This window comes from Salvelinus alpinus, chromosome 13, assembly GCF_045679555.1.
Source record: "Salvelinus alpinus chromosome 13, SLU_Salpinus.1, whole genome shotgun sequence".
Taxonomy (NCBI): domain Eukaryota; kingdom Metazoa; phylum Chordata; class Actinopteri; order Salmoniformes; family Salmonidae; genus Salvelinus; species Salvelinus alpinus.
The window spans coordinates 55,697,445-55,807,650 of record NC_092098.1 but is presented as its reverse complement, the minus strand read 5'-3'; the positions used below and the strand labels follow the sequence as shown (position 1 = coordinate 55,807,650).

The 110,206-nt window shown below is 42.6% G+C and overlaps 3 protein-coding genes across 3 annotated transcripts; 2 read left to right on the top strand and 1 right to left on the bottom strand.

Moving 5' to 3' along the window:
• The first annotated feature begins 41,025 nt into the window (after positions 1–41,025).
• On the top strand, positions 41,026–68,885 carry LOC139536754 (lysosomal proton-coupled steroid conjugate and bile acid symporter SLC46A3-like). Its single transcript, XM_071337348.1, has 8 exons — positions 41,026–41,031; positions 42,864–42,868; positions 42,976–42,980; positions 43,088–43,092; positions 43,243–44,119; positions 47,138–47,221; positions 51,030–51,186; positions 66,513–68,885. Exons 1-8 carry the CDS (start codon positions 41,026–41,028, stop codon positions 66,610–66,612), a joined length of 1,239 nt encoding a protein of 412 aa, XP_071193449.1. The 3' UTR covers positions 66,613–68,885.
• Positions 68,886–75,546: 6,661 nt separating this feature from the next.
• On the bottom strand, positions 75,547–108,164 carry LOC139537956 (B-cell receptor CD22-like). The gene is made up of 11 exons (XM_071339868.1): positions 107,748–108,164; positions 107,453–107,500; positions 104,765–104,806; positions 97,129–97,392; positions 96,030–96,293; positions 94,889–95,155; positions 86,892–87,161; positions 84,560–84,844; positions 83,491–83,578; positions 81,844–81,913; positions 75,547–79,113 (listed from the first exon to the last, which is right to left on the bottom strand). The coding sequence occupies exons 2-11, from the start codon at positions 107,496–107,498 to the stop codon at positions 78,871–78,873; spliced, it is 1,839 nt and encodes a 612-aa protein (XP_071195969.1). The 5' UTR covers positions 107,499–107,500; positions 107,748–108,164; the 3' UTR covers positions 75,547–78,870.
• Positions 95,168–96,036, top strand: LOC139538002 (probable inactive protein kinase DDB_G0270444; the record flags this gene model as incomplete). The annotated part of the gene is made up of 1 exon (XM_071339927.1): positions 95,168–96,036. A coding segment is annotated over one exon (783 nt), but the record flags the coding sequence as incomplete, so codon positions are not given.
• Positions 108,165–110,206: the final 2,042 nt, after the last annotated feature.

Here is a 110,206-nt window from a genome sequence, read left to right as displayed (position 1 = left end):
ATACAGATTTGGTTAACCACCAGTTTCTCATTTGTTTTATCTGATTATATATTTAACTTCTATACCTATTTGTTAGCTATAATTTTGAATTTTACATTAGTTTATTTTCCAATAGGCCCCATCCTATCCTAGACCACAATGTACCCCTCCCCCGTTTGATACCTGGCTCTGGCCAGGTATCAACCTTACCTACTCTAAATAATGACTTAGTACATTATAATATAGAAACGTCCCATTCATTCGCCGCATATCCAATTCTCCCTTGGGCGTACATTCATATCTATTTTTTTCCAATTCTCTGTCAAGTGACTTATCTACTTTAAAATGTATCTGTGCTACTTATATATGTTAAACCCTTTCTCTCCTTTCTTATTTCACAGCCTACCTTGCTCATTTCCTGGTCCACCCTCCCCACTCTGCTCTCAAACCTTCAAGGTCTCAACAGTGCGGGGTAGACCCATCTGTCTGCCTTTTTCTAATAATAGTCAATAACAACTATGTGTTCCTTTGCAATATTAACTAAGTGTCTCACTGTTTTGACTTTATCTATCCCAAATGGATTTAAAATAACAACATGTCTTATAGTGTCAATCTCTAAAGTCCTTACATAACCTTAAGAAACCTATCTCTATCTACTAATGGCCAAAACAAATGCTAACCTTATGGTCAAGAGTTATAAACTAGTATCCCAAATGACACAACTTCATTATTCTCACTACATTCTCCCGTGAGTGATCAAGTCACCGGAAAATGCAATGAAAATAGGTCAAAAAGGTTACACCTACATTCGTGTTCCATACCATATCTAGGCATACCAAAAGAACCCTTCATCTTCTCAAAGTCCCTTGCCTAAATAAAACTCAGAAAGTAAAACTCCTATTCCAATATGAGTGTATTCTTTTAAGATATCTTGTCTCTGGGAACACGGAAAACCCCTTAACCCAAACGTTTACCACAAAAACAAAACCTAATAATTATGATAATACCCTTAAATCATTCGTTCTAAATTTCCCCGATGTTTCATGTAACACAACTGTGATAAACGTGTACTGTCCCTTTAAAAACTCCCTGCCAGCCATACCAGGTTGCGAGTCGTTCATTGTTCCCCATAATGAAAACAGATCACGTTTAGAATACGTTTACTTATTGTTCGAATTCTCTGGTGTTACCTAAACAAAAACCAATAACTTTCAACAACTTTTGAAAAGTATCTCAAAGCTATAATGTACACATTTTCCCTCTAAATGACACAACCAATTTTCTCTAGCATAATTTAATACGGCCACACCCGGTGGGGAAAGTACACATTCTATCCCGTTCCTCCTATAATACTCAATGCTAAATTCAAAGTTGTGGTTAAATATATGGATTTGCCAATTATTATCAAATGTTAAATATACAGGTTTAGTACTTTTATCAAATAGATTAGTATAGTTCAAATAAAGATATGCGTTTACTAGCGCTCAACCTGTGTTCAGAACGCAGCAACTAGCCAATATAATACCAAAAATGACTGTCTTATTCCTGCCTCTAGGCAAAACATCTAGTTACCCCAACTAAGTTTGGCAGCAAAACTATCGTATAAGTAAAATCGACTTCTCAACTTTCTCCATTCCAAAGTGTAAACTTACCATATACTTCGCTAAATTTATATCGCATGTCACCCAATCCATAACAATAATATCATTAGTCTGTAAATTTAACCTGAATAAGTTATTAAACGTATTCTCTCTACTCCGAATTGGTTTTAAGTTTTTTCTCTGTCACCAGCACTCAAACAGGCTCCTGGGAGACCGTTGAGTGCTGCAATACTGCCATCTTCTGTCCATTCTCTGTATAGCTCTCCACCCCCAAACTATCCTAAGAGTTATGAGTGTGTGGAGTAATATCACAAATAAGGGGCCAGATACCCCTAGTCTTGCCCAGGGAGGGAGAAATGTCCCTCTAAATGGGCGAGGTTCCTTTTTCAGGGGAGGCGGAGTTTGATGCCGCATCCCCTGAGTCAGGAATGTCTTCATTTGGAATCGGATTCAAGCTGTTTAAATCAGCTCTGACTTCTGTCAGTGTTCTAGAAGGGATTGGGGCTGGAGTGCAATGTGTGAGGTGGTGCCAAGGTGCGCCTGATTTACCTTTGACCTGGACTGAGTGTGAAGTAACCTCCCTCACTTCGTACTGTCCAGTCCACCTGGGTTCTAGCCACTTTCTCTTGTGGACTTTAACCCCACCCAGTCACCAATTTTTTACCTTCCGTGGTGCCGGATCTCTCGTCAGCTCCCCTTCTTGGACCTTGTGAATCTGTTTGGAGAGAGCTGCAGAAAGTTCCGTCAATTATCAGACATTACAATTTGTTGTACATCAAGGGCGGGCATATGACCTCCCTCCCTTGGTGAACCAAGCATAATTCTTCCAACCATTATCTCATGAGGAGAGAGATGGGTGCCTGCACCTGGAGAGGCTCTCATGGCCAGCAACGCCAGGGGCAGGGCTTCAACCCAAATCAACTTCAAACCTGCACATACATTTGATTGGCGCGTTCCACGAGACTTTTGAGATTGTGGCCTGTACACTAACCCAAACTTGTGTACAATACCCAATCTTTCCTCCACCTGTCTCAGGTGTTGGTTACTGAAATGGGACCCGTTTGTCGGATCTGATTTGCCTTGGAACTCCATACCTTGGTATGAGTTCGGTTTGGAGCCACTTAATGATCGATTTTGCATCCTCCCTTGCTGTTGGCATTGCCTCAACCCATTTAGAGAACCTGTCTACCATAACTAACAGGTACCTATTTAGAGAACCTGTCTACCATAACTAACAGGTACCTTTTTCCATTTGTCACATTGTCTTGCCCCATATCTGTGTAATCTATGCTGATGTCCTGCTAACCCATTGTGGTCCAACAGTATGGACTGCTCCATGAGCATACGCTGAGTCGGTGTAGATGTTTACAGTCTTTCCTTCAGCTCTTTCCAGAGCTTGTGTCAACCCTATGAATACAGTTAACTGGGCTGATGCAGGTGTGTGATGATGGCAGATTCCAAAGTCACATGTGATCTATCCGGGAGCTGCTGCACCATTGCGTATGCTGCTATGTTCCCTTCCTCTCCTCTATAGCAGCATCCATCTGTGTATAACCATAGGTCCGGGTTGGTGAGTGGTTCGTTCCCCAGGTCAGGTCTCAGTTTCAGTTCTTGTGCAGCTCTTTCTGCACAGGAGTGGGGCAGACCTTCTTCAGCATTGAGTGCGTCTGCCATGTTTTTGTCAGTGTTGACAAATGTGATGTGTGATTGTGTGCATTTATTCTGGATTTTCGTTTTTCTTTCTGAATTCTTTGCTCATCAGATATGCTGCAACCCCATGGTGGGTGTGTATTTCCAATGGATGGCACATTACCAAGTGGGCTGTTTTTTAATAGCTTTTGCCACTACAGCTACATACCTGGAGCATGTGGTTTGTCCTAGTTCAATGTGGTCCAGTTTGGAGGAGTGATACATCACCACTCTACTCTCCCCCTCTGTTTTGTACCTTCTTATACTGCATCTTTCCCCCTGATCTATCTTTCATTCTCTGATCTAAGTATTCATTGAATTTGTGTTTGGGGACGGTGGTTGTGGCCATTTTGTCGTTAAGCTATGTCTGGCTCTTATGCTATTTTGGTGCACTTAGCCCATCACTGGCCAAAACTAACAATGTATCTCTGGTGCTGACACAGTCTTATCTCTGGTGTCTGTCTCCCCCTTGTGTACAAAGAATGTTATTGCTTTATGTTTGGCGAATTAATTAAATACTTTCCCAAAGTATTTCGGCAATATCCTTTTGGAACACTCTACTAGTATTATCTAGCGCTTCTATTTTAAATATAATAATAATTTTAGGAACTATTTTCAAACAGTTATTATTCGTTTTCACTTTTTCGATTATTTAAATACTTTGCCAAAACATTTCAGAAATGTCCTTTCGGGACATTATATTAGTATATTCAAGCGTTTCTAGAATAAATATTTAATTAATTCTAGGACTCATTTTTCTCAAAAACTAATTAAAAAACTGAAAACTCAAAAACTAACTTAATTAATTAAATACTTTCCCAAAGTATTTCAAACGTGTCCTTTTAGGACAATATATGGTGTATCCTAGCGTTTCTAGAATAATTATCAAATTAATTCTAACCCTTAAGGATTTACCAACAGCACGAGAGGGAAAAATCAGGTCAACTTATCAGCAGAAAATAGCTGCTTCTCTGACCCGGCGGTCACTTCCAACACAGCCTCAACTTAGCATATGGCTAATTATTAGCAATCGGCCTCGTGGAACGTTCAATCACTCACATTGATTTGGCGTTATCGACTTATCTCGGTTCTGCTCATGCAACTTATTTCATCGATTCCTCACTGGTATATCAGACTACTTGGAATACATTTCAGCATTTAATTCCTCACTGTTATCAGACTACTTGGAATACATTCAGCATAGCCTTCTGTCTACTGGAATGCCAACTCCAGTAGGCTCAGGTTCGCTATTACCACAATTCCTCACTGTTATATCAGACTACTTGGAATATATTTCAGTTAATTCCTCACTGTTATCAGACTACTTGGAATACATTCAGTTAATTCATTTAATTCCTCACTGTTATATCAGACTACTTGGAATATATTTCAGTTAATTCCTCACTGTTATCAGACTACTTGGAATACATTCAGTTAATTCATTTAATTCCTCACTGTTATCAGACTACTTGGAATACATTCTAATTCCTCACTGTTATCAGACTACTTGGAATGGGATTTTTAACGCAGATATCCTTACAGCATGCCTTAAATTCTAGACAATTCCACATAAATTTAGCAACAATTCACACTCACCTCAGTACTCCTGATCATAATTTAGATATTGGCTATTATACAATATGCAGATTTTGATTAAACCGGCTCTGCTTACCTTAATATTTTCGAGCTCTTTGATCAGTTTCCTGGGTGAGTTGAATCGCGATTCTCCTTCAAAACAGGTCACCTCTCCTTCTCGAATCTTTCTCCCACGCGTCTCCTGTCTGATCAACTTTCTATTGGACCGAAATCAAAGGTGTCTAATTACCATCCTCTGCTTACCAAGTCTGTTGATAAAACGTTTACTTGAGACAGGAGAACAAGTGGAGACATAGGACGAGGTGGATAATTTTATAATAAGGCCGTTTTATTCAAGTGTAAAGATATCAGGCAAAAACGTGCACGGCCCCTTTCTGTCAGATTCTTATGAAATCGTCGGAGAAGAGGCCGCTCTAAGCAGTACATACAGATTATATAGGCAACAAGCAAAGTAGGTTGATCTTGTCGTCTGGCCTTCCGATTGGTCGATCTGGGTCGTAGGTAGTCCTGTTCGGCCTGATGTCGACATTCCATTGGTTCTTGACATAGTTCTTTGTCTGGAGCTCCAACCCTGAGTTGTGTGTGTCTGAGTGATTGTCATGGGGGAGGGGAGTTGTGGGTGTCGTGCATGTGTCCAATGAGTCCAGCATATGTCCAATAGAAAGAGGGAGTGTGTATATTATGTCATCCATAGCTAATGTTGAGAAGTTGTCAAAACAAGTTACCAATATCTAATACAATTCCTTACAATACTTGTTTCGTACTGGTCCCCATGAGAATCAAACAATCAACCCCGGTGTTGCAAGAGCCATGCTCTACCAACTGTGCCAAGGATATCATGGATGGTCAGTCCTTCCTCCGTCTCTGAATATGAGTGGTTATATTTCTCCAGCCCCATCCCTCAACTGTTTGCCAAAACAGTGGCGGGGATTCGATTTGTTGTTGTTTGAACTGCAGATGTCCCCTTTAATTTCTTTACATAATATACACTTGCTGCCTACAAGACTATTAACGTTACCCTATTATTACCCTAACCCTAGCTTTGAACAGAGCGATAACGTTAACTTAGCAAGTATAGTAGCTAGCTAGCGTTAGCTAAAGAATGGTTTTCGTCTGCCCGCAATCACAAAAAGCTCATTTAGAAACACTTGTCCACCCAAATGTGTTATGCTACTGGTAATGTTATAAATCATGTTCCTCTACCGGCGTCCAGGCTAAGCACCAAAGTTAGCCACGTTAGCAGGCTAGCTAGCCGGTTAGCTAATCTTGCTAGATACGCCGACAGGGGCCAGCTGGCGAAACAATAACAAATCATGACAGACCTCTCTTATTTGCTACCCAGAACAATACTTTCTACAAAACCATTAAAACAGCACAAGTCGACATTGACAGAAAACATGTAACTTACTTACCCTCAAAGACCAAGAAAATTATTGAATGTTGTGCTGAAATGGAAAATTACAAGAAAAATACAACAATCCTGTTCAATGTGTCTAGCGCCTCATTCGTGTGATGACGTGCCACGTGTGTCCGCTGGGGGATGACGTAAGACTGATTATTAAAACCAGAGCATAATTGAGCTACAGTAGCTACTAATGCATTTGCATTTTGTTGTTACAAAGTTACGCTTCGAACACACCGACAGTGTTTTTGCGCACAATAGTATGCAGCATAATCTGGATGTGTATGCAACAAAAGTTCAACATTCACCTTCTGCTACCATTCTGTCAAGCGGTCTACGCATACAGTTTGAGCATACTTCGTTAGCATGTGGAATATTCACGGCCTAAACTCATCAACCTTTGGACTGAAGAGTTTAGCACTGAGTTAAACAAAAATCTTAAAGATGTTGACGTCATCATTCTGCAGGAGACATGGTGTAAGGCTGACATTGTCACTCACTGTCCCATAGGCTACAGAGAGGTAATTGTGCCATCACAGAAACACAGCTCTGTCAATAGAGGCAGAGACTCTGGAGGATTGATCATTTGGTACAAATCCGAACAACAAAATCTAATTGATCCCCTCAAAATTGGTAAATATCACATTTGGTTAAAACTGAAAAAAGAACTTGTACTGACAGAAAAAGATTGCGCAATGACAACTGGTTTGATGCAGATTGTAAAATTATAAGGAAAAAACTTAGAACACTATCCAACCAAAAGCACAGAGACCCAAATAATGGTGAATTACACCTTCATTACTGTGAGACTTTAAAATTCTATAAACGTAACACCCAGAACCAGAAAAGCTCAGTACAACAGCAAGCAGCTGACACTAATTGAGGAGTCCATAAACACAAACAACTTCTTGCAAAATTGGAAAAAACTATAAAAAAATCTAAACAAGAGGAATTAGCGATACAAAATGGTGACATAAGGACAACCCATTTTAAAACACTCTACAACACCGTTCAAACTGACACAAACGCAGAACTACGCCAAATTCATAAGAAGTTGAACGGATTAGAAAAAGCTATAAAGGACAATCAAAATCCACTGGACTCCCCAATTACTGACCAGGAGCTCTATAAGAAACTTCAGGCTCTCAAATTTAAAAAGGCATGCAGACCTGATGGCATCCTAAATGAGATGCTCAAACTCACTAGTGCACAATTTCAATTGGCTATATTAAAACTGTTTAATTTGATCCTGAGTGTAGGTTATTTCCCTGACATCTGGAATCATAACCCCAATCTTTAAAAACGGACACAGGTTTTCTGTGGTTTTATAAATGTAAGAGTTCTAAACTACCTTAATAAGCACAATGTCTTGAGTAAAAGCCAAATTGGATTTATACCAAAACATCGCACAACTGATCATATTTACACCCTACACACCCTGATAGATAAACATGTCCACCAAAATATACGCTTGCTTTATCGACTTCCAAAAAGCATTTGATTCTATTTGGCATAAAGGACTGTTCTACAAAGTTATTGAAAGTGGTGTAGGGGGTAAATACAGTGACCCCCCTCTCATATCATTACCAAGCCCTGCAATGCCAAGAGCTGAGCAAAGAAAAGAGTCCCCTCATCCAGCTGGTCCTGGGGCTGAGTTCACAAACCTGTTCTACTAACACACTGAAGCCTCAGGACCAGAACATCCAATCAATCAGAATAAACCACATTACAACACAGTCAAAACAAAACTACATTGCTTATTGGGAAACAAGCACAAACACAAAGCAAAATGCAGTGGTATCTGGCCCTAAATCGACAGTACACCGTGGCTAAATATTTGACCATGGTTACTGATCAAAACCTTACAAAAACCTTGACAAAGTACAGGCTCAGTGAGCACAGCCTTGCCATTGAGAAGGGTAGACACAGGAAAACCTGGCTCCCTGTAGAGCACATGTGTCAAACTCAAGGCCCGCGAGAGCTTAAAAGTTTTGAGTGTCAAAAAATAAATACCAAAAAATAAATTAAGAGCGTGCTTTGACCAAAAACTACATTCCCACAATGCCTTTCGACTACGCTAGCCACGGCAGTGTCCATGCCAACGAGTGGAATTGAGATATAAACAAAATGTGCAGAAAGAGAAAAGTTGATGCAGACGGAAGACTGTTTCAAGAAAGATGGGAAGGCGAATACTTGTTTGTGCTTCAAGGAGAAAGACCGGTATGTCTTTTGTGTTACGAGGCGGTGTTGGTTGTCAAAGAGTACAATCTGCGTCGACATTTTGACACCAAACACGGAGCTAAGTACGCTAAAGCTAGCCTTCAAGAAAAGCAACAAATTGCCCAAGAATTAAAAGGCAAACTGCGGTCGCAGCAGAGTTTGTTCATGAAATCCACAGCCAAAAACGAGGCCGCGGTGAAAGCTAGCTTCATTGTGGCTGAAGAAATCGCCCACGCTTCCAAGTCTTTTTCAGAGGGAGCGTTTTTGAAGCAGTGCATGCTGAAGGTCTGTGAGCAGGTGTGTCCCGACCAGTTACAGACTTTTAAAAATGTCAGTTTATCAAGAAACACCATCGCCGACCGAGTGAAGGAACTAGCAGAAAATCTTACAACACAGCTGGCCGAGGAGACACGCAGCTACACAGCTTTTTCATTAGCTGTTGAGGAAAGCACAGATAACACGGACACAGCGCAGTTATCCATTTTTATTAGAGGCGTAAAGTCGGACCTCTATCACTGAGGAGCTGTTGGATGTGGCTGCAATGCATGGGACCACGACGGGACAGAACATTTTTGATGCGGTAGAGAAGTCCGTAAGTAAAAATGCATTGCAGTGGGAAAACTTGGTAGGATTAACTACAGACGGTGCACCGGCAATGTGTGGAGGAAAAGTGGGCTTGGTTGGACTAATGAAGGGGAAAATGCAAAAAATGAACTGTCACACGCCTTTGATAACGTATCATTGCATTATCCATCAAGAAGCTTTGTGTGGGAAGGTGCTGGGGATGGAGGACATTGTGACCACAGTCATGAAAACAGTGAACTTCATTCGGGCGCGTGGCCTGAATCACCGTCAGTTCCAGCAGTTTTTGCTGGAGATGGGCTCGGAACACGGGGATGTGCTGTACCATACAGAAGTGCGGTGGCTGAGTAGGAGCAAAGTCCTCAAGCGATTTTTCGAGCTCAGGAAAGACATTGCTCTTTTTATGCAGAGTAAAGGAAAACTCATGTCTGAACTATCAGATCCAAAGTGGATGTGTGACTTTGCTGTGTTGTGTGACATAACCGACCATCTCGCCCAGCTGAATCAGAAGCTGCTGGGACGCAAACAAGTCATCACGCAGATGTCCGACACGATCACGGCTTTCCAGCGTAAATTGGACTTATGGATGTGGCAAGTGAACCCTCCTGTTTGTCAGAGCATGTCAGCCTCATTTCCTGATACTTTTTCATGTGCTTAGTTGGCTACCAAACTGAGCTGGTTAAAGACTGAGTTTGATCGGCGCTTCTCTGACTTCAGAGCACAACAGTCTGGCTTTGACATCTTTGCCAATCCTTTCACCACCGATGTCTGCACTGCACCCCAACACCTTCAGATGGAGCTAATTGAGCTTCAAAGCGACAGTGGCCTGAGAGCAAAGTTTCAGGATGCTACAATCCAGGACTTTTACCGTCTGCTGCCTCCTGGTTTGATGCCACAGCTTCGACTTCATGCTGCCCGTGTTCTGTCCATGTTTGGGAGCACCTATCTGTGCGAACAGTTTTTTTCCATAATGAATCTGAACAAAAACAAGCACAGATCACGCCTCACGGATGACAACCTCCATGCTGTTCTACGCATTGCCTCAGCACAGGACCTAAAACCAGACATTGACACACTGGTAACGGGAAAACGGTGTCAGACATCTGGTCAGAAAACACACAGGCAAGCATTTAAAAAAAAAAAACTTAATTAAAATATAATAAAATGTAATTCAACCAAGAAGAACAGTTAAACTGTGTGCAATTTAATGATTGTGCTTGCATTTTGTTTTGTGTTTATCATTTTCAGAACATGATCAATCGATAGTAGAGAGAGAATCCACTTGGTGTGTTCAAGGACAGGCAGCATCTCCTCATCAAAGACTAACCGAAAAACTTGACCAATATAGTTGTGAACTGAGTCAACCTTTATTTTGGTATTTTTAGTTGATTACATATTATTTATGTGTAGCTGCTGTAGTAATTATTTAATGTTTGCAGGTTTATGTGTGTATGCAGACAAATTGTTGTCATCGAAACCATCAGTTGGGTGCAAGGCTGTGTGCAGCCTTTTTTTTGTAAAATGCTACATGTGTCATACTGTAACGGTAGTCCTCCTCCTCTTCAACCGAAAAGGAGGAGTAGTGATGGAACCAAGGCGCAGCGGGTTGTGAACACATAATTTATTAAAGAAAACACGAAAACACGAACTTGACTAAACTAACAAAACAACAAACGGTGTAGACAGACCTGCACGACGAACTCACATAAACACGAAGAACGCACGAACAGGGAGAATAGCCTACACATAAATGACGATGAACAAACATACCGAACAGTCCCGTATGGTGCGACAAACACTGACACAGGAGACAACCACCCCACAACGAACACAGTGAAACAACCTACCTAAATATGACTCTTAATTAGAGGAACGCCAAACACCTGCCTCTAATCAAGAGCCATACCAGGCAACCCTAAACCAACATAGAAACACACAACATAGAATGCCCACCCAAACTCACGTCCTGACCAACTAACACATACAACAAACTAACAGAAATAGGTCAGGAACGTGACACATACATGTTCTTTGCAGCTCAGTTTTATGTTATTTTTCTTTATTCACTTGGACAGTTTGATCCTTCATTAATGGAGTTATGTGGGTTTTCATAAGCTGACAAAATGTTAAAGGATTTATGTTAGAGCTACAAGCAAACATATATTTTCTACGCAACTGTAATTGTCACTTGAATAAGTTATAATAAATAATGAGTTATTTAACATTAAGGAGGAGTTACATTTATTTTACATTACATTCGATTACATTTATAAGTTACATCTGGCCCTTTGAGGACAGCCATTATGCTGATGTGGCCCTCGGTGAAAATGAGTTTGACACCCCTGTGCTAGAGCATTACTGCCAGAGCTGGGCCCTGGCAGTAAACCCCAAAAAGACCAAAATAATTCAGGGAATTAGACCAAAGTTCTCAATTGGTACAAAATATATAGAGTACTGCACACACTACAATTACTTAGGTTTAAAAAAACTGGACACAATGATGCAGTGAATGAACTGAGAGAGAAAGCACGCAGGGCATTCTACGCCATTAAAAAGCAAATTCAAATTGAAATACCTATTAAAATTTGGCTAAAACTAATTGAATATGTCATTGAACCAATTGCACTTTATGGCAGCGAGGTGTGGGGTCCACTTGCAAAACAAAGACCTCTCTGATGAGGATAGGCTATCCTGTTGGGGGAGGACGCAGAGAGCTGTGGGTTTGTATTTCATAAACCATATACCCATTGGATGTTCTTATAGGCACTTTAGTATTGCCAGTGTAACAGTATAGCTTCCATCCCTCCCCTCGCTGCTACCTGGGCTCGAACCATGAACACATCGACAACAGCCACACCCATGCAGAGCAAGGGGAACAACTACTCCAAGTCTCAGAGCGAGTGACTTTTGAAACGCTATTAGCGCGCACCCCGCTAACTAGCTAGCCATTTCACATCGGTTACACCATAATCTCGTGAGTTGATAGGCTTGAAGTCATAAACAGCTGGCAAACGCAGGAAAGTGCTGTTTGAAGGAATGCTTACGAGGCTGCTGCTGCATAGCACTGCTCCGACTGCTCTATCAAATCATAGACTTAATTATAACATAATAACACACAGAAATACGAGCCTTAGGTCATTAATATGGTCGAATCTGGAAACTATCATCTCGAAAACAAAACATTTATTCTTTCAGTGAAATACGGAACCGTTCCGTATTTTATCTAACGGGTGACATCCCTAAGTCTAAATATTGCTGTTACGTTGCACAACCTTCAATGTTATGTCATAATTACGTAAAATCCGGGCAAATTAGTTCGCAACGAGCCATGCGGCCCAAACTATTGCATATACCCTGACTCTGCGTGCAATAAACGCAAGAGAAATGACACAATTTCCCTAGTTTAATATTGCCTGCTAACCTGGATTTCTTTTAGCTAAATATGCACGTTTAAAAATATATACTTCTGTGTATTGATTTTAAGAAAGGCATTGATGTTTATGGTTAGGTACATGTTGGAGCAACGACAGTCCTTTTTCGCGAATGCGCACCGCATCGATTATATGCAACGCAGGACACGCTAGATAAACTAGTAATATCATCAACCATGTGTAGTTAACTAGTGGTTATGATTGATTGATTGTTTTTTATAAGATAAGTTTAATGCTAGCTAGCAACTTACCTTGGCTTCTTACTGCATTCACGTAACAGGCAAGCTCCTCGTGAGGCAGGTGGTTAAAGCGTTGGACTAGTTAACCGTAAGGTTGCAAGATTGAATCCCTGAGCTGACAAGGTAAAAATCTGTCGTTTGTTAGGATTTATGTTTATGCATAATAGCCTGTTAGCATATTGGTTGAAGAGGAATATTGTTTTGTTGCACACATGCACGCACACCCCCCTCTGTATAGTGTGTGTAGGTGTAAGGACTGACCAACACAGGCCATAAAAGTTGTGGACAGTCTGGAGAGGGGAAGGGTGCAGCTCTCTAGTGTTAGGGTTGTGTCAATTCAATCTGGTATAAGGACAAATATGACAATGAGTCACTAATTGTATGCTGTACTTTTTATTAACTAAGTAATAAATGGCAAATGCAATTTCCGTATATACGGGTTCACTGTAACATCACGCAGGATGAAAACAGAGAAGACACTTGTTCCTGACAAAGATATGATAATATACTCATGACAGAGATTAGTTCCCACTTCCGAGCCGGCCTGTCAGAGTAGAGACAGGGCGTGGTTTAGATTTACCCAGCCTATCGTTGGTGTTGGCGCTTTAAGCCAGTCCTGGCCCCTTAGCGCATGTGATGTCCCGACGCTGTTGCTGTGTAGATTACGCTCCTTCACCCCAAAGACTGAGGTCAGACAGCTCTGTAATATTGTCTGAGCTATCCGCACCTGTATACAATGGCCACTGTTCTCGCTCAAGGCTAACCACAGCTTCCCAGCACTCTTATCTGGCTAACTGTTACTTCCAGCACACACACACAGACACCCACGTGCCACGTGTAACTAGTTACGCCCAGAGAACTTGCCGTAATGGTGAAAATGCCCATTTCTGACCCGAGGGTATAAAACATGTGAGTTAAGAATTTTTATGTCAGACTAAGTGACCCGAGCTACAGCCAAGGTCTGAGTAGTCAACGAATCCAAAACACAACACAAGGTTGAAGACAAAGGAAACCTCTTCTATGCATGCTACGGATGAGTAGCTGCGTCTAAGAGGGTGAATTCGTGCAGGACCACCCGGTCACCACTCTCCATCAAATCGTGTATCTACACTGTTTTCATTCCTACTCTGTGAGCCCTGGGCTACAGGGCTGGCTGTCCTCAGATGACCTCTTTCAGAACAATGACGAGGAAACAGACCACTAAGACAAAGGACACTGACATTGTGAGGACAACCAGAGAGTTACACCCTGTAACCAGAGAAGTGCGTCATCCGAGAAGCCGAAACGATCCACGCGGAGACCCCCATCGGAGGCCTTCAAAACGTAATTACATCATTATATTCTGACCCATAAGAGCAGCAGTTCGGGGCAAGGGTTAAAATAAGCATAGTTGACAAATGCACCCAAATGTATATTTCTCTCGTGTACTTTCTTTTTCTCTTTTTTAAATCCCCATTTTGGGTAACACGTGTCATAGTGTGTTGGCCCGTTGTACTAAGTTCCAATCAATAACCTAGACTATGTTTTGTGTATCTGTATCTTATATTATCATTTTAGCTTGCTAGTCAATAAATAACCAACTAGATTGGTGTGGTACGGACTCATTGGTGGGACTCGGGTTTGTGCAGATTCCCGGATTATGATTAATTAGCGACTTGTTGTAAAATCGATATTCTGATATTCTTTGAGTTAATTTGGGAAATAGAAACTCAATAAAACCAAACTTTCCCATGGGTCCTCAAGTTAATTAGTTAATAATTGCTTGATTCATTTAATAATCACGCAATTGTAAACCGTTAATCATTCGATGAGCAGCAGTTGTCATATTAACAGATTCAACGTCACGACAACGCATAATTAAATAAAGGTTAAATACATTTTAAATTGAGAAAAAATATCTGAGCGGGCTTCTCCCTCAGGCACAGATCTGCTGCTGTCAACTACAGGTAACAGTGTTCCCCTACCGGCCGTGCGCAATCGTGATTTGATTTTGTCCCCCCACATCAAACGTGATCACAACACGCAGGTTAAAATATCATAACAAACTCTGAACCAATTATATTTATTTTGGGACAAGGCGAAAAATGTAACTAGCTAGTTTGCACTTGCTAGCTAATATGTCCCATTTAGCTAGCATGCTGTTGCTAGATAATTTGTCCAGGGATATAAACATTCAGTTGTTATTTTACCTGAAATGCACAAGGTCCTCTACTCCGACAATTAATCCACACATAAAACGGTCAACCGAATCGTTTCTAGTCATCTCTCTTCCTTCCAGGCCTTTTCTTCTCTGGACTTTATATTGCGATTGGCAGCTTTCATAAATTAGGTGCATTACCGCCACCGAACGCGTTCGTCTTTCAGTCACCCACGTGGGTTTAACCAATGAGGAGATGGCACGTGGGTACCTGCTTCTATAAACCAATGAGGAGATGGGAGAGGCAGGACTTGCAGCGCGATCTGCATCAGAAATAGAACTGACTTCTATTTCAGCCCTTGGCCCCCCCAAAAAAATTCACCTTTATTTAACCAGGTATATGTGGAGATAGTTTCTAGCCTAAAATAAGGGGATAAATACATGTAAATAAAAAAAATAAGTATGCATCGCAGCTGTGGTGAGTTTCCTTGTCGTTTTGAGTATTTCAAAGTGTTGGAAAATGACATGCTGTTGGTTTCCTCTCCTTTCACCTTCAATGTGGATAACGCTCCCACTGACCTGCAACTTGAACTTATCGATCGTCAGTCTGATGCAGTGATTGGAGAACTATTCAAAACAATGTCACTGATGAGGTTCTATGCATCTCTTGATGAACAATACTTTCCAAAGATTAGGAGTCGAGCTCAGAAGATGTTTGTACTGTTTGGGTCGACCTATGTATGTGAACAGACATTTTCAGTGATGAAATATAACAAGTCAAGGCACAGATCATCTCTTACTGACTCTCAACTCTCAGCAATCCTGCTTATAGCGACGTCAGAAACTACACCTGACTTCACTGCTCTAGTCAATGCCCATCTGTTACGCCTCTAAGAGGGAACGCAACACCCTGCTACAACTCAACTCCCCGTGAAGTGAAAGAGGTATGGACTGTAGGTGCGAGTAAGGATGACAAAAAGGCAGAATGTGGTACCGTTTATAAGGACTTAATTCCTTTACACGGTAATATGGGGAAAAGCGGCTGGACGGAACCAAAGCAAAGAAAGTAAATGTCAAAGCCCCCCCCCCTCTCCTATCTAACCTGCCTACCCACTACTTACCTAACTTAGCACCACCTGGCACACTAACTAAAATACAGGGGGTGGTCCACCCAGGTCTTAGCTAGTGTGCCTAGACAGTGAATATACTACAGGTATATGTATGCCCACGGGCCTCTTGCCTAAGCACTCCCTAGGTGCCTTCCCCTTCCCCCCTGGGAACAAATTAAACAGAATATCAAACAATTACTCAAACAAACTAAGAAACCAAGGACATCAAATAAGCTCTATCTGATAATGCAACAAAATATCACAGTACATACCAAATTGCTTTCTGAGAAATAACCAACACTATATAACCCTCTGCTCCCTGAAAAACGACCAACACCCCTCTCAGCAATTGAATTCTCTCTATCACAATCAATGTCCTCTCTGCATTCTCCTCTCAGCAATGATCTCTCTTCTGAACAGAACGCTGGCTTTTATATAGCTTCAGAAGGAATGGGTAATTGAAGACAGCTGTGTCCTGACGCAGGGGCGGGGTCAGCTCTCCAATTAGCCATGGAGTCGACCAATCAGCTGCTTGGGGAATTTCAGGAAGCCATCTCCTGAAACACACACTCTCAAATACAAAAACTGGGGAACTTTTTACTAGGATTAAATGTCAGGAATTATGAAAGAGTTTAAATGTATTTGGCTAAGGTGTATGTAGACTTCCGACTTCAACTGTAAGTGTTTAAAATTCCTCTACTCTCCCCCTCATATAAAGGTTTTATTAGAGTGGATTTAACTAAACAAAACCAAAACTAAAAGCCTATGTGTAAACACTAATAAAACTATAGCACAATATAGCTAAGTAAATAAATATGTCTCTGAGAAAATGGGATGATTGCTCCCTTTTTCCCTTTTACCAGACAGGCGGAAGGACGATATCGGCGGATGTGGTGGATTGAGACGCAGCCCAAGCAAAAAATATATATCTCTAGCTTAAACTGATTTTTTATTATGTTAATTACATTTCTGCAGGGGGCGTGGAAATTGTAGGCTAATTAAAAAGGAACTAGCAGTGTTTTAGCACCATTACATATCAATCGTCCTTGCCTGGCTTCCACTGTAGTAAAACCCCCTTACCTGTAGTTTACAGCAGTAAAACAATGATGATAACATGTTAAAGTAAATTTGAATGACCAATTGGATCACTTACCACTAAACAACGAATGAAAAGCTAAAGACGAGGAAAACACCTATATTGATCTCAGTAGAATTAATAAGAATAAAGAAAAACAGAAAAGCAAAGACTACAACCCTGTCAGAAATCAACCCCTAGTCCAGACCATTAGCGAACAGAGTTAAGACTACATCAACCCCTAGTCCAGACCATTAGCGAACAGAGTTAAGACTACATCAACCCCTAGTCCAGACCATTAGCGAACAGAGTTAAGACTACATCAACCCCTAGTCCAGACCATTAGCGAACAGAGTTAAGACTACATCAACCCCTAGTCCAGACCATTAGCGAACAGAGTTAAGACTACATCAACCCCTAGTCCAGACCATTAGCGAACAAAGTTAAGACTACATCAACCCCTAGTCCAGACCATTAGCGAACAAAGTTAAGACTACATCAACTCCTAGTCCAGACCATTAGCGAACAGTTAAGACTACAACTCTGTTAGTAATCAACCCCTAGTCCAGACCATTAGCGAACAGAGTTAAAACTACATCAACTCCTAGTCCAGACCATTAGTGAACAGTTAAGACTACATCCCTGTCAGAAATCAACCCCTAGTCCAGACCATTAGCGAACAGAGTTAAGACTACATCAACCCCTAGTCCAGACCATTAGCGAACAGAGTTAAGACTACATCAACCCCTAGTCCAGACCATTAGCGAACAGAGTTAAGACTACAACTCTGTTAGTAATCAACCCCTAGTCCAGACCATTAGCGAACAGAGTTAAGACTACAACCCTGTCAGAAATCAACCCCTAGTCCAGACCATTAGCGAACAGAGTTAAGACTACATCAACCCCTAGTCCAGACCATTAGTGAACAGAGTTAAGACTACATCAACCCCTAGTCCAGACCATTAGTGAACAGAGTTAAGACTACATCAACCCCTAGTCCAGACCATTAGTGAACAGAGTTAAGACTACATCAACCCCTAGTCCAGACCATTAGTGAACAGTTAAGACTACAACCCTGTCAGAAATCAACCCCTAGTCCAGACCATTAGCGAACAGAGTTAAGACTACAACCCTGTCAGAAATCAACCCCTAGTCCAGACCATTAGCGAACAGAGTTAAGACTACATCAACCCCTAGTCCAGACCATTAGCGAACAGAGTTAAGACTACAACCCTGTCAGAAATCAACCCCTAGTCCAGACCATTAGCGAACAGAGTTAAGACTACATCCCTGTCAGAAATCAACCCCTAGTCCAGACCATTAGTGAACAGAGTTAAGACTACATCAACCCCTAGTCCAGACCATTAGCGAACAGAGTTAAGACTACAACCCTGTCAGAAATCAACCCCTAGTCCAGACCATTAGCGAACAGAGTTAAGACTACATCAACCCCTAGTCCAGACCATTAGTGAACAGAGTTAAGACTACAACCCTGTCAGAAATCAACCCCTAGTCCAGACCGTTAGCGAACAGAGTTAAGACTACATCAACCCCTAGTCCAGACCATTAGTGAACAGTTAAGACTACAACCCTGTCAGAAATCAATCCCTAGTCCAACCCCAAGATTTAATGGAGCTTCCACTATATTGTTACCACCCCTAGTTCATTCAGAACTGCAGATACTAAGGGCAAGTTTTCAAGACGCAGATTAAAACTAATCCTGGACTAAACAGCATGTTTTGATTTAGCGTTTTAGTCCAGGTCAGGATTAGTTTTACCTCATCTGTTTCCATGAAACAGGCCCCAATGGGCTAGGAGTTGTTTTGGGACCAAGTTTTATTTCTGACTGAGGAACTATAGGTCTGTAGAATCCAGACAGCGAAACAGAGAGAGAAAGCCCCTTTACCACAACTCAGCATCTGTCCCTTTCAACCATTACATAAGATCTGTACTAATGGTCTGTGTAAGAGGACACAGAGAGATAGTCACTTTTTAAACTTTGTGTGTGATGTTTACTGTTCCATTTCTGATTGTTTATTTCACTTGCTATGGGAATGTAAATACATGTTTCACATGCCAATAAAGCCCATTTGAATTGATTAGGGGCAGAAACAATCTATTGGCAACAGAAAAATGCTGTTTTAGGAGTCAATCATCTCTGTTCTATAGAGCAACAGGATCTCTGCTAGTATTTATTTCAGTCTGGTTGTAAGGGGCCTGTATGTATTTAGTATTTTGAAAAATATATAATAATTTAATCTGGGCAAGTCAGTTACCCCGGCCAAACCCGAACGACGCTGGGCCAATTGTGCGCCGCCCTATGGGACTCCCAATCACGTTCGGATGTGATACAGCCTGGATTTGAACCGGGTACTGTAAGAAATTGTAATAGATACTGGAAACTTGTTTTAACAACTTCTCAACACAAGCTATACTTGACACAACATGCACCCATCCCCCTCTTTACCCCCACACTTCGTACCCTTAATGATAATAACCACAGACCCACACACACTCCCCTCCCCCATGAACAGGCCCCTGCTAAAACAAAACGCACACGCATTCTGCTCGAGGTTGAGACTCTAAGACAAAGAACTATGTTAAGAGCCAATGGAACGTCGACATCAGGCCCGAACAGGACTACCCACGACCCAGATCGACCAATCAGAAGGCCAGACTACCAGATTCAACCTACGTCATTTACTGCATATATAATCTGCACAATATGTTTAGGGCCTCTTTTCCGACGATTCCATACGAGTCAGACAGAACGGGGCCGTGCAGCACGCTTTGCTCAGATATCTTTACATTGAATAAACTGTCTTACTAAATACCGATCCACCCTGTCCAGCGTCTTGACTTGGTCTCATTTCTCTAGTAACGAATCATCAACAGTACCTCTTGCACTTAGACCGCTGCGTCACTAGGGAGCCCAAGATGTATCAAGAGTCTCAGAGTAGGATCCCTGATCTGGGATCACGTACCCCTTGTCCATGTAGTCATATTCACTGTGATCTAAAAGGCCAAACGGATCCTAAAACTGCACTGCTACTCTGAGAGGCTTGATACACACGGTCGGTCCCTGGTCTAAAAAACTGCAGCCAGTTTCTGATTAAGAGACAGGCCTAGAGGTGAGGCCTAGCAGCCACGGTGACCCCTGACCTCTGACACAGCACGGAGCAGCCCCTGCAGGTAGAGCATCCCATCACCAGTTGATCTTCAAAGCAGACAAGACAGTAAAATCAGAACAGAAGTGGCTGTATACCAGGTGTGGGTTATCTTGCTGTCCGTTAAGCCGTCGGTTCTCATTTAGGGGCAATAACATCACCCGGAGGGTCTTTTTCTGAACAGACAGCATGGCGTTGTGCTAGGCTAATGTTATAGGCTAAAGCATGGACATACAGCATGGCGTTGTGCTAGGCTAATGTTATGGACTAGGTTAAAGCATGGATATACAGCATGGCGTTGTGCTAGGCTAATGTTATGGACTAGGCTAAAGCATGGCGTTGTGCTAGGCTAATGTTATGGACTAGGCTAAAGCATGGACATACAGCATGGCGTTGTGCTAGGCTAATGTTATGGACTAGGCTAAAGCATGGACATACAGCATGGCGTTGTGCTAGGCTAATGTTATAGGCTAAAGCATGGACATACAGCATGGCGTTGTGCTAGGCTAAAGCATGGACATACAGCATGGTGTTGTGCTAGGCTAATGTTATGGACTAGGCTAAAGCATGGATATACAGCATGGCGTTGTGCTAGGCTAATGTTATGGACTAGGCTAAAGCATGGCGTTGTGCTAGGCTAATGTTATGGACTAGGCTAAAGCATGGACATACAGCATGGCGTTGTGCTAGGCTAATGTTATGGACTAGGCTAAAGCATGGACATACAGCATGGCGTTGTGCTAGGCTAATGTTATGGACTAGGCTAAAGCATGGACATGCAGCATGGGTTATGTTACACTAATGTTATGGACTAGGTTAAAGCATGGATATACAGCATGGCGTTGTGCTAGGCTAATGGTATGGACTAGGCTAAAGCATGGACATGCAGCATGGGTTATGTTACACTAATGTTATGGACTAGGCTAAAGCATGGACATACAGCATGGCGTTGTGCTAGGCTAATGTTATAGGCTAAAGCATGGACATACAGCATGGCGTTGTGCTAGGCTAAAGCATGGACATACAGCATGGTGTTGTGCTAGGCTAATGTTATGGACTAGGCTAAAGCATGGACATACAGCATGGCGTTGTGCTAGGCTAATGTTATGGACTAGGCTAAAGCATGGATATACAGCATGGCGTTGTGCTAGGCTAATGTTATGGACTAGGCTAAAGCATGGACATGCAGCATGGGTTATGTTACACTAATGTTATGGACTAGGTTAAAGCATGGATATACAGCATGGCGTTGTGCTAGGCTAAAGCATGGACATACAGCATGGGGTTGTGCTAGGCTAATGTTATGGACTAGGCTAAAGCATGGACATGCAGCATGGGTTATGTTACACTAATTTTATGGACTAGGTTAAAGCATGGATATACAGCATGGCGTTGTGCTAGGCTAAAGCATGGACATACAGCATGGGGTTGTTCTAGGCTAATGTTATGGACTAGGCTAAAGCATGGACATACAGCATGGCGTTGTGCTAGGCTAATGTTATGGACTAGGCTAAAGCATGGACATACAGCATGGCGTTGTGCTAGGCTAATGTTATGGACTAGGCTAAAGCATGGCGTTGTGCTAGGCTAATGTTATGGACTATGCTAAAGCATGGACATTCAGCATTGTTATTGTCGTTATTGTCATTATTGTCTCTGCTGACAGATCATCGTTTGTACAAATTGTGAGCTGTTTGAAAAGGCTACCTGAAAATTCTGCCTGTTCTGGTGAGATGGAGCTTTGTCTTTTCCATGGTGACATCACCATGCCGTAAATGAGTTAATAGACCAATAAGAAAGAGAGTTCCAAACTCTCTGAAAACAGCTAGTTTTCAGTTTCCCTCTCCCCACTCCCTGACAGTCCTAGCAAAATTGTTTATTTATTTTTGGACCATTATAATTTAAAACAAATCACATTAAATTTACTTAATTGTTAGAAATTATTTTATATTGAGATAAAAACTGCATTGGACCTTTTAATACCAAAAACATAAACAAACATTAGCTACATAAGTACAACATCCAGTGGTGTAAAAATACTTTAAAGTACAACTTAAGTCGTTTTGTGGGGGTATCTCTACTTCACTATTTATATTTTTATTTATTTTTTACTATTTATTTTTTCCTAAAGAAAATAATGTACTTTTTACTCCATACATTTTACCTGACACCCAAAAGTACTCGTTACATTTTGACAGGAAAATGGTTCAAATTCACACACTTATCAAGAGAACATCCCTGGTCAGTAACGTTATGATAAATACCAGCTTGTCAGGAAAACAGCTTGGATGATACAGTATGGCAGGAGCAACGTGTTTTTATTTATTTAACTAGACATGTCAGTAAAGAACAAAATTATTTACAGTGACGGCCTACCTGGGAACAAAACGACAGGTTTCGGGTCCTGGCCCATCTCCCTAACCACTAGGCTACCTGCCGCCCCGACTAACTAACCGGAGCTATTTCCTCGTATTTATCCATCGTTTTAAATTGTACACCGTAGACAAATGACATTTGCTGCCTGGTTTTTCGTCTCGGACCTCAATAATAATAACGACGTATTTCCCCAGCCACCGCCCGCGGTACGTTCCAACATGACCTGACGACACACCTTCTCTTACGTTAACCTTAAATGACATTTACATAAAGTTATAGGTAATTTGAATAAAGGAAAAGTGAGTAAACTGACGGAGAAACAGTGAATACAGCAACACCAAGATAAACAAATCCAAGAGGAGATTCCATACAGGTAAATTAGTTCCCTTTGAACGTCATATTTTGGATAAACAATTCAGATGTAATACTAATACAATATTAGATGTCTGAGGTAACCTATGTGGAGGAAAAAGGAAAAGGGCTGTCAGTGACTGTCTCTAAATGTTCTGCTGTATGAAAAACAACCCTCACGGTACCTTCTTATAACTGACAGTTGTTCTGAGACGCTCCACTGAGTGGTATCCAATCACAGAGCAGAGGGGGCTGAACACAGGAAATTAAACCTTTCATAAGTGGAGGGTAGGCAGTGAAGATCATGAAACTCTCAACAGATGTCCGCAGAAATGGTCTGAACAGATGTCCGCAGAAATGGTCTGAACATAACAGGACGAGTGGGAAAGGCGTTTTATGGTACTTACTCTGAACCAAATCACAAACTAAAAGGTGAGAATTATTTTTTTATTATTAATGTTTTTTATGCTATGAACTTGGTCAGTCAGTGAGCAAAGTGTTGGCATGGTTACACTTTCCTCACCTTTTTATAGCAGCAGGCTACGTCTCATCAGTTCCTATTTGTGTCAGCTAATCTTGACACGTCATCACTGAACTAGCGGTATTGACATGCTGAATGCGCTGTCTGTTCAGACGTCTAGCAAACAGCCCAGACACTATGCGTACCCCACAAGACATGCCTCCAGAGATCTCTTTACAGTCCCAAGTCCAGAACAGACTCCAGGAAACGCACAGTACTACACAGAGTCATGATTACATGGAACTCTATTCCACATCAGGTAACTCGTGCAAGGAGTAAAATCACATGGGGGGGAGAAGATAAAACTACACTATGGATCAATGCAGACTGGTTAGAGACAGACACACGCATACTCGCACACGTACTCTACACACATGTAAATGTTCATATTGTTGTATAGTGGTATTACACATTTTGTGTTGTAGATATGTAGTGGTGTAATGATGTACTGATTTAGTTCGTTTTTTGTGTTATGTACCTTAATGTCGTTGGAACCCAGGAAGAGTAGCTGCTGCCTCGGCAGGAACTAATGGGGATCCATAATAAACCCCAGGATGAGTAGCTGCTGCCTTGGCAGGGAGGGGATCCATAATAAACCCCAGGAAGAGTAGCTGCTGCCTTGGCAGGAACTAATGGGGATCCATAATAAACCCCAGGAAGAGTAGCTGCTGCCTTGGCGGGAACTAATGGGGATCCATCATAAACCCCAGGAAGAGTAGCTGCTGCCTTGGCAGGAACTAATGGGAATCCATAATAAACCCCAGGAAGAGTAGCTGCTGCCTTGACAGGGGGGGATCCATAATAAACCCCAGGAAGAGTAGCTGCTGCCTTGGCAGGGGGGGTCCATAATGAACCCCAGGAAGAGTAGCTGCTGCCTTGGCAGAGGGTGATCCATAATAAACCCCAGGAAGAGTAGCTGCTGCCTTGGCAGGAACTAATGGGGATCCATAATAAACCCCAGGAAGAGAAACTGCTGCCTTGGCATGAACTAATGGGGATCTATAATAAACTCCAGGAAGAGTAGCTGCTGCCATGGCAGGAACTAATGGGGACCCATAATAAACCCCATGAAGAGTAGCTGCTGCCTTGGCAGGAACTAATGGGGACCCATAATATACCCCAGGAAGAGTAGCTGCTGCCTTGGCAGGAACTAATGGGGATCCATAATAAACCCCAGGATGAGTAGCTGCTGCCTTGGCAGGGAGGGGATCCATAATAAACCCCAGGAAGAGTAGCTGCTGCCTTGGCAGGAACTAATGGGGATCCATAATAAACCCCAGGAAGAGTAGCTGCTGCCTTGGCAGGAACTAATGGGAATCCATAATAAACCACAGGAAGAGTAGCTGCTGCCTTGACAGGGGGGGTCCATAATGAACCCCAGGAAGAGTAGCTGCTGCCTTGGCAGGGGGGGTCCATAATGAACCCCAGGAAGAGTAGCTGCTGCCTTGGCAGAGGGTGATCCATAATAAACCCCAGGAAGAGTAGCTGCTGCCTTGGCAGGAATTAATGGGTATCCATAATAAACTCCAGGAAGAGTAGCTGCTGCCTTGGCAGGAACTAATGGGGATCCATAATAAACCCCAGTAAGAGTAGCTGCTGCCATGGCAGGAACTAATGGGGATCCATAATAAACCCCAGGAAGAGAAACTGCTGCCTTGGCATGAACTAATGGGGATCTATAATAAACTCCAGGAAGAGTAGCTGCTGCCATGGCAGGAACTAATGGGGACCCATAATAAACCCCATGAAGAGTAGCTGCTGCCTTGGCAGGAACTAATGGGGACCCATAATATACCCCAGGAAGAGTAGCTGCTGCCTTGGCAGGAACTAATGGGGATCCATAATAAACCACAGGAAGAGTAGCTGCTGCCTTGACAGGGGGGGATCCATAATAAACCCCAGGAAGAGTAGCTGCTGCCTTGGCAGGGGGGGTCCATAATGAACCCCAGGAAGAGTAGCTGCTGCCTTGGCAGAGGGGGAGTCCATAATAAACCGCAGAAAGAGTAGCTGCTGCCTTGGCAGGAACTAATGGGGATCCATAATAAACCCCAGGAAGAGTAGCTGCTGCCTTGGCAGGAACTAATGGGGATCCATAATAAACCCCAGGAAGAGTAGCTGCTGCCTTGGTAGGGTGGGGAATCCATAATAAACCCCAGGAAGAGTAGCTGCTGCCTTGGCAGGGGGGGTCCATAATGAACCCCAGGAAGAGTAGCTGCTGCCTTGGCAGAGGGGGAGTCCATAATAAACCGCAGAAAGAGTAGCTGCTGCCTTGGCAGGAACTAATGGGGATCCATAATAAACCCCAGGAAGAGTAGCTGCTGCCTTGGCAGGAACTAATGGGGATCCATAATAAACCCCAGGAAGAGTAGCTGCTGCCTTGGCAGGAACTAATGGGTATCCATAATAAACCCCAGGAAGAGTAGCTGCTGACTTGGCAGGAACTAATGGGGATCAATAAAAACCCCAGGAAGAGTAGCTGCTGTCTTGGCAGGAACTAATGGGGATCCATAATAAACCCCAGGAAGAGTAGCTGCTGCCTTAGCAGGGGGGGATCCATAATAAATACAAACTGAGTCAGACATGGAAAAAGAGACTATCTAATTTGACATGTGTTATTGGTTTTTTTCTATACTTGTTGTCAAATCAATCTATTTTGTCTGACAATCCAATCTCAATGTATTAATACAGACAGTAGCCTACAGTATGCATACAGGCTGGGTCTAGTCGTATACATTCTCCTTAGAAAGCAAGCCTTAGGCTTATTAGGCTGGGTCTAGTCATATACATTCTCCTTAGAAAGCAAGCCGTAGGCTCATTAGGCTGGGTCTAGTCGTATGTCTCTACTGTGGTTCCATTAGGCTGGGTCTAGTCGTATGTCTCTACAGTGTGGTTCCATTAGGCTGGGTCTAGTCGTATGTCTCTACTGTGTGGTTACATTAGGCTGGGTCTAGTCGTATGTCTCTACTGTGGTTCCATTAGGCTGGGTCTAGTCGTATGTCTCTACTGTGTGGTTCCATTAGGCTGGGTCTAGTCGTATGTCTCTACTGTGGTTCCATTAGGCTGGGTCTAGTCGTATGTCTCTACTGTGGTTACATTAGGCTGGGTCTAGTCGTATGTCTCTACTGTGGTTCCATTAGGCTGGGTCTAGTCATATGTCTCTACTGTGGTTCCATTAGGCTGGGTCTAGTCGTATGTCTCTACTGTGGTTACATTAGGCTGGGTCTAGTCGTATGTCTCTACTGTGGTTACATTAGGCTGGGTCTAGTCGTATGTCTCTACTGTGTGGTTCCATTAGGCTGGGTCTAGTCATATGTCTCTACTGTGGTTACATTAGGCTGGGTCTAGTCGTATGTCTCTACTGTGGTTACATTAGGCTGGGTCTAGTCGTATGTCTCTACTGTGGTTACATTAGGCTGGGTCTAGTCGTATGTCTCTACTGTGTGGTTCCATTAGGCTGGGTCTAGTCGTATGTCTCTACTGTGTGGTTCCATTAGGCTGGGTCTAGTCGTATGTCTACTGTGTGGTTCCATTAGGCTGGGTCTAGTCCTATGTCTCTACTGTGTGGTTACATTAGGCTGGGTCTAGTCGTATGTCTCTACTGTGGTTACATTAGGCTGGGTCTAGTCGTATGTCTCTACTGTGTGGTTCCATTAGGCTGGGTCTAGTCGTATGTCTCTACTGTGTGGTTACATTAGGCTGGGTCTAGTCGTATGTCTCTACTGTGGTTACATTAGGCTGGGTCTAGTCGTATGTCTCTACTGTGGTTCCATTAGGCTGGGTCTAGTCATATGTCTCTACTGTGTGGTTCCATTAGGCGGGGTCTAGTCGTATGTCTCTACTGTGTGGTTCCATTAGGCTGGGTCTAGTCATATGTCTCTACTGTGGTTTCATTAGGCTGGGTCTAGTCGTATGTCTCTACTGTAGGGTTACATTAGGCTGGGTCTAGTCGTATGTCTCTACTGTGGTTACATTAGGCTGGGTCTAGTCGTATGTCTCTACTGTGGTTCCATTAGGCTGGGTCTAGTCATATGTCTCTACTGTGTGGTTCCATTAGGCGGGGTCTAGTCGTATGTCTCTACTGTGTGGTTCCATTAGGCTGGGTCTAGTCATATGTCTCTACTGTGGTTTCATTAGGCTGGGTCTAGTCGTATGTCTCTACTGTAGGGTTACATTAGACTGAGTCTAGTCGTATGTCTCTACTGTGTGGTTACATTAGGCTGGGTCTAGTCATGTCTCTACTGTGTGGTTACATTAGGCTGGGTCTAGTCGTATGTCTCTACTGTGGTTACATTAGGCTGGGTCTAGTCGTATGTCTCTACTGTGGTTACATTAGGCTGGGTCTAGTCGTATGTCTCTACTGTGTGGTTACATTAGGCTGGGTCTAGTCATATGTCTCTACTGTGGTTCCATTAGGCTGGGTCTAGTCGTATGTCTCTACTGTGGTTACATTAGGCTGGGTCTAGTCATATGTCTCTACTGTGGTTACATTAGACTGGGTCTAGTCATATGTCTCTACTGTGGTTCCATTAGGCTGGGTCTAGTCATATGTCTCTACTGTGGTTCCATTAGGCTGGGTCTAGTCGTATGTCTCTACTGTGTGGTTCCATTAGGCTGGGTCTAGTCGTATGTCTCTACTGTGTGGTTACATTAGGCTGGGTCTAGTCGTATGTCTCTACTGTGTGGTTACATTAGGCTATATCTAACCAAATGACTAAGACAAGCTTTTAGGTATACCAGGGTCTACCAGGGTCTACCTGGTATACCTATCTTTCTAATTAGGGTCTAATTCAGTACAATTAACTACTAGGTAGAAACAAAACCCAGAAGTGTTTCAGCCCTCCAGGACTGAGATTGGGCAGCCCTGTGTTCTACTGTCCTCCAGGACTGAGATTGGGCAGCCCTGTGTTCTACTGCCCTCCAGGACTGAGATTGGGCAGCCCTGTGTTCTACTGCCCTCCAGGACTGAGATTGGGCAGCCCTGTGTTCTACTGTCCTCCAGGACTGAGATTGGGCAGCCCTGTGTTCTACTGTCCTCCAGGACTGAGATTGGGCAGCCCTGTGTTCTACTGCCCTCCAGGACTGAGATTGGGCAGCCCTGTGTTTTACTGCCCTCCAGGACTGAGATTGGGCAGCCCTGTGTTCTACTGCCCTCCAGGACTGAGATTGGGCAGCCCTGTGTTCTACTGTCCTCCAGGACTGAGATTGGGCAGCCCTGTGTTCTACTGCCCTCCAGGACTGAGATTGGGCGGCCCTGTGTTCTACTGTCCTCCAGGACTGAGATTGGGCAGCCCTGTGTTCTTCTGCCCTCCTGGACTGAGACTGGGCAGCCCTGTGTTCTACTGTCCTCCAGGACTGAGATTGGGCAGCCCTGTGTTCTACTGCCCTCCAGGACTGAGATTGGGCAGCCCTGTGTTCTACTGCCCTCCAGGACTGAGATTGGGCAGCCCTGTGTTCTACTGTCCTCCAGGACTGAGATTGGGCAGCCCTGTGTTCTACTGCCCTCCAGGACTGAGATTGGGCAGCCCTGTGTTCTACTGTCCTCCAGGACTGAGATTGGGCAGCCCTGTGTTCTACTGTCCTCCAGGACTGAGATTGGGCAGCCCTGTGTTCTACTGCCCTCCAGGACTGAGATTGGGCAGCTCTGTGTTCTACTGTCCTCCAGGACTGAGATTGGGCAGCCCTGTGTTCTACTGCCCTCCAGGACTGAGATTGGGCAGCTCTGTGTTCTACTGTCCTCCAGGACTGAGATTGGGCAGCCCTGTGTTCTACTGCCCTCCAGGACTGAGATTGGGCAGCCCTGTGTTCTACTGGTGTTTGAAGACACAATGATGAAAACCACAGCATAAATGGGCTACATACTTTTCTGACTCATTTACTGTCCTCTGGGATCCACTGCTTTTAACTGTCCTCTGGGGATCCACTGCTTTTAACTGTCCTCTGGGGATCCACTGTTTTTAACTGTCCTCTGGGGATCCACTGCTTTTAACTGTCCTCTGGGGATCCACTGCTTTTAACTGTCCTCTGGGGATCCACTGTTTTTAACTGTCCTCTGGGGATCCACTGCTTTTAACTGTCCTCTGGGGATCCACTGCTTTTAACTGTCCTCTGGGGATCCACTGTTTTTAACTGTCCTCTGGGGATCCACTGTTTAACTGTCCTCTGGGGATCCACTGTTTTTAACTGTCCTCTGGGGATCCACTGCTTTTAACTGTCCTCTGGGGATCCACTGCTTTTAACTGTCCTCTGGGGATCCACTGCTTTTAACTGTCCTCTGGGGATCCACTGCTTTTAACTGTCCTCTGGGGATCCACTGCTTTTAACTGTCATCTGGGGATCCACTGCTTTTAACTGTCCTCTGGGGATCCACTGTTTAACTGTCCTCTGGGGATCCACTGTTTTTAACTGTCCTCTGGGGATCCACTGCTTTTAACTGTCCTCTGGGGATCCACTGCTTTTAACTGTCCTCTGGGATCCACTGGTTTTAACTGTCCACTGGGGATCCACTGCTTTTAACTGTCCTCTGGGGATCCACTGCTTTTAACTGTCCTCTGGGGATCCACTGCTTTTAACTGTCATCTGGGGATCCACTGCTTTTAACTGTCCTCTGGGGATCCACTGTTTAACTGTCCTCTGGGGATCCACTGTTTTTAACTGTCCTCTGGGGATCCACTGCTTTTAACTGTCCTCTGGGGATCCACTGCTTTTAACTGTCCTCTGGGGATCCACTGCTTTTAACTGTCCTCTGGGGATCCACTGCTTTTAACTGTCCTCTGGGGATCCACTGCTTTTAACTGTCATCTGGGGATCCACTGCTTTTAACTGTCCTCTGGGGATCCACTGTTTAACTGTCCTCTGGGGATCCACTGCTTTTAACTGTCCTCTGGGGATCCACTGCTTTTAACTGTCCTCTGGGGATCCACTGCTTTTAACTGTCCTCTGGGATCCACTGGTTTTAACTGTCCACTGGGGATCCACTGCTTTTAACTGTCCTCTGGGATCCACTGGTTTTAACTGTCCACTGGGGATCCACTGCTTTTAACTGTCCACTGGGGATCCACTGTTTAACTGTCCTCTACATCTTGTTGTACTATGTTTTACCCAAATACATTCAATCCCTCTCAAAGATCTGGTCTGTCCACTGACAACTCAGACCTTGATATGTCTAGCTGTCCGCTCTAGAGGTCGACCGATTATGTTTTTTCAACACTGATACCGATTATTGGAGGACCAAAAAAAGCTTTTTTTATTATTTATTATTAATTATTTATTTTTTTGCATCTGAGTTCTTAGAGTGTGCGGCTCTCCTTTATTTTCAAGTTAACCTAGTAATATCATCAACCATGTGTAGTTAACTAGTGATTATGTTAAGATAAGTTTAATGCTAGCTAGCAACTTACCTTGGCTCCTTGCTGCACTGGCGTAACAGGTGGTCAGCCTGCCACTCAGTTTCCTCGTGGAGTGCAATGTAATTGGCCATAATCGTCGTCCAAAAATGCTGATTACCGATTTCTTTGAGAACTTGAAATCGGACCTAATTAATCGGCATGGCCGATTAGTCCACTCCCCTCCCAGAGATCTCTGTCCACTCTCCTCAAGGATCTGATCTGTCTAGCTGTCCACTGAACTCTCCTACCTTGTCATCCAGGTATCTGTCTGTTTGTCCACTGAACTCTCCTACCTTATCTTCCAGAGATCTGTCTTTGTGTCCACTGAACTCTCCTACCTTGTCTTCCAGGTATCTGTCTGTTTGTCCACTGAACTCTCCTACCTTGTCTTCCAGAGATCTGTCTTTGTGTCCAATCTCCCCTGGGGAGAATGAAGGGGTTATTGCTGATAGAGCCGCTGGTGGCCTTCTATGCCTTCGCCAATTTCCTGGTGTATCCTCTGGTACCGCAGTATGTCTACAGGAGGCTATGGCAGGAGCTGACCAACACCACCTACCCTGTCTCTGACAACACATCACGCTGCGATCCCTCCAACACCAGCAGCCAGCATGAGGTTAGTTACTGTAGAAACCTACCCTGTCTCTGACAACACCACCTTCCCTGTCTCTGACAACACATCCTACCCTGTCTCTGACAACACATCACGCTGCGATCCCTCCAACACCAGCAGCCAGCATGAGGTTAGTTACTGTAGAAACCTACCCTGTCTCTGACAACACCACCTTCCCTGTCTCTGACAACACATCCTACCCTGTCTCTGACAACACATCACGCTGCGATCCCTCCAACACCAGCAGCCAGCATGAGGTTAGTTACTGTAGAAACCTACCCTGTCTCTGACAACACCACCTACCCTGTCTCTGACAACACATCACGCTGCGATCCCTCCAACACCAGCAGCCAGCATGAGGTTAGTTACTTTAGAAACCTACCCTGTCTCTGACAACACATCCTACCCTGTCTCTGACTACACATCCTACCCTGTCTCTGACTACACATTCTACCCTGTCTCTGACAACACATCCTACCCTGTCTCTGACAACACATCCTACCCTGTCTCTGACTACACATCCTACCCTGTCTCTGACAACACATCCTACCCTGTCTCTGACAACACATCCTACCCTCCTCTGACAACACATCCTACCCTCCTCTGACAACACATCCTACCCTGTCTCTGACAACACATCCTACCCTGTCTCTGACAACACAACCTACCCTGTCTCTGACTACACATTCTACCCTGTCTCTGACAGCACATTCTACCCTGGCTCTGACAACACATTCTACCCTGTCTCTGACAACACATCCTACCCTGTCTCTGACAACACATCCTACCCTGTCTCTGACAACACCACCTACCCTGTCTCTGACAACACATCCTACCCTGTCTCTGACAACACATCCTACCCTATCTCTGACAACCTCACCTACCCTGTCTCTGACAACACATTCTACCCTGTTTCCACCATGAGGTTAGTTACTATAGAAACCCTCACCAACACAACCAACATATAGGGGTTATAGACCTCACCAACACAACTACATATAGGGGTTATAGACCTAACTACATATAGGGGTTATAGACCTAACCAACACAACTACATATAGGGGTTATAGACCTAACTACATATAGGGGTTATAGACCTAACCAACACTACTACATATAGGGGTTATAGACCTCACCAACACTACTACATATAGGGGTTATAGACCTCACCAACACTACTACATATAGGGGTTATAGACCTAACTACATATAGGGGTTATAGACCTAACCAACACTACTACATATAGGGGTTATAGACCTCACCAACACTACTACATATAGGGGTTATAGACCTCACCAACACAACTACATATAGGGGTTATAGACCTAACCAACACTACTACATATAGGGGTTATAGACCTCACCAACACTACTACATATAGGGGTTATAGACCTAACCAACACTACTACATATAGGGGTTATAGACCTAACCAACACTACTACATATAGGGGTTATATACCTCACCAACACTACTACATATAGGGGTTATAGACCTAACCAACACTACTACATATAGGGGTTATAGACCTCACCAACACTACTACATATAGGGGTTATAGACCTCACCAACACTACTACATATAGGGGTTATAGACCTCACCAACACTACTACATATAGGGGTTATAGACCTCACCAACACAACTACATATAGGGGTTATAGACCTCACCAACACTACTACATATAGGGGTTATAGACCTACCTACATATAGGGGTTATAGACCTCACCAACACAACTACATATAGGGGTTATAGACCTCACCAACACTACTACATATAGGGGTTATAGACCTAACCAACACTACTACATATAGGGGTTATAGACCTCACCAACACAACTACATATAGGGGTTATAGACCTAACCAACACAACTACATATAGGGGTTATAGACCTCACCAACACTACTACATATAGGGGTTATAGACCTAACCAACACTACTACATATAGGGGTTATAGACCTCACCAACACAACTACATATAGGGGTTATAGACCTCACCAACACTACTACATATTGGGGTTATAGACCTCACCAACACTACTACATATAGGGGTTATAGACCTACCTACATATAGGGGTTATAGACCTCACCAACACAACTACATATAGGGGTTATAGACCTAACTACATATAGGGGTTATAGACCTAACCAACACTACTACATATAGGGGTTATAGACCTCACCAACACTACTACATATAGGGGTTATAGACCTCACCAACACTACTACATATAGGGGTTATAGACCTAACTACATATAGGGGTTATAGACCTAACCAACACTACTACATATAGGGGTTATAGACCTCACCAACACTACTACATATAGGGGTTATAGACCTCACCAACACAACTACATATAGGGGTTATAGACCTAACCAACACTACTACATATAGGGGTTATAGACCTCACCAACACTACTACATATAGGGGTTATAGACCTAACCAACACTACTACATATAGGGGTTATAGACCTAACCAACACTACTACATATAGGGGTTATAGACCTAACCAACACTACTACATATAGGGGTTATAGACCTAACCAACACTACTACATATAGGGGTTATAGACCTAACCAACACTACTACATATAGGGGTTATAGACCTCACCAACACAACTACATATAGGGGTTATAGACCTCACCAACACTACTACATATAGGGGTTATAGACCTAACCAACACTACTACATATAGGGGTTATAGACCTCACCAACACTACTACATATAGGGGTTATAGACCTCACCAACACTACTACATATAGGGGTTATAGACCTCACCAACACTACTACATATAGGGGTTATAGACCTAACCAACACTACTACATATAGGGGTTATAGACCTAACCAACACAACTACATATAGGGGTTATAGACCTAACCAACACTACTACATATAGGGGTTATAGACCTAACCAACACTACTACATATAGGGGTTATAGACCTAACCAACACTACTACATATAGGGGTTATAGACCTCACCAACACTACTACATATAGGGGTTATAGACCTCACCAACACTACTACATATAGGGGTTATAGACCTCACCAACACTACTACATATAGGGGTTATAGACCTCACCAACACAACTACATATAGGGGTTATAGACCTAACCAACACTACTACATATAGGGGTTATAGACCTCACCAACACAACTACATATAGGGGTTATAGACCTCACCAACACTACTACATATAGGGGTTATAGACCTCACCAACACAACTACATATAGGGGTTATAGACCTCACCAACACTACTACATATAGGGGTTATAGACCTCACCAACACTACTACATATAGGGGTTATAGACCTAACCAACACTACTACATATAGGGGTTATAGACCTAACCAACACAACTACATATAGGGGTTATAGACCTAACCAACACTACTACATATAGGGGTTATAGACCTCACCAACACTACTACATATAGGGGTTATAGACCTCACCAACACTACTACATATAGGGGTTATAGACCTAACCAACACTACTACATATAGGGGTTATAGACCTCACCAACACTACTACATATAGGGGTTATAGACCTAACCAACACTACTACATATAGGGGTTATAGACCTCACCAACACTACTACATATAGGGGTTATAGACCTCACCAACACTACTACATATAGGGGTTATAGACCTCACCAACACTACTACATATAGGGGTTATAGACCTCACCAACACTACTACATATAGGGGTTATAGACCTAACCAACACAACTACATATAGGGGTTATAGACCTAACCAACATATAGGGGTTATAGACCTAACTACATATAGGGGTTATAGACCTCACCAACACTACTACATATAGGGGTTATAGACCTAACCAACACAACTACATATAGGGGTTATAGACCTAACCAACATATAGGGGTTATAGACCTAACTACATATAGGGGTTATAGACCTCACCAACACTACTACATATAGGGGTTATAGACCTCACCAACACTACTACATATAGGGGTTATAGACCTCACCAACACTACTACATATAGGGGTTATAGACCTAACCAACACTACTACATATAGGGGTTATAGACCTAACCAACACAACTACATATAGGGGTTATAGACCTAACCAACATATAGGGGTTATAGACCTAACTACATATAGGGGTTATAGACCTCACCAACACTACTACATATAGGGGTTATAGACCTCACCAACACTACTACATATAGGGGTTATAGACCTCACCAACACTACTACATATAGGGGTTATAGACCTAACCAACACAACTACATATAGGGGTTATAGACCTCACCAACACTACTACATATAGGGGTTATAGACCTAACCAACACTACTACATATAGGGGTTATAGACCTAACCAACATATAGGGGTTATAGACCTAACTACATATAGGGGTTATAGACCTCACCAACACTACTACATATAGGGGTTATAGACCTAACCAACACTACTACATATAGGGGTTATAGACCTAACCAACACAACTACATATAGGGGTTATAGACCTAACAAACACTACTACATATAGGGGTTATAGACCTAACCAACACTACTACATATAGGGGTTATAGACCTAACCAACACTACTACATATAGGGGTTATAGACCTCACCAACACTACTACATATAGGGGTTATAGACCTCACCAACACTACTACATATAGGGGTTATAGACCTAACCAACACTACTACATATAGGGGTTATAGACCTCACCAACACTACTACATATAGGGGTTATAGACCTCACCAACACTACTACATATAGGGGTTATAGACCTAACCAACACAACTACATATAGGGGTTATAGACCTAACCAACATATAGGGGTTATAGACCTCACCAACACTACTACATATAGGGGTTATAGACCTAACCAACACTACTACATATAGGGGTTATAGACCTAACTACATATAGGGGTTATAGACCTAACCAACACAACTACATATAGGGGTTATAGACCTCACCAACACTACTACATATAGGGGTTATAGACCTCACCAACACTACTACATATAGGGGTTATAGACCTCACCAACACTACTACATATAGGGGTTATAGACCTAACCAACACTACTACATATAGGGGTTATAGACCTAACCAACACAACTACATATAGGGGTTATAGACCTAACCAACACTACTACATATAGGGGTTATAGACCTAACCAACACTACTACATATAGGGGTTATAGACCTAACCAACATATAGGGGTTATAGACCTAACTACATATAGGGGTTATAGACCTCACCAACACTACTACATATAGGGGTTATAGACCTCACCAACACAACTACATATAGGGGTTATAGACCTAACCAACACTACTACATATAGGGGTTATAGACCTAACCAACACTACTACATATAGGGGTTATAGACCTAACCAACATATAGGGGTTATAGACCTAACTACATATAGGGGTTATAGACCTCACCAACACTACTACATATAGGGGTTATAGACCTCACCAACACAACTACATATAGGGGTTATAGACCTAACCAACACTACTACATATAGGGGTTATAGACCTACCTACACAACTACATATAGGGGTTATAGACCTCACCAACACTACTACATATAGGGGTTATAGACCTAACCAACACTACTACATATAGGGGTTATAGACCTAACCAACACTACTACATATAGGGGTTATAGACCTACCTACACAACTACATATAGGGGTTATAGACCTAACCAACACTACTACATATAGGGGTTATAGACCTAACCAACACTACTACATATAGGGGTTATAGACCTACCTACACAACTACATATAGGGGTTATAGACCTAACCAACACTACTACATATAGGGGTTATAGACCTACCTACACAACTACATATAGGGGTTATAGACCTCACCAACACTACTACATATAGGGGTTATAGACCTAACCAACACAACTACATATAGGGGTTATAGACCTAACCAACACTACTACATATAGGGGTTATAGACCTCACCAACACTACTACATATAGGGGTTATAGACCTAACCAACACTACTACATATAGGGGTTATAGACCTACCTACACAACTACATATAGGGGTTATAGACCTAACCAACACAACTACATATAGGGGTTATAGACCTCACCAACACTACTACATATAGGGGTTATAGACCTAACCAACACTACTACATATAGGGGTTATAGACCTAACCAACACTACTACATATAGGGGTTATAGACCTAACCAACACTACTACATATAGGGGTTATAGACCTAACCAACACTACTACATATAGGGGTTATAGACCTCACCAACACTACTACATATAGGGGTTATAGACCTAACCAACACTACTACATATAGGGGTTATAGACCTAACCAACACTACTACATATAGGGGTTATAGACCTAACCAACACTACTACATATAGGGGTTATAGACCTAACCAACACTACTACATATAGGGGTTATAGACCTCACCAACACTACTACATATAGGGGTTATAGACCTAACCAACACTACTACATATAGGGGTTATAGACCTAACCAACACTACTACATATAGGGGTTATAGACCTAACCAACACTACTACATATAGGGGTTATAGACCTAACCAACACAACTACATATAGGGGTTATAGACCTCACCAACACTACTACATATAGGGGTTATAGACCTAACCAACACTACTACATATAGGGGTTATAGACCTAACCAACACAACTACATATAGGGGTTATAGACCTAACTACATATAGGGGTTATAGACCTAACCAACACTACTACATATAGGGGTTATAGACCTAACCAACACTACTACATATAGGGGTTATAGACCTCACCAACACTACTACATATAGGGGTTATAGACCTCACCAACACTACTACATATAGGGGTTATAGACCTCACCAACACTACTACATATAGGGGTTATAGACCTAACCAACACTACTACATATAGGGGTTATAGACCTAACCAACATATAGGGGTTATAGACCTCACTACATATAGGGGTTATAGACCTAACCAACACTACTACATATAGGGGTTATAGACCTAACTACATATAGGGGTTATAGACCTAACCAACACTACTACATATAGGGGTTATAGACCTAACCAACACTACTACATATAGGGGTTATAGACCTAACCAACATATAGGGGTTATAGACCTCACTACATATAGGGGTTATAGACCTAACCAACTCTACTACATATAGGGGTTATAGACCTAACCAACACTACTACATATAGGGGTTATAGACCTAACTACATATAGGGGTTATAGACCTCACCAACACAACTACATATAGGGGTTATAGACCTAACCAACACTACTACATATAGGGGTTATAGACCTAACTACATATAGGGGTTATAGACCTAACCAACACAACTACATATAGGGGTTATAGACCTAACCAACACATAGGGGTTATAGACCTAACCAACACAACTACATATAGGGGTTATAGACCTAACTACATATAGGGGTTATAGACCTAACCAACTCTACTACATATAGGGGTTATAGACCTAACCAACACTACTACATATAGGGGTTATAGACCTAACTACATATAGGGGTTATAGACCTCACCAACACAACTACATATAGGGGTTATAGACCTAACCAACACTACTACATATAGGGGTTATAGACCTAACTACATATAGGGGTTATAGACCTAACCAACAAAATGACTTACTCTTGTTTGTTTTACTTGTCATAGCAGACTTTGTAATCCAATTATATTTAGTGTATAGTTCCAAATCATTTTTGAAAAAGTTATGGTGGACTGTCATTCCTTGAGCACTGTCTACATTTATCAATAAAATGTATCTTGATAACGTCTACTGACAGTGTTAGAAGACACGCTACTATGTCGGTCTCAACTATGCAGGAAAAACATATTCATAGTTGAGAAATATATCCTACTGTTTCCACAATATATCCTACTGTTTCCACAATATATCCTACTGTTTCCACAATATATCCTACTGTTTCCACAATATATCCTACTGTTTCCACAATATATCCTACTGTTTCCACAATATATCCTACTGTTTCCACAATATATCCTACTGTTTCCACAATATATCCTACTGTTTCCACAATATATCCTACTGTTTCCACAATATATCCTACTGTTTCCACAATATATCCTACTGTTTCCACAATATATCCTACTGTTTCCACAATATATCCTACTGTTTCCACAATATATCCTACTGTTTCCACAATATATCCTACTGTTTCCACAATATATCCTACTGTTTCCACAATATATCCTACTGTTTCCACAATATATCCTACTGTTTCCACAATATATCCTACTGTTTCCACAATATATCCTACTGTTTCCACAATATATCCTACTGTTTCCACAATATATCCTACTGTTTCCACAATATATCCTACTGTTTCCACAATATATCCTACTGTTTCCACAATATATCCTACTGTTTCCACACTATAAGCTGAGTACTAAGGAAAACCAGGCACCTAAAATCTTAGTCCCGACGGCTGGTACATATTTTTAATGGGGTAATACCCTAAATGGGGAGGTATGATTCAAGCTCTGATGCTGCTGATGGTCATTCAGTAACCAACCAAACTGGCTAACTGCCTGGTACTCAGCCTCTATTGTCCCTCTAATCACTCTGACATCAATGCAAATGTAACCGGAAAATCGAATCAAACACTTCGTGAGATCTTATGTTGCTCAACATTTCTGTTGGCTATGCAATTGCGCAAGAAAATAAAATAAGTACCTTTTTTTTAAATAATAAAAGCATTACATGCGTAATTGCATTTGCGGTCCACTTTTGATAATGGTGTTTTCCTGCTAATGGAACATTTGCGCTTATATCCTACTACCAGGTGTGCATTGCTGCGCTTATAATGTGAAGAAATAGACTAATAGTTTATTAACATTTTAAGCTAAACGTTCTGATCTGTTGCTTCAGCCTCAGTTGTTTTTAATGTAAGTGGTTGTATTAGTTTGGGATCTATCGCATCCCATAATAACTGTCCCAGACTGTTGGGAATATTTATTTCTCGCACAGAATAGAACAGGTCGACTGTTGCACTATGGGGGACAGTAGATTGACAGACTAGTGCTGTTGCTGTTCGTTAGGCCTACTCATCTGGTTGGCTGACGAAAAGTAAATGTGGACAGTTCTTCCAATATCTTCAATATGCACCTCGGAATAAAGACACGCGCTGTAGCTTCCTCGATGTGTCTGTCTTCACTTGTAGCCTGTGAGAAAGACACGATCGCGCGATGGAGAGCTGTGTGAGTGAGCTGTGCTTCGGCGCAGGCAGCACTCAGGGAGAAGGGCACAACGGCCACTGGCCGAAAAAGGCATTGATTTTTTGTTGTTCTTGAGATTTCATTACGGCCACAAATGGGATGCTTCCGTGAAATTCGAGGAATTATCAAGTGATTGTGAATGAGAGACTGATGAAGTGTGTACAGACGGCACAAAAAAACAAAGCAGAGCTCATACCTGTTTAAAGTTACTTTTTTTCAAATCATCATTAGTCACCATGCAGGTACAATGTATTAAATCTAAACATATTGCCCAACGTTTTGTAGAACAACTAAAGTTACATTAATAACTCTAAATTAAGCATATAGGAGGACCTGTTTCTTTGTTAACCTCTCAACACAGAATAGCAGCATGTGAGCACTCCCTCAAATCATTTGGAGAAAATATCCTTTCTCTTTTATTCAGCTTTGTTCAATTGTATTCTTCATACTATAAAATAATATAAAATAATGCCACGGAATTCTAAACAAATCTTGTCTGCTAAATGAACTAGTGTAGCCCCACAGCCATATGGCATAGCCACATCAGGACCTAACATAAGGACAACTCAGAGTATGCTATTCTGTTCTTCTGAAATAGACTACATTTTCTTCATATCATTTTTCTTTAGACCTGTCTAAAATAAATAATGGATTTATTGTGATGGTGTAGACTATATTACATGGATTTATTGTGAAGGTGTAGACTATATTACATGGATTTATTGTGAAGGTGTAGACTATATTACATGGATTTACTGTGATGGTGTAGACTATATTACATGGATTTATTGTGAAGGTGTAGACTATATTATATTGGATTTATTAGACTTTTTAAAGTGTAGATGTTCCAAAGGTCTCAATCAGTGTCCTGTGTGGAAGCCAGGAGATGCTAAATGTGTTTGTTAATTAATGGTCAATTACCGTGAGACCGACTGTTATTTGCTTGACAATCACAGGCTGATGAAATTTCAATTTTTATTTTGTAAGCAACCAGGAGGTCACGTCTCACCAGTTACAGTAGCTGGTTGACAGGAGACTGATGAAGTACTTGTTCAGGAGATGCCTGCTTGTTCTCAATTTATTTTGAAAGGCAAGAACCACCTGAAGCCTTCACCTGTTGTGGGTTCGGCGAGGGTTAGCTTCCTCCGGCTTGAAACCTAGATTGACATGAATAACATTCTATTTCCATGTAGAGCCGTCATACTGACCTATAACAGAGCAGAGCGGTGACACAGTTCTCCTTTTCACTGTCTACTTCCTCTTTTTCATCACGGCCATACACCAGGCTGCAGTCGTTCTGTGTGTTCTCTGTGTGTGTTCTGTGTGTGGAACTGTGTGGTCTGTGTGTGGAACTGTGTGTTCTGCCTTTTGATATGTTACAGTTCCTTCTGTGTTCTCACGGTCGTGTGTTTTCCCCATCCATCAGTGACATTATCCATTACCCCGTGTGTACACTGATTGTGTTTTCAGCAGAGGTAATGTTAATAACTCCATTACCCCGTGTGTTTAACTGGTTGTGTTTTCAGCAGAGGTAATGTTAATAACTCCATTACCCCGTGTGTTTAACTGATTGTGTTTTCAGCAGAGGTAATGTTAATAACTCCATTACCCCGTGTGTTTAACTGATTGTGTTTTCAGCAGAGGTAATGTTAATAACTCCATTACCCCGTGTGTTTAACTGATTGTGTTTTCAGCAGAGGTAATGTTAATAACTCCATTACCCCGTGTGTTGAACTGATTGTGTTTTCAGCAGAGGTAATGTTAATAACTCCATTACCCCGTGTGTGTTTTCAGCAGAGGTAATGTTAATAACTCCATTACCCCGTGTGTTTAACTGATTGTGTTTTCAGCAGAGGTAATGTTAATAACTCCATTACCCCGTGTGTTTAACTGATTGTGTTTTCAGCAGAGGTAACGTTAATAACTCCATTACCCCGTGTGTTTAACTGATTGTGTTTTCAGCAGAGGTAATGTTAATAACTCCATTACCCCGTGTGTTTAACTGGTTGTGTTTTCAGCAGAGGTAATGTTAATAACTCCATTACCCCGTGTGTTTAACTGATTGTGTTTTCAGCAGAGGTAACGTTAATAACTCCATTACCCCGTGTGTTTAACTGATTGTGTTTTCAGCAGAGGTAATGTTAATAACTCCATTACCCCGTGTGTTTAACTGATTGTGTTTTCAGCAGAGGTAACGTTAATAACTCCATTACCCCATGTGTTTAACTGATTGTGTTTTCAGCAGAGGTAATGTTAATAACTCCATTACCCCGTGTGTTTAACTGATTGTGTTTTCAGCAGAGGTAACGTTAATAACTCCATTACCCCGTGTGTTTAACTGATTGTGTTTTCAGCAGAGGTAACGTTAATAACTCCACCCTCTACTCCATGACACCTCCCTTGCCGTTGTTGTTTACGTGTTTGTTTACCTTGTTGTTTTCTGTTTACACCAGGAGGTCCAGAAGGCGGCGTCTCTCTTCTCCCTCTACACCGAGCTGTTCTCCATGATCCCCTCTCTGGCCGTCACCTTCATCCTCGTTGCCTACAGCGACCAGCGTGGACGCAAGATCACCATCATCCTGCCGCTGATTGGCTCTCTGTTCTACGTGCTGTTCTTCCTGGCAGTCTCCTTCTATGAACTTAACCTCTACCTCCTCATCGTCTCGTCGTTCGTCAGCGCCCTGTTCGGGGGCTCGGGGACGTTCCTGGGTGGTTGTTTCTCGTACATCGCTGACCTGTGTGAGGACGGACAGCAGAAGACCCTGCGTATGGCCGGGATAGACATGGTGATCGGCCTGCTGTCTGGAGTGGCCTCTCTCTCTACGGGATACTTCCTCCGAGCAGCAGGCTTCAACTGGCCCTTCTTCACCTCTGCTCTGTTCCTGTGTTTCAACCTGCTCTACGCCGTCTTCATCCTGGAGGAGACGCTCCAACGTCCCCTGAAAGGCCCCCTGGACGGCTCCCTGCGTCGCACCGCCATGCATCAGCTGGCCTACGGGGTCTACCAGCTGTTTGCAGGGGCCAGCAGAAGGCGCAACGTCCTCCTGATGCTTCTCCTGCTCCTCTTCGGCTCCTTCTCCTTCGCCAACATGGGCGGGCTCTCCATGATCACGCTGTACGAGCTCAACCAGCCTCTGTGCTGGAACGAGATCCTAATTGGCTACGGCTCTGCGCTGTCCATGACGGTGTACCTGACCAGCTTCGTGGGCGTGACGGTGTTCTCTCGCTGCGGCGTCCCCGACCTCGTCATCATTCTCATAGGGATCCTGAGTGTCATGGTGGGTATGACCCTGGTGACCTTCGCCAAGACCACGCTCATTATGTTACTGGGTAAGGAATAAGGAGGGTATTCACATGGTAACATGGTCAGGAATAAGGAGGATATTCAATGGTAACATGGTCAGGAATAAGGAGGGTATTAACATGGTCAGGAATAAGGAGGGTATTCACATGGTCAGGAAATAGGAGGGTATTCACATGGTAACATGGTCAGGAATAAGGAGGTTATTCACATGGTCACATGGCCAGGAATAAGGAGGGTATTAACATGGTCAGGAATAAGGAGGGTTTTCACATGGTCAGCAATAAGGAGGATATTCACATGGTCAGGAATAAGGAGGGTTTTCACATGGTCAGGAATAAGGAGGGTATTCACATGGTCAGGAATAAGGAGGGTTTTCACATGGTCAGGAATAAGGAGGGTATTCACATGGTCAGGAATAAGGAGGATATTCACATGGTCAGGAATAAGGAGGGTTTTCACATGGTCAGGAATAAGGAGGGTATTCACATGGTCAGGAATAAGGAGGGTATTCACATGGTCAGGAATAAGGAGGGTATTCACATGGTCACATGGTCAGGAATAAGGAGGATATTCACATGGTCAGGAATAAGGAGGGTGTTCACATGGTCAGGAATAAGGAGGGTATTCACATGGTCAGGAATAAGGAGGATATTCACATGGTCAGGAATAAGGAGGGTATTCACATGGTCAGGAAATAGGAGGGTATTCACATGGTAACATGGTCAGGAATAAGGAGGTTATTCACATGGTCACATGGCCAGGAATAAGGAGGGTATTCACATGGTAACATGGCCAGGAATAAGGAGGGTATTCACATGGCCAGGAATAAGGAGGGTATTCACATGGTCAGGAATAAGGAGGATATTAACATGATAGTTACGTTCCCCTGGGTTCGTTCCCCTGGGACTATAATTGATGTGACCTACTGGGGATGATGTCTTCTATGATAGGGTTCGTTCCCCTGGGTTCGTTCCCCTGGGACTATAATTGATGTGGCTGTTCCAGAGCTGGGTGATAGCAATGCTCTTGGCTGGGAACTGACCCTCTGGTGCGCCAGTGGCATCGGAACCCTCCTATACATGTTTCTGCCGGCGGTTGTGGTTCAGCCCACGTTTGCAGGCAATCCCTCCGGTCTGCGGGGCTCCCTCAGTCCCTCCAGTCCAGGGCTCCCTCAGTGCCTCCGGTCTCCGGGGCTCCCTCAATCCCTCCGGTCTGCGGGGCTCCCTCAGTCCCTCCAGTCCAGGGCTCCCTCAGTCCCTCCGGTCTGCAGGGCTCCCTCAGTCCCTCCAGTCCAGGGCTCCCTCAGTCCCTCCGGTCTGCAGGGCTCCCTCAGTCCCTCCAGTCCAGGGCTCCCTCAGTCCCTCCGGTCTGCAGGGCTCCCTCAGTCCCTCCAGTCCAGGGCTCCCTCAATCCCTCCGGTCTGCGGGGCTCCCTCAGTCCCTCCAGTCCAGGGCTCCCTCAGTCCCTCCGGTCTGCAGGGCTCCCTCAGTCCCTCCGGTCTGCAGGGCTCCCTCAGTCCCTCCGGTCTGCGGGGCTCCCTCAGTCCCTCCGGTCTCCTGGGCTCCCTCAGTCCCTCCGGTCTGCAGGGCTCCCTCAGTCCCTCCGGTCTGCAGGGCTCCCTCAGTCCCTCCGGTCTGCGGGGCTCCCTCAATCCCTCCGGTCTGCGGGGCTCCCTCAGTCCCTCCAGTCCAGGGCTCCCTCAGTCCCTCCGGTCTGCAGGGCTCCCTCAGTCCCTCCGGTCTGCAGGGCTCCCTCAGTCCCTCCGGTCTGCGGGGCTCCCTCAGTCCCTCCGGTCTCCTGGGCTCCCTCAGTCCCTCCGGTCTCCAGGGCTCCCTCAGTCCCTCCGGTCTGCAGGGCTCCCTCAATCCCTCCCTGAGGCGGCCGTATAGGTGCCAAGATAAAGGACTCCATTTGTTTCAACTGGAGTTTGTCGAACAGGGACGCACATTCTCCACGTTAAAAGTGTACCTGGCTGCGATCTCAGCATGTTATGGGAGAATTTACGCAGCCTCACCGGGGCGCTCCGGGGGGGGGGGGGTTCCTGAAAGGTGTACCTCTTCTCAGGCCGGTTTCTAGAACCTGTTGCGCCCACGTGGGTCTTGGTGCTTGTTTTGGAGGCACTGTGTGCGGGCCACCTTTGAGCCTCTGGAGTCAGTGGATCTGAAGATCCTCTCCTACAGATCCTCCCTGCTCATGGCTTTGGGTTCGGCTAAACTTGTTGGAGACCTCAACACGTTGCCTTGTACACCCTTCCTGTAAGTCATGGCTAAGCAGTGTCTCTCCCATTGGATTGTGGAGGCCATCTCCCTGCCATATAGCAACAGGGGGTAAGGGTTACCTAGCGGTGAACCTGCCAGGGTTCTGGCAGCGTCTTGGGCGTTGTTTTAAAGGGTTGACTATAGGGGATATGTGCTGTGGAGACATCACCACACACTGGTGTGAGGTTTTATTGGCTGGATATCACCACACACTGGTGTGAGGTTTTATTGGTTGGATGACACTGCTGCTAGTATAACACACAGGATACTGATGAGAAAGGGGAGGGTCTACCAGTATAGTCCACAGGATACTGATGGGACAGGGGAAGTTACTAGGCAGTGCGTTGTGTGTGTGCACGATACCCAGACTGCTGCATCTGGTGGGGTCAGGTCTGGGGGGGTCTGCCATGGGCCTTTTCATTTAGTATCCTTTGGGGTCGTGATTATATTTCCCCGTCGTTGTACCGACGTTGACTGACTGAAAGGTAACTTTATGACTATAACTACTGTTCCCTGAAAGAGGGGAACCAGGTACAACACCTGTACCTGGGCTCGGTGAAGAGCGGAATTACATTTAAGGAATTCATCTGAGCCTTATGATTATCACCTGTTGAAGGTCAGGTCTTCCAGCGAGTCGCGGATTTCATTGGCTGTGTCAGACATTGTAAATCCCCTTAGCTGGTTGAACCTCGTTTTCCTCCTTCAGGGAACGGTAGTTATACAACTAACAAGCAACAATTCAGGAATGAAATCGACAAGGAAATCTGTCATGTTTGTTCTTCTCAGTGAGGCTTCCAATGCTGCTGGCCATCATGCCATTCCCCGTGCTGAGATCCATGATGTCGAAGATCGTGTCAAAGACCGAGCAGGGTGAGTTTTAGATCATTTTCTTTGACGAAACTAATGCTTTAAAACCCGATAACAAAGCACATCCGTTAATAAAATCATTGAGAATGAAACAAACAAATTTATTTTGACTTATTTCCATGCCTTTGTATTATGGATCCCCATTAGTTCCTGCCAAGACAGCAGCTACTCTTCCTGGGGTTTATTATGGATCCCCATTACTTCCTGCCAAGGCAGCAGCTACTCTTCCTGGGGTTTATTATGGATCCCCATTAGTTCCTGCCAAGGCAGCAGCTACTCTTCCTGGGGTTTATTATGGATCCCCATTAGTTCCTGCCAAGACAGCAGCTACTCTTCCTGGTGTTTATTATGGATGCCCATTAGTTCCTGTCAAGGCAGCAGCTACTCTTCCTGGGGTTTATTATGGATCCCCATTAGTTCCTGCCAAGGCAGCAGCTACTCTTCCTGGGGTTTATTATGGATCCCCATTAGTTCCTGCCAAGGCAGCAGCTACTCTTCCTGGGGTTTATTATGGATCCCCATTAGTTCCTGCCAAGGCAGCAGCTACTCTTCCTGGGGTTTATTATGGATCCCCATTAGTTCCTGCCAAGGCAGCAGCTACTCTTCCTGGGGTTTATTATGGATCCCCATTAGTTCCTGCCAAGGCAGCAGCTACTCTTTCTGGGGTCCAGCAAAATTAAGTTAGTTATACAATTTTAAAAAGTTATAATACATTCACAGATTTCACAACACACTGTGTTGTGAAAGGCCCCTACTCCACCACTACCACATATCTACAGTACTAAATCCGTGTGTGTAAATGTTATCATGTTGCCATGTGTCTGCGCCTATGTTTGTGCATTCCTGAGCCACGGTTTGTTTAAACAGAGAATGTTCTAGACCACAGAGTAGGACCCTTGTCTGACCAGAGAGCCACGGTTTGTTTAAACAGAGAACGTTCTAGACCACAGAGTAGGACCCTTGTCTGACCAGAGAGCCATGTCTGAAGTGCTCTTCTTTTAAGCCGTCCTCTCCTACACGGACACTTGACGAAACGATGTGGAATGCAAAACAACCCTTCTGTCTTGGACCCAGATAACAGGAGCTGTACCCTGCTCTTTCTGTCTCAACGGTAGGCTGAAGTGTTGTCATGGAGACTCTTTCTGTCTCAACGTTACGCTGGAGTGTTGTCATGGAGGCTCTTTCTGTCTCAACGGTAGGCTGAAGTGTTGTCATGGAGACTCTTTCTGTCTCAACGTTACGCTGGAGTGTTGTCATGGAGGCTCTTTCTGGCTCAACGTTAGGCTGGAGTGTTGTCATGGAGACTCTTTCTGTCTCAACGGTAGGCTGAAGTGTCGTCATGGAGATTCTTTCTGGCTCAACGTTAGGCTGAAGTGTCGTCATGGAGACTCTTTCTGTCTCAACGGTAGGCTGAAGTGTCGTCATGGAGACTCTTTCTGTCTCAACGGTAGGCTGAAGTGTTGTCATGGAGACTGGCTCAACGTTAGGCTGAAGTGTTGTCATGGAGACTCTTTCTGTCTCAACGTTAGGCTGAAGTGTTGTCATGGAGACTCTTTCTGTCTCAACGGTAGGCTGAAGTGTCGTCATGGAGACTCTTTCTGTCTCAACGGTAGGCTGAAGTGTTGTCATGGAGACTGGCTCAACGTTAGGCTGAAGTGTTGTCATGGAGACTCTTTCTGTCTCAACGTTAGGCTGAAGTGTTGTCATGGAGACTCTTTCTGTCTCAACGTTAGGCTGAAGTGTTGTCATGGAGACTGTCTCAACGTTAGGCTGAAGTGTTGTCATGGAGACTCTTTCTGGCTCAACGGTAGGCTGAAGTGTTGTCATGGAGACTGTCTCAACGTTAGGCTGAAGTGTTGTCATAGAGACTCTTTCTGTCTCAACGTTAGGCTGAAGTGTTGTCATGGAGACTCTCTCAACGTTAGGCTGAAGTGTTGTCATGGAGACTCTTTCTGGCTCAACGGTAGGCTGAAGTGTTGTCATGGAGACTCTTTCTGGCTCAACGTTAGGCTGAAGTGTTGTCATGGAGACTCTTTCTGGCTCAACGGTAGGCTGAAGTGTTGTCATGGAGACTCTTTCTGTCTCAACGTTAGGCTGAAGTGTTGTCATGGAGACTCTTTCTGGCTCAACGGTAGGCTGAAGTGTTGTCATGGAGACTCTTTCTGGCTCAACGGTAGGCTGAAGTGTTGTCATGGAGACTCTCTCAACGTTAGGCTGAAGTGTTGTCATGGAGACTCTTTCTGTCTCAACGGTAGGCTGAAGTGTTGTCATGGAGACTCTTTCTGTCTCAACGTTAGGCTGAAGTGTTGTCATGGAGACTCTCTCAACGGTAGGCTGAAGTGTTGTCATGGAGGCTCTTTCTGTCTCAACGGTAGGCTGAAGTGTTGTCATGGAGACTCTTTCTGTCTAACGTTAGGCTGAAGTGTTGTCATGGAGACTCTTTCTGTCTCAACGGTAGGCTGAAGTGTTGTCATGGAGACTCTTTCTGTCTAACGTTAGGCTGAAGTGTTGTCATGGAGACTCTCTCAACGTTAGGCTGAAGTGTTGTCATGGAGACTCTTTCTGTCTCAACGGTAGGCTGAAGTGTTGTCATGGAGACTCTTTCTGTCTCAACGTTAGGCTGAAGTGTTGTCATGGAGACTCTCTCAACGGTAGGCTGAAGTGTTGTCATGGAGGCTCTTTCTGTCTCAACGGTAGGCTGAAGTGTTGTCATGGAGACTCTTTCTGTCTAACGTTAGGCTGAAGTGTTGTCATGGAGACTCTCTCAACGTTAGGCTGAAGTGTTGTCATGGAGACTCTCTCAACGGTAGGCTGAAGTGTTGTCATGGAGACTCTTTCTGGCTCAACGGTAGGCTGAAGTGTTGTCATGGAGACTCTTTCTGGCTCAACGTTAGGCTGAAGTGTTGTCATGGAGACTCTTTCTGGCTCAACGTTAGGCTGAAGTGTTGTCATGGAGACTCTTTCTGGCTCAACGTTAGGCTGAAGTGTTGTCATGGAGACTCTTTCTGGCTCAACGTTAGGCTGAAGTGTTGTCATGGAGACTCTTTCTGGCTCAACGTTAGGCTGAAGTGTTGTCACGGAGACTCTTTCTGTCTCAACGTTAGGCTGAAGTGTTATCATGGAGACTCTTTCTGTCTCAACGGTAGGCTGAAGTGTCGTCATGGAGACTCTTTCTGTCTCAACGGTAGGCTGAAGTGTTGTCATGGAGACACTTTCTGTCTCAACGGTAGGCTGAAGTGTTGTCATGGAGACTCTTTCTGGCTCAACGTTAGGCTGAAGTGTTGTCATGGAGACTGTCTCAACGTTAGGCTGAAGTGTTGTCATGGAGACTCTTTCTGGCTCAACGGTAGGCTGAAGTGTTGTCATGGAGACTCTTTCTGGCTCAACGTTAGGCTGAAGTGTTGTCATGGAGACTCTTTCTGGCTCAACGTTAGGCTGAAGTGTTGTCATGAAGACTGTCTCAACGTTAGGCTGAAGTGTTGTCATGGAGACTCTTTCTGTCTCAACGGTAGGCTGAAGTGTTGTCATGGAGACTCTTTCTGTCTCAACGGTAGGCTGAGGTGTTGTCATGGAGACTCTTTCTGTCTCAACTGTAGGCTGAGGTGTTGTCATGGAGACTCTTTCTGTCTCAACGGTAGGCTGGAGTGTTGTCATGTAGGATCGTACTTTTTCAGCACTTCCGCACCTATGTGGCTTTGAACCAATTTAACTGACAGTGTATTCTCTCTCTCTCTCGTGTGTGTGTGTGTGTGTGTGTGTGTGTGTGTGTGTGTGTGTGTGTGTGTGTGTGTGTGTGTGTGTGTGTGTGTAGGAGCGTTGTTTGCGTGCTTGGCGTGCCTGGACAGTGTGAACAGCAGTGTGGCGATAGCTGTGTTCAGTAGTCTCTACGCTGCCACGGTAACCTGGTACCCTGGATTCTGCTTCCTGTTGTCTGCTGGACTCTGTGTCATCCCCTTGGCCCTGCTAGTGTGAGTATTGTATACTACTAATAATAATATACTTCCTACTACGACTAATACTACTAATATACTACTACTACGGCTGTCATCCCCTTGGCCCTGCTAGTGTGAGTAGTATATACTACTAATAATAATATACTTCCTACTACGACTAATACATTTACATTTACATTTAAGTTATTTAGCAGACGCTCTTATCCTATTAATATACTACTACTACGACTCTGTCATCCCCTTGGCCCTGCCAGTGTGAGTAGTATATACTACTAATAATATACATCTACATATATACTACATTGTCTCATCCCTATGTCCCAGTGTGAGTACACTACGTTGTCTCACCCCTATCACCCAGTGTGAGTACACTACGTTGTCTCACCCCTATCACCCAGTGTGAGTACACTACGTTGTCTCACCCCTATCACCCAGTGTGAGTACACTACGTTGTCTCACTCCTATCACCCAGTGTGAGTACACTACGTTGTCTCACCCCTATCACCCAGTGTGAGTACACTACGTTGTCTCATCCCTATGACCCAGTGTGAGTACACTACGTTGTCTCATCCCTATGACCCAGTGTGAGTACACTACGTTGTCTCATCCCTATGACCCAGTGTGAGTACACTATGTTGTCTCACCCCTATGGTCCAGTGTGAGTACACTACGTTGTCTCACCCCTATGGTCCAGTGTGAGTACACTACGTTGTCTCACCCCTATCACCCAGTGTGAGTACACTACGTTGTCTCATCCCTATGACCCAGTGTGAGTACACTACGTTGTCTCATCCCTATGGCCCAGTGTGAGTACACTACGTTGTCTCATCCCTTTGACCCAGTGTGAGTACACTACGTTGTCTCATCCCTATGACCCAGTGTGAGTACACTACGTTGTCTCATCCCTATGACCCAGTGTGAGTACACTACGTTGTCTTATCCCTATGGCCCAGTGTGAGTACACTACGTTGTCTTATCCCTATGGCCCAGTGTGAGTACACTACGTTGTCTCATCCCTATGACCCAGTGTGAGTACACTATGTTGTCTCACCCCTATGGTCCAGTGTGAGTACACTACGTTGTCTCACCCCTATGGTCCAGTGTGAGTACACTACGTTGTCTCATCCCTATGACCCAGTGTGAGTACACTATGTTGTCTCACCCCTATGGTCCAGTGTGAGTACACTACGTTGTCTCATCCCTATGGCCCAGTGTGAGTACACTACGTTGTCTTATCCCTATGGCCCAGTGTGAGTACACTACGTTGTCTCATCCCTATGACCCAGTGTGAGTACACTACGTTGTCTCATCCCTATGACCCAGTGTGAGTACACTACGTTGTCTTATCCCTATGACTCAGTGTGAGTACACTACGTTTTCTCATTCCCTTGGCCCATTCTCTCTCTCCTTTTGTCTCTCTCTCTCCCTCTCTCTCTCTCTCTCTCTCTCTCTCTCTCTCTCTCTCTCTCTCTCTCTCTCTCTCTCTCTGTCTGTCTGTCTGTCTGTCTGTCTCTCTCTCTCTTTCTCGCTCTCCCTCGCTCTCCCTCTCTCTCCCTCTCTCTCCCTCTCTCTCTCTCTCTCTCTCTCTCTCTCTCTCTCTCTCTCTCTCTCTCTCTCTCTCTCTCTCTCTGTCTATCGCTCTCTATCGCTCTCTCTCTCTTTCTCGCTCTCCCTCTCTCTCCCCCTCTCTCTCTCTCTCTCTCTCTCTCTCTCTCTCTCTCTCTCTCTCTCTCTCTCTCTCTCTCTCTCTCTCTGTCTCTGTCTCTCTCTCACTGTCTCTCTCTCTCTCTCTCTCTCTCTCACTGTCTCTGTCTCTCTCTCACTGTCTCTCTCTCTCTCTGTCTCTCTCTCACTGTCTCTCTCTCTCTCTCTCTCTCCTTTTGTCTCTCTCTCTCCTTTTGTCTCTCTCTCTCCCTCTCTCTCTATCTCTATCTCTCTCTCTCTCTCTCTCTCTCTCTCTCTCTCTCTCTCTCTCTCTCTCTCTCTCTCTCTCTCTCTCTCTCTCTCTCTCTCTCTCTGTCTGTCTGTCTGTCTGTCTGTCTGTCTGTCTGTCTGTCTGTCTGTCTGTCTGTCTGTCTGTCTGTCTGTCTGTCTGTCTCTCTCTCTCTCTCTCTCTCTCTCTCTCTCTCTCTCTCTCTCTCTCTCTCTCTCTCTCTCTCTCTCTCTCTCTCTCTCTCTCTCTCTCTCTCTCTCTCTCTCTCTCTCTCTCTCTCTCTCTCTCTCTCAATTCAATTCAATTCAAGGGGCTTTATTGGCATGGGAAACATGTGTTAACATTGCCAAAGCAAGTGAGGTAGATATTATACAAAAGTGAAATAAACAATACAAATTAACAGTAAACATTACACATACAGAAGTTTCAAAACAATAAAGACATTACAAATGTCATATTATATATATGCAGTGTTGTAACAATGTACAAATGGTTAAAGCACACAAGTTAAAATAAATAAGCATAAATATGGGTTGTATTTACAATGGTGTTTGTTCTTCACTGGTTGCCCTTTTCTTGTGGCAACAGGTCACAAATCTTGCTGCTGTGATGGCACACTGTGGAATTTCTCCCAGTAGATATGGGAGTTTATCAAAATTGGATTTGTTTTCAAATTCTTTGTGGATCTGTGTAATCTGTGGGAAATATGTCTCTCTAATATGGTCATACATTGGGCAGGAGGTTAGGAAGTGCAGCTCAGTTTCCACCTCATTTTGTGGGCAGTGAGCACATAGCCTGTCTTCTCTTGAGAGCCATGTCTGCCTACGGCGGCCTTTCTCAATAGCAAGGCTATGCTCACTGAGTCTGTACATAGTCAAAGCTTTCCTTAAGTTTGGGTCAGTCACAGTGGTCAGGTATTCTGCCACTGTGTGCTCTCTGTTTAGGGCCAAATAGCATTCTAGTTTGCTCTGTTTTTTTGTTAATTCTTTCCAATGTGTCAAGTAATTATCTTTTTGTTTTCTCATGATTTGGTTGGGTCTAATTGTGCTGTTGTCCTGGGGCTCTGTGGGGTGTGTTTGTGTTTGTGAACAGAGCCCTAGGACCAGCTTGCTTAGGGGACTCTTCTCCAGGTTCATCTCTCTGTAGGTGATGGCTTTGTTATGGAAGGTTTGGGAATCGCTTCCTTTTAGGTGGTTGTAGAATTTAACGGCTCTTTTCTGGATTTTGATAATTAGTGGGTATCGGCCTAATTCTGCTCTGCATGCATTATTTGGTGTTCTACGTTGTACACGGAGGATATTTTTGCAGAATTCTGCATGCAGAGTCTCAATTTGGTGTTTGTCCCATTTTGTGAAATCTTGGTTGGTGAGCGGACCCCAGACCTCACAACCATAAAGGGCAATGGGCTCTATGACTGATTCAAGTATTTTTAGCCAGATCCTAATTGGTATGTTGAAATTTATGTTCCTTTTGATGGCATAGAATGCCCTTCTTGCCTTGTCTCTCAGATCGTTCACAGCTTTGTGGAAGTTACCTGTGGCGCTGATGTTTAGGCCGAGGTATGTATAGTTTTTTGTGTGCTCTAGGGCAACAGTGTCTAGATGGAATTTGTGGTCCTGGCGACTGGACCTTTTTTGGAACACCATTATTTTGGTCTTACTGAGATTTACTGTCAGGGCCCAGGTCTGACAGAATCTGTGCAGAAGATCTAGGTGCTGCTGTAGGCCCTCCTTGGTTGGTGACAGAAGCACCAGATCATCAGCAAACAGTAGACATTTGACTTCAGAGTCTAGTAGGGTGAGGCCGGGTGCTGCAGACTGTTCTAGTGCCCGCGCCAATTCGTTGATATATATGTTGAAGAGGGTGGGGCTTAAGCTGCATCCCTGTCTCACCCCACGACCCTGTGTGAAGAAATGTGTGTGTTTTTTGCCAATTTTAACCGCACACTTGTTGTTTGTGTACATGGATTTTATAATGTCGTATGTTTTACCCCCAACACCACTTTCCATCAATTTGTATAGCAGACCCTCATGCCAAATTGAGTCGAAGGCTTTTTTGAAGTCAACAAAGCATGAGAAGACTTTGCCTTTGTTTTGGTTTGTTTGGTTGTCAATTAGGGTGTGTAGGGTGAATACATGGTCTGTTGTACGGTAATTTGGTAAAAAGCCAATTTGACATTTGCTCAGTACATTGTTTTCATTGAGGAAATGTACGAGTCTGCTGTTAATGATAATGCAGAGTATTTTCCCAAGGTTACTGTTGACGCATATTCCACGGTAGTTATTGGGGTCAAATTTGTCTCCACTTTTGTGGATTGGGGTGATCAGTCCTTGGTTCCAAATATTGGGGAAGATGCCAGAGCTAAGGACGATGTTAAAGAGTTTTAGTATAGCCAATTGGAATTTGTTGTCTGTATATTTGATCATTTCATTAAGGATACCATCAACACCACAGGCCTTTTTGGGTTGGAGGGTTTTTATTTTGTCCTGTAACTCGTTCAAGGTAATTGGAGAATCCAGTGGGTTCTGGTAGTCTTTAATAGTTGATTCTAGGATTTGTATTTGATCATGTATATGTTTTTGCTCTTTATTCTTTGTTATAGAGCCAAAAAGATTGGAGAAGTGGTTTACCCATACATCTCCATTTTGGATAGATAATTCTTCGTGTTGTTGTTTGTTTAGTGTTTTCCAATTTTCCCAGAAGTGGTTAGAGTCTATGGATTCTTCAATTACATTGAGCTGATTTCTGACGTGCTGTTCCTTCTTTTTCCGTAGTGTATTTCTGTATTGTTTTAGTGATTCACCATAGTGAAGGCGTAGACTCAGGTTTTCCGGGTCTCTATGTTTTTGGTTGGACAGGTTTCTCAATTTATTTCTTAGATTTTTGCATTCTTCATCAAACCATTTGTCATTGTTGTTCATTTTCTTTGGTTTTCTATTTGAGATTTTTAGATTTGACAGGGAAGCTGAGAGGTCAAATATACTGTTAAGATTTTCTACTGCCAAGTTTACACCTTCACTATTGCAGTGGAACGTTTTACCCAGGAAGTTGTCTAAAAGGGATTGAATTTGCTGTTGTCTAATTGTGTTTTGGTAGGTTTCCAAACTGCATTCCTTCCATCTATAGCATTTCTTAATGTTACTCAGTTCCTTTGGCTTTGATGCCTCATGATTGAGTATTGCTCTGTTCAAGTAGACTGTGATTTTGCTGTGGTCTGATAGGGGTGTCAGTGGGCTGACTGTGAACGCTCTGAGAGACTCTGGGTTGAGGTCAGTGATAAAGTAGTCTACAGTGCTACTGCCAAGAGATGAGCTATAGGTGAACCTACCATAGGAGTCCCCTCGAAGCCTACCATTGACTATGTACATACCCAGCGTGCGACAGAGCTGCAGGAGTTGTGACCCGTTTTTGTTGGTTATGTTGTCATAGTTGTGCCTAGGGGGGCATATGGGGGAGGGAATGCTGTCACCTGCAGGCAGGTGTTTGTCCCCCTGTGTGCTGAGGGTGTCAGGTTCTTGTCCAGTTCTGGCATTTAGGTCGCCACAGACTAATACATGTCCCTGGGCCTGGAAATGATTGATTTCCTCCTTCAGGATGGAGAAGCTGTCTTCATTAAAGTATGGGGATTCTAGTGGGGGGATATAGGTAGCACACAGGAGGACATTTTTCTCTGTTAAGATAATTTCCTTTTGAATTTCTAGCCAAATGTAAAATGTTCCTGTTTTGATTAATTTAATGGAGTGAGTTAGGTCTGCTCTATACCAAATTAGCATTCCCCCTGAGTCCCTTCCCTGTTTCACACCTGGTAGTTTGGTGGATGGGACTACCAGCTCTCTGTAACCTAGAGGGCAACCAGTGGGTCCGTCTCCTCTGTACCAGGTTTCTTGCAGGATGACAATGTCTGCATTACCGATTTCTTTGGTGAAGTCCGGGTTCCTGCTCTTTAGGCCAAAGGCAGATGACCTCAGGCCTTGGATATTCCAGGATGATATAGTGAAGGCTTTTTGTTCCATAAAGTGTCCAATGTTGTTGGTCGTGGTTTGGCCTCAGGCCAGTAAGTGTGAGCAGAGCCTGCTGAGCATCTGGTACATGCCGTTGGCTTGGGCGAGTGTAAGAGTGGGGGTTGGGCCTGTTTGCCCGCTCACTACCTGGGCGTATGTGTGACTTCCATGTTGATGCCCTCTCTGCGGGGGTGGGGTGCATGGGGTGGGCAGGAGTGGCATAGGTCTGATCTGAGGGGGCCTAAATTGGGTGTGGGCATGGTTGATGTGGGGGGGTGTTGATTGGTTGGGGTGGGGGTGTGTCTGGGGGTGCTGTGGTCTGGATGTAGGTCCTCTTGGCGTGGGTCCTCTATGTGTAGGTCCAGGGTGGGGTGCTGAAGGTCTTGGAGGGTGTCTCGCTGGTCTGGGTGGGGTGTCTATTGATCTGTTGCTCCTGTGTGAAGTGTTGGGGCTGCGTTTGAGAGCGATGTCCTTTAGAGTCCGGGCAAAGGTGGGCACTGCTGCCTTGTAGAGGTGGACCTGGTCATAGAGGCTGTTCAAGTCCAGGGTGGAGTGGTGGGCCAGGAAAACATTTGGTTTTGAGGCACAGTCACGGGAGATGCTTGCGTTTACCCGCTGTATTGTAGCAGGGTGGAAGTCTTTTCGTGGTAGCAGGGTGGAGATAACCACTTGTGCATTGGGGAAAGTAGAAGAAGCTTTTTCAATCACTCCCTTCAGTGCTGTGGCCACCCTTTCCTGCTGTGCTCTCAGGTCGTTTGTGCCTGTGTGTATTATTATGTGGCTAGGTGAGCCTAGTTTGTCCTCAGACAGAAGGTCTAGGGCGCACTGGGTGTTTGGACACCAGAGTTTAGACACACTGTGTTTGGGAAAAAGTTTTTTTTCTTCTATAAATTTCCCATTTGAGTCCATAAGGAGAAAAATCTGTGTCTTGTGTTTGTCCTCAGTGGGTGTGGGGGGGTTGTCAGGAGGGCTATCAGGGTGGCTGACAGGGGGGGTGCTCATGGGGGGTGAGAGCTGCTGGGCTTGGGGGTTTTCTTTTGTCTGTTCTGCTGTGATGTTGACTCTATGGTCAGGGTCTGGTGTGGACTGTTCTGCTGTGGTGTCGAGACTTTTGTCGGGTGATGAGGTGGGCTGTTCTGCTGGCTTCTCTGTGGGGATGGCCACCTCCCTAGTGGGTTGTTCTCTGTCACATGCCATCCCCCTCAACCTCTCCTCCAGCAGTCTGATCCTCTCCTCCATCCCCCTCTCCCTCTCCTCCAGCAGTCTGATCCTCTCCTCTAGTGCTCTGTTCTGCTCCTGCTCCTGCTTCTGCTCTTTCTCCAGTTGAAGTTGTCTCTTAACTGTCCAGAGTCCAGATGTGTCTCTCTCCACCTCCAGCTCTCCTGGTCTGGTTAACTTCTTCAGGCTGCAAGCCCGACATCGGGATCAATATGACAACAGCCTGTCCAAGTGCAGAGCGCGAAATTCAAAATCTATTTTTGTAAAATATTTAACTTTCACACATTAACAAGTCCAATACAGCATTTGAAAGATAAACATCTTGTCAATCCAGCCAACATGTCCGATTTTTTAAATGTTTTACAGAGAAAACACCACATATATTTATGTTAGCTCACCACCAAATAAAAAAGAGGACAGACATTTTTCACAGCACAAGTAGGATGAAGTAGCATGCACAAGCCAACCTAACTAACCTAAAACCAACCTAAATAACCTAGAAAAAACTACCTCAGATGACAGTCCTATAACATGTTACACAATAAATCTATGTTTTGTTCAAAAAAAATGCATATTTTAGCTATAAATCAGTTTTACATTACTGCTACCATCATAGCTACAGTAAGAAATCGCACGGGAGTAGCCAGAGAAAATACAGACACCAACTTCAACTACCTTATTACACATCAGAAAACATTTCAGAGAAATATATGGTGGATAGCTAATGAAAGACAAAGATCTTGTGAATACAGACAATATTTCAGATTCTTTAAATGTTTTACAGCGAAAACACCACATATATTCATGTTAGCTCACCACCAAATACAAAAAGAGAGACAGATATTTTTCACAGCACCGGTAGCATGCAGCTAGCATGCAGCTAGCATGCAAAGCCAACCTAACTAACCTAGAACTAACCTAAATAACCTAGAAAAAACTCCCTCAGATGACAGTCCTATAACATGTTACACAATAAATCTATGTTTTGTTCAAAAAAAATGCATATTTTAGCTATAAATCAGTTTTACATTACTGCTACCATCATAGCTACAGTAAGAAATCGCACGGCAGTAGCCAGAGAAAACAGACACCAACGTCTACTTCTAATTTCACATCAGAAAAGATTTCAGAAAAATATATGGTGGATAGCTAATGAAAGAGAAAGATCTTGTGAATACAGACAATATTTCCGATTTCTGAAGTGTTTTACAGCGAAAACACAATATATCGTTATATTAGCTTACTACAATAGCTAACACACAGCAGCATTGATTCTAGTCACACGCTAGCGATAGCACAGTTCGACAGATATATGAAAAAGCATCCCAAATTGGGTCCTTATCTTTGTTGATTTTCCATCAGAATGTTCTCCAAAGGGTCCTTTGTTCAGAACCGTGTTCATTTGGACCTAGAACGAACGATGTCCCTGTTGAATTAGCATGACACACTGGCCATGCCATGCTAACCTCTCCGTCTTGACAAAATTCTTGCGTCGCATCACGTCTAAAGTCCAGAATAAATTTCAATAATATAATTAAAGTATATTGAAAAAACATACTTTAGGATGATTTTGTGACATGTATCAAAGAAAATCGAAGCTGGAGGTCATATTCACCTATAACGAGTGTTTTCCAGGAGCGCGGTCCAGTTCCTACTTCGCGCCCAGAAAAAATTATAAAGTGCGCACTTATCACTCAAAGAGGTTCCTTTCAGTCCCTGACAGAGATAATCAAGTCCTTTTTTCTCTCACTTCCGCATGACAACCAGGGGAAGATGTGTGACGTGTTTGTACAGTCCCAAGTGCCAAGGCCTTTTATAGAGAGTATCTTGAAGAGAGACATAGCTTCTTGGAAAATTCACTTTTTCCAGAAAATGGGCTGTAAAAAGAGTTATGTTTCACTTAGAGAAATAATTAAACCTGTTTTAGAAACTAGAAGGTGTTTTATATCCAAAGGTAATAAATAATATGCATATTGTACGAGCAAGAATTGAGTACGAGGCCGTTTGAAATGGGCACCTTTTTTCTGGCTACTCAATAATTTCCCTTGCAGCCATAACAGGTTAAGGGGGTGTTGTTGTGCTGGGCTGTTGTCTGGGTCTGTGCTGACTGGAGTGTAATCACCTGCTGTTCCAGCTCAACCTGCCTTACCTCCAGCTGGGTGAATTTATCCTTCATTTCAATGAGGGAGAAGTGCTCTGTACTGGGAGGTTGACTGTCTGCTGAGGGTTGCTCGTCTGTGGGGTTATATGATGAAGAGTTTTGGTCTGACCCGCTTGGGGTGGGGGTATCTTTATCAAGGGAGAGCTTCTCCTGCTGGGCTAATTCTTTGATTAGGTGAAAGTCCAGCTGAAACTGTTTGGGGTTGCCCTGTACCAATACTGTTCCAGACTTATATAGATTTATGTTAGCTGACTCAGAGTCCTCGTTGTCAAGTATCCTGAGTTTCCACCCCTCGTTAACCCCCCCTCTCTTAACAGAGGGGTAGTGTGCTAATATAGCACTGTGCCATGCCAGGGGATGGTTTGTGTGGAAGATAAGGTTGCTGATGTTCCCATTTTTGTAATAGTCAGCAAAAAGTGTCTCTTGATTTTCCATAAGGAGCTTCATTTTGTGCTCTTTTCTTGCCTTGTCATTCTTTACACTCCCAGGGTACTGTATTTTAATTACCTCTGAACAGCAGGAGGGAGCTTCTAAGGCCTCTCCATTTGGTTGGGGTAGACTATTCGACTCTCCTGCCATTGTTGGGCTAATGGTCTTTGACACCTCTCACTTGACACGTCAGTGCTAGTTGAAGCTGTATCAAGCTTGGCAATTATGTTTCATTCAATGCTTATAAAGTAATGTCATGTATTTTTCTTCTTGGCTTTTGGCAATAGAATATAGTTTCAGACTAAACATTACTCACTCAGTTCCAGGTTGGGTGGTGTTTTCAGGTTACTGTTGTTTTCCAGAGAATTTGCTGTGTAATAATCCTTGGTAGTTGTGAATCTTTCAGGTGATTCCGTAATTCCGTCCAAAATCAGGTTGTAGGTTTTGAGTTTTGATTTGAATTTAGGGTTATGTTGTAGAGGGTAGCATCCTGTATATGTTCCTGACAAAAAATCCAAGTTTAACTAACTCTAAATCTATATTTTTTAAAGAAAATGCTGAAAAATGCAGGAGCTCATCTGATCATGACCTCTCTCTCTCTCTCTCTCTCTCTCTTCTCTGTCACTCTCTCTCTGTCACTCTCTCTCTGTCTCTGTCGCGCTCTTTCTCTCTCTCTCTCTCTCTCTCTCTCTCTCTCTCTCTCTCTCAATTCAATTCAATTCAATTGACTTTCAATTCAATTCAATTCAATTGACTTTATTGACATGGCAAGTTATTATTACTTACATTGTCAAAGTATACATATCGAAAAATTTAAATAAAATATATATGTATATATACACAAAATATATATATATTTATATATAAATAAATGGTGGGACTAACAGCAATAATAATAGTAGTAGTGGACATGGGATTACCATTAATAACAGCTACAACAACAATATTAATCAGAACAACAATACATTAAAGCAACAGTAGTAGACCAGTGTCAACATGACTGAGAAGACACATGACCTGGTACGAAAGACAAAACAAAACTAAGCTAAATGGGAAATATTATCAACATTAATTTGCATTTTTCACTGGCTGTCCCTCAGGCTGTGGCAGGAGGACACATATTTGGCTGCCAAAACTGCACATTTTGGCTTTTCACCCAATAAATATTTGAATTTTTCTTCATCTTTTATAGTTTCAAATTCTTTGTATTGAATTATAATTTTGGGAAAGAAATATGCTCTTAGGTCTGAGTATTTGTCACAGTGTAGTAGGAAATGCACTTCTGTCTCTACCTCTCCCCTGGAGCAGAGTGAGCACAGCCTGTCCTCTCTGGGCAGCCAGGTTTGTCTGTGACGACCGGTCTCTATAGCCAGACTGTGCTCACTGAGTCTGTACCTAGTCAATGTTTTCCTCAGTTTTCTATCAGTCACAGTGGTCAGATAGTCTGCCACCATGTACTGTCTGTTTAGAGCCAAATAGCATTGAAGTTTACTTTGATTTTTTGTGGTGTCTTTCCAATAGGTTATATATTTTTCTTTTTGTTTTGTGATGATTTGGTTGGGCCAGATTTTCTGAGGGCTGTCCCGAGGCTCTATGGGGTTGGTTTGGGTTGGTGAACTGAGCCTCAGAACCAGCTGGCTGAGGGGACTCTTCTCTGGTTTCATCTCTTGACATTGTAGAGCTGTGTGATGGAATGTTTTAGGATCACTTGTTTTTAGATGGTTGTAAAATTTGATGGCTCTTTTTTCTATTCGAATGAGGAGGGGATATTGGCCCAATTCTGCCCTACATGCGTTATTTGGAGTTTTTCTTTGTACTTGCAATACAGTCTTGCAAAACTCTGCATGCAATACTTCAATTGGATGTTTGTCCCATTTAGTAAATTCATTATTAGAGAGTGGACCCCATACTTCACTGCCATATAGAGCAATTGGTTCTATAACTGATTGAAAAATGTTGAGCCAGATTCTAATTGGAATTTCAATTTTGATGTTCCTTTTAATGGCATAGAATGCTCTTCTTGCTTTGTCTCTCAGCTCATTCACAGCCATGTGAAAGCTACCTGTGTTGCTGATATTTAGTCCTAGATATGTGTAGTTTTTGGTGTGTTCTAATAGAACTGTGTCCAAATAGAATTTATATTTGTCATCCTTATTTCCGGACCTTTTTTGGAAAATCATTATATTTGTTTTTTTTAGGTTAACGGTCAGAGCCCAAGTCTGACAGAACCTGTGAAGATGATCTAGGTGTTGCTGTAACCCCTCTTTAGTGGGAGACAGCAGCACCAGGTAATCTGCGTACAGCAGACACTTGATTTCAGTGTTGTGTAGGGTGATACCAGGTGCTGCCGATTCTTCTAATGTTTTTGCCAATTCATTAATGTAGATGTTAAATAATGTTGGACTTATTGGGCAGCCCTGTTTCACTCCCCGCCCCTGAGAGAAGAAGTCTGTTTGCTTGTTGCCAATTTTAACCGCACATTTGTTTTTAGTGTACATTGATTTAATAAAATCATATGTTTTCCCTCCAATACCACTTTCTATTAGTTTATAAAAAAGACCTTCGTGCCAAATTGAATCAAATGCTTTCTTGAAATCTACAAAACACGAGTAGATTTTGCCTTTGTTTTGGTTAACTTGTTTATCAATTAGAGTGTGGAGGGTGTAAATGTGGTCTGTTGTACGATAATTTTTTAGAAATCCAATCTGGCTTCTGCTCAGGACGTTGTGTTCGTCAAGGAAATTATGTAGTCTGCTATTTATAATACTGCAGAGAATTTTCCCCAAGTTGCTGTTAACGCATATTCCTCTGTAATTATTTGGGTCAAATTTGTCTCCATTTTTATAGATTGGTGTGATCAGTCCCTGGTTCCAAATATCGTGGAAAATACCTGCAGTGAGGATAATGTTGAAGAGTTTGAGTATAGCCAATTTGAATTTGTGGTCTGTATATTTGATCATTTCATTTAAAATCCCATCAGCACCACAGGCCTTTTTGGGTTGGAGATTGCATATTTTTTCCAATAATTCTTCTTCTGTAATTGGGGTATCCACAGGATTCTGATAGTCTTTGACTGCTAATTCAAGAATTTGTCATTTTTCTTGTATATCTTTTTGTTCTGGGCTCTTTGTTATATTGCTGTAGAGGTTTGCAAAGTGATTTCTCCACATATCCCCATTTTGGATAGCCAACTCCTCATGATGAGGTTTGTTTAATTTATTCCAATTCTCCCAGAAGTGGTTTGATTCTATGGATTCCTCAATTCCATCCAGCTGATTTCTAATGTGCTGTTCCTTTTTTGTTCTTAGGGTGCGTTTGTATTGCTTCAGTGTTTCCCCATATTGAAGGCGTATATTTTTGTTGTCTGGTTCTCTGTGTTTTTGATTAGATATATTTCTCAATGACTTTCTTAGATTTTTGCAATCATTATCAAACCATTTTTCATTATCTGTTATTTTTGGTTTGCTCTTATGCTTCTTTAGATTAGCCAAGGAGGCTAATTTGTCAAATATAAAGTTTATGTTCCTAACGGCCAAATTTACACCTTCATTGCTGAAGGAGAATGTTAAGGCTAAAAAGTTGTCCAGGAGAGATTGTATTTTTTGGCTACTAATTGCTTTTTGGTAGATGTCTGTACTGTTTGCACTCCATCTATAGGCTTGTTTAGTACCATGTAGTTTATTGGGCCATGATGCTTCATGGTTGGGTTCTGCTCTTCTCAGATACACTGTGATTTTACTGTGGTCTGAGAGAGGTGTTAGTGGGCTGACTGTGAAGGCTCTGAGAGACTGGGTTTAGGTCGGTGAGGAAGTAGTCTACAGTGCTGCTGCCAAGGGATGAGCTGTAGGTGTACCTACCAAAAGAGTCTCCTCTCAGCCTGCCATTGACTATGTACAGACCCAGTGTTCGACAGAGCCTCAGGAGCTGTAATCCATTTTTGTTTTTCACTTTGTCATAGTTGTTTCTGTGGGGGTATGTGGGGAGGGAAAGGTTATTGCTTCCTGGTAGGTGTTTATCCCCATGACTGTTAATAGTGTCTTGTTCTTCTGCTATTCTAGCATTCAGGTCTCCACAGACCAGTACGTTGCCTTGGGCCTGAAAGTGACTAATCTCTCCCTCTAGAATGGAGAAGCTCTCTTCGTTGAAGTAGGGTGACTCTGAGGGGGGAATGTATGTGGCACAGAGGAAGACGTTTTTATCTGTCAAGATAGCCTCCTTGTTGATTTTTAACCAGATAAAGAATTCTCCTGTTTTGATCAATTCGATTGAATTAATTAGTTCAGATTTATACCATATTAGCATTCCCCCTGAGTCTCTGCCCTGTTTGATTCCTTTTAATTTAGTGGATGGTATGATTATCTCCCTATAACCTAGTGGACAGCCAGTGGAAACATCACCTCTGCACCATGTTTCCTGTAGTACTAAAATATCAACATCATCAATTTCTTTCTGCTCTTTAGCCCAAAAGCAGAGGACTTCAATCCTTGTATATTCCAACATGCAACGTAAAAAGACTTCATAACTTTTTTTTCTCTTTTCCTTACCTTTCAAAATGAGACAAACACTCACAATCCAAGAAGAACCATTAAAATAGGATTTTTCAATTAAAGTAAACTCTTATTTTGCAAATGTGATTTGTTTATCATTTAAGATAGAATTTGTGTCATGCCACTTGGGTGGATGTAGTGTGAGAATGGTGGAGTTCTTGTGCTCATCTTACCATGACCCTCGGCCCATCACATGTGAGCATAGTAGACTCAGCATTTGTTTAATGTCACTCATTTGGTTGGTGGGGGCTGGGCCAGTTGCTCCTCTCACAGCCCCCACCAACTCTCTCTCTCTCTCTCTCTCTCTCTCTCTCTCTCTCTCTCTCTCTCTCTCTCTCTCTCTCTCTCTCTCTCTGTCTCTCTCTCTCTCTCTCTCACTGTCTCTGTCTCTCTCTCTCTGTCTCTCTCTCACTCTCTCTCTCTCTCTCTCTCTCTCTCTCACTGTCTCTGTCTCTCTCTCTCCCTGTCTCTCTCTCTCCCTGTTTCTCTCTCTGTGTCTCTCTCTCCCTGTCTCTTTCTCCCTGTCTCTCTCTCCCTGTCTCTCTCCTCTCTCTCTCTCTCTCTCTCTCTCTCTCAATTCAATTCAATTCAATTCAAGGGGCTTTATTGGCATGGGAAACATGTGTTAACATTGCCAAAGCAAGTGAGGTAGATAATATACAAAAGTGAAATAAACAATACAAATTAACAGTAAACATTACACATACAGAAGTTTCAAAGCAATAAAGACATTACAAGTGTCATATTATATATATATACAGTGTTGTAGCAATGTATAAATGGTTAAAGCACACAAGTTAAAATAAATAAACATAAATATGGGTTGTATTTACAATGGTGTTTGTTCTTCACTGGTTGCCCTTTTCTTGTGGCAACAGGTCACAAATCTTGCTGCTGTGATGGCACACTGTGGAATTTCACCCAGTAGATATGGGAGTTTATCATAATTGGATTTGGTTTCGAATTCTTCGAATTCTCTCTCTCTCTCTCTCTCTCTCTCTGTCTCTCTCCCTCTCTCTGGCTCCTTCTCTTGCTCTTTCTGTGACCTACAGGAGTGTGGGGCTGCTGGGGGTGGATGAAAGTAAGGAGGCAGAGGTCCTCATCCCAGAAGAGGAAGGCCTGGCCGGAGACAATGACCCTCTCCTCACCTGAGGCTGGTGAGGCAAGACTAGAAACTTTGTCCTGGAGCTCTTTGATTTGTTCTTTCTCCCTCTTCCTCTGTGGGGGTCTGTTCTGGCGCCTACTGTAGATGTATACTTAATATGGGGCGGCAGCGTAGCCTAGTGGTAGCCTAGAGCGTTGGACTAGTAACCAAAAGGTTGCAAGTTCAAATCCCTGAGCTGACAAGGTACAAATCTGTCGTTCTGCCCCTGAACAAGGCAGTTAACCCACTGTTCCTAGACCGTCATTGAAAATAAGAATTTGTTCTTAACTGACTTGCCAAGTAAAATAAATAAAATCTGTGTTTTGGGAAATTGGCCCATGGTGGCATATGGTTGGACGAACAGAGTTGGACTCTTAAACCAATCAGCAGTCTCGGACTGGTTACCTCAGTTTGAATAGTTCTGATATAAAGTCAGATTTTAATTTCAGGGTAAATAGTAAACGGATGTTTCTAGAGCACTTCAGTAACATAATATAAAGAGGGTTTTGTCAGAGCTCAGAACTGTTTCCTTCAAACTGGTCACATTTTATTCATACACACGTTATATTTCTGCCATCCTTTATAATAACGTATGTCTGCGTATGTACTATGATTTAATGCAGTCATTCCAATGCATCTTTTTATATACAGGGCGTCAGGTAGCGGTCGGGCCAGTAACCGAAAGGTCCAGGTTCAAATCATCGAGCCGACAAGGTGGAAAAATCTGTCGAATGTGCCTACTAAATTAACTGTGTTTGGTGGGTGTTGGAATTACAGGTGTGTTGGAATCACAGGTGTGTTGGAATCACAGGTGTGTTGGAATCACAGGTGTGTTGGAATCACAGGTGTGTTGAAATCACAGGTGTGTTGGAATCACAGGTGTGTTGGAATCACAGGTGTGTTGAAATCACAGGTGTGTTGGAATCACAGGTGTGTTGGAATCACAGGTGTGTCGGAATCACAGGTGTGTCGAAATCACAGGTGTGTCGAAATCACAGGTGTGTCGAAATCACAGGTGTGTCGAAATCACAGGTGTGTCGAAATCACAGGTGTGTTGAAATCACAGGTGTTGCTTTTGGTCTGATTTCCCGTAGCCTCTTTTCTCAGCGTCAATTTCTCTGTAAAGTAAGGCCCTCGTTTTAAACACACAGCCCAATTCTTCTTCACGGTGGAATAATTAGTCGATGTTATGACGCTGTACATGATTCAATTATTCACGTTGTTGCAACAAAAAAAAGGGGAAATAAGCTAATTGATTTTCCAAAATGTTTTAATAAGTAGCTAATGACTAGAAGTCTCTGAAGTGAAATGAATATTGGCTAGATAGCAAACAGAGTGAACGTAATAGCAGACAGCGGTAATCTACCTCATCACAGATAGGTACTGACTGTATATCATGTTCTACTTACCTGTTCTATTACTGCTCTCACATCTGTTGGTGTTGTCGTTACATGACAAGGAGTGATGGCTCAAACTGCCAGGCTACTTCTGCAACTCATTTTGCACTTTCTCAATGATGCCTTACACAAACATGATAGACTTGTGTAGACGCTCAAGGAAATGCACTTTCTCAATGATGCCTTACACAAACATGATAGACTTGTGTAGACGCTCAAGGAAATGCACTTTCTCAATGATGCCTTACACAAACATGATAGACTTGTATAGACGCTCAAGGAAATGCACTTTCTCAATGATGCCTTACACAAACATGATAAACTTGTGTAGACGCTCAAGGAAATGCACTTTCTGTCTGAACTATGTCACGAATTCTGTCTGAACTATGTCACGACTTGTTAGTTTCCCCAGTGATCAAAACTGGTTGAAAAGATGTAATTTCAATGGCAACTGGTTGGAATTACATATATTTTTTTCAACCAGTGTTGCTCTCTGGGCTGGTCCTGGACCAGTGTTGTTCTCTGGGCGGGCCCTAAACCAGTGTTGCTCTCTGGGCTGGCCCTAGACCAGTGTTGTTCTCTGGGCGGGCCCTAGACCAGTGTTGCTCTCTGGGCTGGCCCTAGACCAGTGTTGCTCTCTGGGCTGGCCCCAGTGTTGCTCTCTGGGCTGGCCCTAGACCAGTGTTGCTCTCTGGGCTGGCCCTAGACCAGTGTTGTTCTCTGGGCGGGCCCTAGACCAGTGTTGCTCTCTGGGCTGGCCCTAGACCAGTGTTGCTCTCTGGGCTGGCCCTAGACCAGTGTTGCTCTCTGGGCTGGTCCTAGACCAGTGTTGCTCTCTGGGCTGGCCCTAGACCAGTGTTGTTCTCTGGGCGGGCCCTAGACCAGTGTTGCTCTCTGGGCTGGCCCTAGACCAGTGTTGCTCTCTGGGCTGGTCCTAGACCAGTGTTGCTCTCTGGGCTGGTCCTAGACCAGTGTTGCTCTCTGGGCTGGCCCTAGACCAGTGGTGCTCTCTGGGCGGGCCCTAGACCAGTGTTGCTCTCTGGGCTGACCCTAGACCAGTGTTGCTCTCTGGGCTGGTCCTAGACCAGTGGTGCTCTCTGGGCTGGTCCTAGACCAGTGTTGCTCTCTGGGCTGGCCCTAGACCAGTGTTGCTCTCTGGGCTGGTCCTAGACCAGTGTTGCTCTCTGGGCTGGCCCTGGACCAGTGTTGCTCTCTGGGCTGGTCCTAGACCAGTGTTGCTCTCTGGGCTAGTCCTAGACCAGTGTTGCTCTCTGGGCTGGCCCTGGACCAGTGTTGCTCTCTGGGCTGGTCCTAGACCAGTGTTGCTCTCTGGGCTGGCCCTGGACCAGTGTTGCTCTCTGGGCTGGTCCTGGACCGGTGTTGCTCTCTGGGCTGGCCCTAGACCAGTGGTGCTCTCTGGGCTGGCCCTAGACCAGTGTTGCTCTCTGGGCTGGCCCTAGACCAGTGTTGCTCTCTGGGCTGGCCCTAGACCAGTGTTGCTCTCTGGGCTGGCCCTGGACCAGTGTTGCTCTCTGGGCTGGCCCTAGACCAGTGTTGCTCTCTGGGCTGGCCCTGGACCAGTGTTGCTCTCTGGACTGGTCCTAGACCAGTGGTGCTCTCTGGGCTGGCCCTAGACCAGTATTGCTCTCTGGGCTGGCCCTGGACCAGTGTTGCTCTCTGGGCTGGCCCTAGACCAGTGGTGCTCTCTGGGCTGGCCCTAGACCAGTGGTGCTCTCTGGGCTGGCCCTAGACCAGTTCAGGGCTCTTGCTGTCGTTGTCATGATGTCACAAACAGATCTAGGATCAGGATAAAATCTTTATGTTGGTTGATACATCAACTACACTGTTAATAGTAGGTTACCTCCACTTAATGATTGATTAACCACAACGATCAATAACTCAGAACTGATCATGTAAAAACCAGCATAGTCAAATGGATGTGAAGGACAGTATTGGAAAATACTACTTTTAGGGAAAAAATAAATTTTAAGTTGTATTTTGAACCATTTGATGTGTGCTGTTATTTTTACAATAATTTACGACTGCCACAAATGTTTGTGTAATTGTAAAACATATAAAATACAAAAAATAAATGTTGGTATAAAATGTGTGACGGAATTTATGAAATTTTTTCCTACGTTTTCTGAGTTTTCTGACAACTAAACAGTTGGATTGCATTATTTGTTGTCATTGGTTTCTAGAAAAGCAAAACCTGAGTGTAATTCCTTTAGTGGCCACCAGGTGTCATTATTGGTTTAGGATGTTACACCCACCAAGTGATGTATAAAACCCCTAGAATGCATATGTTATATATTTGCCATTGAGCAGCTTTGAAGCCACTGGTCGGCCATATTGGCACTCCCCTGTAGGGGCAGTCCTCCATAGGAATGAATGAAATTCAACAGCATTTCAATTCAATTCAAGGACAAAATTACATGTATTTTTGTAACATTAGTAATAAAAAAAAGATATACTTTAAGGAATTTTTTTTTAAATATTTTTAGATCACGTAATATAATTTAAAAGTATGCATTTAAGATTTGAGTAATAGAATAAACATTGCAAAATATTAATGTACTGTAAACATAAATGCAGTTCTATAGCTTCCAAAATGTGTTTTACAATAGTGAGGGGTGCCAAGATGGAGGCTTCAATACGGTGCCCCTTACCAAGATGGAGGTGGCTTCAATACGGTGCCCCCCCAAGAAGACAGGGGGCAGGAGGAGAGGACAGGGGGCAGGAGGAGAGGGCAGGAGAAGACAGGGGGCAGGAGGAGAGGACATGGGGCAGGAGGAGAGGACAGGGGGCAGGAGGAGAGGACAGGAGGAGAAGACAGGGGGCAGGAGGAGGAGAGGAGGCCGGAGGACAGGGGGCAGGAGGAGAGGAGGAGAGGACATGGGGCAGGAGAGGAGATGTGACCTTGGGATGATTGGAGGAAGATGCTGATACGCTCTACTCGTCAATCAATCTGTCAATCAATCCATCCATCCAGTCATTAATCAGATCTGATTGGACTGTACACAGCGCCAGACAGGCTGTATCCCCAATGGACCCTATAACCTATAGTGCACTACTTTGGCCAAGAGCCGCGTGGACCATGGTCAAATGTAGTACACTATAAAGGGAGTATGGTGCCTTTGGGACGTAGGCCCTTGGGGTTTAAATGGGTCCAATCAGCCAGCTTGGTTTGAATCAGATTCTCACTGGGTTATACATGACTCCTTTCCTTTCCACTTTATTAACATGGGTTTACTCTGTGCTTTTTCATTCTGGCTGTGTTAAGTTGGGGTTGCATTTCAAATGGCACCCTATTCCCTATATAGTGCACTACTTTAGACCAGAGCCCTATAGAACCCTATTCCCTATATAGTGCACTACTTTAGACCAGAGCCCTATAGAACCCTATTCCCTATATAGTGCACTACTTTAGACCAGAGCCCTATGGAACCCTATTCCCTATATAGTGCACTACTTTAGACCAGAGCCCTATAGAACCCTATTCCCTATATAGTGCACTACTTTAGACCAGAACCTTATGAGCTGTCACGAATACTACCGAAGGTGGCTCCCCTTCCTGTTCGGGTGGCGCTCGTCGGTCGTCGTCGCCGGTCTACTAGCTGCCACAGATCCCTTTTTCCTTTTCGTTTGTTTTTGTCTAATTGGTTTCACCTGTTCCTTGTTGGGTTTTTGGGGTGGGTACTATTTAAGTTCGTTTAGCCCGCTTGTGTTTGTGCGGGCTTGTGGTTATTGTACGTAGGAGGTGTATTGTTGATTTTGGGTTTTCGCTGTCCGGTTTATGTAACAGTGGTCTTTGGGTTGTGTTTGCGCCTGTGTTTTGGCTTCACCCATTTTTGTACCTGTTCCTGTTTACTGTGGACATTAAAGCGTTTTTTTCCCGTGAAACTTCTGCTCTCTGCGCCTGACTCCACACCCATCATTCTCCTAACGTTACATGAGCATTGTGAATCCTGTTTTAGAAGGATTTAAACAATATAAAAGCAGAACAGAATAGTTAATAAATAGATGTTTCTCAGGGACCTGGTCTCATCTTGGGAGAGGAATTAAATGTCCTGGTAGTTTTGTAATCTAAATGAGCCCAACATGTACATCTTCCCTGTGTTGTATATCCCTGTGTATATATATGTATGACAAAACATTTATTTTTACTGCTCTAATTACGTTGGTAACCAGTTTATAACAGCACAAAGGCACCTCCGGGGGTATGTGGTATATAGCCAATATACCACGGCTACGGGCTGTATCCAGGCACTCTGTGTTGCTTTGTCCCTAAGAACAGTGTTTCGTCGTGCATAAGATCAGCCCTTAGCTGTTCTTAAGTCTCTCTAACAGCTCAGACCGGTAGGATTGTCAAACGTTTCCCCGCCCAACAGTGTCAGCAGTCTATCTCACACAGCAACGACCTTGGAAGTCGTCAGCCACTCAGTCTTGTTAAAATACTCCAAACCAGAAGGTGGCAGTAGCGTTGTTTTGACAACGCATATCCAAACGTATTGCTTATGGTCTGGATTCCAAGCTGTTTGCGCTAATGGTGCTCTTTTGTAGAAAGCCCTTGTTGATACTACCTAGATGGTCACACCTAGATAACTAGATAACTACCTAGCAAGATGACGAATAAACTGTTAAATTCACTCTCTATAATCAAATAACATGTGAAACGCTTGATAATGTATGTGATATCAACAGAGAGGTATATTTTCTGGGTGATTTTAAATATTGACTGGCTTTCATCAGGCTGCCCACTCAAGAAAAAGCTTCAAACTAGTGCCTGCAACCTGGTTCAGGTTATCAGTCAACCTACCAGGTTAGTTACAAACAGCAGAGGAATGAAATCATCAACATGTATTGATCACATCTTTACTAACGCTGCAGAAATTTGCTTTAAAGCAGTATCCAGATCCATCGGATGTAGTGATCCCAACATAGTAGCCATATCTAGGAATACCAAAGTTCCAAAGGCTGGGCCTAATATAAAGTCATGGCCAAAAGTTTTGAGAATGACACAAATATTAATTTTCACAAAGTTTGCTGCTTCAGCGTCTTTAGATATTTTTGTCAGATGTTACAATGGAATACTGAAGTATAATTACAAGCATTTCATAAGTGTCAAAAGCTTGACAATTACAATAAGTTTATGCAAAGAGTCAATATTTGCAGTGTTGATTCTTCTTTTTCAAGACCTCTGCAATCCGCCCTGGCATGCTGTCAATTAACTTCTGGGCCACATCCTGACTGATGGCAGCCCATTCTTGCATAATCAATGCTTGGAGTTTGTCAGAATTTGTGGGTTTTTGTTTGTCCACCCGCCTCTTGAGGATTGACCACAAGTTCTCAATGAGATTAAGGTCTGGGGAGTTTCCTGGCCATGGACCCAAAATATCGATGTTTTGTTCCCCGAGCCACTTAGTTATCACTTTTGCCTTATGGCAAGGTGCTCCATCATGCTGGAAAAGGCATTGTTCATCACCAAACTGTTCCTGGATGGTTGGGAGAAGTTGCTCTCGGAGGATGTGTTGGTACCATACTTTATTCATGGCTGTGTTCTTAGGCAAAATTGTGAGTGAGCCCACTCCCTTGGCTGAGAAGCAACCCCAAACATGAATGGTCTCAGAATGCTTTACTGTTGGCATGACACAGGACTGATGATAGCGCTCACCTTGTCTTCTAAGGGCAAGTTTTTTTTCCGGATGCCCCAAACAATCGGAAAGGGGATTCATTAGAGAATATCAGTCTGTCCCTGTGGTTTTCCTGGAGAGAAGTGGCTTCTTTGCTGCCCTTCTTGACACCAGGCCATCCTCCAAAAGTCTTCACCTCACTGTGCGTGCAGATGCAATTATTAATGGATATCCATAATAAACCCCAGGAAGAGTAGCTGCTGCCTTGACAGGAACTAATGGGGATCCATAATAAACCCCAGGAAGAGTAGCTGCTGCCTTGGCAGGAACTAATGGGGATCCGTAATAAACCCCAGGAAGAGTAGCTGCTGCCTTGGCAGGAACTAATGGGGATCCATAATAAACCCCAGGAAGAGTAGCTGCTGCCTTGACAGGAACTAATGGGGATCCATAATAAACCCCAGGAAGAGTAGCTGCTGCCTTGACAGGAACTAATGGGGATCCATAATAAACCCCAGGAAGAGTAGCTGCTGCCTTGACAGGAACTAATGGTGATCCATAATAAACCCCAGGAAGAGTAGCTGCTGCCTTGGCAGGAACTAATGGGGATCCGTAATAAACCCCAGGAAGAGTAGCTGCTGCCTTGACAGGAACTAATGGGGATCCATAATAAACCCCAGGAAGAGTAGCTTGTGGTTTGGCAGGAACCAATGGGGATCCTTAATAAACCCCAGGAAGAGTAGCTGCTGCCTTGGCAGGAACCAATGGGGATCCATAATAATCCCCATGAAGAGTAGCTGCTGCCTTGGCAGGAACTAATGGGGATCCATAATAAACCCCAGGAAGAGTAGCTGCTGCCTTGGCAGGAACTAATGGGGATCCATAATAAACCCCAGGAAGAGTAGTTGCTGCCTTGGCAGGAACTAATGGGGATCCATAATAAACCCCAGGAAGAGTAGTTGCTGCCTTGGCAGTGGATAGGGTTTATCTGACGTACCAAGCTGAATTACTTTACATTAGCAATCAGGGTGAAGTGCCTTGCTCAATATTGTTCACCTCTGATATTCAAACCAGCAACCTTTTGGTTACTGGTCCAATGCTCTTAACCACTAGTCTACCTGCCACCCCATTTACATTCTTGAAATCATCGGGGAGGTACTCAGATCCAGACTCATTCTGTAGCGCTTGGCTGGAACAAGGAGTTTGGGTAGCCAGGCAAAAATAAGGTTTGAGTTTTGGATAAATGCTATTCCTTTGTCTCCACCCACTGTGTCATATCCTGGGCCTCAATCTCTCTATTTTAAAATATATTTGGATTTTATTCAACATTGTTTTTTTTTAAATAATTCCAGAGTTTAAAAATACAGCGTTACATTCACATAAAGCAAAACAAATGAAGTATCCATTGTGTCCCTCCTGGGCTCTGGGGACAATCAATCAAATAGCATTCCGTAGCCATTGCTCCAGGTTCTAGAATCCTTTGTTGGGCATTCCTTTCCTGCGTCCCCCACCCTCCCTGCGTCCCACACCCTCCCTGCCACTTCATGACGCAGCCACGGCATTCATTTTCACTCCGGCTTTTGTCTTACTAGGACGTTAAGCCACAATTCCCAAGTCCCCGAATCCGCCTCCGCCTCTTCCTCCTCTGGCTGTCGTCCTTTGATGCTGGCCTCTCTCCCCCTTCTCTCTCCCGTCTCCCCCCTCCTCCTTGCCTCCCCTTCCCTCCTTTGTCCCCCTCCCTACTAACCCATACTCCCCTACTCTCTACACTGTAAAACCAAGTGTTTATGATTTGAACACATAAACAATTTTCTGGAACACTTTTTAAACTCTTCAAGGCATTTAGAAGTTCATCAAAAACATGTCACAGTGTTTAAATCATAACAACAGTGTTTAAATCATAACAACAGTGTTTAAATCATCACAAGTGTTTAAATCATCACAACAGTGTTTACATCATCACAACAGTGTTTAAATCATCACAACAGTGTTTAAATCATCACAACAATGTTTAAATCATCACAACAGTGTTTAAATCATCACAACAGTGTTTAAATCATCACAACAGTGTTTACATCATCACAACAGTGTTTAAATCATCACAACAGTGTTTAAATCATAACAACAGTGTTTAAATCATCACAACAGTGTTTAAATCATCACAACAGTGTTTACATCATCACAACAGTGTTTAAATCATAACAACAGTGTTTAAATCATCACAACAGTGTTTAAATCATCACAACAGTGTTTAAATCATCACAACAGTGTTCAGATAGGACCCAAAGGCAAAGATAACTGAACTAAATGACTATCACCCAGTAGCACTCACTTCTGTCATCATGAAGTGCTTTGAGAGACTAGTCAAGGATCATATCACCGCCACCTTACCGACCACCCTAGACCCACTTTAATTTGCATACCGCCCCAACAGGTCACAGACAATGCAATCGCCATCACACTGCACACTGCCCCGTCCCATCTGGACAAGAGGAATACATATGTAAGAATGGTGTTCAATGACTACAGCTCAACATTCAACACCATAGTACCCTCCAAGCTCATCATTAAGCTCGAGGCCCTGGGTCTCAACCCTGCCTTCTGTAATTGAGTCCTGGACTTCCTGGCGGGCCGCCCCCAGGTGGTGAAGGTAGGACACAACACCTCCACTTCGCTGACCCTCAACACAGGGGCCCCACAAGGGTGCGTGCTCAGCCCCCTCCTGTACTCCTTCTTCACCCATGACTGCGTGGCCATGCACACCTCCAACTCAATCATCAAGTTTGCAGATGACACAACAGTAGTGGGCTTGATTACCAATAACGACGAGACGGCCTACAGGGAGGAGGTGAGGGCACTCAGAGTGTGGTGTCAGGAAAATAACCCCACACTCAACGTCAACAAAACATGGACCTCAGGACCTCAAGAAACAGCAGCGGGTGCACCCCCCTATCCACATCGAAGGGAGGGCAGCAGAGAAGGTGGAAAGTTCCTCGGCGTACACATCACTGACAAACTGAAATGGTCCACCCACACAGACAGTGTGGCGAAGAAGGCACAACAGCGCCTCTTCAACCTCAGGAGGCTGAAGAAATGTGGCTTGTCACCCAAAACCCTGACAATTTTTTTTACAGGTGCACAATCGAGAGCATCCTGTCGAGCTGTAACCGCCTGGTACGACAACTGCCCTGCCCGCAACCGTAAGGCTCTGCAGAGGGTAGTAAGGTCTGCACAACGCATCACCGGGGGCAAACTACCTGCCCTCCAGGACACCTACACCCCCCGATGTCACAGGAAGGCCAAAAAGATCATCAAGGACAACAACCACCCGAGCCACTGCCTGTTCACACCACTATCATCCAGAAGGCGAGGTCAGTACAGGTGCATCAAAGCTGGGACCGAGAGACTGAAAAGCAGCTTCTATCTCAAGGCCATCAGACTGCTAAACAGAAATCACTAACTCAGAGAGGCTGCTGCCTACGCTGAGACCCGATCACTTGCCACTTTAATAAATGGATCACTAGTCACTTTAAATAATGCCACTTTAATAATGTTTACATATCTTACATTTCTCATATCACATGTATATACTGTATTTTATACCGTCTACTGCATCTTGCCTATGCCGCTCGGCCATCGCTCATCCATATATTAATATGTACATATTCTCATTCACCCCTTTAGATTTGTGTGTATTAGGTAGTTACATTTACATTTACATTTTAGTCATTTAGCAGACGCTCTTATCCAGAGTGACTTACAGTAGAGTGCATACATTTTATTACATACTGAGACAAGGATATCCCTACCGGCCAAGAGCAGACGCTCTTATCCAGAGCGACTTACAGTAGAGTGCATACATTTTATTACATTTTTAACATACTGAGACAAGGATATCCCTACCGGCCAAACCCTCCCTACCGGCCAAACCCTCCCTAACCCGGGCGACGCTATGCCAATTGTGCGTCGCCCTACGGATCTCCCGGTTGCGGCCGGCTGCGACAGAGCCTGGGCGCGAACCCAGCCCAGCCTGGGCGCGAACCCAGAGACTCTGGTGGCGCAGCTAGCACTGCGATGCAGTGCCCTAGACCACTGCGCCACCCGGGAGATTAGTAGTTGTTGGGGAATTTGTTAGATATTACTGCACGGTCGGAACTAGAAGCACAAGCAATTCGCTATACTCGCATTAACATCTGCTAACCATGTCTATGTGACCAAAAACATTTGATTTGAACAGTGTTCAGCTCATAACAGCAGTGTTTAGATCGTAAACACCAGAACATGTTTAACCCTTTTTTTTAAAACACATGAACACGTTTCGTCAGCACAAGGCGTTTATGTTTCAAACACTGAACATTGGGGGATTTTGTTTTGACACTGTAGGGTGCAAAGCTGTATTAGCAAATTTCCCAGAATGCATTTCTAGTGAATGTAAGAGATGCCCGTCCATTACTGTGTTTGTTAGTGACAGAGACATGGTTGTTGCATTCAATGACTTATATTCCTGAAGCCTAAGTGATGGGACAGCCAGAAGAGGACTGGCCACCCCTCATAGCCTGGTTCCTCTCTAGGTTTCTTCCTAGGTTCTGTCCTTTCTAGGGAGTTTTTCCTAGCCACCGTGCTTCTACACCTGCACTACTTGCTGTTTGGGGTTTTAGGCTGGGTTTCTGTACAGCACTTTGAGATATCAGCTGATGTAAGAAGGGCTATATAAAGACATTTGATTTGATTTGATAGGAAATATGAGAATGTGGCCCCTCCCATGTGTTTTTCACTCTGAGAGTCAACATAAATTAAATCAACAACATCACGTGATTGAAAAGATTTCCTGAATCAAATGTCCTGTTCAGTTGTGCTGAAATATAGGTAAGGTGACAGGTGTTCTCCTGGTTGGAAACTGATATATAGAAGTTCTCCTGGTTGGAAACTGATATAAAGAAGTTGTCCTGGTTGGAAACTGACATACAGATGTTCTCCTGGTTGGAAACTGTCACCCTCTCTCACCCCTGATGTCACCCATGTTGTCAACCTGTGATGTCACCCCTGATGTCACCTGTGATGTCACCCCTGATGTCACCCGTGATGTCACCCCTGATGTCACCCATGTTGTCAACCTGTGATGTCACCCCTGATGTCACCCCTGATGTCACTGATGCATTTCACCACCGATGTCACCTCTGATGTCACCCTGTCTCACCCTCTCTGTTCCCGTTCCCTTCTCCTCCCCCCCCGCTCCCTACTCCTCTATCCTGGTCGTGGTGGTGTCCAGGCTGGAGTGCTGGAGGGGTACGTGATCACAGTTAGGGGGACCTATGGGTGGAGGTTTGTAGTGTAGACCTCCAGGAGGGTCTGTGGGTTGGGGCCCTTGGAGGTCTGGATTAACCCCTCTGGTCCCTTTCCCATTGGCCCCGTTGGCTCCCGGGTGGCCGGTCAGTGTGGATTTACTGGCGTACAGAGAGTCGTCTTCCTGAGAGAGGGTCTAGAAGATAGAAGACACACTATACAATCTGTATGGAAAAACTAAAAAAACTATGTGCTGGTGAGCACAAATTGTAAAAAGGTGTGGAGGGTTGGTATAAGGTGTGGAGAGTTGGTATAAGGTGTGGAGAGTTGGTATAAGGTGTGGAGAGAGAGAGTTGGTATAAGGTGGAGAGAGAGTTGGTATAAGGTGTGGAGAGAGAGAGTTGGTATAAGGTGGAGAGAGAGTTGGTATAAGGTGAAGAGAGAGAGAGTTGGTATAAGGTGTGGAGAGAGTTGGTATAAGGTGGATAGAGTTGGTATAAGGTGGAGAGAGTTGGTATAAGGTGGAGAGAGTTGGTATAAGGTGTGGAGAGAGAGTTGGTATAAGGTGTGGAGAGAGTTGGTATAAGGTGTGGAGAGAGATTTGGTATAAGGTGTGGAGAGAGATTTGGTATAAGGTGTGGAGAGAGTTGATATAAGGTGTGGAGAGAGTTGGTATAAGGTGGGGAGAGAGTTGGTATAAAGTGGAGAGAGAGTTGGTATAAGGTGTGGAGAGAGAGAGTTGGTATAAGGTGGAGAGAGAGTTGGTATAAGGTGGAGAGAGAGAGAGTTGGTATAAGGTGTGGAGAGAGTTGGTATAAGGTGGAGAGAGTTGGTATAAGGTGGAGAGAGTTGGTATAAGGTGGAGAGAGTTGGTATAAGGTGTGGAGAGAGTTGGTATAAGGTGTGGAGAGAGTTGGTATAAGGTGGAGAGAGAGTTGGTATAAGGTGTGGAGAGAGTTGGTATAAGGTGTGGAGAAAGTTGGTATAAGGTGTGGAGAGAGTTGGTATAAGGTGTGGAGAGAGAGTTGGTATAAGGTGTGGAGAGAGTTGGTATAAGGTGTGGAGAGAGATTTGGTATAAGGTGTGGAGAGAGTTGGTATAAGGTGGAGAGAGTTGATATAAGGTGTGGAGAGAGAGTTGGTATAAGGTGTGGAGAGAGTTGATATAAGGTGTGGAGAGAGTTGATATAAGGTGTGGAGAGAGTTGGTATAAGGTGGAGAGAGTTGGTATAAGGTGCGGAGAGTTGGTATAAGGTGGAGAGAGTTGGTATAAGGTGTGGAGAGAGAGTTGGTATAAGGTGTGGAGAGAGTTGATATAAGGTGGAGAGAGTTGGTATAAGGTGGAGAGAGTTGGTATAAGGTGTGGAGAGAGTTGATATAAGGTGGAGAGAGTTGGTATAAGGTGGAGAGAGTTGGTATAAGGTGGAGAGAGAGTTGGTATAAGGTGTGGAGAGAGAGTTGGTATAAGGTGTGGAGAGAGTTGGTATAAGGTGTGGAGAGAGAGTTGGTGTAAGGTGTGGAGAGATTTGGTATAAGGTGGAGAGAGAGTTGGTATAAGGTGTGGAGAGAGAGTTGGTATAAGGTGGAGAGAGAGTTGGTATAAGGTGGAGAGAGTTGGTATAAGGTGGAGAGAGAGTTGGTATAAGGTGTGGAGAGAGAGTTGGTATAAGGTGTGGAGAGAGTTGATATAAGGTGTGGAGAGAGTTGGTATAAGGTGGAGAGAGTTGGTATAAGGTGGAGAGAGTTGGTATAAGGTGGAGAGAGAGTTGGTATAAGGTGGAGAGTGTTGGTATTAGGTGGAGAGAGTTGGTATAAGGTGGAGAGAGTTGGTATAAGGTGTGGAGAGAGAGTTGGTATAAGGTGTGGAGAGAGAGTTGGTATAAGGTGTGGAGAGAGTTGATATAAGGTGTGGAGAGAGTTGGTATTAGGTGGGGAGAGAGTTGGTATAAGGTGGAGAGAGAGTTGGTATAAGGTGGAGAGAGTTGGTATAAGGTGTGGAGAGAGAGTTGGTATAAGGTGGAGAGAGTTTGTATAAGGTGGAGAGAGAGTTGATATAAGGTGTGGAGAGAGTTGGTATAAGGTGTGGAGAGAGTTGGTATAAGGTGGAGAGAGTTGGTATAAGGTGGAGAGAGAGTTGGTATAAGGTGTGGAGAGAGTTGGTATAAGGTGGAGAGAGAGTTGGTATAAGGTGGAGAGAGTTGGTATAAGGTGGAGAGAGAGTTGGTATAAGGTGGAGAGAGTTGGTATAAGGTGGAGAGAGTTGGTATAAGGTGGAGAGAGTTGGTATAAGGTGTGGAGAGAGTTGGTATAAGGTGGAGAGAGTTGGTATAAGGTGGAGAGAGAGTTGGTATAAGGTGTGGAGAGAGTTGGTATAAGGTGGAGAGAGAGTTGGTATAAGGTGGAGAGAGTTGGTATAAGGTGGAGAGAGTTGGTATAAGGTGTGGAGAGAGTTGGTGTAAGGTCATCTTTGAACAAAGGGTAGTCTATGGACTAGAAGTAAAACAAAGCCGGTGATGGACACCACTCAGTAAAGGGAACACGTCGAATAATGGGATGCGCAGTGGGATTCACTTTTCTCATCAAGTCACCCACTGTTAATGTTTCTCTATCGTTCTTTTCCTGGGTGGTGTCCATTATTCCTTATGCTTCCAAGGCAGCCTGTATGTGAGAGAGTTTACGGAACTATATACAAATACAGGTACTGTACTTCTACAACCAGACAAATTCAACCACATCAGGCTGTGTTGGGTGGTAAACAGGATAGGTTGGGGAGGATACAGGAAGGGTGTGTGTGTGTGTGTGTGTGTGTGTGTGTGTGTGTGTGTGTGTGTGTGTGTGTGTGTGTGTGTGTGTGTGTGTGTGTGTGTGTGTGTGTGTGTGTGTGTGTGTGTGTGTGTGTGTGTGTGTGTGTGTGTACTGACACTTACCCAGTCCGTTAATATGAGCTCTGTTATGTCCTCCGGTTTCAGATCCCAGGTTGTCTTGGCATGCAATCTCCTGTGTTTACAACCATAGATCAGTCTCCTGTATTTACAACCATAGACCAGTCTCCTGTGTTTACAACCATAGATCAGTCTCCTGTGTGTACAACCATAGATCAGTCTCCTGTGTGTACAACCATAGATCAGTCTCCTGTGTTTACAACCATAGATCAGTCTCCTGTGTGTACAACCATAGATCAGTCTCCTGTGTTTACAACCATAGATCAGTCTCCTGTGTTTACAACCATAGATCAGTCTCCTGTGTTTACAACCATAGATCAGTCTCCTGTGTTTACAACCATAGATCAGTCTCCTGTGTGTACAACCATAGACCAGTCTCCTGTGTTTACAACCATAGATCAGTCTCCTGTGTTTACAACCATAGATCAGTCTCCTGTGTTTACAACCATAGACCAGTCTCCTGTGTGTACAACCATAGATCAGTCTCCTGTGTTTACAACCATAGATCAGTCTCCTGTGTGTACAACCATAGATCAGCCTCCTGTGTTTACAACCATAGATCAGTCTCCTGTGTTTACAACCATAGATCAGTCTCCTGTATTTACAACCATAGATCAGTCTCCTGTGTTTACAACCATAGATCAGTCTCCTGTGTTTACAACCATAGATCAGTCTCCTGTATTTACAACCATAGATCAGTCTCCTGTGTTTTCAACCATAGATCAGTCTCCTGTATTTACAACCATAGATCAGTCTCCTGTATTTACAACCATAGATCAGTCTCCTGTATTTACAACCATAGATCAGTCTCCTGTATTTACAACCATAGATCAGTCTCCTGTGTTTACAACCATAGATCAGTCTCCTGTATTTACAACCATAGATCAGGCTCCTGTGTTTACAACCAAATACCAGTCTCCTGTGTTTACAACCATAGATCAGTCTCCTGTATTTACAACCATAGATCAGTCTCCTGTATTTACAACCATAGATCAGTCTCCTGTATTTACAACCATAGATCAGTCTCCCGTGGTTTCAACCATAGATCAGTCTCCTGTGTTTACAACCATAGATCAGTCTCCTGTGTTTACAACCATAGATCAGGCTCCTATGTGTACAACCATAGATCAGTCTCCTGTATTTACAACCATAGATCAGTCTCCTGTATTTACAACCATAGATCAGTCTCCTGTGTGTACAACCATAGATCAGCCTCCTGTGTTTACAACCATAGATCAGTCTCCTGTGTGTACAACCATAGATCAGTCTCCTGTGTGTACAACCATAGAACAGTCTCCTGTGTTTACAACCATAGATCAGCCTCCTGTGTTTACAACCATAGATCAGTCTCCTGTGTTTACAACCATAGATCAGTCTCCTGTATTTACAACCATAGATCAGTCTCCTGTATTTACAACCATAGATCAGTCTCCTGTATTTACAACCATAGATCAGTCTCCTGTATTTACAACCATATATCATTAATGTCTGGATAACCACAAAACCGACTTACAATAAATCTGAAACATTGACTCATGTTGGACTGATGTCTGCCAAACACTGTACAGGACAATGTTATGTACAGTGTTCTTACGTTTCTTAGCAGCACGGTATGAGGGATGTATGACTGACCTGACAATGACACATGTTACGACGCACAGCAACAGCATCCCAGCAGCACCTGCCCCAGCACCAACCAACAGAGACAGCATCTGGTAACCTATGGTCAGAAGGATGAGACATGGAAGAGACCGGGAGACCAGCTCTCTCTCACTTGTTTCTGTCTGTTCCTCTTCAGCTCTTTCCCCTGTCCCCATCTCTCTCTCATTACCTGTCCAGGTGTGTCTTACCTGTTGATGTGGAACTATCTAAGCTCTCCTTCCACAGAGGTTTCTGTTCCTCTTCAACTCCATCTGTCTTTCTCACCTGTCGCCTCACACCTGTCCAGTTGTGTTTTAACTGTTCCTCTTACGTGTGGATGTGGCACAGAGTTGCAGCCTGGCAGAGCCCTGACAGTTGGAGCTGTCCCTCTTTATCTCTCACCTGACCCTTTACCTACCCAGGTGTGTCTTACCTGTGAAGGTGTGTCTTATTTTTTGAGGTGTGTCTTTCCTGTGGAGGTGTGTCTTACCTGTGAAGGTGTGTCTTATATTTGTAGGTGTGTCTTACCTGTGAAGGTGTGTCTTACCTGTGGAGGTGTGTCTTACCTGTGAAGGTGTGTCTTACGTGTGAAGGTGTGTCTTACCGGTGGAGGTGTGTCTTATATTTGGAGGTGTGTCTTACTTGTGAAGGTGTGTCTTACCTATGGAGGTGTGTCTTACCTGTGAAGGTGTGTCTTATATTTGGAGGTGTGTCTTACTTGTGAAGGTGTGTCTTACCTATGGAGGTGTGTCTTACTTGTGGAGGTGTGTCTTTCTTGTAGAGGTGTGTCTTACTTTTGGGGGTGTGTCTTACATATGGAGGTGTGTCTTATCTGTGGAGGCGTGTCTTTCCTGTGGAGGCGTGTCTTACCTGTGGAGGTGTGTCTGACCTATGGAGGTGTGTCTGACCTGTGGAGGTGTGTCTGACCTGTGGAGGCGTGTCTGACCTGTGGAGGCGTGTCTGACCTGTGGAGGCGTGTCTTACCTGTGGAGGCGTGTCTTACCTGTGGAGGCGTGTCTTACCTGTGGAGGCATGTCTTACCTGTGGAGGCATGTCTTACCTGTGGAGGTGACACAGAGCTGCAGACTGGCAGAGCCCTGAGAGTTGGAGCTGAGGCAGAGTGCAGTGGGCGGGTCTTCTCGTGATTGACGGATGGTCAGAGTGCTCCTGAGGCCAATTCTGCCCAGAGGCTCCTCACTGATGGCCGTGGCTGTGGAATGATTGACATGTCGGCCAGACAGACGCCACTGCACCAAGGGGGCGGGGTTAGCGTGGCTGTCACAGGTACAGCTGACCTGAGATCCGGAGTGGAGGCAGCGAGAGGAGGATGAGATCTGAGGAGCAACTAGAAAGAAGAGACAGAAGAACAAGGAGAGGAATTAACATTTTCTACTCAAGTCTGACCTTCATCTTTATTTTATTGTATTTTTTGAAACTTTGATAAATCATACTGTTTAGTTCATTGCTATCGAGACTTGTTTTATGAACAAGGTTTCACATGTTTGATTGAGTAGAAAAAACAAAAACCTACAGTATGGTTACACCTAGATTTACACCTAGGGTTACACCTAGGGTTACACCCAGGGTTACATCTAGGGTTACATCTATGGTTACACCCAGGGTTACATCTAGGGTTACACCCAGGGTTACATCTAGGGTTACATCTATGGTTACACCCAGGGTTACACCTAGGGTTACACCCATGGTTACACCCAGGGTTACATCCAGGGTTACACCCAGGGTTACATCTAGGGTTACATCTAGGGTTACATCTATGGTTACACCTAGGGTTACACCTAGGGTTACATCTATGGTTACACCTAGGGTTACACCTAGGGTTACATCTAGGGTTACATCTATGGTTACACCTAGGGTTACATCTATGGTTACACCCAGGGTTACATCTAGGGTTACACCCAGGGTTACACCTAGGGTTACATCTAGGGTTACACCCAGGGTTACACCTAGGGTTACATCTAGGGTTACACCTAGGGTTACATCTAGGGTTACACCCAGGGTTACACCTAGGGTTACACCCAGGGTTACACCTAGGGTTACACCCAGGGTTACATCTAGGGTTACACCTAGGGTTACACCCAGGGTTACATCTATGGTTACACCTAGGGTTACATCCATGGTTACACCCAGGGTTACACCTAGGGTTACACCCAGGGTTACATATATGGTTACACCCAGGGTTACATCCATGGTTACACCCAGGGTTACATCTAGGGTTACACCCAGGGTTACATCCATGGTTACACCCAGGGTTACATCTAGGGTTACACCTAGGGTTACATCTATGGTTACATCTAGGGTTACACCCAGGGTTACACCTAGGGTTACATCTAGGGTTACATCTAGGGTTACATCTATGGTTACATCTAGGGTTACACCCAGGGTTACACCCAGGGTTACACCTAGGGTTACATCTAGGGTTACACCTAGGGTTACATCTAGGGTTACACCCAGGGTTACACCTAGGGTTACACCCAGGGTTACACCCAGGGTTACACCTAGGGTTACACCCAGGGTTACATCTAGGGTTACACCTAGGGTTACACCCAGGGTTACATCTATGGTTACACCTAGGGTTACATCCATGGTTACACCCAGGGTTACACCCAGGGTTACACCCAGGGTTACACCCAGGGTTACACCTAGGGTTACACCCAGGGTTACATCTATGGTTACACCCAGGGTTACATCCATGGTTACACCCAGGGTTACATCTAGGGTTACACCCAGGGTTACATCCATGGTTACACCCAGGGTTACACCTAGGGTTACATCTAGGGTTACATCTAGGGTTACATCTATGGTTACATCTAGGGTTACACCCAGGGTTACATCCAGGGTTACACCCAGGGTTACATCTAGGGTTACATCTAGGGTTACATCTATGGTTACATCTAGGGTTACACCCAGGGTTACATCTAGGGTTACACCCAGGGTTACATCTATGGTTACACCCAGGGTTACACCTAGGGTTACATCTAGGGTTACACCCAGGGTTACATCTAGGGTTACACCCAGGGTTACACCCAGGGTTACATCAATGGTTACACCCAGGGTTACATCTATGGTTACACCTAGGGTTACACCCAGGGTTACACCTAGGGTTACACCTAGGGTTACAGCCAGGGTTACATCTAGGGTTACATCTATGGTTACACCCAGGGTTACACCTAGGGTTACATCTAGGGTTACACCCAGGGTTACATCAATGGTTACACCCAGGGTTACATCTATGGTTACACCTATGGTTACATCTATGGTTACACCTAGGGTTACACCTAGGGTTACAACAATGTGATAACTTTCCCAAAATCTACCAACCAGGGTTTAAAAAAAACGGGTAATTTTGGGAGGAATTTTGCAACCTCACTTACACTCCATAGATGCGTTTGTAGATGCTGACTGGTCTTCTCCATGCTGATTCTGGGCTGTACAGTAGTATTCTCTTCCGTCAATAACATTCATTGTGGCCTGGATTAGTTGTTGTCCAGAGGCCACATAGTCCTCCTTACCCGCTCTCACTGAGTACCAGCTGTAACTGGTCACTGGTGGGTTGGCATCACTGCTGCAGATCAGAGTCACTGAACTGTCTTCTAACACAGAATCAGAGGGACTCACTGATACTGACGTGTTCCTAGGAGGATCTGGAGGGAAAGATTCACATAAGCTCTGAAAGCACAACAATTGATACTATTACTAATACACCTACTATAACTGCTACTACTAATACACCTACTATAACTACTACTACTACTATAAATACTATAACTACTACAACTACTACTACTACTATAACTACTATAACTACTATAACTACTATAACTACTACTACTACTATAACTACTACTACTACTATAACTACTATAACTACTATTATAACTACTATAACTACTATAACTACTACTACTACTATAACTACTACTACTACTTTAACTACTACTACTACTACTATAACTACTACTACTACTACTACTACTACTACTATAACTACTATAACTACTACTAATACACCTACTATAACTACTACTACTACTATAACTACTATAACTACTACGACTACTATTACTACTATAACTACACTACTACTACTATAACTACTACTACTACTACTACTACTATAACTACTATAACAATTATGACTACTATAACTACTACTACTACTATAACTACTACTACTACTATAACTACTACTACTACTATAACAATAATGACTACTATAACTACTATAACAATTATGACTACTATAACTACTATAAATACTACTACTACTACTATAACTACTACTACTACTATAACTACTACTACTACTATAACTACTACTACTACTACTACTATAACTACTACTACTACTATAACTACTATAACTACTACTACTACTACTTCTATAACTACTATAACTTCTATAACTACTTCTACTACAACTTCTATAACTACTACTACTATAACTACTATAACTACTATAACTCTACTATAACTACTACTACTATAACTACTATAACTACTACTACTATAACTACTACTACTACTATAACTACTACAACTACTATAACTACTACTACTACTTCTATAACTACTATAACTTCTATAACTACTACTACTATAACTACTACTACTACTATAACTACTACTACTATAACTACTATAACTACTACTACTATAACTACTATAACTACTACTACTATAACTACTACTACTACTACTACTATAACTACTACTACTACTATAACTACTACTACTACTATAACTACTACTACAACTTCTATAACTACTACTACTATAACTACTACTACTACTATAACTACTACTACTATAACTACTATAACAACTATAACTACTACTACTATAACTACTATAACTACTACAACTACTATAACTACCATAACTACTTCTACTATAACTACTATAACTTCTATAACTACTGTGACTACTATAACTACTGTGACTACTATAACTACTATAACTACTACTACTACTATAACTACTGTGACTACTATAACTACTACTACTATAACTACTGTGACTACTATAACTACTACTACTATAACTACTGTGACTACTATAACTACTACTACTACTTTAACTACTGTGACTACTATAACTACTACTACTACTATAACTACTACTAATATAACTACTACTACTATAACTACTATAACTACTATAACTACTACTACTATAACTACTATAACTACTACTACTATAACTACTATAACTACTACTACTATAACTACTATAACTACTACTACTACTACTACTATAACTACTACTACTACTATAACTACTACAACTACTATAACTACTACTACTACTATAACTACTATAACTACTATAACTACTACTACTATAACTACTATAACTACTACTACTATAACTACTACTACTACTATTACTACTATAACTACTATAACTACTTCTACTATAACTACTATAACTTCTATACCTACTGTGACTACTATAACTACTGTGACTACTATAACTACTATAACTACTACAACTACTGTGACTACTATAACTACTACTACTATAACTACTGTGACTACTATAACTACTACTACTATAACTACTGTCACTACTATAACTACTACTACTACTTTAACTACTGTGACTACTATAACTACTACTACTACTATAACCACTACTACTATAACTACTACTACTATAACTACTATAACTACTATAACTACTACTACTACTTTAACTGATGTGACTTCTATAACTATTATAACTACTACTACTATAACTACTATAACTACTGTGACTACTATAACTACTAATACTATAACTACTATAACTACGACTACTATAACTACTACTACTACTATAACTACTGTGACTACTATAACTACTGTGACTACTATAACTACTGTGACTACTATAACTACTATAACTACTACTACTACTATAACCACTACTACTACTACTATAACCACTACTACTATAACTACTGTGACTACTATAACTACTGTGACTACTATAACTACTGTGACTACTATAACTACTATAACTACTACTACTACTACTACTATAACCACTACTACTACTACTATAACTACTATAACCACTACTACTACTACTATGACTACTATAACTACTGTGACTACTATAACTACTACTATGCCTACTACTACTACTACTACTTTAACTACTGTGACTACTATAACTACTGTGACTACTATAACTACTGTGACTACTATAACTACTATAATTACTACTACAACTACTATAACTACCATAACTACTACTACTATAACTACTGTGACTACTATAACTACTACTACTATAACTACTGTGACTACTATAACTACTACTACTACTATAACTACTACTACTATAACTACTATAACTACTACTACTATAACTACTAGTACTACTTTAACTATGTGACTACTATAACTACTACTACTATAACTATAACTACTGTGACTACTGTGACTACTATAACTACTACTACTATAACTACTACTACTATAACTACTATAACTACTGTGACTACTATAAGTATTGTGACTACTATAACTACTACTACTATAACTACTACTACTATAACTACTATAACTACTGTGACTACTATAACTACTACTACTACTTTAACTACTGTGACTACTATAACTACTACTACTATAACTACTACTACTACTACTACTACAACTACTACTACTATAACTACTGTGACTACTGTGACTACTATAACTACTACTACTAAAACTACTACTTCTATAACTACTACTACTATAACTACTGTGACTACTATAACTACTATAACTACTACTACTATAACTACTACTACTATGACTACTATAACTACTGTGACTACTATAACTACTACTACTATAACTACTACTACTATAAGTACTGTGACTACTATAACTACTAGTACTATAAGTACTGTGACTACTATAACTACTATAACTACTGTGACTACTATAACTACTAAAACTACTACTACTATAACTACTATAACTACTACTACTATAACTACTATAACTACTACTACTACTATAACTACTACTACTATAACTACTATAACTACTACTACTATAACTACTACTACTAAAACTACTACTTCTATAACTACTATAACTACTACTACTACTATAACTACTACTACTAAAACTACTACTACTATAACTACTATAACTACTACTACTACTATAACTACTACTACTATAACTACTATAACTACTACTACTACTACTATAACAACTACTACTATAACTACTACTACTATAACTACTACTACTATAACTACTGTGACTACTATAACTACTACTATAACTACTACTACTAATACTACTACTACTATAACTACTATAACTACTACTACTACTATAACTACTACTATTATAACTACTACTACTATAACTACTATAACTACTGTGACTACTAAAACTACTACTACTATAACTACTATAACTACTACTACTACTATAACTACTACTACTATAACTACTACTACTACTATAACTACTACTACTATAACTACTACTACCATAACTACTACTACTATGACTACTATGACTACTATAACTACTGTGACTACTATTACTATAAGTACTTTGACTACAAATATTAATACTATGTCTACTGTGACTAACACCATTACAACAGACCTTTGTGTAATTCCTAGCCTGTGTTTATCAGATTGTGTCTATAACTATAACTACTACTATACTATAACTACTACTACTATAACTACTGTTACTACTATAACTACTACTACTACTTTAACTACTGTGACTACTATAACTACTACTACTACTATAACCACTACTACTATAACTACTACTACTATAACTACTATAACTACTACTACTATAACTACTATAACTACTACTACTACTTTAACTGATGTGACTTCTATAACTATTATAACTACTACTACTATAACTACTATAACTACTGTGACTACTATAACTACTACTACTATAACTACTATAACTACGACTACTATAACTACTACTACTACTATAACTACTGTGACTACTATAACTACTGTGACTACTATAACTACTATAACTACTACTACTACTATAACCACTACTACTACTACTATAACTACTATAACCACTACTACTATAACTACTGTGACTACTATAACTACTGTGACTACTATAACTACTGTGACTACTATAACTACTATAACTACTACTACTACTACTACTATAACCACTACTACTACTACTATAACTACTATAACCACTACTACTACTACTATGACTACTATAACTACTGTGACTACTATAACTACTACTATACCTACTACTACTACTACTACTTTAACTACTGTGACTACTATAACTACTGTGACTACTATAACTACTGTGACTACTATAACTACTATAATTACTACTACAACTACTATAACTACCATAACTACTACTACTATAACTACTGTGACTACTATAACTACTACTACTATAACTACTGTGACTACTATAACTACTACTACTACTATAACTACTACTACTATAACTACTATAACTACTACTACTATAACTACTAGTACTACTTTAACTATGTGACTACTATAACTACTATAACTACTACTACTATAACTACTGTAACTACTACTACTATAACTACTGTGACTACTATAACTACTACTACTATAACTACTACTACTATAACTATTACTACTATAACTACTATAACTACTGTGACTACTACTACTACTACTACTACTACTATAACTACTATAACTACTACTACTATAACTACTGTGACTACTATAACTACTATAACTACTGTGACTACTATAACTACTACTACTATAACTACTATAACTACTACTACTATAACTGCTATAACTACTGTGAATACTATAACTACTGTAACTACTACTACTACTTTAACTACTGTGACTACTATAACTACTACTACTATAACTACTGTGACTACTATAACTACTGTGACTACTATAACTACTACTACTATAACTACTATAACTACTGTGACTACTATAACTACTGTAACTACTACTACTATAACTACTATAACTACTACTACTACTACTTGAACTACTGTGACTACTGTGACTACTATAACTACTACTACTATAACTACTACTACTATAACTACTATAACTACTGTCACTACTATAAGTATTGTGACTACTATAACTACTACTACTATAACTACTACTACTATAACTACTATAACTACTGTGACTACTATAACTACTACTACTACTTTAACTACTACTACTATAACTACTACTACTACTACTACTACAACTACTACTACTATAACTACTGTGACTACTGTGACTACTATAACTACTGTGACTACTATAACTACTACTACTAAAACTACTACTTCTATAACTACTACTACTATAACTACTGTGACTACTATAACTACTATAACTACTACTACTATAACTACTAGTACTATGACTACTATAACTACTGTGACTACTATAACTACTACTACTATAACTACTACTACTATAACTACTGTGACTACTATAACTACTACTACTATAAGTACTGTGACTACTATAACTACTATAACTACTGTGACTACTATAACTACTACTACTAAAACTACTACTACTATAACTACTATAACTACTACAACTACTACTACTATAACTACTATAACTACTACTACTACTATAACTACTACTACTATAACTACTATAACTACTACTACTATAACTACTACTACTAAAACTACTACTTCTATAACTACTATAACTACTACTACTACTATAACTACTACTACTAAAACTACTACTACTATAACTACTATAACTACTACTACTACTATAACTACTACTACTATAACTACTACTACTATAACTACTACTACTATAACTACTACTACTATAACTACTGTGACTACTATAACTACTACTATAACTACTACTACTAATACTACTACTACTATAACTACTATAACTACTACTACTACTATAACTACTACTATTATAACTACTACTACTATAACTACTATAACTACTGTGACTACTAAAACTACTACTACTATAACTACTATAACTACTACTACTACTATAACTACTACTACTATAACTACTACTACTATAACTACTACTACCATAACTACTACTACTATGACTACTATGACTACTTTAACTACTGTGACTACTATAACTACTACTACTATAACTACTACTACTACTACTACTACAACTACTACTACTATAACTACTGTGACTACTGTGACTACTATAACTACTGTGACTACTATAACTACTACTTCTATAACTACTACTACTATAACTACTGTGACTACTATAACTACTATAACTACTACTACTATAACTACTACTACTATGACTACTATAACTACTGTGACTACTATAACTACTACTACTATAACTACTACTACTATAACTACTGTGACTACTATAACTACTACTACTATAAGTACTGTGACTACTATAACTACTATAACTACTGTGACTACTATAACTACTACTACTAAAACTACTACTACTATAACTACTACAACTACTATAACTACTACTACTACTATAACTACTACTACTATAACTACTATAACTACTACTACTATAACTACTACTACTAAAACTACTACTTCTATAACTACTATAACTACTACTACTACTATAACTACTACTACTAAAACTACTACTACTATAACTACTACTACTACTATAACTACTATAACTACTACTACTATAACTACTATAACTACTACTACTACTACTATAACTACTACTACTATAACTACTACTACTATAACTACTACTACTATAACTACTGTGACTACTATAACTACTACTATAACTACTACTACTAATACTACTACTACTATAACTACTATAACTACTACTACTACTATAACTACTACTATTATAACTACTACTACTATAACTACTATAACTACTGTGACTACTAAAACTACTACTACTATAACTACTATAACTACTACTATAACTACTACTACTATAACTACTACTACTACTATAACTACTACTACTATAACTACTACTACCATAACTACTACTACTATGACTACTATGACTACTATAACTACTGTGACTACTATTACTATAAGTACTTTGACTACAAATATTAATACTATGTCTACTGTGACTAACACCATTACAACATACCTTTGTGTAATTCCTAGCCTGTGTTTATCAGATTGTGTCTATATCAGTGGTTCCCGGACATTGTTGTTTCATGACTCATCAAGGGCCATTTAAATGTTGATCCATCGGATAATGGAAGCAATGTGGTTGACAAGATGTAGAATTGAAGGTGGGGTGACCCTCCAAAATACTAATTGTTTGGTAAACATTACCACTGACTTGCATCAACAAAATGTCCTTGTCTCATTTGGGGGCACATTACATGATGTTTATGATATTAAAACGTACACTGAATGTCGAGCTGGAGCGTTGTTGAGTTGTCCGATCCGTGTTGATTTTTAGCTTGGCAGAAGTACTGTGTATTACCATTGACATTATCTACTGTGTACGTCTGTTCAGGTCCTATTACACTGCGTGTTTCGCTCTTGTCCACTGAGTACCAGTTATAGCTGGACACTTGTGGGTTGGCATCACTGTTGCAGGTCAGAGTCACTGAACTGCCCTTCAACACTGGACCAGAGGAATTCACTGACACTGACGTGCTCCTAGGAGGATCTGGCGGGAAAGATTGGTATCTGCATTAATAAAGAACAAGAAGAAGAACAAGAAGAAGAACAAGTACAAGAAGAACAAGAAGAAGAACAAGAAGAAGAAGAAGAACTAGAAGAAGAAGAACAAGAAGAAGAAGAACTAGAAAAAGAACTAGAAGAAGAACTAGAAGAACTAGAAGAAGAACTAGAAGAGCTAGAAGAAAAAGAAGAAGAAGAAGAACTAGAAGAAGAAGAACAAGAAGAACAAGAACAAGAAGAAGAACAAGAAGAAGAACTAGAAGAAGAACTAGAAGAAGAACTAGAAGAAGAACTAGAAGAAGAACTAGAAGAAGAACTAGAAGAAGAACTAGAAGAAAAAGAAGAACAAGAACAAGAACTAGAAGAAGAACTAGAAGAAGAACTAGAAGAAGATCTAGAAGAAGAACTAGAAGAAGAACTAGAAGAAGATCTAGAAGAAGAACTAGAAGAAGAACTAGAAAAACTAGAAGAAAAAGAAGAAGAAGAAGAACTAGAAGAAAAACTAGAAGAAGAACTAGAAGAAGAAAAAGAAGAAGAACAAGAACAAGAAGAAGAACAAGAACAAGAACTAGAAGAAGAACTAGAAGAAGAACTAGAAGAAGAACTAGAAGAAGAACTAGAAGAACTAGAAGAAGAATTAGAAGAAGAACTAGAAGAAGAACTAGAAGAAGAACTAGAAGAAGAAGAAGAACAAGAAGAAGAAGAAGAACTAGAAGAAGAACTAGAAGAAGAACTAGAAGAAGAAAAAGAAGAAGAACAAGAACAAGAAGAAGAAGAATAACACAACAACAGCATTGTTGAATAACTCCCCAAAATGTTTGCCGATGGTTGAATTGGTCGTGTAGCTAAAGTATACATACACTGTACCACCACATCTATCAGCGTTGAGTTCTGTCCTCCATGGTCGTTTCTGCCCTCACAGTAAAACTGGTGGACTTCTGCCGACACGCTGGTCTCTAGCCTCTTCCCAACCCCAAGCCGTACCACCTGGTCTCCCTTCACACTGTACCAGGTGAAGCTGCTTACTGGTGGGTTGCCATTGCTGCTGCAGGTCAGATTCACCATCGTACCATGAAACACGGGTCCAGATGGGACGGCTGACACAGACATGGTTTTAGGACCATCTGGAAGAAAATAGACAATTCACACGTTATACTGTATGTGTGACTCAAGGCTTCATTAGCCTACCGAGCTAAAGCCCTTTTTAACACAAGTATTATATAGGCTTACGTATCTTTACAGACTGTAACCCATAGATCCCAACGACTCCAGACGATGTTAGCCTACCGTGCTAAAGCCTTTCAAACAAGTCAAATAAATAAATAAAATGTATTTATAAAGGCCTTCTCACATCAGCTGATATATCAAAGTGCTGAACAGAAATCCAAACAGCAAGCAATGCAGGTGTAGAAGCACGGTGTCTAGGAAAAACTCCCTAGAAAGGCCAAAACCTAGGAAGAAACCTAGAGAGGAACCAGGCTATGAGGGGTGGCCAGTCCTCTTCTGGCTGTGCCGGGTGGAGATTATAACAGAACATGGCCAAGATGTTCAAATGTTCATAAATGACCAGCAGGGTCAAATAATAATTGTCACAGTGAACAGATCAGGGTTCCATAGCCGCAGGCAGAACAGTTGAAACTGGAGCAGCAGTATCATATAGGTTTACGTATCTTTACAGACTGTAACCCACAGATCTCAACGGGCTCCAGACGATGTTAGACTACCGAGCTAAAGCCTTGTTGATATTTATAATGTAAGTGACATTTAGCAGACACTTTTAGCCAAAGCAACTTACAGTCATGCGTGCATACATTTTACATATGGGTAGTCCCCTGGGGGATTGAACCTACTACCCTGGCCGGAGGGAGTACTATGCTCTACCAACTGAGAGGACCACAGACAAGCTTACTCATCGTGGAACTGTACTCTGGTTCCTTGAACAACCTCCACTACACTTACACAACACAGGTACTTTAGTGATCGTTGAATTACGTGCGCCACACATATTCTTGGCTTCACAGTAGAAGTGGGTATTGTCCGCCCAGATTTTGGTGCTCAGGACCGGCCCGTGGCCTGTAGATCTGGTGTCACCCGCTCTCACTGAGTACCAGCTTAAGCTGATCACTGGTGGGTTGGCATCACTGCTGCAGGTCAGAGTCACTGAACTGCCCTCTAACACTCCGCCAGAGGGAATCACTGATACTGACGTGTTCCACGGAGGATCTGGAAGGGAAAGGAAACATAAAGATGATCATCTTATCATGTCTACAAATTAATTGAACCAATTCATGTCAACAAAACAGCAACAAACAACAACAACAAAAACAGTTGGAGCTGACAGATCTTTTTTAAAATTAAGAATCCACTCCAATGAAAAGGTCAGAGGTCAGAGGTGAATCAGCGCCTTCAGAAAGCCTTAGTTGACGTTGTTACAGCCTGAATTAAAAATGAATTAAATGGAGGCGCTGTGTCACTGGCCTACCCACGATACCCCAGAATGTCACTGTGGAAGCACTAGCGGTTCTGGGGGGGCCAGTGCCCCTGTGACAACAATTTTGGGCCCCCTTGTGTCCCCCCCTAAATGTGGAGTATGAAATAATTTTTACGTAACATATTTTTTCCTATCGTTCTTTTTTTTTTTTACATCCGTTATTAGACAGTGGCAACGATGATGATTGTGAACATGGTCTTTTGCCTGCTAATGCCTGCAATGCAGTGAAGAAAACGATATGACAACAATAACGTCTAATGTAACTGGCCCCTCTAGCAGTACAACTGGCCCCTCTAATAGTACAACTGGCCCTCTAACAGTACAACTGGCCCTCTAACAGTACAACTGGCCCCTCTAACAGTACAACTGGCCCCTCTAACAGTACAACTGGCCCCTCTGACAGTACAACTGGCCCCTCTAACAACTGGCCCCTCTAACAGTACAACTGGCCCCTCTAACAGTACAACTGGCCCCTCTAACAACTGGCCCCTCTAACAGTACACCTGGCCCCTCTAACAGTACAACAGGCCCCTCTAACAGTACAACTGGCCCCTCTAACAGTACAACTGGCCCCTCTAGCAGTACAACTGGCCCCTCTAGCAGTACAACTGGCCCCTCTAACAGTACAACTGGCCCCTCTAACAGTACAACTGGCCCCTCTAACAGTACAACTGGCCCCTCTAACAGTACAACTGGCCCCTCTAACAGTACAACTGGCCCCTCTAACAGTACAACTGGGCCCATCTAACAGTACAACTGGCCCCTCTAACAGTACAACTGGCCCCTCTGACAGTACAACTGGCCCCTCTGACAGTACAACTGGCCCCTCTAACAGTACAACTGGCCCCTCTAACAGTACAACTGGCCCCTCTAACAGTACAACTGGCCCCTCTAACAGTACAACTGGACCCTCTAACAGTACAACTGGCCCCTCTAACAGTACAACTGGGCCCCTCTAACAGTACAACTGGCCCCCCCTCTAACAGTACAACTGGCCCCCCCTCTAACAGTACAACAGGCCCCTCTGACAGTACAACTGGCCCCTCTAACAGTACAACTGGCCCCTCTAACAGTACAACTGGCCCCTCTAACAGTACAACTGGCCCTCTAACAGTACAACTGGCCCTCTAACAGTACAACTGGCCCCTCTAACAGTACAACTGGCCCCTCTAACAGTACAACTGGCCCTCTAACAGTACAACTGGCCCCTCTAACAGTACAACTGGCCCCTCTAACAGTACAACTGGCCCCTCTAACAGTACAACTGGCCCCTCTAACAGTACAACTGGCCCCTCTAACAGTACAACTGGCCCCTCTAACAGTACAACTGGCCCCTCTAACAGTACAACTGGCCCCTCTAACAGTACAACTGGCCCTCTAACAGTACAACTGGCCCCTCTAACAGTACAACTGGCCCCTCTAACAGTACAACTGGCCCCTCTAACAGTACAACTGGCCCCTCTAACAGTACAACTGGCCCCTCTAACAGTACAACTGGCCCCTCTAACAGTACAACTGGCCCCTCTAATAGTACAACTGGCCCCTCTAACAGTACAACTGGCCCCTCTAACAGTACAACTGGCCCCTCTAACAGTACAACTGGCCCCTCTAACAGTACAACTGGCCCCTCTAATAGTACAACTGGCCCCTCTAACAGTACAACTGGCCCCTCTAACAGTACAACTGGCCCCTCTAACAGTACAACTGGCCCCTCTAATAGTACAACTGGCCCCTCTGACAGTACAACTGGCCCCAGCTTGCCCCCCCCCCCCCCCCCAGTTGAAATGATCTAGAACCGCCATTTTTTTAAATAAAATGTATTACAAATGAAAAGCTGAAAAGTCTTGAGTCAATAATGATTTAAACCCTTTGTTACGGCATCCCTACATAAGTTCAGTGGTGAAAATGTGCTTAACACTCCACGTGGAAATTATAGTGTGTAACATGATTTTTTAATGACTTCCCCATCTCTGTACCCCCAACACATACAATTATCTGTAAGATCCCTCAGTCGAGCAGTTCATTTCAAACACAGATTCAACCACAAAGACCAGGGAGGTTTTCCCAATGCGTGGTAAACAACACCTATTGGCAGATGGGTAAAAATTAGAAAAAAAAGCAGAAATATGAATATCCCTTTGAGGAAACCGCTCAGGGATTTCACAATGAGGTCAACGGTGACTTTAAAACAGTTACAGAGTTTAATGGTTGTGATAGGAGGAAAACTGAGGATGGATCAACAACATTGTAGTTACTCCACAATACGAACCTTTATGACAGAGTGAAAAGAAGGAAGTCTGTACAGAATGGAAATCCCTGCGCGGTTTCCTTCCTCTCCTGCGACCGAGTTCGGAAGGACGCCTGTATTTTTGTAGTGGCTGGGGTGTAGTTATACACCATCCAAAGTGTACTTAATAACTTCACCATCCCCTAAGGGAGTGTACGGTAGTCATAAAAAAATCATGTTAAACACTATTATTGCAAACAAAGAGTCCATGCAAATTGTTACGTGAATTGTTCAGCAAATAGATACTCCTGCTTTTATTTAGGCCATAACAAAGGGGGTGAATACTTAATAACTCAATTTTAACTTTTTGATTTTTACTTTTATTAATCTATAAAAATGTATAAAACCATCATTCCACTCTGACATTATGGGGTATTATGGGTAGGCATGTGCCAAATCGTATAATATTTAATCCACATCAAATTCAGACTATAACACAACAAAATGTGTAAAAAACTATGGGGTGCTCAACCTTCCCTTTAAACTGATGCAGCACTTCCAGTAACAGTACAAATACAACATATTTTAGACCATGCCCCCAAATATGCTAATAATCCCCCCCTCCCTCCCCCGCCAGCACATTGCCCCACCCACATTTCAAGGTTCAGTATTGATTGTTCCAAACATTGAATACATTGGGTAGAAAATGTTCCATTATGCTACATCTTTACCCATAAAGACACTGACCATTAGCATGTGAGTTACCGAACGACCACAAGTGCATCTAAAGTATCGTTGTAACGGTTTCTCTCCTCCTCTTCGTCTGAAGAGGAGGTGTAGGGATCGGACCCAAAACGCAGCGTTGTATGCAGACATAATGAATTTATTTAAACAAGACGAAAACACGAAGAACACTTGAATAGATTACAAAAAACAACAAAACGACGTAGACAGAACTGAACATGTGAACTTACAATAAAACACGAAGAACGCACGAACAGGAACAGACTAACCAAACGAACGAAAACGAAACAGTCCCGTGTGGTGCGACAGACACAGACACAGGAACAATCACCCACAAACAAACAGTGAGAACAGCCTACCTTAATATGGTTCTCAATCAGAGGAAACGTCAAACACCTGCCCCTAAATTAAGAACCATATCAGGCAACACATTTAACCCAACATAGAAACACATAACATAGAATGCCCACCCCAACTCACGCCCTGACCAACTAAACACATACAAAAACAAGGAAAACAGGTCAGGAACGTGACAATCGTATGTGTACAGTACATTCAGAACGTAGTCAGACCCCTTCGATTTTTTTTTCAACATTTTCCTACGTTACAGCCTTATTCTAAAATGTATTAAAACATTTCGTTTTTTCCTCATCAATCTACACACATTACCTTATTAAAAATAAAGGTTTTTAATACATGTTTTAAATATCACATTTACATTAGTATTCAGACCCTCTACGCACGCTGCCTCCACCATGCTTCACCGTAGGGATGGTTCAAGGTTTTCTCCAGAAGTGATGCTTGGCATTCAGGCCAAAGAGTTTAATCTTGGTTTCATCAGACCAGAGAATCTTGTTTCTTGTGGTCTGAGAGTCCTTTAGGTGCCTTTTGGCAAACTCTAAGCAGGCTGTCATGTGCCTTTTACTGAAGAGTGGCTTCCGTCTGGCCACTCTCTACCATAAAGGCCTGATTGGTGGACTGCTGCAGAGATGTTTGTTCTTCTGGAAGGTTCTCCCATCTCCACAGAGGAACTCTGGAGCTCTGTCAGAGTGACCATCGGGTTCTTGGTCATCTCCCTGACCAAGGCCCTTCTCCCCCGATTGCTGTTTGGCCAGACGGCCAGCTCTATGAAGAGTCTTGGTGGTTCCAAACTTCTTCCATTTAAGAATGATGGAGTCCACTTTGTTGTTGGGGACCTTCAATGCTACAGAAATGTTTTGGTACCTTTCACCCGATCTGTGCCTTGACACAATCCTGTCTCGGAGCACTACGGACAATTCCTTCGACCTCATGGCTTGGTTTTTGCTCTGAGATGCACTGTCAACTGTGGGACCTTATATAGACAGGTGGGTGCCTTTCCAAATCATGTAAAATGTATTAAATTTACCACAGGTGTAATCCAATCAAGTTGTAGAAACATCTCAAGGATGATCAATGGAAACAGGATGCTCCTGAACTGAATTTCGAGCCTCATAGCAAAGGAGCTGATTACTTATGTAAATAAGGTATTTCATTTTTTATTTTATTTATTTTCAACAGCCTGTTTTTCTTAGTCATTATGTGTTATTAGATGGGGGGGGGGGGGGGGGGAACATTATAATTTCATCCATTTTAGAATAAGGCTGTAACGTAAATGTCACGTTCCTGACCTGTTTTCTGTTAGTTTTGTATGTGTTAGTTGGTCAGGACGTGAGTTTGGGTGGGCAGTCTATGTTTTCTGTTTCTATGTTGGTTTAAAGCAGGGGTGTCAAAGTCAAATGGACGGAGGGCCAAATAAAAAATTTAGCTACAAGCCGAGGGCCGGACTGTTCGAATGTTCATTGAAAAAAATTTAAATGACGCATATAGTCTAGTGAACCTAATTGAACCTACTGAAAACCTAACAAATATATTCCAATATGATCAGATAAATAAAGCAATATTTTCTTATGGCTCTGTCAGTAATCTTTAATTTTCAACAGACACAAAAGACAAATTTCCTTTATATAAAAATCATGTCCATATTCTTGTTTTTGTCCGCGTGTTTCGTTTCATAATGTCGTCTCAGATTATACTCTTTCAGTACCGCCACACTTTCTCCACACAGAAGACACACAGGTTTTCCAGCTACCTCCGTGAACATATACTCCGACTCCCACCTTGTTTGAAACCCCCGGTTCTCAGTGTCCACCTTCCGTTTTGCCATTTTTGATGGGTATCTGAAAGTTAATTTTACTGTGATGCTGACGACTGCTGTGCCAATAAATATTGAAATGAAGCAGCCTACTGCTCGGTGCGTCACCGTTGCATTGTGGGAAATGTAGTATTGGTGCGTGTAAAAGATCTGCGGGCTGCCGGCTTGCTGCGGTCTGCGGGCCGGTTCTAATAATAAATCAAGATCATCCCAGGGGCCGTAAAAAACCTTCTCGCGGGCCGGATGTGGCCCGCGGGCCTTGACTCTGACATATATGGTTTAAAGGGTGACCTAATATGGCTCTCAATTAGAGGCAGGTGTTTTTCATTTCCTCTGATTGAGAGTCATATTAAGGTAGGTGTTTTCACACTGTTTGTTTGTGGGTGGTTGTCTTCCGTGTCTGTGTCTATGTTACACCATACGGGACTGTTTCGTGCGTTCGTAATTTTGTGTAGTCATTTTCCTGTTCGTGTTTTCTTCGTGTTTCATGTAAGTTCATCGTCCAGGTCTGTCTACATCGTTTTGTTGTTTTGTAATATATCAAGTGTTCTTCGTGTGTTTAGTTCGTCTTGTAAATAAATCATTATGTATTCACTACCCGCTGCGCCTTGGTCGAATCACTACTCCTCCTCTTCGTATGAAGAGAGAGAGGAACACCGTTACAGTAAAACAAAATGTGGAAAAAGTGAAGGGGTCTGAATACTTTCCAAGTACACGGTATAACTGTCCAACCTGTTATTGGTTCTACCTGGAACCAGAGGGTTCTTCATGAGAGGGTTCTACACAATAAAAGGGTTGGCAGTCAAAAAGGTTCCCCCATAGGGACAAATGACAGAATGTCTGTTGGTTTTAATCTTTCAACAATCTTTCTCAATTGTTATCATATCCACAGAGTCGGTGGCGTAGCGGGAAATTCAGTTTACTGGCAACAAAGAGGTCGTGAGTTCAAAGTCCCAGTGAGATTGACTCCCAAGTAATCAGAATACAGCAGCATACTGTCCCTTACATCAATAACACCTTAAAAATGCAGTAATGTTTTGTATATTTACCATATTTCCTCTGCAATCAGTAACTGAGATTTTTCTTACAGTGTAATGAAGAACCCTCTGGTTCTATCAGTGTAATGAAGAACCCTCTGGATCTATCAGTGTAATGAAGAACCCTCTGGTTCTATCAGTGTAAAGAACCCTCTGGATCTATCAGCGTAATGAAGAACCCTCTGGTTCTATCAGTGTAATGAAAAACCCTCTGGTTCTATCAGTGTAATGAAAAACCCTCTGGTTCTATCAGTGTAATGAAGAACCCTCTGGTTCTATCAGTGTAATGAAGAACCCTCTGGATCTATCAGTGTAATGAAGAACCCTCTGGTTCTATCAGTGTAAAGAACCCTCTGGTTCTATCAGTGTAAAGAACCCTCTGGATCTATCAGCGTAATGAAGAACCCTCTGGATCTATCAGCGTAATGAAGAACCCTCTGGATCTATCAGCGTAATGAAGAACCCTCTGGTTCTATCAGTGTAATGAAGAACCTGCTGGTTCTATCAGTGTAATGAAAAACCCTCTGGTTCTATCAGTGTAATGAAGAACCCTCTGGAATAATCAGTGGAACCCTCTGTTTCTATCAGTGTAAAGAAGAACCCTCTGGATCTATCAGTGTAAAGAAGAACCCTCTGGTTCTATCAGCGTAATGAAGAACCCTCTGGTTCTATCAGTGTAAAGAAGAACCCTCTGGTTCTATCAGCGTAATGAAGAACCCTCTGGTTCTATCAGTGTAATGAAGAACCCTCTGGATCTATCAGTGTAAAGAACCCTCTGGATATATCAGTGTAATGAAGAACCCTCTGGTTCTATCAACGTAAAGAAGAACCCTCAGAACCTTCAGAAATCTAGTCTGTAGCCACTCCCCACCAGTGAAGTAGTCCTGACCCACTGTTTGGAATACACTGATCTGAATACTCACTAGTGCAGTCCGATTCTTTCCCCCCTCCTTGACACAGGGTACCTGAAACACAAAGCAGTTCACTATCAGGACCGGATAGCAGGCTTGAGGTCATTTCCATGTCTATTTGACCCCAAACCCTGCTGGAATGACGGCTTGGACAACAAACTACTAAATTAGTAAAAAGGTTAACAGTTTATAATTATTAAAACGGCTTCCCAATTGATTAACCATTAACTATTGACCATTACAATTGACATAATCTGAGGCCTGTATTTATAAAGCGTCCCAGAGAAGGAATGCTCATCTCGGATCAGGTTCCTCCTGTTAATGTAATCTTAATTTATTTATTCTGATCTAAAAGGCTAAACTGATCCTAGATAAGCAGTCCTACTCCGAATCGCTTTATGAATATGGCCCCTGAGATGTCCTTGACCTGCCCTACTGGTCTTAGTGATATGACAGGATGTTTTCATTTCAAGCTAAATTCAAAGAAATGGGTTACTTTTGTGACTGTAATCTGGGAGGAAACAGGGACAATAGGAGTTTTTATGGAAATGTGAGTCAGTGTTCAACAGAACTGAGTTAGTGGTCTCTGTTTACAGGGTTCAACAGAACTGAGTTAGATGTCTCTGTTTACAGGGTTCAACAGAACTGAGTTAGTGGTCTCTGTTTACAGGGTTCAACAGAACTGAGTTAGTGGTCTCTGTTTACAGGGTTCAACAGAACTGAGTTAGTGGTCTCTGTTTACAGGGTTCAACAGAACTGAGTTAGTGGTCTCTGTTTACAGGGTTCAACAGAACTGAGTTAGTGGTCTCTGTTTACAGGGTTCAACAGAACTGAGTTAGTGGTCTCTGTTTACAGTGTTCAACAGAACTGAGTTAGTGGTCTCTGTTTACAGTGTTCAACAGAACTGAGTTAGTGGTCTCTGTTTACAGGGTTCAACAGAACTGAGTTAGTGGTCTCTGTTTACAGGGTTCAACAGAACTGAGTTAGTGGTCTCTGTTTACAGGGTTCAACAGAACTGAGTTAGTGGTCTCTGTTTACAGGGTTCAACAGAACTGAGTTAGTGGTCTCTGTTTACAGTGTTCAACAGAACTGAGTTAGTGGTCTCTGTTTACAGGGTTCAACAGAACTGAGTTAGTGGTCTCTGTTTACAGTGTTCAACAGAACTGAGTTAGTGGTCTCTGTTTACAGGGTTCAACAGAACTGAGTTAGTGGTCTCTGTTTACAGGGTTCAACAGAACTGAGTTAGTGGTCTCTGTTTACAGGGTTCAACAGAACTGAGTTAGTGGTCTCTGTTTACAGGGTTCAACAGAACTGAGTTAGTGGTCTCTGTTTACAGTGTTCAACAGAACTGAGTTAGTGGTCTCTGTTTACAGGGTTCAACAGAACTGAGTTAGTGGTCTCTGTTTACAGGGTTCAACAGAACTGAGTTAGTGGTCTCTGTTTACAGGGTTCAACAGAACTGAGTTAGTGGTCTCTGTTTACAGGGTTCAACAGAACTGAGTTAGTGGTCTCTGTTTACAGGGTTCAACAGAACTGAGTTAGTGGTCTCTGTTTACAGTGTTCAACAGAACTGAGTTAGTGGTCTCTGTTTACAGGGTTCAACAGAACTGAGTTAGTGGTCTCTGTTTACAGGGTTCAACAGAACTGAGTTAGTGGTCTCTGTTTACAGGGTTCAACAGAACTGAGTTAGTGGTCTCTGTTTACAGGGTTCAACAGAACTGAGTTAGTGGTCTCTGTTTACAGTGTTCAACAGAACTGAGTTAGTGGTCTCTGTTTACAGTGTTCAACAGAACTGAGTTAGTGGTCTCTGTTTACAGGGTTCAACAGAACTGAGTTAGTGGTCTCTGTTTACAGGGTTCAACAGAACTGAGTTAGTGGTCTCTGTTTACAGGGTTCAACAGAACTGAGTTAGTGGTCTCTGTTTACAGGGTTCAACAGAACTGAGTTAGATGTCTCTGTTTACAGGGTTCAACAGAACTGAGTTAGTGGTCTCTGTTTACAGGGTTCAACAGAACTGAGTTAGTGGTCTCTGTTTACAGGGTTCAACAGAACTGAGTTAGTGGTCTCTGTTTACAGGGTTCAACAGAACTGAGTTAGATGTCTCTGTTTACAGGGTTCAACAGAACTGAGTTAGTGGTCTCTGTTTACAGGGTTCAACAGAACTGAGTTAGTGGTCTCTGTTTACAGGGTTCAACAGAACTGAGTTAGATGTCTCTGTTTACAGGGTTCAACAGAACTGAGTTAGTGGTCTCTGTTTACAGTGTTCAACAGAACTGAGTTAGTGGTCTCTGTTTACAGGGTTCAACAGAACTGAGTTAGTGGTCTCTGTTTACAGTGTTCAACAGAACTGAGTTAGTGGTCTCTGTTTACAGGGTTCAACAGAACTGAGTTAGTGGTCTCTGTTTACAGGGTTCAACAGAACTGAGTTAGTGGTCTCTGTTTACAGGGTTCAACAGAACTGAGTTAGTGGTCTCTGTTTACAGGGTTCAACAGAACTGAGTTAGTGGTCTCTGTTTACAGGGCTGGGTTCAACAACTCAATACAATTACTGACACTGAAGGAATAAATATCACATCCTAACCTACATTAATTGACAAATTGATCATTTTTGAATTCCTCTAAAAATGGAAGAATTCTTCCTTCTCAAAAATTGACCTGAACATATATTAAGAAAGAAATGTAGCAAATTAAAATGAAAACCTTTCAGCAGCCAGCCCAGAAAGATGAGTCTCTCTGCGCCTTTCATCTCTGGACGGGGGGAGAGAGACACACACACACACACACACACACACACACACACACTTATATAATCAGCAGACTCTCACTACATAACCACGAAAAGGCACAATTAGTCATCAATGTAAAAAAATATATAATAATCGACACATCAATAAAGTTTAATTAAATGATATCATAAGTTCCTAAAACATCCATACATATTCATTGTAGTTTTTGTCACACTAATTTATTGTAAATATACATTAAATCAACCTACCATGTAAAGTTTCCAACTCCTAGAAATGTAAAAAATAAATAAAACAGTTTTAAAAAAGCTCAATGAATGTCCTAATGATAATTCCTCTGATACTCGGTCATTCTTCTGATGGAAATGGTGGTCCTTCTCATTCTTCACCCAGAGTGGTCCCGTCGTCGAGCACGAATACAGACAAAACGTACATAATTAGTATCCATCAATAGCGTTCAAATAAATGACTTGAAGGAATGGGCTAAGGGCTACATCTGCTGGTTGTTCAATACACGCAGTTATAGCAGCTTCTAAAAGGGGGAATTCCAACCCAAGTTAAGTGCACGTCAATGGAAACGTAAATTCACTTTTTTTTTATGCACTTTTCTCTCTACCCATATTCTGACCTTGAATTGAATAAGCATGAGAATACCATACAATTCACCAAGGGCCCAAATCTGATTTAGGAAATTATGCCTTTCTTACAAAACCCTTTCCTACTCACGTCTCAGTAGTTTGGGCATTATTAACAGACTTCGCAGGCGTGGTTCCCTTGCTCGCGCTGAATACATTTACTTAAACTGCTGAAAACTCCCCCACTTGCTGGACAACAGATTGTCTCATGGAGTTTTCATTCAATAGGGTTTTCAGTACATTTATATTACCTATCCCTTTAAAGCTGCAATATGTAACTTTTTGGGCAACCAACCAAAATCACATGGAAATATGAGGAGGGTATATCAGTCCGCTAATACAGAACTAGGAAAGGCGAGTGCATACTGTTGAGGAAGAAAAAAAAAAATATATTTATATATATATATATTGTGGCGTACAGCAGGTCAGCCACCAGGGGGCGACTCGGCGAGGCCTGGTAACAGATGGAGGATATGTAAACATCTTGACCAAACCCCCTGGTCTGCCACAATATATACAGTATATATAGTGCCTTTGGAAAGTATTCAGACCCCTTGACTTTTTCCACATTTTGGAAGGTTACAGCCTTCTTCTAAAATGGATTAAATAAATAAAAAATGTAAATGTACACAGTACGAGTCAAAAGTTTTAGAACACCTTCTCATTCAAGTGGTTTTTCATTATTTTTTATTATTTTCTACATTGTAGGATAATAGTGGAGACATCAAAACTATGAAATAACACATATGGAAACATGTAGTAATAATTTGTTTTTTTACAAATCCAAAAATATTGTATATTTTGGGTTCTTCAAAGTAGCCACCCTTTGCCTTGATGACAGCTTTGCACACTCTTGGCATTCTCTCAACCAGCTTCACCTGGAATGCTCTTGAAGGAGTTCTCACATATGCTGAGCACTATATACTTTATATATATATACTTCCAGTCAAAAGTGTTAGAACACCTACTCATTCATAGGTTTTTCTTTATTTCTACTATTTTCTGTCCTCTGCAGCATAGTTCAGTGTGTCAAATCGGAGGGCCTGTTGTCCGGACCTCTGGCAGTCTCTATGGGGGTGCCACAGGGTTCAATTCTCGGGCCGACTCTTTTCTCTGTATACATCGATGATGTCGCTCTTGCTGCTGGTGATTCTCTGATCCACCTCTACGCAGACGATACCATTCTGTATATAACTGGTCCTTTTTTGAACACTGTGTTAACAAACCTCCAGACAAGGTTCATTTTACTGATGGTAATTTGAATTCACAGAGACATCGTGACAAGATCCTGGGGCCCATTGTCGTTCCATTCATCTGCCACCATCACCTCATGTTTCAGCATGATAATGCAGGCCCCATGTCTCAAGAATCTGTACACAATTGCTGGGAGCTGAACATTTCCCGGTGTATCCATGGCCTGCATACTCACCAGACATTTCAACCATTGAGAGTGTTTGGGTTGCTCTGGATCGACGTGTACAACAGAGTGTTCCAGTTCCCACCAATATCCAGCAACTTCGCACAGAATAGGATTGGGACAACATTCCACAGGCCACGGTGAACAGCCTGATCAACGCTATGCAAAAGAAATGTGTCGTGCAGCATGAGGCAAATGGTCAAGCCAGATACTGACCGTCTTTCTAAACCATGCCCCTACATATTTTAAAGTTACAGTAGCTCTAATGATGTTTCTCACCTGGTTTAGCTAGCTAGACTAGCTAGCTATCGACCTGCTAGCTAGCTATATGTTTTACTGAGCTAGCTAGGCCTATTCTCTGAGTTAATTTAACATGGTTGTAGCTAGTTGGCAAGCTTATAACTCAAATCAAATTGTATTTGTCACATGTGCCGAAATCAGCAAGTGTAGACCTTACAAGTGAAATGCTTACTTTACAAGCCCTTAACCAACAATGCTTAAAGAAGTTTTAAGAAAAAAAAGTTACAACTAATTCAACAGCAGCTGTTAAGAGTGTGTATCGGAGGCGAAGTCAGGTGCAGGAGAGCAGATTGTAGTGAACAGGCGCACTTTTTATTCCGGTCAAAATGACAGCACAAAGTAACATAAAATGTGCCCA

Excerpts from the sequence above, each read along its gene's own strand:
- LOC139536754 (XM_071337348.1), top strand. Across the intron at positions 44,120-47,137 it reads CACGCTCATTATGTTACTGG|TGAGGCTTCCAATGCTGCTG; the intron begins GTAAGGAATAAG and ends TGTTCTTCTCAG. Across the intron at positions 51,187-66,512 it reads ATCCCCTTGGCCCTGCTAGT|GAGTGTGGGGCTGCTGGGGG; the intron begins GTGAGTATTGTA and ends TGTGACCTACAG.
- LOC139537956 (XM_071339868.1), bottom strand. The coding sequence starts at position 107,498 with ATGAAAGGCGCAGAGAGACTCATCTTTCTGGGCTGGCTGCTGAAAG. Across the intron at positions 83,579-84,559 it reads GCTCTGTGTCACCTCCACAG|GTTACCAGATGCTGTCTCTG; the intron begins GTAAGACATGCC and ends TTCTGACCATAG. Across the intron at positions 81,914-83,490 it reads GTAACATGTGTCATTGTCAG|GAGATTGCATGCCAAGACAA; the intron begins GTCAGTCATACA and ends TTGTAAACACAG.